At 46.3% G+C, this 134,004-nt stretch overlaps 2 protein-coding genes and 1 non-coding gene across 8 annotated transcripts; 2 read left to right on the top strand and 1 right to left on the bottom strand.

The window, feature by feature from the left end:
• Window positions 1-16,631: 16,631 nt before the first annotated feature.
• TBC1D31 (TBC1 domain family member 31) lies at window positions 16,632-86,319 on the top strand. 5 transcript variants are annotated; one of them, XM_046023151.1, is made up of 23 exons: window positions 16,632-16,855; window positions 18,678-18,764; window positions 20,678-20,824; window positions 24,645-24,760; window positions 28,633-28,811; window positions 36,637-36,788; window positions 40,419-40,578; window positions 42,984-43,184; window positions 48,933-49,109; window positions 54,408-54,487; window positions 54,566-54,712; window positions 56,498-56,631; window positions 61,588-61,721; window positions 62,037-62,216; window positions 63,913-64,145; window positions 64,567-64,719; window positions 65,844-65,979; window positions 69,782-69,874; window positions 75,038-75,178; window positions 76,919-77,113; window positions 78,668-78,806; window positions 84,175-84,270; window positions 85,966-86,317. In XM_046023151.1, the coding sequence occupies exons 3-23, from the start codon at window positions 20,742-20,744 to the stop codon at window positions 86,097-86,099; spliced, it is 3,063 nt and encodes a 1,020-aa protein (XP_045879107.1). In that variant the 5' UTR covers window positions 16,632-16,855; window positions 18,678-18,764; window positions 20,678-20,741; the 3' UTR covers window positions 86,100-86,317. The 5 variants fall into 5 exon arrangements, with proteins under 5 accessions (XP_045879107.1, XP_045879097.1, XP_045879087.1 ...); XM_046023141.1 differs by lacking the exon at window positions 18,678-18,764 and having other exon boundaries at window positions 84,178-84,270; window positions 85,966-86,319; XM_046023131.1 differs by lacking the exon at window positions 18,678-18,764.
• Window positions 86,320-90,949: 4,630 nt separating this feature from the next.
• TRNAM-CAU lies at window positions 90,950-91,022 on the bottom strand. Its single transcript has one exon. It is a non-coding gene; the product is annotated as a tRNA-Met (tRNA).
• A 21,928-nt stretch (window positions 91,023-112,950) lies between these two features.
• On the top strand, window positions 112,951-130,474 carry FAM83A (family with sequence similarity 83 member A). 2 transcript variants are annotated; one of them, XM_046018223.1, is made up of 4 exons: window positions 112,951-113,514; window positions 120,855-121,022; window positions 122,598-122,722; window positions 129,877-130,474. In XM_046018223.1, exons 1-4 carry the CDS (start codon window positions 113,035-113,037, stop codon window positions 130,409-130,411), a joined length of 1,308 nt encoding a protein of 435 aa, XP_045874179.1. In that variant the 5' UTR covers window positions 112,951-113,034; the 3' UTR covers window positions 130,412-130,474. The 2 variants fall into 2 exon arrangements, with proteins under 2 accessions (XP_045874179.1, XP_045874181.1); XM_046018225.1 differs by lacking the exon at window positions 120,855-121,022.
• Window positions 130,475-134,004: the final 3,530 nt, after the last annotated feature.

Raw genomic sequence — 134,004 nt, 5'->3', positions numbered from 1 at the left:
TAGGCAATTTCATTAGCCCCATCTCCCGGTAAAGCTATGGCAAGAATAATCATTTATCTGTCATGTCTGGCAGAACCGGTCCTATATTTTTAGTCATAAGTCTGGGAAGCTTTAAAGATTTTGGCACCCGGGGCTGGGGGGCAAGGCAGTTACCAAACACCATATAAAGCATTTCACATGGTTATTTTGATGTGCGGGTGTGCGCGTGTATGCATGTGCTTATGTACTAAGTAAAGTCAGCCTTCTACAACCATAAAGGAATGAATCTGGATTCCAGTCCTGCCTCTGTCCTTTGCTGACTGTATGACCTTCACTGATCCTGCGGGACCATGGGCAAGTCCCTAATAATTATAATAGTATTATCTGCTGCTACATCAAAGTTGTTTGTGTTTGTCTGTTTGAATTGAAAGGCTGCTGTTTACCAAGCTCCAGGCTTGAGATTTCCAAGCATTGTCTCCCTTAATGGATACACTAACCCCACACAGGCAGGTACAGAGTTATTAGTGTTATGGAAACTGAGAAACAGACCTCATCTAACTCATCCAAGGTCTCATAACTATGCCTGGTGATTCCAATCCAGGTCTGTCTGACCTGAGTCCATCTTTGAACCGCTCTGCCAGACTTCAGTGACAAATGTCAAAGTTCTTTATAAACTCCAAAACATCTCACACGTACTAGTTTTACTCTAGTAACTAACACAGAGGGCCAGCAAGTGGGAGGCACTCAATGTTTTGTGGACGAGTAAACCAGGCTGGCTGGACCAGAGTTTATGCAGGAAGTATTTGGGAAAAAGTAATCCCTTTCATATTCATAATTATCATTGTAATGACTAAATAATACTCTGCTAGTGCTGTAGCATGATCCTTTGACCGTTGTCCTATTTCTGATGCCCGTTTTGCAATATTAAATACAGCTTGAACATCTTCATGTGTATGTTTTATATACTAATAGCTAGCTTCTTTTTCTTTTTACTAATAATATGTGTTGAGTATTACTAATTTGACACTTTATGGGTATGGGCTTAATAAGTCTTCACAGAAACACCTCAACCTGGGGGGCACCTGGGTGGCTTAGTGGGTTAAGCCTCTGCCTTTGGCTCAGGTCATGATCTCAGGGTCCGGGGATCGAGCCCCGCATCAGGCTCTCTGCTCGGCAGGGATCCTGCCTCCCCCTCTCTTTCTGCCTGCCTCTCTGTCTACTTGTGATCTCTCTTTCCTTGTTAAATAAATAAAATCTTTAAAAAAAAAAAAAAAAGAACACCTCAACCTGGGGTGCCTGGGTGGCACAGTCAGTTAAGCATCTGACTCTTGCCTTCAGCTCAGATTAAGATCTCAGGATCCTGGGATCGAGCCCCACGTCAGGCTCTGCGCTCAGCATGGAGTCAGCTTGAGATTCTCTTTCTCTCCTCTGTCCTCTCTGCCCCTCCTGCTCTCACTGTCTCTCTCTCTAAAATAAATAAATAAAATATTAGAAAGAAAATTTCAACCGCTCGAGGTACTTTTATTCTTATCTGTAATTGAAGAAACAGCCTCAGAAAGGTGAAGTAACTTGCCACATGCTAGCAAGTGCAAACATAAGACTTAAAACCAGGTTTACGCAGAGCCGAGGTGGTACTCTTTAATTCAGCCATCCAACAAAGTGCTCTAGTCTGAATGGTTACAAACAACAGGAATTTTTTCCTCACAATTCTGAAGGCTAGAAGTTCAAGATCAGGGTACCAGCGAGGGCAGGTTCTGAATTTAAGGTCTGTTTTGAAAAGTCAGTCCAGCCCTACTGGCCCTCCCTCCCACTCCAGCCAAAACCCTCCCTCCTCTTCCCTTTTCTTTCCATCTGAAAACATTTCAGATGCCTCGAGGGAATGGCCTTCCAGAATCTTAGGACTATATATAGTTTTACAACATCAATAAATTATGTTCCATACGCACCACCAAGTATTGATTGCTTCCACCAAAAAAGAAGTTCTCAGTTTGTGACTTCTAGCTATGAGTTCCATGGGGATAAGATGTTTGTTTTGTTCGCTTCTGTCTCCCCAGTGCCTACAACTGTGCCTAGTACCTAGTGGGTGCTCAAGAAATACTTGCTGAAGGGATCAATTATTCATTTTAGAAATTGTTCCTGGCCCCCTGCCCCACTTCCCGTCAGTATCCCCCTGCCTAGGTTAGTGCTTCCCCACTTCCTCCATAACCTAGAACACCACACAAATCACCATCATTGCCCTCAGCATATTGTTTTATAATTGCTTGTGTGCATGTAGGGTAATGGTCTCATCCTCTAGAGTATAAGCTCCTTGAAGTGGAAAAACTGGCTTGTATAACTCTTCATGCAAGACTGAATAAATTTGGGGCACCTGAGTGGCTCAGTGGGTTAAGCCTCTGCCTTAAGCTCAAGTCATGATCTCAGGGTCCTGGGATTGAGCCCTGCATTGGGCTCTGTGCTCAGTAGGGAGCCTGTTTCCCTGCCCCCTCTCTGCCTGCTGCTCTGCCTATTTGTGATCTCTCTCTCTGTGTCAAAATAAAATCTTTGGGGCGCCTGGGTGGCTCAGTGAGTTAAAGTCTCTGCCTTCGGCTCAGGTTATGATCCCAGGGTCCTGGGATAAAGCCCCGCATCAGGCTCTCTGCTCAGCAGGGAGCCTGCTTCCTCCTCTCTCTCTCTCTGCCTGACTCTCTGCCTACTTGTAATCTCTGTCTGTCAAATAAATAAAAATCTTTAAAAAATAAAAAATTAATAAATAAAATCTTAAAAAAAAAAAAGACTGAATAAATTTCATGAGTGAACCCAGACCTCTCCAGCTTCAAAATATATCCCCAATCCAACCGCTTTGCAACATCTCCCCTGGGCTACCCTCCATCCCAACCTCCTATCCCTTAGCACCTGGGCTTCCTCCGCAGACTCCCGATGGGTGCCCCAGCCCCCCAGGGTGCCCTCTGCATTCTCACACAGGAGCCTAAATCAGCTCCTGCCACTCCCTTGCTCAAAGCTCCACTGAATTTTATTCTAAGTGTGATGAAAGGCTCTTCCCATGACCTTCAAGGTCCTAGAAGATCTGAACCCTGGTTACTTCTGTGACTCATTCCTCCCACGTCTCCTCTTGTCACAGCGTTTCAGCCTCATTTGAGTTCCCTGCCCTGGAAAAGCCAAGACAGCACACAGGTTTGCTGGACCCGTAGCTGGAAACATGCTTCCTCTAGAGGAGTGGTGCTGAACCCTATCAGACCAAATGGCCTCTTTTAAAACAAATATTAGCTCCCAAAATGAAAACCATCGGTCATGAATTATAGTTCCAACAGAATAACCCTAGTGTTAATTGTCATAAATGATAAAAAGGAAAATAATTTATACTACAATATGCATTCTAATATATTAATGCCCAGGCACAACTATATTAGCGGATGTAATGCAATAGTCTGGTCTTGCAGTTAGACTGAGTAATGTGACCAAAAAGCTAAAAATGCAGACAGATAACCACGTGTTGTAGTTGTAGCTCAAACATCACCACAGCCCGGCACTGGTTACACGATTATGCATAATAGATGATAACTGTTGGGAAAGTTCTGAATAAAGAAAAGACATCAAAGTTCATATGTAATAAAATAACAGTCTGACCAGATTGGACTACGTAAAAATAAAATTTATTTGCATGACAAGAAAGTCACCAAGTCAAAAGGTAAATGACAGAAATAGTTTCAAGATTTATTACAGGTAAAAGACTAATATCCCCAAATATATGAAGAACTTGTTAAAAAAAAATTGAGGGAGGAGTACCTCACTGGCTCAGTCGGTAAGGTGCGAGACACTTGATCTCCGGGTTGTGAGGTCAAGCCCCATGTTGGGTATAGAGATTATGTAAAAAAAAAAATCTTATTAAAAAATGAGAGGAAAAAAGACCAAAACCCAATAGAAAAATGGACAAAATGCACAGATAATTCACCAGAAATAGATTACCCTGAAGCATTTTAAAAGATATTCAACTTTTCTCATGATAAGAGAAATGCAACTTAAAACCATACTGAGATGCTATTTTTCACCTACCAGGTTGGCAGAAAAAAACAGTATAATCCCTCAAAAATAGAAATAAATAGACATTTACCCTTTAACATAACAATGGCAATTTTAGTAACTTACCCTGAATATCAACCTGGAAGAATAAAAAAAAAAAAAAAAACCCAACTGTAAAACAGATGCAAGGTATTTATTGTGTTTTTATAATCGCAATATATTGGAAAGGACCCAAGTGCCAACATCACAGATAGGTTGCAGACTAGTATACATTCGCACATTAGGATAATTTGGAAGAATAAGGAAGATCTCTATGGATACATACAAAGTGATTTTCAGGATACCTTAAGTGAAAAAAACACAAACTGCAAATAGTTTACATATAATATGCCGTTTTTATGTAGAACAGAGGAAATAGTACACACATATGTATTGGAAACAGTAAGTATATACACCATAAATTTACACAATGGTATGTCAAATACATTAAAATTTAAAAAACAAAACCAAATACAAAAGGACAAATACAATCATCTCAGTGAGTACAGTAGCTGCATTCTGGGACAATTTAGAGCATATTAAGTTCCTATAAATATTCTTTATGTTTCCATGTAAAACAGAATCAGGTTCGAGTTCATATATTACAAACAGGATTTTCACTTACAGGAATACATCGGAAATGTTCAAAAGTATGCAGGACCATTTTGTGCACTGTAGGATGTCTGCCTAGCCTCCCTGACCCCTTTCCTAAACTCCTGTTGCGCCCTTAGTCATTGTGATAACCCCAAACAATCATGTTAGAAGCTGAAATATGTTCCCCAAATAGATATATTAAAATCCTAAACCCCGCTACCTGTGAATGTGATTTATCTGAAAATAGTATTTGCAGGTGTAACCACGTTTAAATGAGATCATACTAGATGAGTGTGAGTCTGTCCACTGGATTAGTAATGACTTGCTATACTTACAGAAAGAGAAGATGTAGGGGGAGATGGCCGTGGGAAGACAAGGGCAGAGATTGGAGTGGCACGTGTGTAAGCCCAGGATTGCCAATCAGGACCGGGACCTAGGAGAGAAGCAGGGACCATACTCTCCCTCAGAGCCTCCAGAAGGAACCATCCCTGCCAATGCTTTGCTTCCAGACTTCTAGCCCCTGGAACTGTCAGAGAATAAATTTCACTGTTTTAAGCCAGCGCATTTGCAATACTTTGTACAGCAGCCCTGGGAAGCCGATATACATGTCTTACACAGAGCAGAGATTACGCTGTCGAAAACCTGTCTCTGTGTCTCCTTCCTGCACGGCGCCCAGTCCTCTGCTCAGACAACCCAGTCAGCAGTGCCTTCCTTGCACACCTCAACTCAGGGTCATCCTGCCCCTCCTGCCCGGCCCTTTACCCTGCTTAATGTGTCTTCACTTTGGGGTACATGGGGGTCTCTGTCGGCTGAGAGTCCTGGGATTGAGCCTGGGATCAAGTCCCGACACCCGCGTTGGGCTCCCTACTCAGCAGGGAGTCCGTTTCTCCCTCTGCCCCTCCCCCCTCACGTTGGCTCTGTCTCTCTCTCTCTCACAAATAAATAAAATCTTTTAAAAAATTATTCATTTTTCATTGCCTGACATGATTTAATTTATTTTCTCCGTCGTTGTCTGTCTTCTCAACCAGAATGTAAGTCCCGGCTAAGGGCCATTTTTGTCTCGTCCACGGCCATTCCCCATGCCCAGAACAGCCCTTGCCCACACAGGAGCACCACTGATATTTATCGAACTAGTGAATGAGGATCTCCTTTGCAGGGAGAGGGCAAGTGTCGCCTTAGTACCATGAGGAGTGGAACAGAATAGCTTACCTGGAGAAAGCAAAGAGAGATGTTAAGAACCCCTGAGAGCCAGAAGGCTTGGAGGAAAAGTAACTCAAGGTGTTTCGTGGAAGTTGGCTGTGCAAGCTCCTTTAGTCATGGGACGTTGTTGCTGATGCCGCAGATGTAATCTGAAAACATGGATATGCTTGACTGGCAAGGCTGAACTGTCTGAAGCCAGTCCAAGTAGACTGGACATGCGTTTAGAGAGCTCCGAAAGCATTTTCTCTCTTGTACATGCTGTCAAAGGCAGTAGGAAAAAATGTGTTGGCAAGAGAGAATGCAGACTATGCAGTCAGATTTGTGTGTGTGTGTCGAGTTCCACGCAGGGTCTCACAGCCCCAGCACTGTTGACACCTCGGGTCAAACATTTCTTTGTTGGTGAGGGGCTTTCCTGTAAATGGTAGGATGGTCAGCAGCATCTTTGGCACCATGAGACAGTAGCACCCGTCTTCTCGGTTATGACAATCAAAAAATGTCTGCAGACATGGCCCAATGTCCTCTGGGGTCTGGGGACAATCAAAAATGTCTGCAGACATGGTCCAATGTCCTCTGGGGTCTGGGGACAATCAAAAATGTCTGCAGACATGGTCCAATGTCCTCTGGGGTCTGGGGGCTTAACTTTTGGTTAAGAATCACTGAGTTGCATACAATGCTTGTCCAGTCTTCCTCCTTCATCTGCAACACCCCTTACCTCCCCAAGATGCACGTGCACACACACACACACACACACACACACACAGTAGGACAACCCTCCCATATCCCTTTAAAGGAGGATGTATTGCCATATGTACTCCCACTGAAAGTGCCTCTGGGATTTCCTGATGTCATCCGTGGTCAACCATCACATTAGGAATCTCCAACAAAACACATCTCTTGGGATCATGCAGGTGTGTAGTTCCCTTCTACATTGAGTCTAGACCTGCCCATGTGACTTGTTTTAGCCAATGGGACATTAGCAGGCCTGAGGGAGCCAGCAGAGGCTTGGTAAACACTTCTTCATGCAGGCCTATCCGATTAGAGCACTCCTGTCTTAGAACCCAGTGCCACGTCAAGAAACTCCAGCTAGGCTGCCAAATGAGGAGAGGCCCCATGGGCAGAGACATTGGTAGATGAGAAGCCATTTGGGATATTTAAGCCCCAGATGAGCTCCATTAGTGACCAAGGCTATAATCCTTGGAGCAGCAGGACTGTTGAGCTGAGCAGGGTCAACTCATAGAACTGTGGAATTTATGAAATCAGTTTTGTTTTAAGCCAATAAATTCTGAGGCAATTTGTTACACAGCCACAGACAACTGAAATGTTGGATATTTGAAAAAAAATCGTTTCTTTTTTTTTTTTTTGAAAAAAAATCATTTCTTAAGTATTGTACCACGTTTTACAATATCAAGGGTCTTGAGTATCTGTATCCATTGTATCTGTAGAGGGAACATACTATGTAACAGTGTTCTATTGCTGACCTCTTTCCGATGACATCCCATTGCTAGCTTGAAATTGGCCTTGAATTGTAGGAATATTTACATGCTACAAACCAGAGCTTTTTTTTGTCCAGAGGGTCAGTTGTTCCACTTACCAGCACTCACTGGTACTTTCCTTAGAAAGGCTTAAATAGCAATAATACAATATTCAGGAGTTTGTGGTGTGTTGAGAGGGAATAAATGAGATCATCACACAGATGATGAATTCCCGTCATAGCTTAGCAGAATATGCTTTGAGAATACAGAGGAAGGCAGCACCAGAGACATCCTGGGTGTGCAAATTTTTACCGGATTATTGTTTCGTGTATATCTGTAGTGCTAAGTGATGGTCATAGAGCCCTCCAAGTGATTGCTGTGTGCTACAACGCCAGTGAGAAAAGCATAATGTGGTTGCCCATTTCTTGTCTGTGGATAATAACCAGCAAAGTCCGTAACATTCTGGGTGGTCTCATAAGGGAAGATATAAAAAATAATAACAGCCATGATAACATCTAGCGTTCATTGAGGACGTCGCTTGCCAATGCTGTTCTAAGCTGTTCACAATTCTATGGGCTTGCTCCTATCGTAATCCCGATTTTACAGATGACGAAATCAAAGCACAGAGAAGTTAAATGCTATGCCCAAGGTTAGCATACTGGAGCCAATGGACTTAGGCAACATACTTAGGCGGAGAATAGGTCGGACTATGCAAAATTAAGACTCTCTGTTCACGGTACACATGAGTTAGAGATTTTAATTTTATGCAAAATTCAAATTACTCAGTCCCATGGGACATAGCCCCATCATTCTCTGACTCCAGATAGGATAGGCCACTATGGGCAGAGCAACACCCTTTTTGTTCTAGGGGTGAAAGAGGCAATCCCATCGTGCATATTCTATCTTACCTTTCCCTTTCCTCGTGCGGAAAGTTGCTTGCGGTATTTTTTAAAGTCATCAATATAACGACAACAAAAATACTTGGGTAAAAGGGAGAAGGGAGGGACGAGTAAGTGCAGAACAGAGGATTTTTAGGGCAATGAAAATACTCTGTATGATATTCTAATGTCCACATCCATAGAATGTACAACACCAGGAGAGAAACATACATCCCAGGGGCTCTGGGAAATAATGTTGTGTCCATGTAGGTTCATCAGCTGGAACAGAGGTGTCCCTCTCTGGTAGGGGCAGGAGATATATGGGAAAATCTGTTTACCTTTCTCTTAATTTCTCTGTGAACTTAAAACTGTTCTAAAAAATTTCTTTTAGAAAAATTACTTGGGGAGGCACCTGGGTGGCTCAGTTGGTTAAGCATCTGCCTTTGGCTCTGGTCGTAATCCCAGGGTCCTGGGATGGAGCCCCTGAGCCGGGCTCCCTGCTCAGCGGGGCGTCTGCTTCTCCCCCTCCCGCTGCCCCTCTGCCCACCCCCAGCCCCGCTCATGCTCTCTCTCTCTCTCTCTCAAATACATAAATAAAATCTTTAAATAATTACTTGGGAAAGATGGTTTTTACTGTTGAGTAAGGCCACCAAAAAATCAGAAGAGACTGCAGAGCCTGGTCTGTTAGGGGCAGATTTCTTGCGGGTCACCCTCACTGGGCTGTCACACACGGCCCAGAGTGTGCCCTGGAGGAAGAAGGCCACACTGTCCTCGAACCCTTCAATGCACAATAAACGCTTTGTCCAGTTCGCCTACCCTCCCTTACACAATTCGAGTTATTTTACTCACAGTTTACTGGCATCCTGTCACATGTGATTGATAGCCTGTCCTCTGAGCCCGCAAATGTCATTAGGAGCCTGTGAATCAAGATTAGTTATTCAACTCTGGGGGACGTACTCCCCACACTCTGACCCTGCGATCCTCTGCGCAGGGAAACCTTGGGGACAGGCTACCACCGGCAGATTTAAGCTTCCAATAGAACCTTCCCACGCTGCCTTTGACTAGTGCCTACCCTACCGCACTCAGACATGAATGTCTCTGGCATATAGTCTGCATATAATTTTTTAAAACCCAACTGCCAGGGCGCTTGGGTGGCTCAGTGGGTTAAGCTGCTGCCTTCAGCTCAGGTTATGATCTCGGGGTCCTGGGATCGAGTCCCACATCGGGCTCCCTGCTCAGCAGGGAGACTGCTTCCCTCTCTCTCTCTCTGCCTGCCTCTCTATCTACTTGTCTATTTATTTGTCTCTGTCAAATAAATAAATAAATAAATAAATATTAAAAAAAAAACACTAACCTGGTGATTGAAGTTTCTTTAAAAAAATAAATAAATAAAACCCAACTGCCAACAATAGAGGGATGATAAAATTACGCCCCATCCGTAAGAAGAGATAGGATGCGGTTGGGACTAAGACAGAGGGTGGCTACGGGCTGTCTTTCTTAGTGCAGTTGTGGACATGGTCCGGGTCAAGACACACCCTCCTCCTCTCCCGCCCACGTGAAACGGCTGTAAAGACTGGAAAGTTAGGGTGCCTGGGTGGCTCAGTGGTTTAAGCCGCTGCCTTCGGCTCAGGTCATGATCTCAGGGTCCTGGGATCGAGTCCCACGTCAAGCTCTCTGCTCTGAAGGGAGCCTGCTTCCCTCTCACTCTCTCTGCCTGCCTCTCTGCCTACTTGTGATCTCTCTCTGATAAATAAATAAAATCTTTAAAAAAAAAAAAAAAAGACTGGAAAGTTGCAGCCACGGCCCATTCTGTCATGGAATAGGGAGCTTCGCTCTCTGGTCTCCTCCTTCCTTCAGCCTGCCCGAGGCCTTTTAGAAACCGCAGTCTATGCCAGCGGTGGGAATGATCATTGCATGTGGGGAGGATCTTGTCGCCTGTCAAAATCAACATGACATTTCCCCCTCCGCTTTGGTACTGTGCCATTCCAGCTGTGGTCGCCACATCCTTTTGATGACTCAGGAAACACTGCCCTCGGTTGCTTTCATGTATGTTTTATGAGAACACCTAGACATGAATATTTATTGAAGTAACTTGGAGCATGTCTCTTTGATTTTCTTTTTCTCTTCTGAGTCGGGTTGAAAGGGTGGGGGAGGGGCGCTGTGTCATAGTTCACCTGTAATGGGCCTTGCCTTATCCCCCCTCCCCTTCTCTACCACGCTGAATAGCTGAGTCATCTAGGAAATGGAAAACATGGCCTGGGTTTGCATCAGTTAGCAGCGTAACACCCGTTTCTGTTTCACTGATGAAACACGACTCTTTCCTTTGCAATGTCAGCTTTCCTACAGGATACGTCAGGGCACCCCTGTCATCGCAACTCTTGCCTGTTGGGATTCCTTTTATGGTGACTGTCTCAAGTGCAACAACAGCTCCCACCCTCCTCCTGCCTCAAGCCTCAAACTCTTTTAAGTCATCTTTCTCCTGCGGTCAGAGGGATGTGTCTAGAAACCACAAGTTTCCCTAGAACCTTTTTTAGGATAAGATCCAAACTCCTTAGAATGGCAGTCTGGGTCTTTTATATTCTAACTTTGACATATGTCTCACTCTTTACCATTCATCCACATAATAATAGTACTTGCTGTTGTTATTATTTTTGAGGGTTTTCTAGGTGCTGAACCCTTTACCTGAGTAATATCTCCTTGTGCAGCCTGTGCTTTAATTACGCTAAGCATTTCTAGTTTCTAGAAGGGTCCGCGTTATTTCACAAGTGCCCTTGTCTTTCTTCAGATGCTGTTTCCCTCCCTAACGTCTTTGCCTCTAAACCCCTATTCATCTTTCCAGACTCAGCTCATGTATCACCATCTTGAAGCCTTCTCTGATTCTTTTTTCTTCCAATTACATCTATTTTAGAAACAGAAAGCAATGTTTTAGCTCAAATAACCAGATAGGAAGGACAGGAGTCCAGGAAAGCTTCTGGGACATTTAGAGCAAGAGACATAAATGCTGCAGGAATAGAATGTTCTTTTACTATCTCTCCTTTTTTTTCTCCTCCCAAAGCTACCAGTCTTTGCTACCAGAGACTTGGGGGCACTCAGTCTCAACTTCAAAAATCCCAAAACAGGGGTGCCTGGGTGGCTCAGTGGGTTAAGCCTCTGCCTTTGGCTCAGGTCATGATCTCAGGATCCTGGGATGGAGTCCCACATCGGACTCTCTGCTCTGCGGAGAGCCTGCTTTCCCCCCTCTCTCTGCCTGCCTCCCTGCCTACTTATGATTTCTCTGTGTGTGTCAAATAAATAAATAAAATCTTTTTTTTTAATCCCCCCAAAATCTCTGATTGGCTCAGCAGAGTCAGACCCCACCCCTGAGCCAATCATTTGACCAGTGAGGTGTGGGCTGGAAGCATTTCCCAGAAGTGTGTGTAACAGTGCAGGGGCGGGGAAGTGTTGAGGAGATAGGGGGTCGGGGTAGGGACAGTGGTAGACAGGCAAGATTATCCCTGTCTACTGTCTAACCATACCCTCCCCCAGCCCCACTTGACTCAGTGCTTTATTTTTTTTTTTAAGTGCTCTGAACATCTTTGTTTACCAACACTCCTTTTAATGTGTAAATAAACCCTTTTTCCAAGGAGATAAAACAGAATCTTGTTACAAAAGTTCCCAGAGATTTTTAACCCATGTTCGCAATAAATTATTTTCTGGTCCAGGAGATAGGTCTTCTGGAAGAATTCAGAACCACACCAATCTGGTGCAGGAACAGCAGAGTGAGATAATGGAGCCAGAGAGGTCTACATTTGTTTTATTTTATGTTGTTATTTATTTATTTATTTAATTTTTAGTAATCTCTACACCCAGTCTGAGGCTCGAACTCACAACCCTGAGATCGAGAATGACAATCTGTTCCGACTGAGCCAGCCAGGCGCCCCAACATTTGACTCTGGCCTCAATAGTTGCATGACCTTAGACAAGTAAACAAGTATGCCAAACCTTGTTTCCTCATTTGTAAAATGGGCACAACATTACTATTAGACAGGATGGACTCCCTCATGCTGCAGTAACGGGGTGGGGGGCGTCCCGAATGTGTGAGCAATAATGTTCATGGTTGAATGGCACAGAGTTTTGGTGTCTGCATTTTCAGAATAATATTGCGGCTGCTGGTAACTGACTCAGTAAGACTGCACTTCCTGGCCCCTTGTGTTTGGATGGAGCCGTGGTTCTGGTGGTGAATTGGGAATAAAAATTATAGTGACATTTCTGGGCTCTAGAGCGTTTAATTGCTGGTATGAGACCCTTTAGAACTCTCTTCCCCCTGGACAGCAACCCAAAACTTTTGAAATGTTGGCTACTCTGTCAACCCCGTTTCCCTAGAGACTAATAGGAATGACACACGATGTTGAGTTGTTTTAAGCCACCGAGTTTTGGAGTCGTTAGTGATTGTGGCATAACTTCGTCTAACCGAACGGAACGAGGGGAGAAAGGGTATTTGAAGAAATTCGTTAAAGGCCATCAGTTGCTTTCTACTTGGTGCTCTTTGAGAGATTGCAGTAAATATTTGAATTTTATTTTCAGTTGTCTTTGGTTATCATACTGGTTTGATTGGCTTGCTCGCTCCTTGACTGGCATAGGTTTGGGGGTGTTGGAGAACTGGGTGCCAGGGGATAGCTGCCCTTTACCTTCTAAATATCTTGGGATTTTTTTTTTCCCAAAAAGAAAGGGTTTTCAGATGTTAAGCAATCCAAATGTCCACTAAATGCCCTCTAGCAAAGTCGGCAAAGTGAAAGTGCTTCTTCTCTCTTCAGATGATAGATTATCATCGCAAAAAAGGAGTCATTCTGCCGTGGTAGAAGGGGGATAAGCAAGAAGGCAAGGAGAAAGGACTTTGCCAAACAACTCCCTAAAATCCCTTGGATACACTTAACTTTCTGTCCACTCTGAGGATGTATTTGAAATATATATAAAGAAGAAACCAGGAGGAAATCTTTGTGACCTTGGATTAGGTAAAGATTTCTTAGATATGACACCAAATACACAATTCACAAAAGAAAACAGTGTTGGGTTGATCTTCATCAACATTAATAGACCTACTCATTGAAAGATATTGCTAAAGGAATGAAAAAACAAGACACAAACGGGAAGGAAATATATGCAAAGTGCATATATGATTAAGGGCTTAGATCCAGAATATGTAAAGAACTCTCAAAACTCAATAAGAAAAAAACAGCCCAATTAAACACGGGATAAAATATATGAACAGATACTTCACCCAAGATACATGCAGAAAACAAACAATCACATGAAAAGATGCTGAACATGTCATTTGTCATTCAGGAAAGGGCAGTTAAAATCACTGTGGAGTACCACAACACTCCTAGTATGGCTGCAACCACAATGACTCATCATAGATAGGGAGCATCTGGAACTATCCTACACAGTTGGTGGGTTGCAAAATGACACAACTACTCTGAAAACATCTGACACGTCCTTAAAAAGTTAAGTCTCTACCTACCTCATATGGCCCGGCCATTCCCCTTCTAAGAATTTACCCAACAGAACTGAAAACAAATGTTTGCGCAAAGACTCGTGCTGGAATGGTCATAACATCTGTCTTTGTAATCACCCCAAACTGGAAACAATCCAAATGTTCGTCAAAGGTGAATGGATACATTAATTGTGGTGTTTCAATACCATGGAATGCCAATCAACGACAAGAATCTGTGAACTGCTGGGGCGCCTGCCTGGCCCAGTGGGTTAAGCCTCTGCCTTCCACTCAGGTCATGATCCCAGGGTCCTGGGATCCAGCCCTGCATCAGGTTCTTAGCTCAGCAGGGAGCCTGCTTCCCCCGCCCTCTCTCTGCCTACTTGTGGTCTCTGTCAAATAAATAAATAAAGAGGGGCGCCTGGGTGGCTCAGTGGGTTAAGCCTCTGCCTTCAGCTTGGGTCATGGTCTCAGGGTTCTGGGATGGAGCCCCGTATCGGGCTCTCTGCTCGGCAGGGAGCCTGCTTCTGCCTGTCTCTCTGCCTACTTGTGATCTCCCTCTGTCAAATAAATAAATAAATTCTTTAAAAAAAAAAGAAAGAAAGAAAAATTTTTTTTAAAGAACATGTGAACTGTTGATATACCCAACAACATAGTTATTCTCAAAATAATTACGCTGAATGAAAGTAGCCAGCCCCCCCCCCCCGCAAAAAAGAGTACATAGTTTAGGACCTATTTAATATAAATTTCTAGAAAATATTCACTACAAGACAGAAAGCGGATTAACGGTTGCCTGCAGGCAAGATGTGGTGGGGATAGAAAGAGACTGAATTGCAAACAGGCAGGAGGAAACTTTTAGGGGTGATGGATATGTTCATTATCTTGATTATGATGATAGCTTTGCAAGGGCATATTTATGTCAAGTCATAAAATTTTACAATTTAAATACATGCCGTTTATTGAATATCAATTATACCTCAGTTAGGCTGAAAAAATGTATTTATAGGATTCATCAGTTATTGACTGAGTAGTGATTCATGAAAGAACTAGCAAATGGTCTACCAACTTGGGTTATAAACATTGGGAAATTATAATAAATAGAAGGCTGACAGCCTTTAGAGGCATGTCTCGTCATTCACCAGCCTGACCTTCAGATATGGCCCAGATTCAATCCAAAGATAAGCGCAAAGTGGGCGTCCAGAAGATCTGTAACATGGAAAACTCTTCAGCACGTACCTCAAGTTGGATAGGATAGTCACATGGGCTGTGACAGCCCACACAAGCTGAACTGCAGGCAGGTTAAACCAAAGTAGTTAAGGAAATCATTCAGCATGTTTGTCTCTGCTACCGATAAAAATGTTGGTTACCTACATGGGATAGAAATGTGAGAAATAACCTGTGTTTCAAGTTAAGGGCCCATAAGCTTAATACCCTAAGTTTCCCCACAAAAAATGCAAACATTCACGTGCACAATTTATTATAATCTCAAATCATATAAATAAAAATGAGGAATGTGATTTTCTTCTGCAATAGGTTATTAAAAGTTGTGTGGTCTCTCAGAGCCACCCCTTGTTAACAATACGAAATATAAAATCTGCATTGGTCAATTTTTGTGAGAGTTTTGCTTTTTTGGTAGAGTTTGAGCATTTCAAATATCATGGCCTTATAATTTTGTAAAAACTTATTTTTCTGGTGTAGAAAACACCGAGACCGGGAATGAAAAGACTAAAAATCTAATCATGGCTCTCTTACTAACTCAATTCCTTGTCTGCAAAATGGGGGCAGAAGAAGTACCTACCTGCAGTAGGTTGAACACTGGCCCCCAAATATATATATCCACAACCTAATCCCCAGAACATGTGAATGTTGCCTTATTTAGAAAACAAGCCTTTGCAGGTGTAATTAAGAACTTCGGAATGAGGAGATCATCTTGGATTACCCAGGTGAACCTTAAGTCCAACAACAGGTGTTCTCATAAAAGAAAAGCAAGAGAGATTGGAAATAATGCAGAGATGGAGGCAGAGAGTGGAGGGCTGGAAGGGAATGATGTGGTCACAAGTCAAGGAAGTCACCAGCTGGAAAAGGCAAGGAATGGAATCTTCCCTAGAGCCTCTGGAGGGAGCCGCTGGGCCAACACCTTGATTTCTGATTCTGGCCTCCAGAATATGAGAATGACTTTTTTTTTTTTTTTAACCAAGTTTGTGGTCATTCATTTCTGCAACCTCAAGAATCCAATGTACTGCCTCACAGAGCACAGAAAATGAGAATAATAGTACTACCAACATTGTAGGTTTGCTATGAGGAGTAAATGGATTAATATTCATAAAGCACTTAGAAGAACGCTTGATACTGGCAGGCACGAGAGAAGGGCTAAGTGAATATTTACAAAAAGGAACTCTGATGTCCCCGCCACTGGTTGTTGATGACATTGCTTTTCTGGTCCATGACTGGTGAACTAGACACCATGTAACCGGCGCCTCTTGTTACATTACAACTGAAAAAGGAATTGCTATGGTGAAAAGGACAAGAATGGACTCTGTAGAGGTTCTTTTAAGCCCGGACCCTCCATAAAAAGGAACATTTCAATTCTCAAAGCATTTGCATCTTTCTCTATTAGTGGTCTCTACGACCCCTTAATCCCTAAACGCAACGTAGAAAGGAACGCAGCGGCCACAGGAGAAAACCACTTTTATGGCCTGGGTGGGGAACCTAAAACCCCGCGAGGCCCCAAGAGTGCAGAATTCTCAAGCGGATTGCCAAAGACCCGTGCCACCTGCAGAAAACTACCATTCCCAGAAGGCTTTGGGCCCCGGGCTTGGGGGTGGACCCCTAAAAGGGGCGTAGTCTAAGAGAGGGTTGTTGGCCTGTTCCATTGTCCAGGGTTGCAGGGGTTGCCTGGGCGGAGTTGGGAGGAAAACCGCCTTCCTATTGGCTGTGAATAGAAAGATCGGCGTCCCGCGCGCGGATGTCGGGTCGCGGGGATCCCGGACGCTGGGGCGGGAGCTCAAATCTCCCGGGTCGGGAGCTTAAATTTCCCGGGCGGGGAGCGCGGGGCTTGCCGGGAAGGCGCCCGGTCGGTTGCGCGCCCGGTGGCTGTGGCGGCGACGGCGGCCGCGGGTGGCCTTCGCCATGCAGAGCACAGACCTGGGCAACAAGGAGAGCGGCAAGCTATGGCACCGCAAGCCCTCCCCGGCCGCTCGGGACGGGTAAAGGCGGCGGGCTGCGGAGGGGCCTGGAGGCCGGCGAGGGGCGGCTCTGCGTCCTTGCAGAGGCGTTGGAGGCGCTGTTGGGGAGGATCTCGGGGAGGAGTGCAAGGGGCCGGAGGTCAGGGGTGGGAGGGTCGGGCTCTGCCCCTGATCCCTGGCCGGGATCCCTGGCCCGGATGACCTCTTGAAAGGCAGGTAGCCTTAGTCCTGCCTCGCTCCGGCCGCCGAGGTCGTCGGGGAACCCTTCCTGGTCATGGGGCTGGGGTCGGCGAGGTGCTCGAGAGGATGGGTACCAGGGTTCTGCCTGCCTGAATTATCGTAGCAGCCCCGTAGCATTCCCGGCGCACAGTAGATGTTCAGTAACTATTTTTAACGATTGCACCTGGAAAAGAGCTCAGGAAGAACGATGCAGGGAAAGGGGAAAGGTGCAGGTCGACCCCTTCCAAATGCTGCAACTTACCCATCTTAAGTCATCGTTTATATTCAGACAAGCATACATTCATTAGCTGTTAGTTGAGCTTATACTCTGTGCCGAGCTTCTAAGCTCTGGGGGACAGCAGTGGAACAAAACAAACTTTTGGTTTTGTCTAGTTTACACGTTAGTGTGTATGGCAGTGACCACGGAGCTACATTGTACAGTGCAAGGTGGTTAGCGCTGCTGCTGCTGGTGGTGTTTGTTTTTTAAGTAGATTTTTTTTTTTTTAGGACAGTTTTAGGTTCACAGCCAAATTGATAGGGACAGATTTCCTATATACCCCTGCCCTTACATATGCTTAGCCTCCCCATTATCAGTATTACCCATCACAGAGGTGTTTTAATTGCAGCTGATGAGTCTGCATTGGGACAGCATTATCACCCGAAGTCTACAGTCATGCTAGGGTCCATTTTGGGTTGTATGTTCTATGGGTTTGGGCAAATGTACAATGACATGTATATAGCACTGTACTATCATACAAAGTATTTTCACAGCCCTAGAAGTTCTCTGTGCTCTGTCTGTTTTTCCCTCCCTCCCCAGCCTCTTCTTTTCATTCTGGACCCGGAAGCTGACCTGTTAGAGTCTTAGCCACTCAAGACTTTAATGGAAACCTTTGCCCCAAGTGGTACCATCTTGGTTCCAGTTGCTGCACACAGACTGATGCCATTGCTTTTAATTTCCTAAGATTCTGTGGCCTTTGCTGCACCACTTGAATTCATGTTTTTATTCCTGGTAATTTTTCTGTTGGTCCTTTGGTGGCTTCTCAACAAATCAGCAGACTTCACGTGCCAACTCTGCTTGCTTGAACCACCGTGTGGGGCATTGTACTAAGAGCTTGTTTGAGTTCTGGTTGCTGTCAGCTCCCTAGCAATGCTGCTGTCCCATCAACTGTATCAAATAAAAATTTTTGGTTAGGGATTCTTCCGTAGGGATTTTCATTTCCAAACTTGGAAGTTTATGTAAATATTACCCTAACTTCTGACGCTCTCTAAATGTTCTACAAGTTATTGCCAACACACAGTAATTCTGTTTCTTGCTGTTATGACAAATCGAAGAAAGGAAAGAAACAATTTTATGCAAACGTTATTTGCTTCCACTAAACCATAGCTTTCTTTTTGTTCATCAAAACCCACTGTTACGGTCTCAAGAGAGGCAAGGGGCAGAGACTGAGTTGAAGTCAATGTCCAGTTACTATTCTGTGACCTTAGGCAAGTTAATCACCAAGACTGTAGGTGAAGATAATCGTTCCTACCAGACATGGTCCTTTTAGGGCATTTTAAAGACTTTAAAACAGTGTCTCATGCATCTTGGTGTTCAGTAAATACTTGATTTTTAATTATGTTTAAGGACTGAGGAACTGTCAGGCAACCTGTGAGCAATTGAAAGGCAGTTCTGGAATAAATGTTGGTGAAGACAGTTCTAAAATAAATGTTGGTATGTGTGCGTTATGTGAAATCAGAGGGGTGGGATGTTGCTATTAATTGTGATTATTATCTAGATGGTAGAGTTATAATCAGTTTCATTTATTAGTGTTTTTCTGTTCTTTCCTTATTTTGAACAATGATCATATAATTTTGTAACCCACACACATAGTAAATGTTATAGAAAACCCAAGGGAAGAGTAGTTCACTCTGTCTGATTTTAATTGCCTGGGAACATTGATATTATTACTCATTTCACTATATTTATTCTCACCCTCTCCCCTTTGGGGATGTCAGAGGAAAACCAGAGCTTGGCAGTAGTTGAAGTAGTAAAAACAGATTTTATTCCTCTGTTGCAGTAGAGGAAAGGAGACTTCAGTATAGAACTGGGCTCAGCTCTGGCTGCAGGCTGGGTGAGTGGGGATGTACTGCCAAGCAGCATGGGGAGAGGCAGTAGATGGAAAATCACTAAGAGGAAACATCTAGGTTAAGGGAGTTCTGGATAAACCAGACTAAAAGAGATTCTTGAAGAAGACAAGCCAGGGTGACTGGATGTCATCTGGGAGACGGTGGAGAATGAGAAACTGATCAGTTACCACGGATGATCAGGGGTTCTAATTAAACAGACTGAACAGGGTTTGTGCTAAAATTAGATTTTACAAGGAAGCACACAGATGGAGAAGTGCCCCTGAGAAGGTTCAGGAGCCAGACTAAAGCTTTGGTCAAGCAAAGAATCTTTGTCCAGGACTTGATAAACATGAAGTATCATAAGAATTTTGCTGTTTCACCCAGTGAAAAGTTTATGTTTAAACTGAAGAAAATGTTTAATACATTTAATTCAATTTAGTATTTTTTAATGACTAAGATTTGAGTTCAGAAACTCACAAAAGGTCAATTAAGATAAAAATGTTCATGATTAGAAAACTATTGTTGCAACAAAGAAGGGGATTATTCTGGTCTTTGTGACCTGAATAGGCACATGTAAACTATTTGAAGAAGTTATTCATCCTGTGCTCCAAGTTTTGTAACAGGTTTCTTTTCAACAGATACGTGGTACATGATCTTTAAAAAAAAAAAAAAAAAAATAGTGCCTTTAGACCAATATAGCCAAAAATAAAACCCATGTACACTTAGTTCACTTTGGAACACTTTATATTACAGAATTTCATTAAGGTTTCTTAAAATTAAGATATTGAATTGAAATTTTTCTTACATGCCGTGGCTTGTGGTTTACATAAAACTACTTTTCACTTATTACATCATTGTTTTTAGTGTTTGTTGCTTCATGTAGCAATTTGATTCAATCAAAAATACATTCTCATATCTTATTATTGTCTATCACTTAATCACAGTTTACGAATCTTTTCATATGTGTGCTTGTGGTTTTTTTTTTAAGATTTTAAATTTTATTTATTTGACAGAGAGAAAGAGATCACAAGTAGGCAGAGAGGCAGGCAGAGGGGGATGGGGAAGCAGGCTCCCTGCTGAGCAGAGAGCCAGATGCCGGGCTCAATCCCAGAACCCTGATATCAGGACCTGAGCCGAGGGCAGAGGCTTAACCACTTAGCCACCCAGGCACCCCTGTGCTTGTGTTTTTTAATATCTGTCTTCACCACGAAACTGAAAGCTCCCTGAGAACAGGGCCTGTGTCCATCCGTTACTTTCAGGTCCTAGCTTCTTCAGCATCTGACACATAGTGGGTTTTCGAGTATTTGACGAATCTGTGTGCACAGTAGCCACTTGGATAATAACTTTCTCCATGGCTTCCAGAAATCACTAGGATGGCTTCTAGGAGAGTAGCAGGAGAAGGAGGAATGGGTAGGCAGGAAACTTCAAAATTAGTGAAGTTACTGTAAAAGCCGTGTTTTTCGTGAGTAATGCTTGATGTAGAATTAAGTATGTTGTTTGTTTGTTTGCTTCTGACAGGATTATCGTGAACATCATTCACAGCTCTTCTGACTACCTTCCCAAAGTCTTGCGATTTTTGAATATGGCTTTTGATAGCTCAGGTGATTGCTTAATTGCTGGGGACCATCAAGGAAATATCTATGTTTTTGACGTGTATGGAAACAGGTGAGCAGACTCCTTTGATACAGATCATATTTAACAAGTCATTTACTGCCAATTTTAGTACCTCCTATTAATTATTCATTCAGCAGGATTCATCAAGTTCTTACTATATTTCAGGTACCTTGTAAAACCCTGTCATAAACGCTGACGGAAGAAAGTGGGAAAGCATAGAAAATATGGTTAGATTTTTTTTTCTTAGAGAATTCAAGTTTCCAGTTTGCACAATATCTCTAGTAGCTTGTTATTTAAATTTAAAAATTTACTATTGCTCACTTAGCAACATCTGGTACTTTATCGGGCCATTTAGAAAGAGCATAATTTCCTTTGTACATTATTGTCACAGTTTACGCATCTTGACAGTTTTAGAGAATTGATCCACACTCGTCTGCCTCCTCTTCCTTTGCTCAGCAGTTTGGTACAGAAGCAGTGAGGTGGGATTGACGGAGGGAGTCCTGCCTGTGGTGGGTGGGTGGGTGGGAGAACGAAGTCCGCCAGGCCGGAGTCAGAAGGTGTCTGTGTGGGGGATGGGGCAATCATGGGAAAGACCGGAGGCTTCGATCAAGTGAGTAAATATGTTGAAGATAATGGGGGCCAGGGATCTAACAACGGGAAAGGGGAGTTGCAGATCTGGAAAGGCAGAGAACAAAAACAAACCTGGGGGTATTGGATTGGAATGGGATATATCTGTGCGCACGGCCTGATTTGAATATATTGACATAGAGGTAAATAGAAGCGTGTGAGTGAGTGAGTGCATTATAGGTACATATGTTTCCTAGCTTTGTCCACTTACAGGACCTGGGAACAACAGCCCCCCAGTAGCAATGAATACATTCATTGCCCTATTCTGTTCTAAACACCACACTCTGCTAACAGTAATCAGGGATCCTTGCAGAAACGGCCAGTTTCAAGATGGAGACAGGTGAGCCTGGAACAGTTTGTAGCCAGAAAGGAGGAATTACTTTAAAAAAGAGTGTCCAAAGGACATAAAGGTCAGCTTAAAAGCTCTCCTTCTTATCATATTGGAGACACCTTGAGTATCAAAATAAATAATGATAGTAAGGGGTCATAACCCATTGCGTAAAATAGAAATCTAGAACTTCATTCTGTCATCAAACGGTTCAATGAGAAGGGATACTCGCACAGTCACAAAGCAGCTCCCCCCAAAATACTGATTAATTATAGAGGGGGAAAGATTAATTTTGCAGTGAAGAAGTTGAGAAAATACTACTTATCAAACGATGACACAGGTAGCGGGACAGATCAAAATTCGTGTGCCCCCGACAGCGGTGGAAACAGCAGACTGTCCCTTCTGTGGTATTCCGGCCAGGGACATGGCCCCTGGATCCAGGCAGTGGAATCATCAGACGGACAGAGCTAAATTAAGGGATTGTGTAACAAGATGGCTCGTCATCCTCCCAAGGGTCAAGGTCATGAATGTTGTAGAAAAACCAGAAGAATTATTCCAATCCGAGAGCCATGACAAGTAAAGGCATGCATCTGGGCTGATCCCGAAGGACATTCTTGGGGACAAGTGGCACAACTGAACGGGGTCTGAGGATTAGGTGGCGTTAATATATCAGTGGGATTTCCTGATCTTGATAGTTGTAATTATATGGGAGAATTTTCTTGTTTGTAGGAATCCTGATCTCGCTAACTTACCCTCAAATAGATCAGGAAGAGAAGGGGTCATATGTAATTACTTTCTCTGTGATTTATTAGATATCTGTTAATCATTGTTTCTGCTCTTTACCAAAAAAATAACCGTCACAATTCTCCCACCCTTTATTCTTGCCTAACACACGCAGCCAGTTCTCAATCTTAAATTCACTGAACTGTCGCGTCTCTGTTCCCACTGCTGAAGAAAGCAAAAATTGGTGTTGAGGGACTCCCGTTACTGAATAAGGGACGTCCACATCAATGATGCTTCCCCTTCATTTGCTCATCAGTACTTACTACTTCTCCCACTCTCCTCCAGCTTCCTTGTGTTTGCCTGCTTCCTTGTCTCCTGGGGTACGACCCCACTCTTGCTGGACTCCCTGGCCTTCTGACCCACGAGGAAGTAGACACTTTCCAGCTTCCCTTCCTCTTCCCCAGCGCAGCCTCAGATATATGGCCGTCCCTGTGGTCGGTTTATTCATAAAATAAGTGACCCTCATTTCTTCCCGTGCTAATCTCGATCTGTAACTACCCCTGGGACGTGGCACCAAGAGTTTTCCTCCCTTATTTTGTCCACTGCCCCTTTTCTCTCTGTCTATGCGTGATCACAGCCGAGCGGAGGAGTACGTGTCAGAGCGGAGACTTGAAATCAAGCCCGTCTGATTCTAACGCCCACTATGCTGGGGTCCCTCGGAAATCTTACTTGCCCGATTCACTCATCTCTCTTCAATTCTCATCTTACTAAATACTCATCTCTACCTCCTCCCTGGAATGTTTTTCTTTTGCTTCAAGGTACAGCTCTTTCCTGAGTTTCCTACTTCTCTGGTCATTTTCACCCGCTTGTTTTGCGGACTCTTCCGCCAGTTTCTACCCTTTTATTGTGCTGCTCGGGCATCTGTCCTTGGCCAGCTCCCTTCCGTGTCCTCATTCATAATCTCATCAGCACCAAGCCTCAGGCTTCAGCTGCAGTGCAAAGACTGTTAACCCAGATCTACCTCTACGTCAGGCTGTCCGGTGCAGTCGCGGTTAGCTGCTTCGAGCTCCGGAGCCCGTGAAAGCTGGCCAGTCCAAACTGAGATGTGCTGTTAGTGTAAAATACACACTGGGTTGGGAAGACTTAGTATGAAAAAGAGAATGTAAAATATCTCATTCCTAATTTTTTATTGATTCAATGTGGAAATGATAGTAAGTACATATTAAGTAAAATATGCTATTAAGATTAATTTTACCTTTTTTCTTTTTACTTTTTCACGGTGGCTCCTAGGAGGTTTTAAATCACACCACTGGTCCGCACTCTGTTTCTTGGACAGCACAGCTCTAAATGTTTTTAAAGGCCTTGAATCACCGTATTTATTTTTTTTTTAAGATTTTTTAAAAATTTATTTATTTGACAGAGATCACAAGTAGGCAGACAGGCAGGCAGAGAGAGCAGGGGAAGCAGGCTCCCTGCTGAGCAGAGAGCCCGATGTGGGGCTGGATCCCAAGACTCTGGGATCATGACCTGAGTGGAAGGCAGAGGCTTTAACCCACTGAGCCACCCAGGCGCCCCGAACACACCGTATTTAAAACCAGACTTATTTCCTACCCCCCAGACTTGTCCCTCTTTTGCCCAATCTTGAAAACTTGATTTTTTTTGTAAATTAAACTCTAGCTGTATGCCAAGTACTCTGCTAAGCACTTAGCATATGTTATTTCATTCAATCAGTGTCTTAGTTCACTTGATCTCTTAATCATGACTCTTCTTACCTTCCTTTTGCACGTGAGGAAATTCCTGATTCCTCCCTCTCTACCTCATTTCAGTGTGTCACCAGCCCTTCTCCCATTTGACTCCTTGTCCTGTTTGTCCTTTCCGCGTCAGCCCCGGAGTGCTGATTGACATGCTCTGTAGTGGCTTGCTTCATGATCTTTCTGTCCATTTGCAATTGCCGCTAGAATCCCCTTCCTGGAAGCCATGGCTGGTCGTAATTCTGCTAAGCTTAAAACCTGTTAAGTAAATTCCGGATTCCTGTACGTGCCAGACAGCACTCTTTGTAATCCATTTTTGGCCTACCAACGTGAGGGTTCATTTTTCTGGGTTTCATTTTTTTCATCTCTAAGGACTCCTCCGACGTAAAAATTGATGATTGTTGGAAGACTTTCTGATACTAATGCGGTAATCTCTTAATAGGTTTAATCTTGTTCAGCGAACAGCACAAGCTTGCACGGCTCTGGCCTTTAATCTCCGTAGGAAGTCTGAATTCCTTGTGGCATTAGCTGATTATTCTATTAAATGTTTCGACACAGGTAAGAAGTCCTCCTCTTTATCTTTTGAATAAGAGTCAAATTTAGGGGAAGTACCGCGAGGAGTTTGCCAGTCTGTACAGTCGGGGGGAGAAGTCCCTAAGAGGTCGCCCGCCGCAGACATCAGCTGCAAGTTGATGTCCCAGGACATCAAGGGGGTCCCAGGACCATCCTGACATCACATGAGCTGTTTACAAACCCAGGGTTTCTCACAACTACCCTCAGGTTTGATAACTCACTGGAATGACTCCCAGAGCTCAGGAAAGCCACTCTGCTCGCAATTGTAGTTTGAATGCGGTGACTGGCTACAAATTAGAACCAGCCTGAGGAAGGGTGCTTGGGGGCAGAACGTGGGAGGCTCCCAGAAGACAAGCTGCCCTTATCCTCAGGGACATGTTCCCCTCCCAGTAACAGTGAGAGGCTGTCCACGCAGAGTACTGCCAAACCGAAAATTCACCCAAGCTCTGAGCTCTGCGGCCTTTTGCGGAGTCTCCAGGACAGAGGTACGGCTGATTGGATTACTGCCCACTGGTCTGAACTCAAGTTTCCAGCCCTCCTCCGGAGGGTGGGCAGATATCACGTGACCCAAAGCCCAGCCTACCAGTCACTCCCACGGTTGGTCTTTGCCATGCGGCAGCCCCCACTCTGAGGTTCTCTCTGTAGATAAGCCAGCTGCTATTGCCTGAGGGACCTGCCATGAGTAAAAAAGACACCCCATCACTGGGGAAATTTTAGGGGTTTATAGATTACCTCCCAAGAGCCTGGACAAAAGCCATACCTTTCTTTGAAGCCCCAGTTCCTTAGTCCTTGGGTACAAGAATAATAACCTTCTTAATATATCCTATGTATTATATACCACTTCATATAGTTTTAGAGAACTTAGAGTTCTGTAAACCGAACCTCTTAAGAAAATAGCTATCTCAGGTGTATTGTTTTTTCATGTGATTAAAGTGATTGATAGAATACGTAGAGATAATAATAACCAGGGCACCTAGTGGCACAGTTGGTTAAGCGTTCGATTCTTGGTTTCAGCTCAGGTCATGATCTCAGGGTGCTCTCTCTCACTCTCTCTCTAATACATAAATTTTTTAAAGATTATTTATTTATTTATCTGACAGAGACAGAACAAGAGAGGGAACACAAGCAGAGAGAATGGGAGAGGGAGAAGCAGGCTTCCCGTCGAGCAGGGAGCCGGATGCGGGGCTTGATCCCAGGGCCCTGGGATCATGACCTGAGCTGAAGGCAGATGCCTAATGACTGAGCCACCCAGGTGCCCCACTAAAAAAAAAAAAAACTTTAAGAGGAAAGATAATAACCATAGTAACGTGGTCTAACACTTACATAGTGTTCACTGTCTGCCAGGTACTGTTCTGTGACTTGATACATATTGATTTTAATTGTCATAAGACCCATGGACAGGGATAGTGTTATCTCCATTTTGCAGATGAGGAGACTGAGGCACAGAAGTAACTTGACCAAGGTCCCACGGCTTGTAAGCAGGGGAGCCAGGATTCCTAAGCCAGAAGCCTAGCTCTGGGGCCCTTCTCTTCATCACTGTTCTGCTCTCACTGTGCGCGCAAGAAGGCAAACTAGTCATCCTTCAGTAATGCCTGTGCACGGTCCATGTTTTTGTGGTAGGGGCCTGTCTTTCCAGTCTGGTTTTTCTGCGTATACCTTTTTCACATTCTTTTTTTAAAAGATTTTATTTATTTATTTATTTGAAAGAGAAAGTGCATGGGCACAGATGGGGTGGGGGAGGAATAGAAGGGCAGAGAGGGGATCTCAAGCAAACTCCCTGCTGAGTGGGGAGCCCCGGGATGCGGGGCTCCATCTCACGACCCTGAGATCATGCCCTGAGCCCAAACCAGAGTTGGCGGCTTAACCAACTGAGCCGCCCAGATGCCCCACCTCTTTTACGTTCTAACAAACATGTGACCATCCTTTCTAGATTGTTTGGTGGAATCATTTTCTTAACCTCGTGAAGAATCCGTGCAGCATTTTAAAATCAGCATGTACTATTCCGCTCTGTAGTTGTTGGCAGTACCGGACGATTAAACCTGTTCTCTCTCAATGGACTTTAAACTGCCTCCAGGTTTCGGTTACAGAAGCTGCTGTCGCAGAAATTCTAAAACGCTGAATGTTGATACTCATCTGTGATCGCTTCCCTCGGATTCCATCCATTCTCCTTCTCTCTTCTCCGGTCCACCTTCTTGCAGTCTGTTCTGGGTGTTGAACCCCTTCCCCACCAGTGAAGCCCCCGCTTCTGATGTTGTCTCCACCTCCCCGACCACCTCCCTCTTCACCGCTAAAGCCCCCGCCTCCAGCAGCGGATTCTCACTCTCCCTCCCCACACGCCCTACTCCTCGAAGGGGGTTAGTAACCTCTGATTGTTGAAACCTTCTTACTTTCTTTTCTGCTTCTCAGTAGCATTTAGCATTTTGCTTCAGGGCAGGGCCTCTGTTTCCTACTCTTCTCTCTCCGTTCTCCTCCTACCTTCCCGACTGCTGCTTCCAAGGCTCCCTCCTGGGTTATTTGAGTGGTCCCTAGACTTTGGGATTTTTCACACAATTAAAAGGAAAAAGTAGAGGAAAAACTCACATGGGTTGTCAACTTTTAATTTTGCTAAATGACATTGGAAAAAACAATAGACCTGCATTTCGTGAAATGAGATTTTTTAAAACATAAAGGAACTTAGAAAGATATAATGACTCGATTAAAAGGTAGTACTTTAAATTTAAGCTTCATTTCATTATCCTTATTTTTCTCATTTCACTGAAAACCAATGAAAAATTGATCATTAACTAATGCCAGATTTTAGACTGGTGTTTGGAAACTACTGCTCGCTCCCCAGGGGTTTCTCTCTGTTCCCTCTGGTTTCATTTTTGACCTACTTTGTATCTTAATGTTTCCCAGATTTACATCTTGCTTTTGGACTATTCTCCTCAGTTTCTTCTTTCTGAAGGAAAAACTTTTTTTTTTTTAATATTTTATTTATTTATTTGACAGAGAGAGATCACAAGTAGGCAGAGAAGCAGGCAGAGAGAGAGGAGGAAGCAGGCTCACTGCTGAGCAGAGAGCCCGATGCAGGACTCGATCCCAGGACCCTGAGATCATGACCTGAGCGGAAAGCAGAGGCTTAACCCACTGAGCCACCCAGGCGCCCCTCTCATCTTTTATTTCAGCACATATATCTGATCACAGAGTCCTTTGCATTTCTCCCTCAGAGCCCTCGAATCCGTTCCTTTCTCCATTGTCATGTTTTTAGTTCTAGACCTTCCTTGTCTCCTTCCTGGATTATCACAGCAGCAAAGAAATCAGTTGTCTCCTCTCTGCCTTCTTTCCAGTATATCCACCACCTACCTTCGAGTGCTCGGTCTAAAATACACACCAGATATGCAGCTCTTCTACACAAAACGACGCCTCCCAAGAGAAAGCCCATACTCCCTACTGTGCCAATGAAAGCTGTTTTTTTTTTTTAAATAAAGATTTTACTTATTTATTTGACAGAGAGAGAGACCACAAGTAGGCAGATAGGTGGAAAGAGGGGGAAGCAGGCTCCCTGCTGAGCAGAGAGCCCAATGCTGGGCTCGATCCCAGGACCCTGAGATCATGACTTGAGCTGAAGGCAGAGGCTTTAACCCACTGAGCCACCCAGGCGCCCCTGAAAGCTGTTCTTAAGCCCTTTCTCATTTGGCCTCGTCACCTCGCGTGTCGGTGACGGGCGTGTCACTCATGTGCTCCGTTGTGCGTTTTTGCTACTGGCTTTTTCTTTTGTAGATGTGAGTGTAGGTGTCTCATAAATACCGGCCATCAGCGAATCCGGGCTGGGATGAGCTACAGTGTTCTACCTGCGTAACTTCTGCTTTCGCCCACAGTTAGCAAGGAGCTGGTTAGCTGGATGAGAGGACATGAGTCATCCGTGTTCTCGATCTCCGTGCACGCCTCCGGGAGATACGCCATCACCACTTCTTCCGACACGGCCCAGCTGTGGGACTTGGATACCTTTCAGAGGAAAAGAAAGCTGAATATTCGACAGTCTGTGGGGATCCAAAAGGTCAGTGGAGGTGGGGCGCATCTTGGTCCGTTGTGCTTCTCGGACTAGTTTCTTGGTCAGTAGGATTTATAGGTGACATAAGAGTCATGAGTGATTCACTTTGTCGCACGTAGCTGTGTTCTCATAATGCAGCGACACGCAAAGCGGAGTGGCCCATCGGACTGAAGATGTTGTCTGTGGCTACAGTTTATAACTTACTGAGCTTTTGTCTTAAAAAAATTTCAGGGGCGCCTGGGTGGCTCAGTGGGTTAAAGCCTCTGCCTTCAGCTCAGGTCGTGATCCCAGGGTTCTGGGATCGAGCCCCGCATGGGGGGGCTCTCTGCTCAGCAGGGAGCCTGCTTCCCTTCCTCTCTCTCTGTCTGCCTCTCTGCCTACCTGTGATCTCTGTCTGTCAAATAAATAAATAAAATCTTTAAAAAAAAAAAAAAAAAAAAAAATTTCAAACATAGGGGCACCTGGGTTGCTCAGTGGGGTAAGCTTCTGCCTTTGGCTTGGGTCATGATCTCAGGGTCCTGGGATCGAGCCCCGCATCAGGCTCCCTGCTGAGCAGAGAGCCTGTTTCCTCCTCTCTCTCTGCCTGCCTCTCTGCCTACTTGTGATCTCTCTCTCTGTCAAAAAAAAAAAAAAATTTCAAACAGAGTAGATTTGTAAGAATTCCACAGTGAGCCATGTATTCTGTTCGATTCTGCCATTAACATGTTCCTTTGTTATCTTTTACTGTACTTATGTCCCTAGACTGTATTATGGATCTATCCATCTTTCTGTCCCTCTGTTTCTTCTTCTTCTTTTTTTTTTTTTTTAAAGATTTTATTTATTTATTTATTGAAATGTCAGAGAGAGAGAGCACAAGCAGGCAGAGTGACAGGCAGAGGCAGAGAGAGAAGCAGGCTCCCTGCTAAACAAGGAGCCCGATGTGGGACTTGAACCCAGGACCCTGGAATCACAACCTGAGCCGAAGGCAGCAGCCCAACCAACTCAGCCACCCAGGCGTCCCTTTATTTTCATTTTAAAGTGAATTGCAGGGCGCCTGGGTGGCTCAGTGGTTTAAGCCGCTGCCTTCGGCTCAGGTCATGGTCTCGGGATCCTGGGATCGAGTCCCGCATCGGGCTCTCTGCTTGGCAGGGAGCCTGCTTCCTTCTCACTCTCTCTGCCTACCTCTCTGCCTACTTGTGATCTCTCTCTGTCAAATAAATAAATAAAATCTTAAAAAAAAAAAAAAAAAGTGAATTGCAGACGTCAGTATACTTGCCCAAAAATACTTCAGCCTGAATTTAATTGACTTGGATTCAGTATTGTTGATGTGAAATTTATATATGAACTGCACAAATCTTGAGTATTCATTTATTGAGTTTTTTCAAATACATACATACACTTTAGTGACCTGTGCAGACCTATTACTTTCATCATTCCAGAAAGTTCTCTCTTATCCCTACCCAGGGAAGCACTGTCCTGATGTCTTTCCACCGTAGATAAGTTTTGTCCTAAAATTTCAAAGAGAGCTAGTCAATAATGGCAATTGTAAAGCTTTTCTCCTTCTGCGTTATGGTTTTGAGATTCATGCATGGTGTCGGACTTTGCCGTAGTTCATTCCTTTTTATTGTTGATCTCTATTTCTTTCTATGCATATATCACTTTTTAAAAAAATAGCCACTTCTTTTGCCTTTAAGGCTTAATTTTGCTTTCTCCATTTGACTAGCCTAATAGTGTTTTCAGGATCGTCTGAGTCTCCTGTGTGATTCATTCTTTTGCTTCTGGTTATATTGTCCATGCGGTATTGCTTTTAATTTCTTGGTCGTTAATGTGAACAGCTAACAGTGCATGTCAACCAGAAATGTATTTTGTAGTCTCCATGGAACTCTCAGAGTTCCTTAGATTGTCTTTAATAATTAAAAAGAGATAAAAGTTGTAGCCACCTTATTCTTTAGGGGTTTAGGCGAAATATCTTAGTAGGTCTTTTCTTCTTTAATTGCTTCAGCACTAAATTGAATTCTAAATTCAAAAGAAGAACACATTGGGAATTGAACCCACAATGGAAACAGAGTTATGAAACAGTAACACAAAAACCATCTGTTCTTTTTACCATGAAATTAAAATTACTAGATGCTGGATCGTTGCCAATTCTAACCTTGCTTGGTCATTTAGACATCTTAGTTTAAAAGATGGGACTCCAAATGTTAGCGATATGAGAATAAAATATAGAAAACATATGTAGAGTATGTAATATAGGTATATTGTTCTAGAATAATAGACCATCCTAGTCTGTACGTTACCTGCGAACTTTTTCTCAAAGGACCCACTAATAAATATTCTTGGTTTTGCAGACCGAGAGCAAAGTTGAGGATATTATGTATGACTTACATAACCACCTACAATGAAATAATTTTTTTTTTCAATGAAATAATTTTAAAATGTAAAAACCATTCTTAGCTTCTGGGCTATACAAGAGCTGAAGGGGCCAGACTGTTGCCACTCCTGGCTTATTCTGTTGAAAATAGAAAGTAATTATAAACTAATCTGAAAGTAAAACGTTATTCTTACCAAGTTTTTACTAAATCTATGTTTTTATTGCAGTTTCTGATTCTATATTTCAAACAGAACTTTTGTGACTTTGTGTGTGTGTGTGTGTGTGTGTGAGAGAGAGAGAGAGACAAGGCGACAAATGATGCTGTGCACAGTCTCCTTTTATGACGGCTCCTTTTAATCTGAAATCGTCTTCTACTGGGGCCCCTGGGCGGCTCAGTTGGTTAAGCATCCAACTCCTGATTTTGGCTCAGGTCATGATCTCCAGGTGGTGAGATCGAGCCCCGTGTTGGGCTCTACCCTCAGTGGGGAGTCTGCCAAAGATTCTCTGGTCTCCCTGTTCCTCTGCCTTCCCCACATGTGCCCCCCCCCGCCTGAAATAAATCTTTAAAAATAAAATAAAATAGCCTTTTTACCATTTATGCCATGACATTATTTATTCATTTATTTATTTTGAGAGCAACCAGGCCACTTGTCCTGGAAAATGCCCCAAATTCTGAATTAGGATTACTGTTCATCATTATGTCATTTAACTTATTCTTTCATTTGCATTTCTTGTCAGACAGAAGTTATGTCTAAAGTCTTGAGTAGATTCCTGTTCAGCACTTATGAGCTATTTACCTTATGTGTAGGATGCAGATGGGAGCAGCATGTACTGTAGGATTGGCTCCAGGACGGGATGTGATAGCTTATACAGAGCACTGAGCACCTAGCACCTAGCACCTGCTCTGGTATAGCAGAGGCTTATAACCAAGTCAGCTGCAGCTGTGGTGGCTTTTGCTGTTGTCTGTTATTCTCGTCTATTATCTGGTTCTACCGCGGGATTATCTCAGTGCGGTTAGTTATCTTCAGAAAACTAAGGGAACTGTTGTATCTCTTGTGAACTGCATGAAATAGATGAACAGTGTCTCATTAGCCATGCAGAAACCCGGAAGTGTTCAAGTAACTCACTTCGTGGCAAAATCCAATCTTGCCTGAACTCATTTGGCTGCAAAACCTGAACTGAACCGCCAAGAGGCTGAAATGTTCATATGTTTGAGTGATGGAGAGTTGCTCCGGGTCCCCCAGGAGTTCTACATACTGTTCAGAACATACCTCATATTACCTTTCTCAGACTGGGAATAAATCTAACACCAAGGGTTTCAGAAAAATAACTTTGGACCTTTGATTTCAAAATGTTTTTCTTTTCTTTTTTCTTTTTTAAAGATTTTTAAAATTTATTTTGGGGGGGAGCGCACACGCATGCGCCAGCAGGGGGAGGGAGAGAGGGAGAGAGAGATTTTCAAGCAGAGGGTCCGCTGAGCACAGAGCCCAGCGCGGGGCTCCACCTACCATCTTGAGATCATGACCTGAGCCAAAATCAAGATTTGGACACTTCCCCGACAGATCCACCCAGGCGCCCCTGATTTCAAAATGTTTTTAAAGAACCTATCACTCCAACATCTTTCCACTGGTTTTTGTCCCCTGTTATGGGAATAATCAATACCAGTAACAATAGGTACCAGTTGTTGAGTTTTACCATATAACTAACAACGGTTGGTTATTTTTAAACTTAAATAATCCTAAAAGGAGATGCTATTCGCATTTTACAAATGGGGAATCTGCAGTTCAGAAGCATTAAGTAATGTGCCCAGTGTCAGAGCTGACCGAAGACGTGTGGTTTGAATCTAAGCCTGTCTTATTCCAGAGTCAATCCATTGTACCGTACTGCCTCTCAGGTAAGCCGATTACACCTCTTCCTATTAGTAAATTTTGATTATTTTGTTGATGTTGGAGGTAGAATATTGAAATTAAATATTTACTTTGGGATTTTTTAATAAATCCTAGGGTTTCTGATTACTGTGGTTCAGTATGTATTTGGAAAAGGTTGCGATGGATATGAGGAAATGTTTAACAAAGAACGTGTTACTAGATTTAGTCTCTGTATACAGTGGGTGCTCACTAAATTTCCGCTAAATTGTGTATTTGATCTAGCTTGCTCTTTATTATCGTACTGAACTCTCAACTTTGAAAAAAGTTCACCTAATTCTCACAAGTGAGTTGGAAACCCTAGGACTTTCATATTTTATAAGGAAAACCTTTTACCCAACCCTCCAAAAAGTATATTTTGTTAGTGCTTTTCAAGTTTTTTCCAAGCTTTTTATGACTGTCAAGAGGTGATACTATCTGAATAATGACATGATTCATTAGGAACAATTTTATAATCATTAAAATCTGGCAATTAAAATCACAAATCTAGTAATGAATAATCATGTAGGCAATAATCTATCACAGCTCTTCCCCTAAAATAGCAGTTGGTGTTCATTAACTTTTAAGCTTTTGCTTCTCCCAGTAGGAATAAACTTTATTACTTTTTTAAAAAAATATTGCTAGTTATAATAAAAATCTTAAGTCACTTTTTTTGATGTCGGCTTTCAAACAGCATTTCAGTGCAATAATTATAGATCACAATGTATTTGCTTCATATTCTTTCAATAAAGTCTATCATAAATCTTCCTGAACGTGTTGGCAAACCATCTACCAGAGATTGTCTTTGACAGAGTGAGCCAAGGACAAAAGCGGGGGTTTGAATCAGGCAAGGACAGCAGTTGAATTAGCATTTTTTATTTTGTCTTATTAGCATTAACACTGAGTAGACTGTTTTAATTAACCGTTAAGTCTCATAGTGCATTATGTGTGTGTGTATGTATGGGTTGTGGTTTTTTAGCGCTATTATTATTTTAAAAGATACTGTTACATGCATATGAGAAAAATAGTTCATGATAAAAGCCTTCAACTGTTACTATAAAATTTGTAGGTTTCTGGGTAGCTCAGTTGGTTGAGCATCTGATTCTCGATTTTGGCTCAAGGTCCTGAGATGGAGTTCTATGTCAGGCCTCTGCTGGACGTGGAGCCTGCTGAAGATTTTCTTTCTCCCTCTCTCTACGCCTCACTCCACCTCTAAGGAAAAAAACGAAACTATTAAAAAAAAAGTATGGGTTTCAATCCTCTGAAATTTTTATAGTAATATAGTAATAACTTTAATTATTAGAATCATTTCTTAACTGCATATATATAATAGACTGGGTGACGACACAAATTAGATATAAGGTTGCAGAAGTATTTCATTTAGGTGCCTTATGGATTCATTATGTTTTTAACGCTGGAGGAAGCCACGGTCGATTTGGTGTTGAGCCTGCTTTCCCCCAGACAGTCGTTTTGGGTCTGCTCCCTCTCATTACTATGATGACGGCCTCCAGACTGTAAATACTCAGGAGATACTCCAGTGTTCAAAAGGTTGCGCACTTCATTACCAAAGAATGTAGCATTTCAGAGAAGACAGGCCTTCTTCTCACACTAGGAAATGGTGAAGGTGGGCGACCAGTCAGGGGTCAGAATGCGAGGCTACAGATTGTTCAAGGTGTTCTGCCTCCTGGATGAGTCCCTGTTCCGCTCTAATACAAGACCAAATCGTATATTCTTAAAAGAATAATAAAGCTTATAAGGGCGCCTGGGTGGCTCAGTGGGTTAAGCCGCTGCCTTCGGCTCAGGTCATGGTCTCAGGGTCCTGCGATCGAGCCCCACATCAGGCTCTCTGCTCCGCAGGGAGCCTGCTTCCCCCTCTCTCTCTGCCTGCTGCTCTACTTGTGATCTCTCTCTCTCTCTCTCTCTCCCCGTGTCAGATAAATAAATAAATAAATAAATAAATAAATAAATAGAAAGAATAATAAAGCTTATAAAGACAGACTAGCAGAAACAAGGACGAAATATATTCAAATATAAAGTATTATAGTAAGCTATAATTCCAGTAAGAAGGCTATTCCAACTGGGAGTCAAAGAATAAAGAGCTAGAGATGTAACTAAGGATCGACCACATGAGATGTCCCAAGCTGTGCGAGGAGACTGTTTTGAGATGATGGGCAGCAATGTGTGGTTCTTCGGGCATAGGTTTCTTCCCACTTTCTTTCCTTTTTTCTTTTCCCTCCCTCCCTTTGAATGCTTTACACAAATGACACACAAAATCATAGTAGAGGCCGTCGACATTCTTAAGAGAAAATGATGAGTTTTAACCAAAATTTTGTATTATCACAGGTCAGGGGCGCCTGGGTGGCTCAGTGGGTTAAAGCCTCTGCCTTCGGCTCGGGTCATGATCCCAGGGTCCTGGGATCAAGCCCTGCATTGGGCTCTCTGCTCAGCGGGGAGCCTGCTTCCCCCTCTCTCTCTGCCTGCCTCTCTGCCTACTCGTGATCTCTGTCTGTCAGATAAATAAATAAAATCTTTAAAAAAGAAAGTCAGCATTATTCAGAGCATAGAAATAGAAACACAGAAATCAGAGTAAAATGGTATTTCCAACTTTGCTACAAGCTTAGTCGCAATTGTCCTTGAAGTAAGTTGAGTCTCTAATAAAACATCATGGTTTTGTTTTCAACTTTTTACTTTAAAAAAAAAATTTTTTTTAAGATTTTATTTATTTATTTGACAGACAGAGATCACAAGCAGACAGAGAGGCAGGCAGAGAGAGGAGGAAGCAGGCTCCCCGCTGAGCAGAGAGCCCAATGCAGGGCTTGATCCCAGGACCCTGGGATCATGACCTGAGCCGAAGGCAGAGACTTAACCCACTGAGCCACCCAGGCGCCCCTCAACTTTTTACTTTAATAAATAATGCTCGACAAACATTTGTATACATTTATCTCAAAGCACCTTGTTGATTTTTTTCTTCCAAAGGATTAGCTCTTAGAAGCAGACCGATTGGTTCAGAAGAGATAGATATTTTCAAGGCTGTTGAGATATGTCATATGGTGTCTGTAACCAGTTTTTATTACCAGCATCCCGGTCGGACAGTGCCGGTTGGACAGTGCCCGTTTCCTCTGCTCTCAGCAGCATTTAATATGTAATCTTTATGAGTAGTTCCTATTTCATATCATGTTTATAATAGTACGTAGTTCATAAACAGAGTTCACGGGTTAGTATATGTCTAGCTTATGAATGTGTTTGTTATTTTTAAAGTCAATTAGATACACATAGAGTATTATTTTCACTTGAATCTTTTATAAGGTTAAATATTTTTAAATTGTTACTTTGTATTTTATGAACTGCCTGTCATTTTAGTCCCCGATTTTTTTATTTAAAGGGTTTTACCTTTTCCTTTCAGTTTTATAGTAGTCTTCGAGATTTCAGTGTTATCCCGTCCTGTGTCATAAATGTGTATTTTTTTCGAGTTTAAGAAAAAGTAATTTATCAAACTAAAAATTGACAACTTGTATAATTTTAAATGTAAAGAGGGCTGTGGGCTACATGAACAAGAACTGTTTTTCTTCCTCTTTAGGTGTTCTTTTTGCCATTAAGTAATACCATCCTCAGCTGTTTTAAAGATAATTCCATCTTCGCCTGGGAATGTGATACTCTTTCTTGCAGATACCAGTTGCCAGCTCCACCTGAAAGCTCTAGTATACTATACAAAGTATTTGCCGTGACCAGGTAATGGGCATTTCACTTTTTTGTTTAACTTTATTTTTTTTGACATAGTCCCTCTACCCATCATGGGGTTCAAACTCATGACCCTGAGATCAAGAGTCATACATCCCTCTGACTGAGCCAGCCAGGCACACCAAATGTAAATTTTTTAAAAATTTTATTTTATTTAAATTCAGTTGATTTACATGTAGTGTATCACTAGTTTCAGAGCAAGTTCAGTGATTCATCAGTTGCGTATGACACCCTGTGCTCATTCTGTCCTGTGCCCTCCTTGATGCCCATCACCCACTTACCCCATCTCTCCCCACCTCCTCTCCAGCAGCCCTCCCTTTGTTTCCTAGAGTTAAGAGTGTCTTACGGTTTGTCTCCCTCTCCGATCCAAGTGTACATTTATAAAACACAGAATTTTTTTTTATTTTTTTATTTATTTAATTGACAGAGAGAGAGATCACAAGGAGGCAGAGAGGCAGGCAGAGAGAGAGGAGGAAGCAGGCTCCCTGCGAAGCAGAGAGCCCGATGCGGGGCTCGATCCCAGGACCCTGAGATCATGACCTGAGCCGAAGGCAGCGGCTTAATCCACTGAGCCACCCAGGCGCCCTAAAACACAGAATTTTAAAGAAATCTAGCTTCCAGTAAAATTTTACAAATTTTCATTCTGTTTTCATTATCTTATCATCATGTGAGAAAATTTTCCTTCAAACTTACATATGTTCTGTAGAACTTTTTCTCTTTAACTTATTGTGGCAAATTTCAAATGTACATAAAAACACAGGAAACCCTAATGTAGCATTCTCATTACCTGTAATAACTTATAGCCGTTTTTTCTTTTATCTATAACTCAACTCATTACTGCCTCCTACTGCCTACTGCGTTAAAGCAAAGCCCAAGCTGTATCATTTCATCCATAAATATTTCCGTGTGTATCTCTAAAGAAAGGGTCCTTTTTGGAACATAACCATAGTACTATTGTCACCTTTTTTTCCCCCAAGTTTTTATTTAAATTCCAGTTAGTTAACCCATTTATCACACTTTTTAAAAATGAATAATTTCTTAATATTGTCATATATCCAGACTTTGTTCAAATCAGGAACCGAACAAGTTTCACACAGTGTCTTGGATGAAAAATCCCTTTTCTAAGGTTTTCCTTGCTATTTGCTTGTTAAGGAACTGGTCTTTTGTCCTATAGCATTCTCTGTATTTTAGGTTTTGCTTTTTGTATCCCTGTGTTAGTGTTTAATGTGATCCTGTCTTGTCTGTATTTCCTATATACTGGTCACACCTATATTTCCTGTAAATTGGAGGCTTGGTCTGATTCAGGCTTGATTTGGGGTCAGGAAGACATGATAATGATAATAATTCGCATACTTTCATCAGAAGAACACTTCTCTTGTGATGTTAGTGGCCATCAATGATCATGACCCAGAACCAGTATTGTCTTAGAGGTTAGCAAAGTGGTGCCAGGCTAATTCTGTCATTCCTTCTTCCCTTATTTACCAGAACCCTTCTATAGAGAGGAACTTCCTCTCGTCCACTCTTTGGTTATTTTATAGCTGCAAAGGAAAGGCAGGATAAATGCTTGCTTTCCCCATCTTTAAAAGAAAAAAAAAATTTTTTTTTTTTTAGTGGAGCCCAGTATGGGGCTCAATCTCATGACCCTGAGATCAAGAGTCAGACTAAGTTTGACTGTCTGATTTTTTTTTTTAAATATTTTATTTATTTGACAGAGAGAAATCACAACTAGGCAGAGAGGCAGGCAGAGAGAGAGGAGGAAGCAGGCTCCCCGCTGAGTGGAGAGCCCAATGTGGGGCTCGATCCCAGGACCCTGGGATCATGACCCGAGCCGAAGGCAGAGGCTTTAACCCACTGAGCCACCCAGGTGCCCCGACTCTCTGATTTTTTAATGAAAAATAATAAATTGGTTTATTGGCATCTTTCAGAGGTGGCCAATGAGGGCTTTGTCTTTAATCTTTGTGAATGAACGGATTTCATCATGGTCAAAGTGATTTAATCTATTAACATTATTCTTAGTGAAGCGCCGGTTCTCTTCCCTTTGACCACTGGAATTCTTTCAAGTTGGCTCTGAAAACCCTTTTGCTACAACCTCAGTTGTCTGTTTTGAAAGCTTTCATTCTTTCTCACCCGACGAGATGTTCCAGGCTTAATCTTATACATTTTCTGTCCCAAACCTGGAATCGGCCATTTTTCTAAAGCGCCTGGGTTTGTTTTAGTGGGTGATGATATTTCAAAACCTAATCTGGATGTTAGGAGTACTCCTTGTGTGACTGGTCTGGTCATTGTCCTTGGCCTTTTCAGTGGAAAGAGCTAGAAAATCCATGTTATTTCCTTATTTTCCTCTCACCGTCTTCGAAGTCATGAATAAATTCCATCAATTCTACCAAATGCTATTTGAATGGGTCTGATCTTGTGCATTGTTACAGCTGTTACCCTCCTCCAACTACCCTGGTCTGTTTCGGACTCCTATAATAGTCGCCTTCTTTGGCCTCCTTGTTTTAAATTTCTTTTTCTTTTGCCTTTTTTTTTTTTTTGAGTTTATTTATTTTGAGAGAGAGATAGTGAGAGAGAGCACAAGCAGGGAGGAGAGGGGGAACCAGGCTTCCCGCTGAGCAGGGAGCCCAACGTGGGGCTCGATCCCAGGACGCTGGGATCATGACCTGAGCCGAAGGCAGAGGCTTTAACCCACTGAGCCACCCAGGCGCCCCTCCTTTCCTTTTAACACGATTCTGGCCATACCTGAGCGTGACTTCTCTGTCTTCCCTAGGTGGCTAACCTTATTCCTTTCCCAACAGCCACACGTCGACCAGTCTGGAATACCTACCAGCATGGGATTCTTCCTCTAGATCATCCCATAACTGGCTCACTCCCGTTTTTTAGGGAGTAGACCTTCCTCCTTTCCCAACCCTGTAACTCCCATCTCATTTTATAGTGCTTTATAGAACTTATCGTCAGCTGAGATCAAGTGTGTCTGTTTGCTTCCTTCCCTTCCTCTACACTGAAAAATCCCACAAGAGCAGGGATCCCGCCTGCCTTGTTCCCATTGTGTCCCTGGTGCCTGACAATACCTGGCTTGCGATAGACGCTTTGCAAGTCCTTGATGAATGAATGAGCAGCAGCATCGCGAGTTAGTACAGCTTATTATTTTTGTGCCTTGAAAAAGCAGCTTGGTTTGAGCAGGAAGAGAAAAAGTTGGGGCTTTTTGGGTTTTCATGTAGCAGTGCGGTACCAACTCAGTATCGTCCTGTGTGAAATAGAGGAAGTTGGGGAGTGGTAATGACTTCGAGATTATGCTGTAAAAGATAAATGTTACTCAGAAATCCTCAGTGAAGTCAGCAAACAAGCTTTTATTAAGCTGGTATCTTAGAACAATAGTAAAAAATACAGAGGCCGTAAACCTGAGCTTTCCTATATGGTAGCCACCGTTTGCATGGGACTGTTTAGTAAAAATTAATTTATTTCCTCAGAAGCATTAGGCATATTTCAAGTTCTCAGTCACATGTGGCCATAGCGAGCATGTTGGGCAGCGCGGAAAGAGAACATTTCGATCCCGCTGGGTCATGTCAGACGCGCTGCTGGCAACAGTCCACGTGGTCGTACTTCTCACCTTTCCTTCTTCAGAGATGGTCGCATCCTGGCCGCCGGAGGGAAGTCAAATCACCTTCACCTGTGGTGCTTGGAAGCTAAACAGCTGTTCAGAATTATCCAGATGCCTACGAAAGTCCGAGCCATCCGCCACCTCGAATTTCTCCCCGATAGTTTTGATGCCGGTTCTAATCAGGTTAGTAATATAAAGGTAGGACATTACACAATTTCAGAACTATCTTTGCTCTTGTACCTTGACTGTTATTAGGACTTGAAATTGCTGAGATTATGTAGAGTCTAAAATTGAAAAACAATTACAATATTAACTTCTCTGTATTACTGACAATTTACCCTTTTTCTAAAATCCGTGTACTCTAACTTTGTGTCAGGCTTTATGGTTTACAGGGTGCTTTAGCATGTTACTTTTTATTTGCACCATTACGTGGACTGACATTAAAACTTAGACACATGAAGTAATTTGTCAACATTCCTATTAATTGTAAGGATTAAAGGGGGGAGTAGAATTAAAATTTTTCTTTTTGTTGTATGTTTGATCTACCATAACTTGTACCTCAGTTTTGTGAAACATGTTTTCTTTGTAACTTGCCTTAGTTTATAGAGTATCCCCACCACACACAACATTTTGTAAAAATTTTCTTTGCTTATGTATTTGATTTCATTTTATTGCTTTTTAAAAGTAGACTCCATGCCCCACTTGGGGCTTAAACTCATGACCCTGAGATCAGAGTCACATTCTCTACCCATTGAATCAACCAGGCGCCCTCACGCCATTTGTCTTTTTAATAGTTGAGTAGTCACACTTTAGCTTCCTTATCATAATTTGACCGTTTTGAGTCTTGTACTTTAACAAGTTATTTATAACTCATGACCCTGACATCAAGAGTCACGTGGTCTGCCAACTGAGCTGGCCAGGTACTCCTATAAGGTTTTTGAATAGACAAGCATTCACAACATAAAAACATTAAAAAAAATAAAATAAAAAGAGAGTGAAAACATAAAAGATAAAAAAATAAAATATAAAAAACATTAATAAATAAGACAATGATGTGAACTCTCTTACTCTTCTCTCCCTTTTGCCCAGTTACTCACTCTCCAAGTCCGGTGTTTCTCCCACTTTTTTATGCAGCTTTGCGCCTTGCATTTCTTCACTTTTTTTTTTTTTTTTTTTTTTGCTTTTCTTCACTTAATTGACCTTGAAGATTGTTCTGTATCAGTACAGAATTTCATTTTTTTTTAACATCTCTATAGTATTTCATAGTTTTTTTTAACCAGTGTTTTGTTTTTGGGCACCTAGCCTGTTTTTAGTTCTTTATTACAAATAATGGTGCACTGAGGGGTGTCCTGGTGGCTCAGTCAGTTAAGTGTCTGCCTTGGGCTCGGATCATGATCTCAGTGTCCCGGGATCGAGCCCCAGATTGAGCCCTGCATTGGGTTCCGTACTCAGCAGGGAATCTGCCTCTCTATCTCCCTCTGCCCCTTTCCATGCTCTCTGTCTTGTTCTCTTTGTCTCAAATATACACAATCTTTAAAAAAAACAAAAACAAATAATGGTGCACTGAATAACTTTTTGCACGTACCATTTCACACACACCATTTCACCCAGAGCTGAAACAGTAGGATTAAGGTGATGTGCGTCTGTAATTTTGAGGATCTTGCCAAATTGCCCTCTAGAAAGGTTGTATCAACTGCGAATGGGGGGTGCTTTCTGCCAGCCTGCCAGCCACTTCCAGACTGTCCCCTGTCATGTAGCAGGTGACGTCAGCATCTCGGTGCAGCCCGTGGTGGCATTGCTTACCGGCCCGCGCTGGGGGGAGAAGCCGGGCGTGGACAAGCCAGTAGAGGGCTCTACTGTGTATTGACTTACACTTTTTTAGTACTTATTTTTAATTTTTCAAATTATGTGAGTTAAAACTAAGTTTTCCCCCCTTTAAAAACCAGTTTCCCATTCCCTTTCCTTGCAGCCCATAGGCTTGCTTTCTCTATTCCCTGTTACACCTTCCAGAGTCAGGTTTCTGAGGATGCAGACAGACCCGTGCTCGTTCTGATCCAGCTGTGGGGCTGATGAAGGAAAACAAACCCTCCTCCGTCCTTGCCTCTGACAGCCAGAGCGGCAAAGTGAAGGACTGTCTAATCATCTGTATTCCTCTGAAGGGATTGTTATGGGTGCTCCCTGCCACCGTCTCCTGGGATGGGCACCTTGCTGCTTCTGGTCAGAGCCAGGCTTATCTGGACCTAAACAGGGCAAATCTACATGAGCCTTAATTAGGGATTTTGAGATATGTGACGGCTCTTTACCAGTATAATCTGTGACTCTCCTCTCCCTCAAAAACAACAACAACAACAGCAACAAAACCCATATATAACTGTATACACATATGTACATGTAAGTGTGTATAGTTTCATGTTCAGGGAGTTGACTTTTTAAAATTGTATAATTGACATAAAACATTAGGTTCATAATGATTCGATATTTGTGTATACATTGTATAATAATCACATAGTAACTCTAGTTAACATCTGAAACATTTGACTTTTTAAATGTGTTTTTGGCACTCATATATTGTTTCTCTTTACCCTTAGGTTCTTGGAGTGCTAAGTCAAGATGGTATAATGAGATTCATCAATATACAGACTTGTAAACTTCTCTTCGAAATTGGGAGTCTTGATGAAGGAATTAGCTCGTCGGTAATTAGTCCACATGGACGGTACATTGCATCCATCATGGAAAACGGAAGTCTGAACATATACTCAGTTCAAGCTCTAACCCAGGAAATAAATAAGGTATGTGATCAAGTAAAGAACATCACAATTTTTTTTTTAAGATTTAAATGTTGTATCATCAAAAATAAAATCTCGACCTGCCTGGGTGGCTCAGTCGGTTAAGCGTCTACCTTCGGCTCAGGTCATGATCCTGGGGTCTTGGGATAGAGCCCTGCATTGGGCTCCCTGCTCAGTGGGGAGCCTGCTTCTCCCTCAGTGCTTTCCCTTCTTCTCTTTCTCTTAAATAAATAAAATCTTAAAAACAAACAAACAAAATCTTTATGCCATGATTTTCTAAATTCCTTGGACCTTATCCATACATCTGGCATTGGTTTTTTTTTTTTAAAGATTTTTTTTTTTTTTTTTAATTTGACAGAGAGAGATCGCAAGTAGGCAGAGAGGCAGGCAGAGAGAGTGAGAGGGAAGCAGGCTCCCTGCCGAGCAGAGAGCCCGATGCGGGACTCGATCCCAGGACCCTGAGATCATGACCTGAGCTGAAGGCAGTGGCTTAAACCACTGAGCCACCCAGGCGCCCCTGGCATTGTTTTTTTTTCCCCCTCTTCCTCCCAAAGCTGCATGTCCCTTACAACCCCAAGATTAAGAGTCACATGTTCTCCGGACTGAGCCCGCCAGGCCCCTCCGCACTTCGCTCAGCTTTGCTCCTTAACTTGCTGCCATCCTCACAGGCATCTGTGTGGGGCCCTGTCCCGTTCAGCGTGCCTCTCATGGTCTCCTTCCCAGAAGACATCTTCAATCCCGGTCTCTTCATTTCTGTCCCAGTCTTTCTTCCCATCTTACAGGCTAGAAATCTTGAAGCACGAGGACTGTTTCTGTGTATCTTTAGATCTAGTCAATATTAAGTCGTAATTCTTAAATTTGAAATAATACCTAAATAATGTGGCCTGTTGTCCCTCTCCACGTTAACCATCCCTGTATTTATGCTGAGTAACAACTCTTGAGTTCACAGTAATTTAATCCAAAATACCAAAACTTGGAGCCCTCAGGGCCTGCCTTTTCCCATCAGTCTGTCTTTTAGATAGCACGGTTCTAAAAGAATACTGTCGTCATCATTTCTAAGCAGCTTCCTTCCTTTCGCCTGATGCTTGAAGTCCAGGCTCAAAGGCCTGACTGTTAGAGTCTTCTCTAATCTTGCCTACTCTTCCTGTCTAACTTACTTCCCCAGACTTGTAATTTCCCTCATGTCCCCCCATAGACTCCATTCTCATTTCTACATCTGTGGCAGTGTTCATTTCACCTAAAATATACTTCCCACTTCTCCTTTATGGTTATCTCGAATTTCCCCGGCTTGTGCCTAGTCTCATTGTCTGTGTGCAGCCTTGCGAGGTCCGGAGTCAGGTCGCTGGCCCTGAGAGTGACTTTGCTGAGCACCTGGTCTGACCATTTCCTTTTACGGACCAAGAAGCTGGAGCCTCAGCCTCATCACACAGCTAGTCATCAGCCGGGCCCCGTGTTCGGTTCTTCAAATGACATAGTCTTTTTGCTATGTGTGCGCCCCTTCTCGTCCTCTTTATCTTTTTTTTTTTTATTTGACAAGTAGTAATGTCGAGGCAGAAAAAAAAAATCAAAAGATAACAGATAAGCACAGAGATGAGAATCACTCAGTCCCTCCTTTCTCGGGTGAGTTTTGGGGTGTATATTTTCCTAGGCTTTTTCCCCCTATGTTTGTAAACGTAGAGAGTCCATGCTCATTCTTTGTGGATTCTGTAACTGTGAATTCGCCTCCTGGTAAAAGTACATTTGTGCCCCGGAGCAGTACTCAGCACACACTGGCAGGCGTTCACACCAGCTGAGCCTCGGGACCGAGGGCTGAAATCCCCTGCCCTGGTCATGCCTGGCAGCGCTCGCCGCCTTATTTCCACTCTTATTCTGCAAATAAGTGTCCTTTCCCCGGTCTATTTACTGTCACATTTTTCCCATGTCTGTGCTTTTTGTTGTTGGTTTTGCTCTTTAAATGCTCCCCACCCCGCCCCCACTGCTGACATGCTAAGCGCAGGATGGTTACAGCGCTAAGCCTAGTCCCCGCACACTAATAGTGCTGTGAGCGTGAGTTCGGCGCTCCTGAGTCGACCATGTGTATGCAACGCCTGTCTTTGAACACAGACAGACGCTGGACAAAGTTCTGTGTTGATCGGTTGACAAAAATGCTGTGATCACCGGCTCCCAGGGCCGAACTGTATTTCCCCCAGGAGCGGTGATTCAGTATCACTAAACTCCGTACTTGCCGCTCCTTTGTAGAACAGAACGGCTGTGCATACGGAGCCTCTACTCTGTGTGCGCATGCGCATTGCCTACATTTTCGAACTATATGGAATCAGCCTCTACTGTTCTCGTAAACATTAAAAATTTTAATGACATATTTGCTCTTAAGGAGGGTTTTCAGCTTAGCTGAATTTTGCAGGAGCCAGGTACAGGTTATTAATAGACGCGGGCAGAGAGACCTGGGAAACACCTGAGAGTAAGTCAGTGACTTCCTCTCTGCTGTTTGTTAAGCAAATTAATATCATACTGACCAGAAAAGCTAGCATGTAACAAAAGTAGGATAATCCTTTTTTCTTTTGCTTTTGTACACATTCCCAGCACCATCAGTGCTTTTCTGACTTTTGCAGGCTTACACAGGAGGCTCAGGTCTGTAGTTTCTACAAAACTGACCCATGTCCCATTCCTTCAAGGTCTGTTTTTTGGCCTTGGGAGAATTACTGGTATTGTGCTAATAAGCAAGCTAATTCCTACTTATGTATTGAAGTTTTACAACTACTAAGGTATGGCTATGCAGGTCATATCTTAGGCCCTAACTTTTGGGAGATTGTATTTCGTGGAAGCACATGGAATTCAAGAAAAAAAGATGTGTCACTAGAATAGAAGAGAAATTTTCTTTTTATTTACTTGACAGAGAGAGAGAGCACAAGTAGGCAGAGGAAGAGAGAGAAGCAGACTCTCCGCCAAGCAGGGCTCGGTCCCAGGACTCCGGGATCACGACCTGAGCCGAAGGCAGATGCTCAACCAACCGAGCCACGCAGACCCCCTAGAATAAAAATTTTAGTAGAGATTTGGAAGAATGGGTTGAGTTTAGAAGATAATTCAAGGATATTAAAAGTGGGCAATATTCAGAAGTCAGACCAGTTTTAATTGCATTTCATAGATAAAGAATTGAAAAATTAAATCATAGACTAGGTGGCAATCATACTTTTTTTTTTTTTTTTGGGACCAGAGCTATTGTTTTATTTTCCATTATCCTTAGGTTCTTTCTTGATGGGAATAAATGACAAAGGCTCTGAGAAAAACACAATTTAAAAAACCTTATTGAGGGGCGTCTGAGTGGTTCAGTGGGTTAAGCCTCTGCCTTTGGCTCAGGTCATTATCTCAGGGTCCTGGGATTGAGCCCTGCATCGGGCTCCCTGTTCAATGGGGAGCCTACTTCCCCCCACCTCTGCCTGCCTCTCTACCTACTTGTGATTCCAATCTCTGTCAAATAAATAAATAAAACCTTTAAAAAAAAAAAAACCTTATAGAAACAGTTAACAACTGTGGGCACCTGGGTGGCTCAGTTGGTTAAGTGTCTGTCCTCACCTCGGGTCATCGTGATCCCAGGGTCCTGAGATTGAGTCCCACATCAGGCTCTCTGCTCGGCAGGGAGTCTGCTTCTCCCTCTCTGCCTTCTGCTCTGCCTACCTGTTCTTGCTCACATTGTCTCTCTCTGTCAAATAAACTTTAAAAAGAATAAAAAACGGTTACAACTTTCAATGCTTTTTATAGTAATTTCAAAGCAAAAATTTAGTATCTATACCATGTATATTATCACGTTTCCTGCTGTTTGCATTTTACAGTGTTATGTATTCATCATACTGCAGTTGGCAATAAGGGAAGACTTTTTTTTTAAGATTTTATTTATTTGAGGGGCACCTGGGTGGCTCAGTGGGTTGAGCCTCTGCCTTCAGCTCAGGTCATGATCTCAGGGTCATGGGATCAAGCCCTGCATTGGGCTCTCTGCTCAGCAGGGAGCCTGCTTCCCCCTCTCTCTCTCTGCCTGCCTCTCTGCCTATTTGTGATCTCTGTCAAATAAATAAATAAAATATTTTTTAAAAAGATTTTATTTATTTGAGAGAAAGCACGAAAGAGCTAGTGAGCATGAGCTGCGGGGGGCAGAGGGGGAGGGAGAAGCAGGCTCCCCACCGAGCATGGAGCCTGACACAGAGCTCTATTCCCGGACCCTGAGATCATGACCTGAGCTGAAGTCAGCTGTGTAACCCAACTGAGCCACCCAGGCGCCCCAGGGAAGACTTTTTTGGACTCAGACAGTAGGCTGCACATTTCAAAAGCAGAAGTCCTAAACCCCTGAAGATAGCATGAGAAAAATCTTTGAAACCTCAAAGCAGTCTTTTAGTCATCTATGTTATGAAAAAGGGTCAAGATGCTTGCTTTGTTCTGCTTTTTTCTTCTGGGAGTAGGAGAGGAGGAGGTCAAAAAGTTAGGTATCCTTTTCAAAGAGCTTTCCCGAGGAGTGGTTATTCATTTTCATTAGACATTATCTTGGAAGATCACTGTCTGGCTTTCATGACAATGTGAATGCAAGGTACTGTGTCTAACATGTGTTTTTTTGAAATCTAATGTGTCCATTTGGACATACGGTGTCTTCCCTGGGCTCTTCTCTGTTTTCATGTGAAAGGAATAGGCACTTTGGCTTCCAGAAAAATCTTTTAAAAATCACACGTCCACCTTGTCTTTGATTTGGGTCTGGGCTAATTACTAAGAAAACTTTTAGCAATAATGGCCTCAAACATTTAAATGGTCTGTGAAAGTCATTGTACTTTCATAATATTTAGAACTCAGGAAGCCTGGGTTACATTATCTGCTCATTTCCTTTGAACACGGATCTTTTGATTTCAAGGTGATATTATTCATAGAGAAAATGTGCTGGTGAATCATTTTCTCTTAAGTAAATTGTTAGGGTTAATTTTCTTGCTATTTTCCCATAAAAATGAGAGGTGCTGTCCAAATTGCTCGTTAAGCTGTTGATGCCGGAGGGGACTAACAGCCTTCTCTGTGGAGTCAGGGACAGAGAGGCAGGCGTCCCACGCCTCTAGAGGAATGTCGTTTGACAGCTCCCTCAAAGAAGTTCACTTGAGCCCCAAGTATACTAGGGTGCTTCTCTCTCCGTTCTAGGAGGGCCCTATGTCCTGCTGTGCCTTCTCTGCCGATTATCACCAAACCACTAACTTTATGTAATTAATTTATACTTATTATGCAAGTATAAAAAAAATGGATTAGGGGTGCCTGGGTAGCATCTGCCTTCTGCTCAGATCGTGATGCCCTGGGGTCCTGGGATCGAGTCCCACATCGGGCTCTCTGCTCACTGGGGAGTCTGCTTCTCCCTCTGCCTCTGCCTCCTCCCCACCCCGCACGTGCTCACTTGTTCTCTCTCTCTCATGCTCAATTTCAAATAAAACATCTTTTTAAAAAAATGGATTGATATACTATGATTTCAGGCCAGCTTTCAAGGGATAATTAAGTTCTGTATTGTTGTTAATCATGTATCTTTATTGTGTTCTTCAAAGGAATTTGGCAGAAATTTGTTTTGATTTAATGACCAGGGAACGTTCTGGGATTTTTTATGGACGCTTTTTGCTTGAAGAATAATGATGCATGTTGAGGCACATGATGAAACTGATCACAACAACTTTTGTAAATCCTGCGTGGACAGGTCTGTTTTCCAAGGATAACCACTAGATTTTATTTTTCCCCCCTTTTTAGCCACCTCCTCCCTTAGTGAAAGTGATTGAAGATGTGCCCAAGCGTAAACCGAATTCTGGGGACCTTAAGATGAAAGTAACAACGGGAAGAGTCCAGCGGCCGGCCAAATCAAGGGAAAACAGGATGCAAACCAGAATCCTAAAGCAAGACCTGGCTGGTAGTTTTGAGAATAAAGAGGTAAGAATATATTATAATTACACTTTTGTTTGTCATGGACTCTGCTGTGGACAAGAGTGATGGTACCTTAGGCCATCATCACTTGGCCCTCTCTTAGAAGTTAAAGGAAAGATATGAAGAGAAGAAAGTTGTAACTGAAATGACACCTTCTAAATTTCTAAGTTTTAAATGTATAATGAGTACATGTTTGTGGTTTCTAAAGAAGTCAGACAGCACAGAAGCACACTGGCCAGTACGCCCGCCGCTAGCCACGTGTGGCTAATGAGAACCTGAGATGTGCTTAGTCTGACCCGAGATGTGCTGTGTAGGGAAATACTCATCTGATACTGAAAACGTCCTAGAAGCAGAGAAATATAAAATATCTTGGGGCGCCCGGCCGGTTCAGTCAGAAAAGCATGCGACTCTTGATCGCGGGTTCGTGATTTCAAGCTCCACCTTGGCTATAGAGATGACTCAAATAAGTAAATACATTTTTAAAAAAGGAATATGAAATATATCTTACTTGTAATTTTATGTTGATTACAGGTTGAAATGATAATATTTTGGTTACCATGGGTTCAGTGAAACATTATTAAACTTAATTTTACTGGTTTCTTTTTTACTTTCTTTTTTTTTTTTTTTTTTGAAGATTTTATTTATTTTTTTGACAGACAGAGATCACACGTAGGCACAGAGGTAGAGAGAGAGAAAGGAAGAAGCAGGCCCCCGCTGAGCAGAGAGCCCGATGCGGGGCTCAGTCCCAGGACTCTGGGATCATGACCTGAGCCAAAGGCAGAGGCTTTAACCACTGAGCCTCCCAGGTGCCCCTCTTTTTTACTTTCTTAATGTAGTTCCTAGAAAACTTAAAATTACATTCATGGCTTGCATTGGCTGTTAGACAGTGCTAGTATAGAAGGTTATGAAGGGAAAAATAAAAATACACCTTTCTTCCTTATGTCCTGCCCGCTTTTCTTCACACGTCCCTGAGGTAACCACTGCTAATAGCTGTCGCTGTCCTTCGGAAGTCTTCCCTGTGTGTGTAAACATATGTCTGTCTGCGTGTCTTAACCTTTCTATTTCTTCTTTTTTACATGAATGGAATCATACTATGGCACCATTCTGTGCCTTTGATCCCTTAACGTGTTGACTGTCTATTCGCATTTACGCCTCTGGTGCTACAACATTTAAAAAACATTCGCATTGTGTCGCCCTTGTGGCTCTACCTTGGTCTTAAGTTACTCTGCGTAACTGGCGTTTGGATGGTGTCGTGAGTCTCCTGTTAATACAGTCCGTGATGCGGTGCATAGTCTTATACAGTGATCTTCAAACATTTGGGCAAATGTATCTGGAGGAGAATTTTTAAGTCAGAGTATGGACAAAAATTTTGATGGTAGAAGCCAAATGGTTCTAAGAAAGAATATTCCACTTTGCCTTTTTGCCTTAGGATGATCTGTTACCGTGTGTGTGTGTGTGTGTGTGTGAGAGAGAGAGAGAGAGAGAAAGAGAGAGAGATTTATTCAAGAAAAACTTAAAAACAACCAAAATGTCCAATGGCATGTAAATTATGATAGAGCTAGACACTAGAAATCTAAGAATATTTAAGAGGAAAGGGAAATAATTATAGTATGTTAAATACAGAAAGCAAGTTACAAGAACTATATACTTGGATATTAGTTTGATTTAAAAAGAACAGGAGTACCTGTGTATTATTTTCGAAGAAAAATCAAGATGCTAATAGAATTACCTTTGAAGGAAGGGCTTTCAGTCAGTTTTATTTTCTTCTTTCATATTTTTTTTTATTTTCCTAATTTTCTACAAAGAGCATATTTTATTTTATTTTGGAGTTGAAAGTAAATATAAATATCAGTAAAGAAGTTGCTAACATTTTCAAGGACTTTTAAAACTTTTTATTGGCATTAAATCAGTCACACACAGGAAAGTACAACTAAACATACAGCTCAGTGAATTTTTAGAGAGTGGACACACCTGTGTGATTGGCATCCAGACCAAAAATAGGCCATTACCAGCACCCCAGAAGGGCCTCTCCTGGTCCCTTCCAGACACTTTCCCCCCACCCCACCCCAAGGATGACTACTCTCCTGACTTACAACACATACCTTAGTTCTGCCTTTTTTTGTCCTTATGTAATATAATAGGATCATTCCGTTTGTACTCTTTTGCATGTGGCTTTTTTCTTGCAACATTAGGTTTGATTTATGTTTGAGAAATCCATGCGGTTGTAAATCATTCACTCGTGGCTGTATAAAATTCCATCAAGTGAATAAACCAGATGTGATCCATTCTGCAGTCAGTAGGCATTTGGATGGTTTTCTTTTTTTTTTTTTTTTGCTGCTAGAAGTAGAGCTGCTGTGCACATTGTGGCTTCTCTGTTGGTGAACATAGGACACGTTTATGCTGGATATAAACCTAGGAATGGAATTACCGGCTTGCTGGCAATGCTTCTGTTCGGCTGTAGTAAGCTGTCAGTTTCCCCAAGAAGGGGATTGAAACAATTTATATTCCCACCAAGAGGTATTAGAGAGCTCTGGTTGCTCCAGATTCTCACCAACACTTGACGTTTGTCACATTAATTTTAATGACCTCTTTTTCCCTCGGAGCATTGTAAAACTGTGAAACCCACATAAAAAGAAAGAGAAAAAAAGTGTTATCTACCAGGGAAATTCATTAGAAACCCAGGGGCCAGAGTTCGCAGTGGAGGCTGGTTATGTAGGCATCCTCTGTTCAGTACATTGCAAAAATCCCAGACTCTACAAGGAAAACAGGTGTTCAGCCTAAACCACAGTGTACGAACAATTTACACACAGTTAGCCACTCTTAGAGGTTCTGGGGATAGTGGGAGCTTTCCCCAAACCCAGGTTTGTAGACCCCAGACAACCTTGCAAGTATGCCTTTCTAAGGCATAGCATTCTCAGACCTGCCGTGTTAACGCTTTTCTGGACATACCTGTGTCCACATTAAGAAACAGAGTATTATCAGTAGCCTTGTAGCTCCTGTGCTCATCCCCAGCCACATTTCTTTCCCTATCCCACAGATGTAACTCTCGTCCTCATTTTTGTGTAAATTATGTCCTCGATTTTCTTTATAGTTTTATTCCCTCTATAGGTAATCTTAAACTCAATATTGGTTAGCTTTTTAAAAAATTCAATTTAATTAATATATAGTGTATTATTAGTTTCAGGGATAGAATTTAGTGTTTCATCAGTTGCATATCACACCCAGTGCTCATCACAACAGATGCCCTCCTGAATGTCCATCACCCAGTTACCTTGTCCCTCCACCAAGCTCCCCTCCAAAAATATGGGTTACTTTTAAAAAGCTAAGTAGCAGGCACAAATCTTGCTGTGTGAAGATGGGACAATATTGTTCCTGTTTGTTGAATGTTCTAATGAGAAAGTAAGCTGAATGATAGCTCTGGGACATGGTCTGACCTCAACTTTGCTGAGAATTTACAGGAGCCTTTTCTGGGAAAACTGGAGGATGATCCCAGTTGACTTCTGGGAAATAAAAGAGACACCACCGTCAAGGTAGCTGGTGGTGCTCTTGAATGAGTCAAATATGGAGATCCTACAGAAAGGGGTCAGGGAGTGGACTGTTCCTACGCAGTCCACGGCCAGCTGTAAGGAGGAGGTCTAAGTAGAACCCTTGGACAGGCTTGAACTGCGTCTTTTCCCCTAATCATGGCTTCGGGACCTGGAAGGGGAAGTAGGAACTCCGTCCTTAAGTGGTCAAGATAAGAACAGATAAAACTCAAGCCAGACTCACCTGGGTGTGTTATCTCCATTTACAAAGCGGTTGGGTGGCAGTAGGTGTCTTGCTGATAACAAGAGTGAAGGTGTCTCTTTCCTTGATTCTGTTGCTCCAGCCTGGTCTTCCGGCTCTGGCACAAGGCTGTCAAGCGGGAATCTCCCTTCACCGTCATCTTGGTTGTCCTTTCGCTCCCGCTTACATTGGATTGCCCTTTCTTTTTTTTTTAATGGTAAAAAGGGCATTGCACTAATTCAGAAAATCTGGCGTTGAGTCTTAGCCAAGACATACTGAGTAGGTTGGTGTCGCTGAGCTCTGACCCACCCATTTTCTTGAAATAAAAACAACATTCCATCTGTTTCATTGAGTTGTTAGCATCAGATGAGGTCATCTCCAAAATAGGCTTTATCATCCCCAAATCTTTACAGTAATTTTTCCATTAAAATTGGAATTGACTTGGGGCACCTGGGTGAGTCACTTGGTTCAGCGACTGCCTTCCACACAGGTCATGATCCCAGGGTCCCGGGATCGAGCCCCACATCCGGCTCCTTGCTCAGTGGGGAGCCTGCTCCCTCCTCTCCCTCTACCTGCTGCTCTGCCTACTTGTGCTCTCTCTCTGTCAAATAAATAAAATTTTTAAAAAAATAAGTAAGTGAAATTTTTAAAAAAGATGGGAATTGACTTAAAATTGACTCAAAAGTAAAAAGGGGGAAAGAAGTGAAAGGGTGGGGGGAGAGAGAAGGAAGAAAGTACTGGCATGCATTGCCCTTGCTGCAGGGGTTAGCAGCTGGCAGCCCGTCGGCCACATCTGGCTCCTGGGGAAATGTTTACATTTTAAATATCTACATAATATCCTTGATTTTGCCTCTTGGCCCACAAAGCCTAAAACATTCACTCTCTGATCCTTTACAGGAAAAGTCTGTCAAACCCAGATCTACAGTAATGTTTCATGAACTTTATCTGCTATGTATATGCACACTGGAAAGAGAGAGAGAATAGAGAGTCCTATAATGTAAAAATATTTTTTAAAGATTTTATTCATTTATTTTACAGAGATCACAAGCAGGCAGAGAGGCAGGCAGAGAGAAAGGAAAGGAAGCAGGCTCCTGCCGAGCAGAGAGCCCAATGCGGGGCTCGATCCCAGGACCTTGGGATCATGACCTGAGCGGAAGGCAGAGGCTTTAACCCACTGAGCCACCCAGGCGTCCCTAAAAAGATTTTTTTAACTGTGTGTTGTGTTATAAAGTTGGAAAGCCAACAGGGTGCCTGGGTGGCTCAGTTGAGTGTCTGACTCTTTGTTTCAGCTCAGGTCATGATCTGAGGGTGGTGAGATCGAGCTCCGTGTCAGGCTCCGTGCTCAGCGTGGCGTCTCCTTGAGATTCTTCTCCCCTCTGTCTCTGCTCCTCCCCCTGCTTGCTCTCTCTCTCTCAAATAAATAAATAATGAATAAAATCTTTAAGTAAATAAATAAGGAAAACTAGAAAGCCACTGTTGGCTAGATTTCACCTTTTTCAGTTTTGCGATTACATCACTTTTTTTTTTTTTTTTTTAAAGAATGAGTTGTCAGATGGATTAAACAAAAAGCGTTTACAGATCTTATTAAAAGGCTATGGTGAATATCCCATGAAATACAGGTACCATTTACTTTCTTTCATGTTAAATCAGGGTTACCCCCCAGATTGTTCTTGGTTAAAATGATGTTTTCATTGCAGAATGTTCATTTGGCGTTCTCTGCTCCAGCTGCCTGAAAACCACACTGCGTTCAGCAGCCTGGAAGACAAGGGCGTGCATGTGGCATTTCTCAACCTTCACGAGAAGTACCCCATCAGAAGCAGGAAACTGCTCAGAGTGTTACAGAGGTGTGTTCGGTATAGTGCGGCAACGTGTGTACCTTCCTCGAGATGTGTGTTAATTACAAATGGGAAGAGAGTCATTTTGTAGCAGAGAAGCTCGGCCACTGCCGCCATAACCAAGGAGTCAAATTGGAAATCCCCAGTGATGATGGGCATCAGCACTTCCTAGTGTTCTTGCCAGAAACTTAGAACCTCCCTCTAAATCGTGAGAAGACATTGAGGGACAGTCTGTAAAATAACTGTGTAGCATTCCTCAAAAATGTCAGTGTCCGAAAGACTGGGAGCTTCCACATGGGAAGAACCTATGGGGACGTAGCAAAGAAATGCAGTGTGGTGCCCCAGGTTGGCAGAACAGTAAAATAACACCTAGCAAAATGGGAAAAATGATAAAATCTGATTGAAGTCTAGTACCGTTAATAGCACAGAACCAGTTAATTTCTTAGTGTTGATAACTGTACTGTATTTATGCAAGATGTTAACATGAGAGTAATTTGACTGAAGCGTATACAGGAACTCTCTACTGATTTTGCAACTTTTTGTAAACCTAAAACTATCTTAAAAAGTTTTAAAAAAGCAAACCTTGAAAGTATCAGAAGTAAATACAGAATTATAGTCCTAGAGTAAGGCAGGAGTCTTTAAGCTTGACATATCCAGAAGAGATTGATACGAACACAAATCTCTACATGTAAGAACATTCCCCAAAGATACATGTAAAACCGAGAAAGTATATACAAAACATAGGACAAATAAAAGGCTGGTTTCTATATGAACTATTCATGTAAATGGCGTGGAAAGGGCCAACCAATAAAAAATGGAAAAAGGATTGAATGTGTAGTTCATAGCTGGGGATATGGTTCTTAAGCATGAAAAGATGCTGTACCTCCCTTATAATAAATGCCAATTGAAATACAGTGAAAAAAATATATATTTACATATACATTTAAAACCACATTGAGGGGCGCCTGGGTGGCTCAGTGGGTGAAAGCCTCTACCTTTGGCTCAGGTCATGATCCCAGGGTTCTGGGATCGAGCCCCGAATTGGGCTCTCTGTTCAGCGGGGAGCCTGCTTTCTTGTCTCTCTCTGCCTGCCTCTCTGCCTACTTGTGATCTCTGTCTGTCAAATCAATAAATAAATAATCCTAAAAAAAAATAAAACTAAAACCACTTCGAAATGCCATTTCTCACCTAGACCAAAGATTTAAAAAGAAGGATAATAAAGCACATTGGCCAGAATGAGAAAATGGGCATCCCTTTACTCTGCTACTGAGAATGTGAATAGACACTTTCTTTGCAGAGAATAATTAGGCACTGGCTATTGAAATTAATGCATATGTTTTTTGACTCAGCAATTTCACCTCTAGGAGTTTATCCAAATCTATATTCCTGCATGAAGAATGATGTAAATAAAACATTAAGCATGGCATTATTTATAAAGGGTTAGAAACAACTTACATGCCCAGTAAGGCCAAGTTAAAGAAATTAAGGTGTATCTGTACAGCACTGTCTTGTGCATCAGAGCTCTGCAGCTACTGATAATGGACTTTTTCCAAGATGCTATTAAGTGAAAAACACAAGGTGCAACACGTTTATACCAACCTTTGTGATTTTTTAAAAAAAGGATCTATACTTTTAACAGTGGTCTTGGAGAAGTAAGCTGGATAATAAAGGTAGGAGGGAGAATTTTCATCAAATTACTTTCCGTAGCAAGTTTTTTATCAGGCGAATGTATTGTTTAGTCAAATTTTGATAATAAACCGTTCTCTGGTCTTTATTTCCTTACCTGATTTACAGAACCCTATCTGCATTAGCTCACTGGTCGGCCATCTTCAGCGACACGCCGTATCTTCCGCTCTTGGCATTTCCATTTGTAAAATTATTCCAGAACAACCAGCTCATTTGTTTTGAAGTTGTTGCTACTCTCATAAGTAAGTAAATAAGTATTAAATAATGAAACCAACAGTGGATTTCCTGTGTAATTTTCTGATGTCTTTGCAGCTTTGCAACATTTAACAATGCTGGTGTTAAATAATCAGGATGAAATGGACAGTTTGGACATTTATACAAAAACCTTTTCATTTACAAGAAAATTTGGATAGTTGCATTTTAGAAGATACTGTTACAGCTTAGATTTTGTTAGTAGGAAGGAAGCAGGGGCACCTGGGTGGCCCTGGGTCGGTTAAGAATCTCGCTCAGATCATGATCTCAGGGTCCTGGGATCCTGCCTTGGTCCGGCTCCCACCTCCATTTGCGCGTGCATGCATGCTCTTTTCTCGCAAATAAATAAAATCTTCAGGGGAAAAAAAAAAGTAAGGAAACAGATGCTTCACTTACGGAAAATCAGTTTATTATTAATAGGACTGCAGTAAGTATGGCAGGATTTAGCACACAGTGCCTCTTGTAGCGGGTGCTAACTGCCATCCTCGTTCTCAGCAGCCAGTACGAACATTTCTTGAGAACTTTCTGTGTACCGATACCATTCTCCATGTTTGCTTTTATTAATTTATCTAAATCTTAACAGTACTACGAGGTAGGCATTGTTACTTCCTTTTTTATAACTGAGAAAACTGAGGCACACAGACCTTAAGTTCCCAAGGGTAGGTTGGTGGCAGAACAAGGATTTGAACCCAGACAGACTCTAGCCTGTGCTCCGAACCATTGCCATCTACTCTGAAAAGTGAGTCCTTTTTTCATATTGGTATAATTGGGTCAGTTAAACAGTCAATAAACTGAATCCAGTTATAGATTTGTTTGACAAAAATAACCAATTTTATATGTATTTTAAATTGCTTTAAAAGGTTTTCTTGTACAAAGGAGATAAGCACTTAACTGTAATTACAGTAAAATTTTGAGAAGTAGAAATAAAAAGATTCAAGCATACATACTGTGAATACTATATTTCTCTTTTTTTTGGTTCATTTAATTGAATTGCATTGCTTTGATAAATTTTTACTGATTGGAGAAAATATAGGAGAACATACAAAAGAAAAGAAAATTCACCAATGTTCCTCCTCCTCATTGATAATCTTTGAGAATTTATTGATGAATTTCTTATAAAAGCATTTCCCCAAATCATTAAATATTCTTGAAAAACATAATTTATTCCCTGTGTAATATAATATTTCTTCATTTAGGTATATCATCATTTAGTCCCCCGACTGCTAGACTATTAGTTTTTTTCTGTACTTTTTAAGCAGTTTTAAAATTTTTGTAATTATACTACCTTTATATATATATAATATGTTTATATATATTATATATAGCAAAATGTATATATATACATTATATATATAATATATATAATATGTTTATATATAATATGTTAGATACATTTCTCTTTTTATAAACTTTTATAAATTTTATAAATATCTTACTGACTGTAATCTTTTCCCCCCTCATGACTCTAATATTCTATAATGTAGAGGTTCTAGTTTAATCCGTTGTTGGACATTTAGGTTATTTCTAACTTTTACCTAAAGAAATAATGTTATAACTGTCTTCACATATAAATATGTATAATATTGTCTCTTGGTCAGTTTTTGACTTGGTATTATTAGGTCATAAAATATGAATATTCTAATTGATTCATCAAAAAGGTTATACAAGTTTACTCTGGCAACAACACTCAGAGTTTGAAAAGGAAAAGAAGCAACTCAACAACAAAAGGACAAATAATCCCATTTTTATGTGGGCAAAGGCTTTGATTAAACTTTTCTCCATAGACGATACACAAATGGCTAATGGTACATGAAAAGATGCTCCAGATCATTAGTCATTAGGGAAACACAAATCAAAACCACGCTGAGGTACCACTTTATACCTTCTGGGATGGCTGTAATTTAAAAACGGGAAAAAAAGTGTTGCTAAGAATGTGGAAAAATTCTAACCTTCATATATTGCTGGAAACATAAAATGGTGGTCACTGTGGAAAATTGACAATTTCTCAAAAAGTTAAACATAAAATTACTATATAATCCAGCAATTGCATTCTTAGGGATATACCCAAAAGAACTGAAAACAGAGACTCAAACAGATACTCGTATGTGAATGTCAGTGGCGTTATCCCCAACAGCCAGAAGGTGGAAAGAGCCCAAGTATCATTGCTGTTAACAGACGAATGGATAAACTGTGTATATAGTGTGTATAGTATACAATGGAACATGGTTCAAATGTGTAAGGGAATGGACCCTGAAAGCTAGGCACAAAAGAACAAATTTGTGTGAAGTATCTCAAATAGGCAAATTTACGGACACAGAAAATAGATTAGAGGTTACCGGGGCTCGGAGGAGGTAGGAATGGGAGGTTGGTACTAAGTGGGTACAGGGTTTCTCTTTGGGAAAAGATTTTGCGCACAGTGATGGTTGCACACGTTGCGCGTGCAGTTACGGCACTGATTTGCATGCTCAAAAATGGAAAATGGCAAATGACATCTTACCATAAGAAAGGCTGTTCATAACTAGGTAAGTGTGCAAAACTATATTTTATTTCCAGTAGAATCTTGTTATATCGCTGGCATACGGTTCTGTGCCGAGGAATTGATTTTCTCTTCTAGGCCTGATTTAAATCTAGGCGATCCATCCTGGCCAGCGTGAGTGGCTGGGAATTTTCATCGAGGGTCTCAAACCGGTTTTATTCAAGGAGCACTTACGGAGCTCCGACCAAATGTTAGCCCTGCTCGCAATAAACCACTGTTCAGCTTTTTAGGTTCACGGTCTAGTTGGGACCTAGGAGAAAGTCTGAAGGAATATAGTCCGTTTGATGTATAATTTGGAATATGTTTATAAAAGTCATCTTGAAGCGCTCTTTACAGTCTCTTGTATGACCAAGTGGGGGTTCTTCTGGTTTAATCAAGGAAGCCCCCTCCCCTGCGCCGGTTACTTGTCTTTATCCTGTTCTCCTTCAGTCCTGTGTCTGGGCCTTCTACACACACTCCTGCGGTAACTCCACGCAGAATAGAAGAGAAGGCAAACGCTTACGTATAAAGCGGGGTTTCCCTCGTGCCTAATTGAGAACAGTGTTCTCTTAATGAAGATTAGTTGTAAAAATCTGGGCTTCGTGTGTGTGTGTGTGTGTGTGTGCGTGTGTGTGTGTGGTGTTTTAAAATTCCTAGGGCTAACAGTATCTGAGACACGGTAGACCCATAGCACGTGTTGCTGAACTGGATTTTTCTTTTAAAGTTAACTTAAGAGCAGCAGTTAAAGAAGCTGAAATAATTTCTTTTAAAGCTTAGTTTTTGCAAGAGTTTACTTATGCCTTAATTATTAACTCACATTTACTTACTAATAAAGAATTGACTTCTAGAACTTGTAGGCCCTTTTATAACCAGATGTAATCCAAATTCTGCCGATCTAAGTCTTCTTTTGCTAATATGAGAAAGGAGATCATATTGTCAAAGGACAGAACCATAATTCAGTGTTTAGAATAAAAATCCGGGGGCGCCTGGGTGGCTCAGTGGGTTAAGCCTCTACCTTCAGCTCGGGTCATGATCCCAGGGTCCTGGGATGGAGCCCCTCATGGGGCTCTCTGCTCGGCGGGGAGCCTGCTTCCTCCTCTCTCTCTGCCTGCCTCTGCCTACTTGTGATCTCTGTCTGTCAAATAAAATCTTTAAAAAAATAAAATAAAAATCCGAATTAAATTATTAAGGAGGGCTATGGTGATTAGACATAGTTCATTGAATGAAACTAACTGATCTCACCAGGGTTTTTGAGGAATGGTTTGGGGGTGGTAGTGGTTGCTCAGTGAGTTAATGTGAGCTTTAGAAACATCATGAGCAGAAAGGATTCCGCTTTCCACTGGCTGACTTTCAGGGAATCCCTCAGTCACTGGTTGGGTTTTCAAAGTTAGGTTTTCTAAATAAGTTGTTCATCGATGGCTTAGATTTAAAACCAATTCTGGTGGTTACTTGTTATGGCCATAGAGCAGTCACTCTTGTCCTAGTAATGGGGACGTGTTTATTCTAACATTTAATGGATAGGGGGATATGATACATGCCCGTTTGTTTTTATGTGTTTGTGTTGATGTGTAAGATATAATTTTGGGGGTGTCTGGGTAGCTCATTCGGTTAAGCATCCCACTCTTGGTTTCAGCCCAGGCCATGATCTCAGTCATGATATAGAGCTCTACGTCGGGCTCCACATTGGGCATGGAGTCTGCTTAAGATTCTCTCTCTCCCTCTCTCACCCCCCCACTCCCCGCACACACACTCTCTGTCTCAAAAAAAAAAAAAAGTAATTTTGAACATTGCTTGTAAACTTTTCTAGTTTTTTTTTTTAAGATTTTATTTATTTATTTGACAGAGAGAGAGAGATCACAAGTAGGCAGAGAGGCAGGCAGAGAGAGAGAGGAGGAAGCAGGCTCCCCGTGGAGCAGAGAGCCCGATGCGGGGCTCGATCCCAGGACCCTGAGATCATGACCTGAGCCGAAGGCAGCGGCTTAATCCACTGAGCCACCCAGGCACCCCCTAAACTTTTCTAGTTTTGATTAGGTATGAATTTGAGTAAATTTCAAGAGGTTTTCACTTAACATTCATCACAATTAATGAAGACTTAAGAAGGAACTTTTTGTAGGAAGGTCATTTTGTTAACCAGGAGAAGAAGGAAGCAGAGTGCCCTGTTGGGAAGATCAGGAAAACTCCGGAAAGTTCTGTTTGTTTTAATGGACACTCTCATTGATTGCGCTCGGTTGAGGAAATTGGCCAATTCTATGAGCCTGAAATACGACATTAATGGGATGGAAGTTTAAAATCAAAAGTTCTAGAACTCAAAGAGTTGTTATGATTTTATTAATGGACATATTGAGGACGTAGAGTGGATATGTGTAAGAATTGCCAAGTCCTTTGATAATAGAGATGGTAAAGATAAATTTCCATTTTTTTTTCTTCATAGTCAATTGGTGTCAACACTGGTTTGAATATTTCCCGAATCCTCCCATCAATATTCTCAGTATGATAGAGAATGTTCTGGCATTCCACGACAGAGAACTGCTGCAGCACTACATAGCTCATGACATAACTTCCCAGGTAAGAAGTTTGTTGTTTTTAGGATAACATGACTTACTTTGGAAGCTAACATTGGCTCGGGTATAAATAAGACAATTTTCTTGAAAGAGTATAATAAAAGAACATACGACCTGTTGTATTTTTAATAGCATTCCATTTGTTTCTTCATTAAACTGCTTTCCCAAAAGTCTATAAAGAAGGGTCCATATTAAGGTAGTTCTTTTCATAATCGTTTTGAATATAATGATTTTCACAGCTGCATCAAATGTAAGAGTATTAGCAAGGACTTACGACTTTTCCGTAGAAAACTAATAAGTTTTTCCTTATTTATTTTAGCTGTATGCATGGCCTCTTCTTGAAACCGTTTTTTCAGAAGTACTAACCAGAGAAGAGTGGCTAAAATTATTTGATAATGTCTTTTCCAACCATCCTTCGTTCCTCCTGATGACTGTCGTGGCCTACAACATATGTTCTAGAGCGCCTTTGCTCAACTGCAGTCTTAAAGATGATTTTGAGGTAAATATCTTTGTTCTTAAGTAGCAGGTCTCGAGTTTTCATTTATTTCCACTGAAGAATCAGTGCCTTTATTGAGTACCTGTTGCATGCCCGGTACTGGTGCCAGGTGGGAGAAACGCAGTGGCGTGCAAGGTGTACCACATCCCCCCTCTGACCTGGTCGGTCAGTAATCCAGCAGGAGATCCCGCACACCATTTGTCTTAAAGTCGTAGCTTCAGGAGAGAAACGCGGGAATACTGGATCCAGTTCAGTGCTTGTTGCCTGTTTTAGGATGTTTACCTGCTGAGTCATCGTTAATTCTGCTGAGTCATCTGTTAATTAATATCAGTGACCCATCCAGTCTGTGACAGTCTGGCTACCTATTACCCACAAGAAATGGTTACTCTGAGAATTCTGAGATGTGGCAGGAAGGTTACTTGAAAGAAAGCGCTAAAGGAGGTTTTTAAAAGGACAGGGTCAGTTGGTTAAGTGTCTGACTCAGTTGGCTTAGGTCATGATCTCAGGGTCCTGGGATGGAGCCCCACTCAAGTCGGGCTCTGCACTAAGTGAGGGGGGAGTGTCCTGCTTGTCATTCGCCACTCACCCTGCTCGTGCATGTGCAGGTGCCCATGCTAGGTGCCCCTAGTTTTTCTTTTTTTAAAGATTTACTTATTTGAGGGGCGCCTGGGTGGCTCAGTGGGTTGAGCCGCTGCCTTCGGCTCGGGTCATGATCTCAGGGTCCTGGGATCAAGTCCCGCATCGGGCTCCCTGCTCAGCGGCGAGCCTGCTTCCCTCTCTCTCTCTCTGCCTGCCTCTCTGCCTACTTGTGATCTCTCTCTGTCAAATAAATAAATAAAATCTTTAAAAAAAAAAAAAAGATTTACTTATTTGAGAGAGAGAGAGTGGGTGGGGAGGGGCAGAGGGAGAGGGACAGAAGGAATCTCAAGCAGACTCCCCACTTAGCATGGAGCCCATTGAGGGGCTCAGTCTCACCACCCCGGGATCATGACCTGAGCCAAAATCAAGAGACTTGGACTGAGCCACCCAGGCACCCCTGTCAAACTTTATTTCTCCTTAATCTTCTCAAGATGCTCACGTATATATATTTTAGAATTTGGACCTTCCAGCAGAACAAGGTAATGTGGAAACATTTCAGATATTTTTAACGAATCAAGCTAATTTATTTGCAAATTTATTTATTTGGGATTTTGCAAGGAAAAAATCTGAGCAGAAGAGTGTGCTCCATTGTTGGTTGAAGTGTTCTTCTGATACAAAGGAGGCCAGTTTGAGTTCAAGTTTAAAAAGTATTATTTCAGAAGTTTGGTCTTGAATTTCTTTAGACTTTTAAAACATGAAATTGACTCTTCATCTTAAAACTTGGCTTAAGTGGGGCGCCTGGGTGGCTCAGTGGGTTAAAGCCTCTGCCTTTGGCTCAGGTCATGATCCCAGGGTCCTGGGTTCAAGCCCCGCATCAGGCTCTCTGCTCATCGAGGAGCCTGCTCCCCCCCCCCACTTGTGATCTCTGTCAAATAAATAAATAAAATCTTAAAAACAAAAACAAAAAACTTGGCTTAAGAAAAGCTCCAGTGCATCTGCCAAGAAAGAAGAGAGAGAAAGACAAGATTAATTCACACTTTTTAAGCTAACCTTGTTTTAATTCTATCTTGTAATTTCTTTGTTAGCTAACTCACAATTTAAGCACAGTGTTTTCTTACAGTATTTTTTTCATCATCGGAATAACCTGGACATAAGTGTTGTCATTAGAGAAGTCTACCGTCTCATGGATACCACTCCTACTGAGGTTCATCCCAACAGCATGCTTCACGTCTTTGCGGCATTGACGAAAGGACAGTATCCAGTTTTTAACCAATATCCCAAGTTTATCGTGGACTATCAGACACAGGAGCGAGAAAGAATAAGGAAGGATGAGTTGGACTACCTGAGGGAGAGGTAATCACGGATAGTTGCTCTGTGTGTGATAGGAGCAAAATCTGCTAGAAATATAGACGGAATTTTTTAATGAAAAACACACGTAAATTACTAAGTATTTGTGTAAAATCAGAGTTTGAAGCCTGGGAATATCTTTAAGGATGTGTAATTCCTGCTTGTAGAAGTAAAACAATGACATTAATCAGGTGTACATTTTGTGTTTTGGTTGTTCTTGGACTTAAATTACTCTGTTTTCTTTGCTTGAATTTCTTTGCACTTTTTTGGGGAGACTTACGTAGGGCATCCTTTTCAGTGCTTTCTACCATTTTGATGAGATAAATATGAAAGTGAGAGGCAAGTAGCAGTTTACCTGCTCATAATCACGTATGTGTACCGGGGCCTTGTCTGTGTCTGGATATAATAGTAAGTTTCCCTATTCCAGGCAGATGGTTGAAGATATGCAAGCTGAGGTAGACCAGCAGAGAGTTGAAGACGAAGCTTGGTACCAAAAACAGGAACTGCTTCGTAAAGCCGAAGAAGCGAGGAGAGAACTGCTCTTACAGGAGGAGGAGAAGATGGTACAGCAAAGACAGAGGTGTGTGTTATCACTTTGAGAGAATCCGGACATATGCGTTAGTTGAGTAATTTTTACCTTCTTTCTTTTCTATATACATAGCATCACCCAGCTGTGGCATTTCCATTAAGCAAAAATTTAAGCTAATAAAAAAATCTGCATCTACCACATTTCAAAGAATTGGCATACAGTGCAAGGTAATTCTGAAATTATGCTGAATGTACCTTTGCACTGATTATCCAGAAGACAAGTCTCATGTACCTTGGAGGACACTATTGGAAGCATTATTGTACAGTGGGCAGAAATGCTTTGTAGTACAGTGCTGGATAAATCCCCTTTAGGGGAGCAGAATTTTTAGAATTGTGTTGTAAACTTACCTGTATGGCTTGAAAATTGAAGCATAAAATGATTATCTCGTTTTACATTTCATATTTTGGAGAACAGGGGAAGAAGTATTTGGTGTTTATTCAAAAATATGTTAATAAAGCAAAATATTTAAATTAATTAAGGTTTCGAGATGAGCATGGAGACTAAGCCTAATTGTCGGAAACTCACTTCTGTGAGTGTTTACTGAGTTTTACTCTTTTTTTTTTTAAGATTTTATTTATTTATTTAACAGAGAGAGAGATTGCAAGTAGGCAGAGAGAGAGAGAGAGAGGAGGAAGCAGGCTCCCCGCTGAGCAGAGAGCCCGATGTGGGGCTCGATCCCAGGACCCTGGGATCATGACCTGAGCCGAAGGCAGAGGCTTTAACCCACTGAGCCACCCAAGCGCCCCCTCCTGAGTTTTACTCTTGGTTGGGATTTTATGAAACTGATTTCTGTTATGGGTAAAACACAAGTACTGAATGGAGCATTAACTAGCCTTGTGTTAAATAAAGACAAAGGGTATTGATTGTACTGAGATGATCTGAGTAGACCTGTTAGGAACTTTTAAAAGACGAAAAGAAGAGCCAGTTGCGTGTGGACCCTTGTCCTTTCCACGAGGGCAGCCACGGGCATCTTTGCCCTGTGCGGGTGATGCCACAACCTCACCGGGGGGTTAGGGAAGGTGTGCCCTCGTCAGTGGTGGGTCCCGTTATGAAACATGGCGATTTTTCCACTTATATCTCTGTGGGGCAATGTGTCGATGTATTTTGTATTTTAGACTTGCTTCTGTGAAAAGAGAGCTGAAAGTCAGGGAGATGCACTTACAAGATGCTACAAGAAGGCGCTTTCTGAAGATGCAGCAAGATCAGCGTGAAATGGAACTAAGACGACTGGACGACGAAATCGAGAGAAAGGTTTACAATCCGTGTCTTAGTGCTCACACAGGGTCTCCATTCGCTCCATTTACTCTCTTACCTTCAACTTCCGTGTCCTCACTGGAATCGCTGGGAACACTAACTAGCCTCAGCCTTTCCTCTTCCCTTTCGAGTTTCATTGATAGCTAAACATTTTAGAAATGCCAAGAAAATGAGTCAGTTTGACCGGTGTCCTTGGTGACTGTTTCTCTAAAAACAGAAGTATGAGTGAACCATTAACTGTGAAGTAGGGGAAATGTTCTTTTCCTATAAAAATTTGCACCTGGCCAGTATCAGAAAATTTCCATTATAAAATACATGGAGTCAAAAATGGACCTTCCCTACTCTTCTCTCATTTCATCCCCAAAATAAACTGAAAAAAATGGTCATAGCGCTTTTTTCCTTTTTACGGCTGCATAGTATTCCATTGCGTGACTGTGTTGTGGTTTATTTAGTGACTCTGCTGTTGGACATCAAGGTTGTCGGCAGTACTTTGCTATACGAGACGGTGCCAGGTTATACAGTCTGAGCGCGGATCTTTGAGGACTTGCACACATCGTGTTGTTGGGTACACTCCAAGATCTGCCAAATTGTTCTCCAGAAATGAACCCACCTGAATTCTTTGAAGTGTATATAGAAGAGTGCTAATACCCTGGTCGGTTCAGGAGTACATCAGTCTTAATATTTGCCAGTCTCATAGGTGAAAGTTGTACATTTTAATTTGTCTTTTTTTTCCTTGCTGGTGAGGTTAGGTATCTCTCCGGTTACTTACCTTCCATTTGTACAAGAACTCTAAATTGTATATCCGTATCATTTGTCAGTTTTCTGTCACGTTTTTTCCTTCCAACTTACGTGGGCTGTTTGTGCCATTTGGGGCAGCGATATCCAGTGGAAATATGATGTGAGCCACGTAGGCAATTTTGTTTTCTAACAGCCACGTGTTAAAAATAAGGATATTAGTTTTAATAGCATTTTGTTTAACTCAATATATTTCCCAATTTTTAAAATACGTAATTAGTATAGGGCCGCCTGGGTGGCTCAGTGGGTTAAAGCCTCTGCCTTCGGGCTCAGGTCATGATCCCAGGGTGCTGGGATCGAGCCCCGCATCGGGCTCTCTGCTAGGCAGGGAGCCTGCTTCCTTTCCTCTCTCTCTGCCTGCCTCTCTGCCTACTTGTGATCTCTGTCTGTCAAATAAATAAAATCTTTAAAAAAATAAAATACATAATTAGTATAAAGACATCATGAATGAGATGTTTTACGCTTTGCTTATACTAAATCTTGGAAATCTAGCCATCTAGCCGTCAGTTTATGCTTACAGTACACCTCAGTTTTTACTCATCACTTTTTTTTTACAGTTTACTTATTTTATAGAGAGAGTGTCAGTGGAGATAGGGGCAGAGGGAGAGAATCGCAAGCGGAACCGCTGCTGAGCTCGGAGACCCACATGGGCCTCAATCCCATGACCCTTGAGATCATGACCTGAGCCAAAAATCACGAGTCAGCCACCTAAACAACTGAGCCACCCAGGGGCCCCTGGTTTTGACTCTTTAAATGGTTGAAAGAACTCCAACAATAATAATTTCATGACATGAATATTATGTGACATTTTTAAAAGCATGAACTTCATATTTCAGCATCCATAAATACAGCTTCATTGGAACGGTCACACCCGTTTGTTGATTAACAGAGTCATTTGCCAACTGATTTTTTATTCAGTGTTAAATTCCCGTGTATGTCTTATCTCCTACTTAGCACTGTCTTCTCCTAAGCCAGCAGCCCCCTGAACGACAGCTTCATCATCTAACTGCTGGGCCTCGTGCCCACTATTAATCTGCCTTTTCTGCGTTCTCTGCTGTATTCTCAGATGTGTATCATCTCAAATAGACTTGGAGAATCAATCGTATCTTTCTTGCTTTCTGAATCCCTGCCTCACCCCATCCTAACGGCGTGTTTATTAGAATTGCATGGAATTTATAGACTAATTTAGGGAGTTTTAAACCTGGTTTTGGTAAAACACTAAGTATTTTTTCAGTCTTTGAAAGTATTTTGAATTCATCTGTATTAGAAACCTGTCATCTCTGCTATAGCCCGAGATAATACTTTTTGTTTTGTTTAAAGCCGGTTAATTTTAAATTGGCTTTTGAAAGCTGTGATTCCTTTTCATGATCCCACTGAGTAAATGAGGCTGATAATTCATTATTCTAGAAAAGCATATGTTCTTCTCCCAGAGTAATACAGGCTTAGAATTCTGACCTCTTTATTCTGAACTCTTTGAGAGAGAAGCATTTTTTTTTTTTTTTTTGGTCAAAGAATCCTGTAAAGTCCTTTCAGTTCGCGTGACCTGGCCTCTGCTTACCCTTCCAGCCTCCCGTCCTTCATCTCCCTATTCTGATAGTCAGCTCCGGCCCACTCAGCTGCCAGAGCTTTTCTCCTCACAGCGCCGGCACCAGCAGGAAGGCTGACACGCACGAGTGAGCGCACATCCATTCGCGGTCAGCGGAGCTGAGCTGGGTTTGCCCTGGCACTAAGCTGTGTACGTGTCTAAAAATCCATAAGCAAAAAAGCTTCTCTCATTGAAAGTCCCGAACAGCATGATGAACAGTACCAAACCTCTCCTGTGCCCACTGGCATTTCTACTACCCTCGTTTCATGGACTTGAGCATCCCCACTTGGAGCTAGCTGCTCTCCCAGTAACCTCCTTAAGTTGCACTGGTTGCCAGTCACTGGTTTATTTACTTCTCAGATGTTTGTCCTTCTTGTACATGCCACTGTGTTTTCATCTTTACTCTTTGTTTCTCCAGAGATAGGTATTCGATCCTGTGATCTTGGATCTTTACAATGTCTGATACTTAACGGATGCAAATAGTATGCAGTCGTTAAATGTGGGCTCAATAAATGAATGGGGCGAGATGGGGTTATAGTTTGTTTTGTTCTATTTCTGAAACACATGTCACTCTTACAAAATGGGGACTCTAGGCAGCCAAGTATTTATTTAAGACCACTCCTAAGATTCTCTGTCTACTTAAAGAGGGCCTTAGTCGAACCCTCTAGTGTATAAGAGTGAGAAGCTTCCAAGTAATCAAAATTTGGAGAGCGGTGAACTTTAAATTAGCTGAGTCCAAGCAGAGCACATTGAACTTGGAGTTACTAGTTGCCAAACTGAATTTATTAAAGTATAGTCATTTAGGGGCACCTGGGTGACTCGATTGGCTGGGCGACAGATTCTTGATTTTGGCTGGGTCATGATCTCGGGATCCTGAGATCGAGCCCCATGTCATGCTCTGTGCTCAGTGGGGAATCTGCTTGAGATTCTCTCTCTCCCTCTGCCCTTCCCCCTTGCTCGCTCGCTCTCCCTCTAAGAAAATAAATAAATCTTTAAAAAGAATTTTCTTTAAATATAGTCATTTAATCAAAAAGAACATTAAATAATATATTTAATAAGATTAAACATTCTATATTTTTAACCACCACAAATTTAAATTGCTCAAGTTTTTCTAACTCATAATATTGGCTGATACAGTGTGGTAAGAACTGCCATCTGTTCTCGCAGCCTGGGTAGATGAGCGTATGGTAATTGTACTTTCCTTTTTAGAAAATTAAGCTTTAACTTTAACTCAGACTTTATTCCCAGATTCTACAGTGAATGTTAATATGCCATCAATTACTCTGGTATCAAAAACCCAATACTTTTTATTTTAAATACTCCAAGTGGGTTGTTTAGATTACAAGATTATTAAATCTGTTGAAGAGAAATTATCTTGTATATTGTTTCTAGTGTTCACACTTTGTTGTTTGGCCGTAGGTACACATGAGAGATCGAGAAATTGCTACTACAGCGAAAGACCTGGAAATGAGACATCTGGAACTCGAATCACAAAAAAGACTTTATGAGAAGGTATAAAATCACCTGTTTGCGCCATGAGAGAAGCAGGGCTTATACAAACTCTTTTTAGATTGTATTTATTCATGACTTTTAATGTTCATCTCTTCTGGTTTTTGTGGGTTTTTTTAAAGATTTTATTTATTTGACAGATCACAAGTAGGTAGAGAAGCAGGCAGAGAGAGAGGGGAAGCAGATGCCCCGCTGAGAGAGAGTCTGATGCAGGGCTCGATCCCAGGACCCTGAGATCACGACCTAAGCTGAAGGCAGAGGCTTAACCCGCTGAGCCACCCCACCTCCCCTAGTTTTTCTTTTAAGCAGAATATAGTGTCATCCAGGATTGTAAAGTAGCCAAAATGTCTGAACGTACAGTTTGTTGTAATTCTTTAATTCATGTTTCTCTTAGCGACTTAGTCAAATGTCTGAGGTACCAGATGTAAGCCCCAGATTTTGCTTCACGATTTTCTACCAAGTTACTAAGTTTTCCTGTATCCATGTGAATTACAAAATTAGCCCAGTACTTGATAAGGATCTTCGTAAGTAAGGTAAATCAGATAAGAGCTGTAAAGGACTTTAAATTTGAATCTGCTGGAAATAAATTATCAAGGACCTACTTAGAATATATAATTTAGCTTCCACGATGCTGGAAAAAAGGAATTTTGTTAATATAAATATTTATTATGTGGGGAAAAAGCATTTTGTTCTTCATTTATTTAACATTGAAACCATATGTTTTCACTTCCTTCAGCCCTCTTTTAAAGTGAGACTTCGAAATTAGTGATAACTGCAAATATGTAATAGGTAACATATGATTGTTACTTACATTAAATAAGATTTAAAACCTATGGCAGGGGCGCCTGGGTGGCTCAGTGGTTAAAATCTCTGTCTTTGGCTCAGGTCATGATCTCAGGGTCCTGGGATCGAGCCCCGCATCGGGCTCTCTGCTCAGCGGGGAGCCTGCTTCCTCCTCTCTCTGCCTGCTCCTCTGCCTACTTGTGATCTCTGTCTGTCAAATAAATAAAAATAAAATCTTTAAAATAAATAAATAAAATAAAACCTATGGCACCCATTCATATCTGCAACACTTTTTAAGTTCCACACTGAACTACTTCTAGAACTGAGCAGGGATTTACACCGCGGCTCAGTCTCCTGTGATTTTGAATTAGATTCAATTCATTTGGACCAAACCTAAGATTACTTTTTACTGTCTTTTCTTTGGCGGAGGTAGGTGGGGCACCAACGGGTCATGGTGTCAGAATCAACAGAAAATTTGCAAGAAAAATACTAAGAATTTTCAAATAGGTTTCTCTCAGATTCTCAGGTATTAGCATGTTGCTAAATTGGCATTAGCCTCTCTGTCTCTGTGTGTGCCTGGACACATGTAGATACATTTTTTTTTCTCTGAACTTTTTAAGAGAAAGTTGCAAACCTGATGCCCGTTTCCCCCTAAATGCTTCAGCGTATATTTCCTAAAACCAAGGAATCCTTATCACATGACCACAGAACAATGATCAGAATCATGAAATGAGCATATTATTGTTATCCATTGTATAAGCCTTATTCAGATGTTATCAGTTGTGATAAAACTGTCCTTTAGAGCAAAAGAAAATCTCAGATAATCCATTTTCTCAGTTGTCCTGTCTCTTTAGTCTCCTTTATGTGGGCACCACTCCCGAGTCTGTCTCTGTATTATATAACATTGATATTTTTGGAGAATCCAGCCAGGTTTTGTAGTGTCCCTCAGTTAGCATTTGTCTGTTGTTTCCTCACGGTGAGCTTCAGCTTACGTGCTTTGGGCAGGAATGCACCAGAAGCAATGCCGAGTTTCCTTCCGTGGCTCGTTATCATTTTTGCCCTCTTCTGAGGAAAGTATTTATTAAGCAAACAGGTTAGAGAAGACCAAGCCTGCTCAACAAAACTAACTTATAAAATCCTGAACACTATCGGGCCTGTTAAATTCAGATGTGCAGCTCCTTCCTCTTCCCTCAGTTTTCGTGATTAATACTTTATCTGCCAAACTTAGCCCTTAACATCAGTTTGATTCACTGCATCTATTTGTGAACAAATCATATCCCAGAAAACAGACAATATTGTGGTGACCTCTATTGGAAATATATGCCCAATATTCCATATATATCTAATTCGAATAAAATTTTTTTTAACAAAAGAATAAAATGAAGCACAAAGAAGCTCATACTGACCTCTGATCCAGATTCCATCCCCTTCGTCTCCTGGAACCCTGGTTCCTCAAGTCCAGTTTTGGCCTCTGTCTCCGTCTCTCTCTCAGGCACATGTACCTTCTCCTTGGCCTAGGACCACCCTTGCCGAGACTGTGACGATTAAAGGAGTTAATGTCTATATGTCAGTGACAGGAGGCCCCAAGACTACCCTCTGGTTCAGTGATTTGCTAGAAGGACTCACAGAACTCAGGGAAAGCTGTTACACTCGTGGTTGTGGTTTATTACATCGAAGGGATACAGAATAAACTCAGGGAAGGTAGGGGGTACCCGGCTGTCTCAGTCAGTGGAGCTCGTGACTCTTGATCTCGGGGTCATGAGTTTGAGCCCCGTGAGGGGTGTAGAGATTACTTAAACAGCAACAACAGAACACCTCGGCAAAGGTAAAAGGCACATAGGGCAGAGTCCAGGAGAGACCAGCACAAGCTTCCCCTTGTCCTCTCCCAGTGGAGTCAAACAGCGCCTGATTTTGCCAGGAGAGGTGTACGACAGCGCATGGAGAGTTTTGCCACCAGGCACGCTCAATCGAGTCTCAGCATCCAGGGTTTTACGGGGCGTCAGTCCCGCAGTCATGCAGGGTGCACGGTAGTTACTTGCTCTTAGAGGTCAGGCTGATACGGTGTGTCCTGCGGCTCCTACCAGAAGTCACGTGATTAGCACGAACTACCTGGCAGAGCCCAAGGGCCCAGGCCTACAGAGACACTTATCAGGCAGGGGATTCGAGCTGGTCAAGGGCTAATCTTTTCGTTGGAATGTGCACCTCTTTATGGAGTAGCTACAATTCTGTATTCTGCTTTTCTTTTTTACTTAATCAAATCCTTTTTTGTAAATGATTACATATCTTGGTAGTTGTCATTTATAATCGATATTGATGAACTGTAACTTATTTAAACGTTTTTTTCTATTGTCGGATGCTCAAGCGGTTTACAATTTATGGCAATAAGCTTCTTCATACATATATCTTCTCTGCATATAATTGGAAAACATTTTTATTTTTCATTATGAAGGTAATTATGTTACCAGTAGATAATTAGAAAAGTAGAAATAAATCCCTACATTGAGAAGTAACTACTAATATCATTAATAAAGATAAGTGAGATTATTTAGTACACACAATTGATATTTTGCTTTTTTAACTTAGATTTTCATGAATACTGTTTGCTCTCCTTCTCTTCAACCACTGTACTCATTAGCACTCCCATCCCCAGTCCCCTGACCCTGGGAACCACTTATATACTGTCTTGATGGATTTGCCTATTCTGATATTTCGTTTAAATGAAATCATACAATGTATAGTCTTTTTGTGCCTGGCGTCTTTCACATAGCATCATGTGTTCAAGGTTTATCCCCGTAGTGGTATGAGTGAGTACTTCCTTCCTTTTTGTGGCTGAGTAATATTCCGGCGTAAGGATAAGACCACATTTTGTTTATCCAAATATCAATTGGTAGATATTTGGGGTGTTTCCACTTTTTGGCTCTGATGAGTTGTACTGCTGGGAACATTCATGTACAACTTTTTGTTTGAACATATATTTTCAGTTTTCTTAGATTTGTACCTAGGAGCGTAGCGTTCTAATTTAACCACATCCTTGTGAACAATCGTTATCATCTGTCCTTTTGATTATCGCCGTTGCGACTGAGCGTGAAGTGGTATCTTGTGGTTTTGATTTGCTTTTTTTCTAATGGTTAATGGTGCTAGACCACTTGGTGATGCTTTCATATGTTTATTGGCCATTCTTTTTCTTCTTTGGAGAACACGTGGTTGATGTCTACTCAGAGTACGTAGAGCCATACTTTTGGTTTTTAATATCTCGTGTAATTTTTTGTTGAAAACAAGATATTTAAATAGTGAAGTGTGGCAGTTCTGAAAATCAGATTCTCCCCCCTTCCTCAGGGTTTTCTTGTCTCTTAGTGGCTTGTCTGAATTAATTCTGTAAAGATTAATTTATGGAACGAAATTAAAGTTGTGACCAGACAGAGATTTCCATACTTGCCTTGAACCAGTAAGCTTCTAGTCTTGGCCAGTGGGCCCTGTGTGCATTACATTGGGGCGTGCCTTCAGCACTTAGCGCCGTAGTTTACAGCTCTGTCTTACACTTCGCCTCCTGACCACGCAGTACCTCAGTTCACCAGACGGGACAGCTCAGGACCTTCTCGGATCTGAGCATTCACATAGCCCTTGCTAAGTGCACAGCCTTACACACGCACATAGAATCTATCAGAATCTATCAGGGATCTATCAGAGCTTTTCAAAGTCCCCTGAAGACATCCAGTTCTCCAACTTTTCCTATAAAGCCTTTTGATTAACTTGTGGTTTGCACTGTGGTCCACTGCCTCAGGCAGCCAAGATACTCAGCAGTTTGCTCTGATGTTTTTCAGCAAATGCCCCCAGGGAAAAGGCTATTCGAAGGAGTGAGTTCTGAGGATAAATAAAGACAGCCTTGGGAATGGGTTCTTCCAGAACCACCACATAGGTCAAATGGTGACAGTCATCTGGCAATGGGAGTTTTCTCCTTTTCCGGCTCCATTTTCCCCCTCCCATTGGCTGCCAGGCTCCTGGTTTTCAAGCCTGATGAAGAGTTTAGGGGTGGGGTGGAACTCGGGATAGTGCAAGTTAAAAATGCCCGAAGGGTTACTCTTCTTAGCAAGATTCAGCCGTTTTTATGAGTAAATGCTCCCCACATTGCTACAAGCCTTTGGTGAATTTCCAGAGTTCGGAAAAAGTTGGTCATGCCATGTTCTCAATGCTTTTTTGGATGAGAGAATTTTCGGGAGTTCTTTCTTGTGTTTTCAGTGACGTCACTGCTGTTTATTTTTTACTTTGAAAATCAGATGACAGTTTTTTATTTCTGTGCTAGTATTCTAGGGGGAAAAAGTGCCATTTTGTGTTCTAGCATTATATAGATTTGTGATTTTTTTTTACAATTGATTTTTTTAACAGAATCTTACTAGCAATCAGGAAGCTGTTGCAAAAGAAATGAGAGAAGGTGCAGATGCCTTTAGACGAAAAGTGGATCTTGAAGAACACATGTTTCATAAACTGATAGAAACTGATCAAACTCAGAACCAAAAAACTCAGAAGGTAAAAATATGGGAAATTTAGTATATAGAGAGAGGGGGACATTTCCACCTGTCATCCTTTTATGAAGCATTTCTTTTCCCCTGCCCTGCCCCTCTGCTTCTGTCATCCTTTTAAAAGAAGAAATTCAAGATTAAACTTGGAAGCTGCATTAATCGATTTCTTTGCTTCGGTGATCACGGTTCCTAGAATCTCACAGTAGTTTTAGAGGTTACTCACATCACATGCGTTTTGTTTTGTTTTTTTTTTTAATTTATTTGACAGAAATCACAACTAGGCCGAGAGGCAGGCAGAGAGAGAGGAGGAAGCAGGCTCCCTGCAGAGCAGAGAGCCTGATGTGGGGCTCGATCCCAGGACCCTGAGATCATGACCTGAGCCGAAGGCAGAGGCTTAACCCACTGAGCCACCCAGGAGCCCCAGCACATGCGTCTTTTATACTCTCTGAGAATTTAAAGACTTAGGCGAAAATACAAGGGAAATAGTAACTTTAGAGATACTGACCTACTGTGTTATGTCTCAGAAATTGTCCCCGAGCAGATTAGTTGCAAAACATCAGGTCTTCGCCGGGTATATAAACCAGCTTTTCCAAAGTATATTCTGTAGAATATTAATAACTACTACTCAGTAAAATGCGGAGTGGCAAGTAAGTGTTGGAAGTGCTATTTAAAGTTGGGTTTTTTCCCTGCCACATTTTAGGATATGGTACATTGTGACTCTTTAAGAAAATTTCGCAAACTTACTTTCTAGAGTATCTGCAGAGCACCCTTTCAGAAACGCTGGCTTAAGTGAATTGAAACAGAACAGGGGAACTTCAGGAAAGAACTTGCTCTGTTACTAGTTAGCAAAATGCTAAATGGGTCTGCGGCCAGGCCTGGCCCTGGTCCAAAAGCCAGCAGCAGTGTAAGATCTCCCTCCCTCTGTTCAACAACAGCCTCTGAGGGGTGCCCCGGAATAGCCTACCATTTATTTTTCCGTGAAGGCTTTTGTCCAGTCTGTAAGAACGAGCTCTTCTGACTCCTTTTCAAAAGGTTGAAAGATGGAGATTGTTTAATCTCACTCATTGCTTAGCCTCGAAATTCTCAACCTTGACTATGTATGCCTTAGAACCACCTTTGTGAAAGTTCCAATATCCTTGGGGCGCCTGGGTGGCTCGGTGGGTTAAGCATCTGCCTTTGGCTGAGGTTACGATTCCAGGGTTCTGGGATCGAGCCCCGCATCGGGCTCCCTGCTCAGTGGGGAGCCTGCTTCTCCCCTCCCTCTGCCTACTTCTCCCCCTACTTGTTCTCCCTCTCTCTGTGTCAAATAAATAAATCTCCAAAAAAAAAGAAAAAAGTTCCAATATCCTGCCACCCCAGGGATTGATAAATTCATTTGTGTTGGGTCCTGGACACCAGTTTGTTTTAAACACTGTGAGGTGAATCTAATGTGTAACCAAGGTTACAAACAGCTACCCTAGGGGCGCTTGGGTGGCTCAGTCAGATAAACGTCAACTCTTGGTTTCTGCTCAGGTCCTGATCTCTTGGTCATTAGATCAAGCTCTGACCTAGGCTCCGTGCTCCGCTCCGAGTCTGCTTAAGATTCTCTCTCCCTCTGCCTCTCTTGCTGCGAGCTTTTTCTCTCTCTCTCCAATAAATAAATCTTAAAAAAAAATAAACCACCCTAGACACGTGGATGCATTGAACAGATATACTGTATTTTATATATAGTCTGACCTTGTTTCTGAAATTTGCAAATATTTCTTAGTTAATTGAAGAAAACTTGGCAGAAGCTGAACAAGCGTGTCTGAACGCCGACTGGCGAGTTGAGGCTTTACGTAAACAAAGATGTGACGATCTGCAGCGCCACGAGTGTTACCGGGAAGTGGCCAGACTCCTCCGGGAAAACAGAAGGACCGAAACAGAAGTATTAGATGCGATGATGGGGGAGGAAGCTAGAAAGGTAAGAATAGTGTCACACATATTTTTGTTACTCCTCATTTAAATTTTGAAAGTTTAGGGGCACCTGTGTGGCCCAGTGGGTTAAAGCCTCTGCCTTTGGCTCAGGTCGTGATCTCAGGGTTCTGGGATCGAGCCCCGCATTGGGCTCTCTGCTCGGCGGGGAGCCTGCTTCCTCCCCTCTCTCTCTCTCTCTCTCTGCCTGCCTCTCTGCCTACTTGTGATCTCTCTCAGTCAAATAAATAAAATCTTTAAAAAGAATTTTTTTTGAAAGTTTACATAATCAAATGACAAAAATTAGAATTCTTTTCCTAAATAAGAATGAAAGGATTTGAGGAGGCAGCTAAGAGTTTACGTCATGTCACACAGATGTCCCCTCTGACTGATCCCATGAGCGTCTCTGGTGCCCACAGGCTGCAGATCTTATCACGGACACACAGATTTCCCTGAGGACACGGAAGAACTAGGGTGAAATCAGGAACCAGAGATCTGGGCCTAGTTCCTTCCTCTTCCCACTGCTCTGTCGTGATGTCTCTTCCGAAAGCTTTTTATAACGTATTTCCTTCAAGTCACTCTTCTGTTCATTTCCCTGCTCCCCCACCTGAAGGACATGTGGCCCTGTCTGATCACACTTTGAGTCAAGGACAGGGAGCAGTGGGGGCGATGTCCGCTGAGGCTCCCCCGGAAAGTCATGGTGGAGGCCCTCGTCTTCCAGGATTCCTGACATTGGCCCCAAGACTATGCCATGTCAGGGCTGCTGGATGTGGGGTAAAATGGTATATTGGCGAGTGGGCTCAGAATCACCATGAGGGCTTTTCCTGGTACACAGAGATGCTTCTTTATATCTGCTGTCCCGGGTTCTAAAGCTTGACTGCAGTGTGGCCCTGAAATCACTCCGACTCTCTCTCCTCCTCAATAACAGGAAAGGACTGGATTTCTGTGGTCCTTCCTGGCCCTAACAGTTCTTTAAAGTGTGGTATCTCATGCATTAGCATTTTTATAACATAAAAATTACATGTGTAATGCAAGAGTTGTAGCATAGAACACTGACGAACTTTAGGAGTCATAGGCTATCTTAGCTGCATTATTTTTGTTACCCTTGGGCTAATTTCAAGATAATCACTTTCTCACTTTAGGAAAAAGAAAGTTGGGGTTCATAGAAATTCCTTGACGTCCCTGCAGTTGGCATGTGTGCTGGAGCTGGGCAGATTTTATTAAGGGATAGGTTCAAGTTAAATAAGACAGTCGTCATGTATTTTAAAAACAAGCTTAATCCCGCAAGATCTGACATTTGAAAGGACTTGTTATTTCAAAGACAGTGGGCTCCTGTCTGTGTGCCGTGTGGTCCGCTGACGTCCTGGTGGCACGTGAGAAATGCCTCTGCCCTCGAGGTCCACGGCAGGCACCCAGATTACCCTAGAACCAGACAGATCCTGCGTGCCGTGGGAATCCCAAAGGAAGTGGGGTAGAGGAGACAGACCGGGCTTATTCCACTGTCGGAACCGCCGTGACCCCAACTTTTAGGTGATTTTTCTTTTCTTTCATTTATTGCATTTAGTGGGAGAAAGCTAAAGAAAAAGACTTTCATTTGAAATCAGAAAAGGAAGCTTCGGCTCTCGCAGATGCATCCAGAAAGTGCTTTCTAGAGAAAGAGACAAATGATGCTTTAGAACATGCTGGACACACGTACAGGAAAGGTGAGTGTCCATTGAGTGCCTTTCTCTCCGCGCGGTCACGGATCCGTCACTCGGTGTGCTCTGCTGTCACGAGTAAGTCCCCGAGGTGTACGTCATTCACATCAGTGCTCAGCTAAAAGGTGACCACTAGTTGCCCTTTCTTTGGTTGCTGGGACTTGTTTTTTTTTTTTTTTTAAGATTTTATTTATTTATTTGTCAGAGAGAGAAAGATCACAAGTAGGCAGAGAGGCAGGCAGAGGCAGAGGGAGAAGCAGGCTCCCCGCCGAGCAAGGAGCCCGATATGGGACTCGATCCCAGGACGGTAGGATCATGACCTGAGCCGAAGGCAGCCGCTCAACCAACTGAGCCACCCAGGCGTGGGACTTGTTTTTTGTTTGTTTGTTTGTTTTCAAAAAACTCCGATCAAAAAAACTCTCAACCACGCTGTGTAGTTCTCTTTTATTCCCTGGTTCCATGGTCCTGGTTAACCTCCTTAATCTATGAGAATATGATTTACTCCCAAAGCGCTTCTAGTTTCTTTTGGCAAAAATGTGTGCTTCGCCAACAGCTGGTCCTCAAAACAGCAGTATAGCCAAGTAGCGCGGGCAGAGTCACTGTAACCATCAGGTTTGGCGCCAGACCCGCAGTGGCATCAACTGTGAAAACCGAAATTACTTAGAATTCTAAAATCAAGTGCAGTTACAATGAACTTTTATTTTACTACATTTTGCATCATTCCAGTCTTTTTTTTTTTAACTGTATATGGATTAACCTTTTTTTTAGTAACAGTCTTACTGATAAATAATTCACATGCCATATGATTTTATGGTATTGTATTGCCATGTGTAAAAATACATGTATATTCACAGGGTTGTGCAGCCATCACTGTAATCAATTCTAGAATGGTTCTAGCGCCCAGAATAAACCCTGTATGCATTTGTAGTCACTCCCCATTTCCCCTCCCCCCACCAGCCCCTGGCCACCTCAGATCAACGTCCTGTCGCTATAGATTTGTCTGTCTAGGAAACGTCGTATAAATGGAATCACACCCTCTGGCCTTTTGTGTCTGACTTCTTTCACTTGGCGAGTCGTTGTGAGGCTCGTCTGGGCATCAGCGTGTCATCCATCTGATGGCCAGTGGTTCACTGCACTGGACATCCCACGCTGAAATTTATCCATTCGTCGTCAGCTGACGAGCGCTGAGGTTGTGTCTACTTCTGGGCTTCTGTGAATAATGTCGCCGTGTGCCTTGCTTCTGTAATTCACACATTTGAAAAGTAGAAATGTAGGTTAGATGCCTCGGCATTGAATTATGCGTACTTCTGAAGCTCGTCATTAGCTCTCGGGCTCAAGATTCGGGTCCTGGACAGCCCCCACCCCCGGGGAAGGAGGGAGAGGAATTTCTCTCTTTGCACAAAGCAAATATTTCCCAGTGGCTCACAAGAGGCCGTAAGCAGGGGAGCTGCTGCTTGCCCGAGACCCTCTCACACTCACCCCTCCTCTAGACAGAAACGATGCTTGAGGCTGTTCGAGAAGCTGTGGCTTTAGAAATAGGAAAAAGGAGGAAACCGCAGCAGAAGTTTCCCCTTCTGTCTTCAGTCATCTTCCTGCGGGACCTTCCCACCGTGCTGCCTGTTCTTTAACTTTCCTAAATTTCACCAGTGAGAGATAATTTGGCTAATAATCATCCATTTTTCAAAAGGCAAACGGCTAAGGATTTGTCACTTAATCAGGGTATATAAGTGAAATCAGTCATTCGCTCTTAATACTGGGAGATAATCAGCTATAATCAGGAAAATGGCATTTTGATTTTTGATTGGAGGCGCTCGCCGTTTGTTTGTGCCTCAGGGCCTAGAATGGAGGCATCAGGAAGGAGGAAACTGGTAGGAGTCTGCCAGGGACAGGTCATTTATTTAAAATTTTTTAAATGGCAGGGGGGCACCTGGGTGGCTCAGTCGGTTAAGCGTCTGACTCTTGATTTCGGCCCAGGTTGTGATCTCGGGGTGCTGGGATCCAGCCCCGTGGTGGGCTCTGTGCTCAGTGGGGAGTCTGCTGGAGATTCTCCATCTCCCTCTGCCCTCCCCGCACTCATGGTCTCCCCAAATGAATCTTTTTAAAAAAAATTAAAATTTCGCTTAGTGTCAAATTTTTATTACCAGTGAGGAGAAAATTCTTATTATTTTCTAGAGAACAGGATCTTCTGGACAGTGTGAATGGCCCTCGCTACCCCTAAAATCCGTGGTCCCTAAACTTAAACTGTAGCTGAATACCCATGTCCTATAAAATGATACTAACGCAGTTTTAATTGGCAAAGGATTTGAATATACAGTTCTCCAAAGAAGATACAAACGGCCACAGTACACACACGAAAAGGTGTTTAACCTCATCAGTCACTAGAGCCATACAAACCAAAACCACATGAGGAAAAAAAAATGTAAAAATACAAAAACAGAATGAGATACTAGCGTGGTTATAATTGAACACAGCGAGTATTGACGAGGGTCCGAGAGAAATGGGGACGGTGCTGCAGGTTGTGCGAAGTGGCAGCCACTTTGGGAAATAGTCCGGCAGGTTCTCAGAAGGTCAAACACGAAGTGGTCGTGTGACCCGGCAGTTGCGTAGCTGGGAGATGGGAAACATGTCTGTACAAAAACCCATACCGAAAAGTCGCAGCATCGCTACCGTAATAGCCGGGAAGTGTAAACAGCCTGGAGAGCCATCAGACGAGGAATGGATCGACACAGATCCACACGGTGAAAACTTAGTTGGCAATCAAAAGGAATTAAGTACTTATTTATGCTGGAAAATGGAGGAACTTTGAAATCTCTGTACTAAATCAAAGGAGCCAGACATCAAAGGACACATGTCCTGTGATGTTACTCGTATGGAATGTGTAGAACGGGCAGATCCGTAGACACAAAAAGTAGGTTAGCAGTCTCACAGGGTTGGGAGGGTGACTACTGATGGCGAGTTTGGGGTGACGGAAATGTTCTAGAGTTAGTGGTGATGGTTGTGCAACTCTGAACACACTAAGAACACTGAACAGTACACTTTCAGGAGAGAATTTTATGGCACGTGGGTTCTATCCCAATGAAACTGTTACTTTAAAAGAAGACATGAGTACATGGCTGTTACCAGGTGGGGACCAGGTTTTTAATTACTGGGTCTTTAAAAAAAAAAAAAGGTGGGGGGGTGGACAGGCTCGGAGCAACGGGGAGCACACTTCAGAGGGAGGATTTCGCGGTGTGGTGTGGGATCCCAGACTAGGTGGCAGGAGCCCTGAGTCCTGGTGCCAGCCTTATGGTAAGTGAACACAGGTGTTTAAGTAAACTTGGCCAGAGTCAGGGATTTATTCAGAAATGGTGACTGGTCTTCAATTTCCTCATTTGTAAAATGACAACATTCTAGACCAGGTAGTCTTTAATTTTGTTCCAGTGCACCATTTTCTAGCCATTGATAGTTTGTAGGCCTCTCTGAGACTCCTCCCGGAAATACGCACATGCACATAGACACACAGAATTTTCCTTTATGATTGTTGTGGGTTCCCCAACCACAGCCTCCCTGAACTCTGCTCATACAGGACAGAACTTGTTAGATGTAATTAATCAATGGCAGAAAGTTGCCTGCCGTGGGGATTGATAGACCAGCTGGAGAGAGCTCATGTACAGGATACTTAGAGATGTCACTGAGAAGGCAGAGCATAGGGACCTTCAGTGCCAGGCTCAGGAAGTGGGCCACATCCTGTCTGCCAACCTGGCTACCCAGCAGAATGACCTGGAAACTCTACTGTTGGGCTCCCCTCCTGGGTAAAGAACTCAGTGCCTGGGATTAGAAGGAAAGAATTATAGTTTGTACCTTTTGTTCCTTTTTAAAATCGTACTCTTAATACAAATTCAGCAAATAAAAACTGATTTAAACTAATAAGAATCACCTTTGGGGCTTTAAAATACATTACATTAATAAGAATAAGTTGCAGTACAAAAAGTACAGGAAAGAAACTTTGAGTTTTTGCTTTATTCTTAATGTGTTCAAATGTGTTACTATTAGCATTTATTATTTTTTTGTAAATTGCAGATTTTTTTTTAAAAATCCTTTTAAGGACCTCACCAACAGTGAATTAATTTGGCAGATCTAGGATAGAAACTAGGAAGCTGGATTTTTCTTTTAAAATTTTTCTGCTCAGCCAGTATTTGAAACATGGCTTTTGGCAGAGGGAACCATTCCGTGCTGGAACATTAGTGATGTTCACACCATGGCCCTTCGGGAAGAGGACGTAAACAGCCAGGGGCAGGATGGCTTTCGGGGGACAGATGAGAGACAGGGGACAGTGAGGTCTCAGATGTGGAAAGATCTGGAGAACCAGTATCAGCTGTGTGTTTAGTGAATGCCGGTTATCCAGCTTCTGCCGGAATGTTCGGGGCTGGCGAGCTCACTACCTGATTCCATTTCCGCCAGTATTTTATTTACACGCTCTGTTTCGTAACGTAAAATGGAATATGCCTTTTTTTTTTTTTTCCAACTCCCTCGTTAGAAACAGTTCTTTGGAGCAAACGCAGATTACATGTACACCCTCTGCCCCGTGACAGCCCTTCAGATGTTTGACGATGACTCTCACATCCCATTTCCTCACACCGGTTCGAATTAGTCATTCGGTAATCAGCCGCAAACAGTCTTAATGACTCGTTGAGCTAAAACTGTGAGTTAAAACCATTAGCTGCAGCCCTTGAGACCAGGTAAAAGGCATCTTAGTAAGTCAGTGTAACTCAGACAGTCTGGGCCTGACTCCTGGAGGCTTGGACCCTGTGATGGGAGTAGAAAGGGACAGTCATGACTCTAGTTGGGCTAAAAAATTTTAATAAAAGGGTCTGGGTGTCTTCATTGAAAAGCCACAGGAGTTGGGGAATGGTGAAAACATAGCCGAGGGGCCAGTAAAACTTCTGAGATGAGAGTGATCAAGGAACAGGGGGAGGCCCCCTGCTGTGCTCGCTGTTCTGGAAGTTTTCAGGGGCAGCCTGCCTCTCACTGGTTCTCCCCTGCTCTGTTGGCGCCATGAGGCCCCACCTGGCGGTAGCTACCAGGGGTGAGCCCTGGGGAGTTCTCATAATCTTGTCCAAGAAACATTTGGGATCTCTATCCTAACATCTCTGGTTTTGAGTGGTTTGTTTGTTGGCTCTTTGTTTTAGCTAAAGGTGTTTTGAAAATATGTCACCGAAACTTCAGCTCTTAACTGCCCTTCCCCTGCCCTTAGAATGGGGACAGCGCTCTTCTCAGAATAGAAGTTGGGGACTTTTCGTCCTTGGCAGTTGTCATTTCCTGGGGACCATTTGGAATTCAGAAAGGCTCTCCACTCACTCCCAAACCCCTTCTGTATCTCCTCCCGTTGCAACAGCAGCGTCCAGGGACCAAAATGGACAGGTTGCCTCCAGCTGTCTGCCTCGAACCTCACAGCTAAATGACATTTTGGAAATGGATTCTTCAACATGCAGTGAGTTGATAAGCAAGCACTATTTCTTCTCTCATTTACAATTTCGCCTTCATTTAAGCAAGACTGTGGCTTGAATCGTGTTTGCGCCGTTCTGATGCCATTTCCCCAGGGCGTGGGTGATGGAAATCCTGAAACGGAGACAGCAGGGTTCTCGGCTCTTCCAGCTGGGGAAAAAAACTGGCTCAGACCGAAACCAAGTAGAGAAGATTTGCCAGCTGGATGGCACTGATGCGATTTCCTCTCTCTAATACTAGTCGTAGGTGCCTACGCAAGTCTGCCACTAGCTGAAGTAATGATACTCACAACTAGGTTTTGCACCCTTGTGGAAAGAAAATCAGCATTAGTTTTCAAAGCTGTTGTGTATTTGAATTTTCTGAATGTTCTTCTGGACTGGGCTCTTTCCAGGAGCCACTGAAGACAGGGGTTTGCTGGCGGTGATGGACTGCTGGGGCCACTCGCGGGGGACCCGCCCAAGACAAACAGCTTCATGCTGATTGGCTGACATTTGATCCCTCCCCTTGCTTCCCTGCAAGTTTTTATGTTTGCAAGGGACCAGGTGGAAACCGGATACTGAAATACAGTCCCAGCTTTAGCCCATAAAGGAGCTGACGGATTTCCCAATAAAGTATTTGATTCTTTTTAAAGTGGGGGAGGGGACAAGGAACATTTTCAACAAAACTATCATATAGAAGAAACAGAATTTAACGAGATCTTTTGAGTTCCTTTAGAAGAACAGAGTCTTATACAGTGTCCTCTGAAGACATAGCTTTATAAGAAATATACCTAGTAACAAGTCGTGAGATTGCAGTGTTGTAAATTTTTGCTGACTCATGCTCTATATGTCTCTATAGATTCTGTGTCAGAATAGGAATGAAACCAAAAGTCATGCATAAGTTGAATGAAAGTACACGGGACTTTGAGCTGTTCTTTATTCTGACTTGTCAGAACTTAAATTTTTAGTTAGATAATTCTAAATTAGAAAGTCAAGATATTTGATAAGCTTAGGTATTGAGCAGCAAAACGAAACACAAAAGTGGGATTCCTGTGGAGGAAAATGCAGTTTTCAGAAATTGGAGCTGTTTGAATATGTAACTAAGTTTGAGAGAATTGTATTTTTAAGGTCCTTTTTTTTTTTCCAGATTCCAGTGTTTACTAGCCCCTCAAACTCAGTATGAAATGGCTGTTGCACTTGGACACATTGTAATATTTTAATTGGACTCTCCTTCTGTTGGCCACTATGAAAACCATTTGATTTATTATTTTTATTTAGTCATTGGGAAAGTCGTCTTGGTGTACTTTTCTAAATATTAATTTTGGCGACTTGGAGTGCTTTTTCTCACTATCTTTAAGTATTCTGGTGAGGAACCTGGGTGTTGCAAAGAACTCTCTCATCCTCTCTTGGACAAGATTTGTTCCTGATTTAAACAATTATCTATATCCCCCAAATTTAAAAACAAGTGCTACATAACCCAAAGCAAGTAAGTTCTCTGATAGCCTTCATTCAATTCGACAAATAAATATTTGGCTTGTAACTGGAACAATGTAGGAAACAAGATGTTGGGCTTTTTTGTTCAAGATGTTTGACTTTTCAAATACTCGTTTCATTATTGGGTTTTGGCAACATATTTACCTTCAAAATAAATGCTGTATCTAACATTGGAAAATTAAACTATTAATTTTACTCTTTTTTTGAAGTTTCTTTAAGTCAAAGAAGAATGCAGTGGGACACCACGGAGCGGGATCTTATGGAGAGAGTAAGAAACCTTCGCCAGAGACTCACCGCCCAGGCCCGCAACAGATGTCAGACACCTCACGTTTTGGCCATGTAGAGGGCTTGAGAGAGTCGGAGAGATACCTGTTTTGCAATCAGTGACACTGATTTTTATTTATTTTATATCCCTGCAGAGGGCAACTTTTTGTATGAAAAAAATGTGTATAAAAATTATGTGTACTATTTCATTCTGATGCTTTTGGCTTGTAAATGGCTTATTGTACTTTTCATAATAAAATTTTTTAAGCTCTTAGGGGTGCCTGGGTGGCTCATTTGGTTAAGCGTCTGCCTTCGGCTCAGGTTGTGATCGTGGAGTCCCAGGATCAAGTCCCTTATATGGACTCCCTGCTCAGTGGGGAGTCTGCTTCTCCCTCTGACAGACTGTCCCCCTTCTCATGCTCTCTCTCTCTCTCTTAAATAAATAAAATCTTTAAGAAAAATTTGTTTGAAGCTATTAAAGCTTGTGTTAGACTCTTTCAGTTTGCAAGGACCCGCATAAACTTCTGACTTGAGTTGATGAGGATTTATTTTAAAGGTAAGTGGAGAAACAAAGACAGGAAATCATCTCATCAACTGTGCAGCCAGAAGTGAGAGAGAAGTCAGCAGGACATCTAGAGCCCCACTGTGTGCCGGAGCCCCTCTGTCCCCCAGCAGCCGGGTCTCCTCTTCCCCAGTGAGCTCACCCTGTTCAGAACATTGCCGTCTCTGTCTCTGCTTCCCCACACAGTCCCGGCTCCACAGCAGGGCTACTCACAACTTCATCATTTGGGGTAATTATTTCCAGAACTTTCCCTGATTCCATTTCTAAAAGGAGAGTAGAAATAGCTCAGGAATCTGATGTAGGGATTAAGTTAAAATGTAAAATTCTACTACTGTACTTGACGTAGAGCATGCAATAATATATAGAAGTGACTCTTGTGTCTGTGGTCATAAAGCATAATCTTTTGTTTTCTAAAGCACAATCCTAGAGTAAACCAAATACTCGCAGTAAGCAAAATGCTCTCTTGTCCAGCAGGCAAAGTCCTAATGCAAGGCGTTGGTTTCCCAAGAGCACTTTCCTCAGCCTACTTTCCTGTCCATTTTCAGGCAGCTGCAAACAGGCCTTCATGGGCCACGCTGGTGCGTGTTTGGCAACAGCAAGTCACAGGATATAAAACGTATAGGGTAGAATGGAAAGCTGGGTGAACTCGAAATTGCTTGCTCACCTGAAAGGACTGGAATTCTAAAATATCCTGATCCTGCCAGCCAGCATCAGCTACATAAAGCCAGATTTTCACCTCTACCTCAGGTCCCCTTTTTACCAGGATGCACACCTACTCAGCCTGGTTTTGCAAATACACCTCTTTCATGGTGTTACAGTATTTTTTTTTTTTAAGATTTTTTTTTATTTATTTGAAATAGATCACAAGTAAGCAGGCAGGCAGGCAGAGAGAGAGGAGGAAGCAGGCTCCCTGCTGAGCAGAAAGCCCCATGTGGGGCTTGATCCTAGGACCCTGAGATCATGACCTGAGCCGAAGGCAGAGGCTTTAACCCACTGAGCCACCCAGGTGCCCCGCAGTATTTCATTTTTTTAAGAGTTTCCATTTGGGGCACCTGGGTGGCTCAGTGGGTTAAAGCCTCTGCCTTCGGCTCAGGTCATGATCTCAGGGTCCTAGGATCAAGCCCTGCATCGAGCCCTGCATCCAGCTCTCAGCTCAGCAGGGAGCCTGCTTCCTGCCCCCTCACCCCCCCCCCCCCCCCGTCCCTCCCCTTGCCTGCCTCTCTGCCTACTTGTGATCTCTGTCAAATAAATAAATAAAATCTTTTAAAAAATTAAGTAAAATAAAAGTTTCCATTACCCAGGGACAGTTACACATACTCTCAACCAGATGAAGCTCTTCCTATGAATTCTTTGTCTTCTCTGACTCTAGTTCTCCCAGGAACAAATTTGATCACGTCGCTGCCGTCGCAGATTTCAGACATTGGGCCGAATCTCCAGTCACGTGTTTGGTTGGCATTTTCAGGTGCTATCAAATGTAATACCTGAACTACATTTCTGATGCTCTCTGCCTGCTTCTTGACTATCTTCAACTTAACCCCAATGTCTTTATAATCTAAATTCTCTGGGACTTCAAGAAAGGTTGAGCTTAGCTAAAATTTCTTCCCACTCCAGATAGCTTCTAGAAGTTTCTCTCAAGTACTCCCTTGAGCTTGTTAAAACAGAGCGGTTCCTAAAGGCCTTTTCATATCTATTACACCCATAAGGTTTCTCTCTGGTATGAAGTGATCCATGTTGGATACATTTGGGGCTTCAGCTGGATTCTCCACATTGGCTACACTTCAGAGTTTCTGTCCAGTATGAATTCGGTGGTGTTGAATAAATTATTAACTTGGTTTAAGGCCTTTGCGGATTTATGACATTCATGTGGTTTTTCTCCAGGATGAATTCTCTGATTTTGAGCAAGAGTTGAGCAAAAGGCCTTTCCACAGTGCTTCGGTACTGACCAGTACAGCAGCAGTGCTGACCACAAGCGCCGCCGATGGCTCCATTTGCCAGTAGGGGTGCGCTCGGCACAGCCGCTGGGGTTCCGCTCTAGACCCAGTCAGGACACAAACCGCACGGCCGTTTGAACAGGAAAAGCTTCAGGTACTAGATAAGTCATTAAACTGTGATAGGAGAGGAAGTTCAAGATGTCAAGAGCGTTCTACAGGGTCCCTGGGAGGGAGGGAGAGGAAAGGACCGACTAGAAAAGGAGGCCCCGCCCTCCGCAAGGCTCAGGTTCAGCCCTGGTGGGAGAAGTTCTAGGGATTGCCCAGGCCAGAGTCAGTCAGCCCGTGTCCCAGGCTCAAGCAATCCAAGGCTGCGGGGTGGGAGGGCATGGGGAGGCAGCGCAGCCCGCCCCCGAGTGTGGTCAGGGTGGCTCTGCACCGTCCCGGTCACAGGGCCATGGGAAACCGCCCTGCGGGCTCCAAGGGGGCAAAACAAGGCTGGAAGGCAGGTGCCCAGAGCGCGTGGGGCGCTGCCGCTGGCATCTGACCTGGAACGTTCCCTGTGATGGGAGCATTATGACAACGCCGTGAAGTCACTACGACACTGTGCATTCTGGGCACCCAGCTGGGGCAGTAGCACTGGCTGTCCCCAGACACTCCCGCGGACCCACGGGGAAGCAGGAGCCAGAGCAGCAAAACAGCACCTTGGGAAGGAGGAAGAGAAGACCCATTCCTCCTGGGCTGTCCTCCGGCGCCCCCTACTGCCAGTTTGGCATCCTGCGCCCCGGGAAGGGCTCCAGGAGGCCCGTGGGTCACTGCTGCTCTCAGTTTACCCTGCTGACACAGAAATGTGGACGCGGTGTGGGTGTCTTTATAATCGGGTTCAGACGCCAAAGGTTGCCTGGCATGATGTAGCTGAAGGTATCGAGAAGCTTAGGAAGGTAGGAACGCCGGCGTGGATGGATCACGTAGGAACTTGTCGCTCATGGGCTCTGGAAGATGCTCCCTTCCAGAAGGCACCAAGTGAAGAGAGGATCTGCCGACTTGAAAAGCTCGGCGGTGCAGGCTCCCTGATTTCAGGGGAGCTGAGGGGGTTCCGTACAGGTCCGCTACCGAGGACACACCATTCGGAGTCGTGGGCAGAGGAGAAGCAGTAGTAGCGGGGGTCGGCGGCTGTTGGTCATGGATTATGCTGCCCCAAGAACGAAGCAGTTGGCCTCTCCCAAAATGCGGCTCGATGCAGGTAACAGGAAAGCGTCCCGATCTGGGGGCTGAAAACCTGCCTTGAGTCCCCACAGTGGAGAGCCATGCCTGTCGCCCTTTCCAGACCTAAACTTATTTCCAGATCCAAAGCCTCCTGACCCAAGGCAAGGCCAGGTCCCCCTGCTCCCCCCAACCCCCCGCCCCAGGAAGGATCCTGCAACAGCGAGTGCCACGTGTTATGCTATAAATAACCCCCGAGTCTTCCCCAAGGGACCTGTTGCCGTTCACCTGAGGGACCGGACCCAGCCCTTCCAGGGGCTCCGAGACATTGGCTCTAAATTGACACCAATTCCCGTGTCCCCCGAAGTCCGGGCGAACGGTGGCAGGTGGTGGGGTTGGGGCCGAGCTGGAGCCCCAGCGGAGGCAGGGGCCGTGAAGCCGGCTGTGGCTGTTTTCCGAGTACCTGAGCCATCCTCGGACCCAGCCGGGCTGACAGACGGCAGGATCTCCGCGCTGGCACCACGACCCGCTGAGTAAGGGACCTTACGGCAACAAGAAGGCAGGGAGAGCCTCCGGAAGGTGCTCTCTGGAAGTACTCTCGCGCCCGTCGGGGGATCTGCGGAGATTAGTGCCGCCACCAGAAGGCTGCAGGACGAAGGGGCGATCACAGCCAGCACATCCCCATCGGGTTTGCCGCACAGGAACCGTCGGGGACCACCGCAGTGGCCAGAGCACCTGCTTCGGCCGCAGTGGCAGCAGGGCCCCGGTCCCGCCCCGCCCCTGCTAGGAGCGCTCCCCACCCCCTCCCCTGCCCCCTCGGGTCCCGCCGCCTCCCAGCGCCGCAGACCCACGCTGCCCGGTGGTTCTCAGTGCCCTCCGCCGCCGGGCCGCCCGCGACCGCCCGGCCTCCGGGGCCAGGGCGGAGCGACCCGGGACGGCGGGGTGGCAGGGGTACTGCGCGCTGGGGAAGCTGCGGTTCTTTGTCAGCGGCTTACGGGGTCGCGGCCAGTGTCCCGTGTGTGTCCCCCTGTCGTCGTGCCTCGGCCTTCCTTCCAGTCCTCAGTCCCGGGCCCGGGACAGAGAAGGGAGACTTGACCGCGTGCGAGGACCGGTTTTTCGGGCAGGCGGGGCGAGCCCAGCGTTGCACGGGAGACCCCTCTGCGGAGCGTGTGCCCGCAGGCAAATAAAATCCGTCGTTCTGGCTGGAGTGGAGACGTAGAGCCAACAAAAGTATTGTGCCCCGTGTGAGGATCGAACTCACGACCTTCAGATTATGAGACTGACGCGCTACCTACTGCGCTAACGAGGCACCTACTCCGCTCCTTCCGCCGGAGGATAATGAAGCTAGTGCTGGGGTCCGGTGCGCATGCTCAGACGGGAAACTGTGGCTTCGTTTCTGTCTGCTCTAGGCTCCCGGACGCGAGCGCCAAGCAGGCGCAGACTACCTCCCGCCCGCTCTCCAGTCTTCCTCTGCTTGCTGGACTGTCAGTCAGCAAACACTGGGGTTTGCTTGACCCCACTGGGCTGGGTAGAGAGGACACGGAGAAGTGGGATTCTTTCTGCTGCTGTACTGTCTTATTTTTTAAATAGTGCGTTCAAAGCGTTTGCTTACTCGGGATCTCGTGGAACACTCACTGGGCACCTACTGTATTCCCGGCCCTGTGCGGGGTGTTCACATGCCCAGCCTCCAAGAGTTGGAGTGGAGGCGCAGGTGCATAATGATTTGAAAACACACACATCTAAAAAAAGAGAGAAGAAAAAGAAAGGAAGGAAGAAAGAGACAGAAAAAGAAAGAAAGGAAGGAAGGAAGGAAAGAAGGAAGAAAGAAAGAAAGAAAGAAAGAAAGAAAGAAAGAAAGAGAAAGAAAGAAAGAAAGAAAGAAAGAGAGAGAAAGAAAGAAAGAGAAAGAGAAAGAAAGATAGATCCAGGCAAGCACGCACACACGCCTTTCCGGCCCCACCCCCGACCCGGATCCAGCCCGGCCCGGCCCCTCCGGGCGCCCCAGGTTTGCCCGCGGCCCGGAGCTCGCCGGCCGAGGCCACTGTCCGAAGCGACAGCAGCTCGGGAAACAGCCTCAGCACCTTGGAAGCCCCCTCCCTTCCTTCCCCCAACCCCAGTCCTTTACATGAGCTCATTAAATACTACCTTCTTGTTAAGGGAAACTATGTCACACAGGGAAAACGGGTGGGTTGGTTTGTTTCTGGACACAGGTTAAACACATTACTATTAAACTAGAAAATACTCCCCCACGTACCATCTAAAGTCAGCCACATCACGGCTCACTTAACATCTGTGTATTTCTCTGTGTGTCAAAAACGTAATTTAAGAGTGAACTCCAGCCAGCGACAGGCTTGCAGAAGGGCTTTGGGGGAGTGTCCTGACGGTTGCCAAGCTCCGGGTGCTTTTAAGCAGCGAGCAGTTTGCTGGCCCGCTGGGCCCCGAGGACAGCGAGGTAGAGATTGGGAGGAGACTGCGGGAGCCCTGAGATGTTCACGTCGATCCTGGCAGGGGCACACTGACGCGCACTGCACAAGCCTTCCAACGTTTTCTATTTTCCTGAAATTCGTCGTTATAAAATGTTGCGGGAGGAGTTGTTTTAATCACCCAGAACTGGGGAGCTACGGTGGGATGTAGCGATGAGTGTATGGAGGAGGGAAAATGCCATTATCATCTTCAGAGCGGGCACCAGAACTCCTGGGAGTTGGGGGCGGGGGGGGGGGGGGGAGTCAGAGGTAGGGTCGGTGACAGATCTCTATATTGGAGAAAGACCCTGGAGTGGGAGGTCAGCGCGACCCACAGGGGGAAAGACAGGGCGAGCTCCTGGGCCGGTGAGGCTGGGGTGACCCGACGGGGGAGTGGACGGGGCACGACTCCTAAGGGCACCTTCAAGCCTCCTTAGGAGGAGTCGCGGGGTGGAGCAGGCGATCCTGGGGGAGTTTCCCCCCCCCTCGCCGTCCCCAGTGGAAGCCCCACGATCACTCCTCCCACCACGGTCCGGGGGAGGCGGGGGTAGGGGGAAGTACCTCACAGGGGCTGTGCTCCAGGTGCGGTCACCGGGGCCCCAGGACAGCCCGCGGGTGCAGGACGGCGAAGGATGGGGCAGAGGGGACAGAGAAGGAAGCCCCCAACACACACACACACACACACACACACACACACACACACACACACAGGAACCTTTATGGGGTCCCTGACTACCACAGCTACAAATCACTCTTTCCTGGGTCCCGCAGGCCAAGGGACAAACTCGCCCCTCCAGGGTTACGCCCTCAAGTCGTGTTAGAACTGCAAAAATATTGGAAAGCGCCCAAGTCCATGAACAGGGAACTGGCCAGAGGAATGAGGGTCCGTCCAGAATGAAAACAAGAATGCGGGAGGCTCCATGACTGATATGAAACGAGTGAAGAAAGCAAGGGCAGAACCGGGTGTGGGGTGCCCTGCCGTTACAGCATGAAGCGGGGCAAGAGTATTCACAGTTGCTAGTGTTTGCACGTTAAATCTCTGAACGGACACACAGACAACCAAGATCAATGATTACATGCTGGGGGAGGTCGAAATTGTATGGTTGAAGGCAAGGATGGGACGAAGACTTTCCAAAAAGTGAACTATTATGTTAACAGTTTTAGATTTACAGAGAAATCGTAGGTAGTAGAGCTCCCATAAAGAACACCCCCAGTTTCCTCTGTTACTAGCACCCGACATTAGTGGGGTATGTTGGCTACAATTAATGAACCAGTGCTGATATAGTATTGCCTGGAGTCCCTCCTGATTCAGATTTCCCTAATTTTCCCCAAAGGTCCTTTTTCTGTTGCAGGATCCCATGTTTAATGGTCGTGCCTCCTTAGGCTGCTCCTGGCTGGGTTGGTTTCTCAGACTTGCCTTGTTTTTGATGACCTTGACAGCTTTGAGGAGGATGGTCAGATATTTTATAGATTGACTCTCAGTTTGGGGATTTGTCGGATGCTCTTCCAGGATGAAGACTTTTCACAGCATACCTTTGAGTAGTCGAAAATAAGATATTTGAACAATGTTCATCTATTTCCTATTTAAAATTTTGAATCAATTAACCTAAAAGACCCAAAACTCCAGGAACAAGGAAAGGGGGAGAAGGAAGGAAGCAGAGGGGAGGAAACGAGGAGAAGAAGGGACCAGAGGAAAGGAAGGCGGAGGAGAGTGAGGAAGGGAGGGTGAAGATGAAGGAGAGGGAGGAGGGGAAGGTGAAGAGAAGGGGAAGGAGGGAGAAGAGAAAGCAAGGCGCAGCCCTGCGCGGGGGCCCCCCTGCGCGGTCTACCGGGATGGCCGCCAGGGGGCGCTTTGCCCAGCGGTCCCCGCCGTCACCCAGGCTGGTGGGTTTGTCCTGACGCTGGAAGGCGGGCCCATCCGTTTGGTTCTAGAAACTCTAGAACAGCCCGGGAACAAGGGCGGGGGCGAGGGGAGCGGACGCGGGGAGGGAGGGACACCGCGCCACGACCGCGCGCTGGGCCCCCACCCGGGGGTGGGACGGGGGACCGCATCATCATCATCCAAACCTACTTAGGGAACAGACCACAGGGGGGCCGTCCGGGGTCGGGGGGAGGAGCGGGCCCATGTTCCACTAAACAAAATATCTCCATGTTTTAAACACGTGTGCCACAAGTTTTCAAAGACTTTTCTGAGCGAGTCCGAGCTGGGATGCCCGCACCTGCTTCCTCCCTGCCTCCATGAGGCCCGCGCCAGCAGAACCTGGGCGGCTGCCGAACCCCCACCCCCTACCCGGCCGCTCTTGGATGCCGCACAGGAAACCCTTGGCTGCCCGTGTCCGGACTTGGAGTAAGCGGTGGTCAGTGTCACCTGCCCACCAGGGTCGCAGACGCAGACCCGGGCCTGGCTGGTGGTGAGGGATGATGGCCAGGACCTGCAGGGCTTCAAGTGCTGTCAGCGCCCGGGAGCCCCAGACAAGCCCTTTCCACCTCTCGGCCTTTTGGACGGGCTGTTTTCGAGGCTGGCTTGCCTTTTCCACCGTCAAGCACCTTGTCTGGGACAGGGGTCTCTTCCTTGCCTTTCTTCAGCCAGCTAAACCGTCACCCCTGTAAGGGCCTATTCAGCCAGAGCAGCTCCATCCGGTTAAACAGTGATTTTGTTGTTTATGCGGTAAAACTTAAATTGACCCTGCACCACCCCCCCCAACCAAGGGAACTTAAAAACAAGTCCCAGAAAACAGTCCCAGGTAACAAATCCCAAATACAAGGGTGGGTCAGGCCAGGTGGAGACATCCAATCAGTGGGGGCGCATACTGTCTCCCTAGCTACCAAGGAGTATGGGTCCTGCCCTTTGGGCCCCAATTCTGACCAAGGTGATAGGCGGATTCAAATAACTGCTACAGGGTAGATTGTAATTCAATTGGTCACTTATGTGTGACCTAGCATGACTGTGCAGCTTTCTCTGTGTGTTAAATCTCATTGGCCACCTGTGCGTGGCCAGGCCCAACCACATGGCCTTTGCCCTTAAAAGCTAGTCTGTAAGGCAGAGAGAGGTCGCCTCTTTGCAAGAGATGGCCCAGGCCGGTTGGTTTGATTCTCGATGCTTGGCGCAAAATAAATCTTTGCTTGACCTTGGCTTTGTATCAGTCTCGCTCCTTTGGTTATGGACCCAACGAAAACCCCCTCTGCGAGAATCGGATCCCCATTTCCTCCCTCATCTGCTTCCTTCCCCACTTATCCCCCCTCCTTGGGTGGATACAGGTGCTGTTCCCTCCCAGCTGAACGCTTCCTCTGTGGGGGCTCATTTACTCCGGGAACAACCAGGAGGGCTCTGTACCGCCCCTGTCCATCACTTACCGGTGGGCAAACTCAAACTGAGGGCGAGGAGGGGACTTGCTCAAGTTGGAACCCCCGGTTGCAGGGGAGGCAGGACCCCACGTTAGTGAAACGACGTGGGCCTCTCTCCAGCCCCCCCACACCCAGCAACAACTGGCCAACGTGTTTCTCACCTGCACCCCCTAAAATAATTCTGAAACATCTAGGCATGTCCTTGAATAATGTTGATTCCTAAACTTTCTCATTGTAAGTTCAGTTTCAAAAGATGCATTTTCCAGGAAATGCAGATTTTCTAAAAATAAAACTATGATTTTTTAAACATGCATCCGATGAAATAAAAACATCCTATGGATTCCATACAAACCACTATTTTTTTTAAAGATTTTTTAAAAATTTATTTGAGAAAGACGGTGTTGGGGTGGGGGAGAGCAGGGAGAAGGGTACAAGCAGACTTTGCTGAGCTTAGAGCCCCAGGAGGGTCTCGAACTCAAGGCCCCGAGATCATGACCCTAGATGAAATCAAGAGTCAGATGCTCATCTCACTAAACCACCCAATCCTACCCCCACCTGCCCAAACCCATCATCTATTGTAAATACGTCAGAACAAGCTCCCTTTTAACGCTTGGTAAGTTAACATTTATTTCCCCTTCTGAACTCCTATTTCCATTCTACTGCCTCCTTGGCAGAGTCTTGTCCTTGTAGAATACATGTTCCATGTTTGAATGATTATTGATCACCCTAACATGACTCTCAGCGACAAAAATCTGTCCATAAATGGGAAGCTTCTTGTTTCCCATGACCATAAGGCTCTAAGGGCCAAACTTTCCTTCTAAATTGACATGTTGTTATTTTTATTAGTACTCAGTGAGTCAAAACTCATAAATATATAGCTGTGAAGCATAATTTTTATTTATTTTTTTAAGAATGTATGTGAAGCGTAATTTTTAAATTAAAAAAAATATAAAATTTTATCCAAAACAAATATCCAAGACATGGATGCAATTTTTTTTTTCTTCAGAGAGAGAGGACATCCATGTTCAGGGGAGGGGCAGAGAGAGAAATAAATTTATTTATTTATTTATTTATTTATTTAAATTTTTGAGAGAAAGCTGGAGCAAGCACAAGTAGGGGGGAGGGGCAGAAGGAGAAGCAGACTCAAGGCTGAGCAGGGAGCGCGTAGAGACTCAATCCCAAGACCATGGGATCACGATTTGAGCCAAAGGTGGACGCTTAACCAACTGAGCCCCACAGGCACCCCGGATGCAATGTTCTAATCTTATATTATTCATATAGGGTATATTACTTTTTGCTAGAATAAGATGGGGTTCAACACTAGTTTTATTCCTATTTTTTGTATTTACAGACATGAAAGTTGAGAAACCGTTCACATAAAGAAGAAAAAAGGGCAGAGAGAGTTTTGCTTCAGCACCAGAACTCAATTCCTTCAGCACGTTTCAAGTTCTAGCCTAAAAAGCACTTCAAAATTAACTTTCATCCATCTAGCAGTGCGGTTGGTCCTCTTTCTGTTTTGAACTGGAAGCCACAATAATTAGTCATTAGAATCTTCAGCGTTCTCAGCTTCTAAGTGATGTTGCATGGAACATTCCCTTTACTGGTGGTTCTAGAGGTTTCCATACCCGCCTAGTAGTAGGATCCTAAAAGTGGAGGAAGAAGAGTTGGAAATGGCAGATGGGGAAGGAACAGTGGCCTGCCCCCCTTCCAACTGGTCAGCCTTAGGGCCTCTTCGCACGCCCCTGGAGGTACTGACAGGAGGTAGAGGCTGTTGTAAGCCCATTTTCCAGAGTGGAACATTTGCATGCTTGAGTGTGTTGCAAATTACTGCTCTCCCACAGCCTGGATGGACCCAGGCAGGGAGGCCACCCCGGGAAGCAGACAGACGATCCAGACCCAGGGCAGTGAGAGCAGGTCCCAGGAGATGGCTCTGGAGACCGATATTAAGGAGCCAACAGAGACAAGTTCTCCAGGAACAGCCAGGACTTGGATCTGGTTAACAGCCAAGGACAAAGAGAGAAAGCAAGAGTCCCTCCACATCAGGATGAATAATGTCCAGAAACATCCTGGTGCCACCACCAGGCAGGAAAACAAGAAAGAGGGGCCTGTTTAGGGGGAAACCAATACATGCTGATTTTGCATCCTTTGTGTTATGGAAATAATACATGCTCGGTATAGAAAACATACTCACGTAAACACCCTCTCCATCAAAAATTGCCAGACTCGTGCTGCTTTCACAAATCATTTAACACCCAATGGCTTGCACAAGTATGAATTTTTCTTTCTTTGTTTGTTTTTTTTTTTAAGATTTTATTTATTTATTGAGAGAGAGAGAGAGATCACAAGTAGGCAGAGAGAGAAGAAGGGAAGCAGGCTCCCTGCCGAGCAGAGAGCCCAATGCGGGGCTTGATCCCAGAAACCTGGGATCATGACTTGAGCCAAAAGCAGAGACCTTAACCCACTGAGCCACCCAGGAGCCCCCAAGTATGTATTTATCCTTTTTAAAAATAATTGTACTGAAATGCCGTTCACACACGATACCAATTCATGACCCAGTGTGTTAAATCCAATGGTTTTGCTCTTTTACATTATTTTTTAAATTGTGGTGACAGATATTACACAAAATACACCATATCAACCATTCGCAGTATGTAATTCAGGGGCACTAGGTTCATTTACGACGTCAGGCAAGCATCTTAACTATCAGTTTCCAGAACCTTTGCCTCGTGCCAAGCAGAAACTGTACCCATTAAGCAATAGCCCCTCTCCCCCTCCCCCCTCCCTGTAGCCTCTAATCTACTATCTATGGATTTGCCTATTCCAGACGTTCACATACATGGAATCGTACATTTGTCCCTTTGGGTCTGGCTTACGGTGCTCAGCATAATGTTCTCAAGGTAAGCATGTATTTTTCTTGCTCACGGGTCGGTGGGCTGCCAGTTCCAGGCTGAGGTTGAATTCACCTCTGCTCATGGTTGTCTCCACGCTCTCCTGGGACCAGCCATTTCTGGCCTATATTCTTCTCACTGAGGGTCATGGCAGCCCGAGAGGCGAAGCTATGCCAAACAAGCACATTTAAAGCCTCTGCTCTGGGTACATCCATCAAAATTCCACTGGGCCAACCAAGGCCCCTGGCCAAGTTCAACGTAGGGATAGGGAAAGAGACTCAGCCCGCAGTGGGAGAGTTGCAAAGCTAGGGCAAGGGACGGGGTGAGGCGGGGAGAGCAGTGATCCAGTCTGGACACAAGTAAAGAAAATTCCCCTCGTCCCACCCTGGGGCCCAATCTGGTCCCTCTCCGGAGGGCGACCACCCGTATCAGTGTCCTATTGTCCTGTGACTAAGAGCAAGCCTGGAACTACTTTTCCTGCCAACCCAGAGAGATCTTCCTGATCTATGTAACCATAGCGGAGTGTCCCTGAGAAGGGGAGATCAGGCTGGACACACGCAAGGGGGAGACCATGTGAGGGCACAGGGAGAAGGTGTCCATCAACAAGCCAGGGAGAGGGGCCTCCGAGAAACGCCCTGCCCACACCTTGGCCTCAGACTTCCAGCCTCCAGGACTATGACAGACACAGTTTCTGTCGTCCCAGCCACCCCGTCTGTGGTACTTTGCGGTGGCAGCCCTGGCTGCTCTAGTCTTCTGATTCTGGAACATCTCATCCTCACCCGTCAGTAACAAATGCTGTAGTGAACATTCTCGTGCGTGTGTTTGACAGGCGACGTCCGAGGAGCTTGTAGACAGCCACTTCGTTCAGTCCTGGGTTCTGGTGGATTTGCTGTGTCTCTCCCAAGGGAGCACATCTAGAATTTTCCGGAATTTTCCATTTACCTGAGGGTGAAGACCAGAAACTCCAGGGTCTGTCTGCACCAGGGCGCTCCCGGCTGTTAGGCGCTGGGGCTTCTCTTCTCACGCTGACCTCTCCCTGCACTTCCATCCCACCCACGGGCCGGTGACTCCATCTGTTTGGCAGGGTCACAAGCACATGGTGAGCCGCCTCTGACCTGACCACAGCCCACAGCCCACAGCCTCTCTTTCCTCAAACAGCTCTCCTGTCACTGCTCCAGCCAGAGGGAGGTCAGGGTGAGCGGCTTCCAGGGCCCATGCTCATTGTGAGCCTCATCTCCTTTCCAGCCCTCTCTGCTTTGGAAATTAAATAAAATAGGGGCGCCTGGGTGGCTTAGTCGTTAAGCGACTGTTTTCCGCTCAAGTCATGATCCCAGGGTCCTGGGATCGAATCCCCACATCGGGCTCTCTGCTCAGCAGGAAGCCTCCTTCTCCGTCTCCCACTCCCCCTGCTTGTGTTCCCTCTCACTATGTCTCTCTCTGCCAAATAAATAAATAAAAATCTTTTTAAAAATAAAATAAAATTTAAAATTTCATCTATATCTATATCTATATCTATCTATATATATAGCGCCATATAGGAGGCTGAGTGAGAGGAAAGGCTGAGGGAAGGAAGGACGCTGGGGAGAACGCCGCCATTTATGGTAAGTTCGCCTGTGGCACTCTGGGAAGCAGCAGAGACTTCCAGGCCTGGCCCCTTCCCAGCCAGAACTCAGGAGCTGGCTGCAGGCCCTCGTGTCTCATTTCATTATTCTGACTGTGACAAGCCAGGAGCGAGGGCACAGCCAGCTGGGCAGCTGGAGGGGAGGCTGAAAGAGGCCGGAATGTGCAGCAGGAGGAGGGTTTTCCTCAGACTTTCCCCTGTGGAAGTCCTCCTGCGCCCCCAGTGGCCTGAGCTTTGGAGTTCCTCTGTCCCCTCCCCTCACCACCCTCCACACAACCTCTATGGACCTGGGGGCCCATTCCCTACCCTCTCCCCCAGCTGATTCCTATCATCCTGCTGCTGGCGGCCACCTGCACTTGGCTGTGACCTGAGAGAGGCCTCCTGACCCCTGGGCTAGGTCAGGCCTCTCTGATCTGCCTTCTCTTGGCTCCCTTGACCTTAATGCTCGTCCTAATTTGATGTCGTGACTTCTCCTTTGCTGTCTTTCCCGCAGACCGTCAGTACCTCGACGACAGGGTCTGCCGTAGGCTAAGCAGAGCGCGGGGTGGGCCCTCCAGGGTCTGCTGGGGGGGGGGACGCATCTCACATCCTACAGCAATTACTTGTCTTTCCTGGAGGACAGGGACTCCGGCTGGGTCATTTCTACATCCCCAACTTTTAGTCTCATGAGAGACCTGTTTATTAGTCCCAAATGGGGGCAGGATCAGATTTAATAGCCAAGTGGCCTTTCCGTGGCCTGGCCAGGAGCGGACTCCAAGATCCACTGGCCGCTCCTCACATATGAGGTGAGGCAGATGGCAAGGTCCCCTAGCCGGAGGACAGGAAAGGGTGACAGAGCTCACTTCTCAGGGCCCTCCTGCTCCACCCGCCCCGGCCCACTGTGAGACAGGTGGGGAAGGGTGTGGTCTCAGCAGCCACGGGGCTCCCAGGAGGTGGGTCACACCTAGATCAGGACAGTGGTTTTGCCTACGGATCCAACAGACACAACGGCAGGGACAGGGGTCCCAGGGTGCTTCCTGGCACCCCAACCTGTGTTGAGACACAGAGGCATGAGACTCCCTTCGTCACAGGGCTAATGGGCGTCATGGTTCCTACCTCCAATGGCCAGGCATCCAGGCAGGGGCTGGGCTCCCTAAATACTAATGCTTTCAAATCGTATCACTAAAATCTACTCTCGCACCTGGATTTCAAACATAGCTTTTGAGCCTGAAATTGCACAACTACCTCGTGGCAAAATTGTGTCATCTGGCTCGTCGTAATTTAAGGCTTAGAGGCTGCAACTAATTTAGGTGACAGTCTGATAGCCAAAGAGAGAAAGTCTGATTACAAAGTGGACTTGGAAGTCCAGGCCTCCTCCTGCTCTTCATACAGAGAGAAAGATATGGTAGGGCGCCTGGGTGGCTCAGTGGGTTAAGCCTCTGCCTTCCGCTCAGGTCATGATCTCAGGTCATGATCTCGGGGTCCTGGGATCGAGTCCTGCATCGGGCTCTTGGCTCAGCTGGGAGCCTGCTTCCCCTTCTCTCTCTGCCTGCCTCTCTGCCTACTTGTGATCTCTTTCTGTCAAATAAATAAAATCTTTAAGAAAAAAAAAAAGACATGGTAGACATGTGGTCAGTGTTTGAGGAATCAATGATCTACATCTGCGCATGTGGTTCTTTCTTTTTTTTTTTTAAAGATTTTATTTATTTATTTGTCAGAGAGAGAGACAGAGAGAAAGATCACAAGTAGGCAGAGGCAGAGGGAGAAGCAGGCTCCCTGCCGAGCAAGGAGCCCGATATGGGACTCGATCCCAGGACGCTAGGATCATGACCTGAGCCGAAGGCAGCTGCCCAACCAACTGAGCCACCCAGGCGTCCCTGTGGTTCTTTCTATTCAGAGAAATGGTCCCCACTTAACGCACAGACACGCACACACTCATCACAGAGCGGCTCTTTGCTCATTGAAGGGAAGCAGGAACTGGCCACTGTGAGCTCATTCATTTGTACAACCTTAAGTCACAAGAGGCGGGGGGTGGGGGGGGGAATGGTTCAAGCCGGAATCTTCTAGGACACTGTTTTTCTCCGTCAAAGAGGCAGTCAGCAAGTGTTGGCAGGGAGGGCATACATGCAGGACGGATACCCCCGACTTGACCCACAGAAGTGGCTGGTGCTAGTTCGTTCACTCTGGGGCAAGCTAAGGGTTGCTGGAAATGACCGAATATTTCACTCGGCAAATACTTACCAGCGGCTGGTAAGAGGCCCTGGGATCAAAGTGGTCCATGAGCTTCCTCCCTCATTAAGCGATATGAAGTAGGGGCCCCTGGGTGGCTCAGTCGGTTAAGCATCCAACCCTTGATTTCAGCTCAGGATCATGATCTCAGGGTCGTGAGGTGGAGCTCCGAACTGAGCCAGCATCCAGCCCCGGGTCCTCGGGCTCCACATTCAGCGGGGAGTCTGCGGGTCCCTCTCCCTCTGCTCCTCCCCCGCCAAAGGCATAAATAAATACATAAGCAAATAAATAAAATCTAAAAAGAGAGAGAGAGCTATTAAGTAGGTAAACGAATACACAAACAAGGCGATTGCATTTTGCCGTGAGGGCTGTGAAGGAGGGTGGGAAGAGAGAAGCTGAGGCCTGGGGAGGGAGGTCTTCATGGCAGACAATAGGACCCACTCTAGCTGGCTGAGCAGAAGGCGATTTGTTGCAGAGGATTCATTCATGGCTGAGTTTCCAGGAGGGCTAGAGAACCATGCAGAGAGGCAAGGACAAGCCCAAGATGAGGCTCTGCCTGGTTCCAGTGGAAACCCTGCATCCTCCGCTCTCCACCCCTGACACTTGGAGCCTTACTCCTTCGTGCTGCGGGGTGTGCGCGGGGCGGGGGGCACGCTCTAGAGGGAGGTTGCCATGGGTCCCAAGAGATCCCATCAACACTGATGCCCCAACGCACAACAAATGTTAAAAATTATGATGCCACGGGGTGGCTGTGGAAGGTAGGGCGTTGGTTTGTTTTCTTATTTTTTCATTTTAATGCATTTTATTTATTTTCACCTATCTGTGTTTTTCACAAGTGTTTAAAAGGAACATGTAATATTCACGAAACAAAAGGCAGAGCCGATGGAATTATTTTCCAAAGCAAGGAGACAGGGTGGGGTCCTGCGGAGGAAGAGTTTCCCTGTGGGGCTTGGAGGGAGGGTCCCTCTGACGACCTACATCTGCCCGATGGCACCTTGGGCAGGTTCTGACCACTCGCTGACCTGTACCAGGAGCCCTGTGAAATTCCTGAGAATCATTTCTAAGTTGTGACGCTGCTGGGTTGACCTACTTACACATTCCTTCCTTTACTAGCCGATAGCTTCAACCTTCCTACCCCAGCCACTCCCCGCTGTCTGTGGTGGGTGGGGGGACCTCAGGGTTCTGGCTCCGTCCTGCCCCCACACGGGGGTGGGGGGAGCTTATTCCAGTGCAGTGGGTTTCTCTGAAAACCGGCTAGAATTTCCTCAGCACCCATGGGGGCCCTGGCCAGGCCAGGGGCTGTGCTGTAATGTAAGAACAGAAGCTGTGTTCCTCATTCTAGAAAAAGGAACAATGCTGGCAGAGAGACAAAGCTTAAGTGAATTACCTAAGGAACAATACCCCAAACAATGGCATGAGCTCGGATCTCTGGGATGAAATTTTTTTTTAGTATTATTAAAGTATTTTAATTTGAGGGGCGCCTTGGTGGCTCAGTGGGTTAAAGCCCCTGCCTTCGGCTCAGGTCATGATCGCAGGGTCCTGGGATCAAGCCCCGCAAAGGACTCTCTGCTCAGCGGGGAGCCTGCTTCCTCCTCTCTCTCTCTGCCTGCCTCTCTGCCTACTTGTGATCTCTGTCTGTCAAATAAATAAATAAAATCTTAAAAAAGTAAATAAATAAAAGTATTTTAATTTGGTATCACAAATGACAAGCACAGGAAAGAACTCCTTTCTCCAGGTAGCCTGTGTAGTTGGTCACAGAGGCCCGGGGCTCACAAGGGGCCTATATGCTCCGTTGAAGGCTCTGCTATCACTGTCTTGAAATTCGGAATGATTTTGATCATTGAACTTGGGGTTTGTAAGTGAGGTCTAACGGCTGTGTGAGCACATGAGACGCACGCACGGAGCCCGTCTGCAGCTCCCAGGTGACCTTCCAGCACAGACATTCACAGTGTCCGCGACCTCAGAGCTCCGGTGGGCTCATGGTGCGTGGGGAGTCGGTGTCACTCCCCACAAAGACAGGTCAGTCCCTGACATCTGGGACCCAGGAGCGCGAGGGCAGACCTTTCTGTTGAAACCGGAATTTGCTTCAAATGCAGGAAAGAGCAACCGTGTTCTAAGAAACAACCAAGGAATTCTACCCGTGCTCACTGAAGGGGAGAGAGAGAAAATACTTCGTCACCGGTGAGCTAGAGGTAGAGTGTTGGTAGAACACGTGCGTACTAGAAAGTGAAATAGAAACAGGTGAGCTCGTTTTGTGCAGCGTTTCTACTTTCTGGGAAAAACAAAACACATATGCATGTACGAATGAAATAGGAATTGTGTAATTCCAGGGTTCCTACAGACAGGTTCAAGGCGCTCCCATTTGCATTTGAAATAGCATTGCGCCATATAAAGATGAATGGTAAGATTCATGCTAATAATTTTGAATTTTAATGTTTCTTTACCCAAAACATGGAATAGCAAGTGGAAAAAAAAAACCCAACTAGCATGGGAACTTGAAAGAAAGACTACAGTAGAAAGGAACAAGCTTTCTATTTTAATACCATTAACGGCACTTTTTTCCTTTTGTTTTGATCATGGGGCCCGTGTTTTCATTTTGCATGGGGCTCTGAAAATTTTCCAGCCGGACCTGCTGTCCGCAGCAATGGGTAATACTGTTTTCTGACGTCTATGCCCTAGCAAAGATGCGAAGCTCCTGGAAGTCTCATGTGTTGCTGGTGGGATGAAAAATGGCACAGGATTTTAGGAGACAGTTGGCAGTTTCTTTTAAAAATTTTTTTTAAGATTTTTATTTATTTATTTGACAGACAGAGATCACAAGTAAGCAGAGAGGCAGGCAGAGAAAGAGGGAGAAGCAGGTTCCCTGCTGAGCAGAGAGCCTGATGTGGGACTCGATCCCAGCACCCTGAGATCATGCCTGAGCCAAAGGCAGAGGCTTTAACCCACTGAGCCACCCAGGTGCCCCCAGTTGGCAGTTTCTTATGAAGTTATCAACACACCTGCCTTAAGACCCAGCAGACTCCTCCCTAGGGATTTATTCAAGTGAAGTGAAAACTTGTGTTCGTACAAGCTTATATGTGAATATTTATAGTGGCTTTGTTCATAAACACTCAAAACTGGAAACAACCCCATGTCCTTCAACTGGGAAACAGATAAACTGATACATTTGTGTTATTATAAGACACTACTCAGCCATGAAAAGTAGCTAACCACTGACACACATGACAATATGGATCAATCCCAAGTGCATTCTGCTAAGCAAAAGGAAGCCAGACTCAAAAGTTTCACGCTGTATGATTCCATTTATAGAGCATTCTAGAATAGGTGAAACTTTCGGGAGAGATCATGCATTCATGGTTGCCGGGCGATGGGAGTGGGAAGCAGGAGAGTGTAGGGGATAGAAATGTTCTAGATCTTAGCTGTGGTGTGGTTACATGACTATGTGCATTTCTCCAAACTCAGAGAGCTGGACTCTAACAAGGGTAAATGTTAGTCACTCAGCTCTACCTTAACTTGAAAAAAAGCATCTGCAAATTTACTAGCCCCAAACTGGGAGCTCCCACAGTTTTTAGGCATGTTTATGGTTTTTTATGCACACCAGAAATCCTGAGCTGGGAACTTGAAAGGAGGAAGCTGGAGAAGACCGAGGGACCATGCAGCTGAAGGCCCCTGGGAGGGAAGCTGGGGTTTTGCTGGGTGCCCAGGATGGAATCGCTGAGCCCAGCCCGGGAGAGGCTGCTCCGGTGAAAAGCAACTGTGGAAGGACCTGTGGGCGGGATTTAGCACGCCAGGCTGGACATCCTGTCCCATATTCGCTCCCACCCCGGCCCTTGCCCGCCAACAGAAGGAGCAGCTGCCTCCCGTGCCTCGCCTGCCTTGGCTGAGCTGATTACATGCAGAATGGATTGATTGGTGTTGACAGGGAGCTATTTACCCGTCTAATTAATTATGCCAACTAATTTCAACGTAATTGCACTTCTTGGGTCACTGGGTAATGAGACTTTACAGTTCTCATGCTGCTGCAGGCCCGGATGGAGAGGTGGTAGGGAGAGGCGGCAGCTGCTCCCTAAGGTCAAACAGGCACCCTGTTCCTCCAGGCTCCCGGGCCCCAGGCCCAGGCTCTCAGCCCCCCCGCTGCTCCACAGGCAAGCTCGGGAATCCTATTCGGGTACATTCTGTGTGAGTGGGCCTTTGCCCCAGGAGCACATCGCCAATCCATTCACCCAGTATACATTTATTAAATGCCTACTGTGTGCCAGCTCCAAGTGGCATAGACACTGAGGGTGTCCAGAAGCTAAGCCAGGGCTTGCTTGTTCCCCATGTCCCCTGCCCTGAGTTGCGCACAGCCTGAAGGAGGAGAATCTTGCCTAAACCGGGCAATTACGGAATCCGGCTGTGGACAATCTGGCTGTGGACGGAGCAAGGGCTTCGCAGACAAAACCTCCCTCCCCCAGGCTCTGCTGTTGGGCCATGCAGGAATTTACTACACCTGTGAAGGGACTATCCACTCCCTCCCTCCAAGTCCCCCGTCCTCATCCCCAACTCCCCCTGCTTGTCTCTAGAATGCTTCATCGTCTGGATGTGTCTGATTGTTTCCTTCTTACGGGATCACCTAAAAAAACTTTTTTTTTTTAAAGAACAGGATGCTTTCATTTTTATGAATTATATTTTTTAAGATTTTATTTTTATTTTATTTTATTTAGCGAGAGAGGGGAACACAAGCAGGGGGAGAGGGACAAGCAGGCTTCCTGCTAGGCTAAGCAGGAAGCCCCATGTGGGGCTCGATCCCAGGACCCCGGGGTCATGACCTGAGCCGAATGCAGATGCTTAATGACTGAGCCACCCAGGTGCCCCCTAAAAAAAAGTTTTTTTAAAAACCAGTCAAAATTCAGGTTATGCATCTTTGGCAAGAATATCATGGAAGCGATGCTGGCTGTTCTCACTGCGTCCCATCAGGTGGCTCAAGGTTTTGATTTGTGCCATCACTGCCGGGCGTCCCTTGACGCCTTGATTCGGGTGGTGGCTGATGGCACCCCTGTTCCAAAGTTTCTTATTCCCTCTTCGTAATTACTAAGTATTTTATGGAGAATTTCTTTGACACTGTTTCAATTCCTGTTCTTCCTCGAATTATCAGTATCTATATTTTTGTCAGTATGGATTCAGGGTTTCCTACTTTACTTTGGGTATTATAATCCTTTTTTTTTTTTTTTTTTTTACATTATTCTGTTTCTCCAGTTGTGCTGGGTTTTCCAGTGGGAGCTGGCTTCCATGTCTTTCTGACACGTCTGCGTTATCCTTTCGGCACTTTCTGTCACAAGATCTCTCAGGATCATTTTTTTTTTTTTTTTGAACATTTATTTGACAGAGACAGATCACAAGTAGATAGAGAGGCAGGCAGAGAGAGAGAGAGAGGGAAACAGGCTCCCTGCTGAGCAGAAAGCCCTATGCGGGACTCGATCCCAGGACCCTGAGATCATGACCTGAGCCGAAGGCAGCAGCTTAACCCACTGAGCCACCCAGGCGCCCTCTCAGGATCATTTTTGTGTTTTCCCTGCCCCAGACATGAAAGCAGCCATTTCTCCAAGAGCCCTGGGCCCTCCGTGCAGACATCATCATAGGAGTGTCGCTGTCAGTGGACAAACCAGGGAGCCAGGGAATACTTGCATATATTTATATGTTCTGTTTACATTTTATATCATTCATTTTCTGTGAGTATACATGTATCATTTATATATTATATATTAGAGTTCATGTAACTTAAACACCTCTAAATTTATCTATCAATATTGGAAACTGAGAATTCAAACCAGCATCTCCAGTTTATATACAACCTTCAAGAGTTCTTTCTGGTCTCCCCGTTTTCTGTATTTTAACTCCCTGTTCTGATGACGAGAGACTTGGTTTCCATCACCCTTAAAATATTTCTTTCTTTTTTTCCTTTTTTTAAAAAAATATTTTATTTATTATTTGACACAGAGAGAGAGCAAGAAATCACAAGTAGGCAGAGCAGCAGGCTGGGGGGGGGGAGCAGGCTCCCTGCTGAGCAGAGAGCCCCAAACCGGGGCTCGATCCCAGGACCCTGAGATCATGACCTGAGACAAAGGCAGAGGCTTAACTCACTGAGCCACCCAGGTGCCCCAAAATATTTATTTCTTCGATTAGTGTCCCTATACATAACCGTTCTAGTATTTCCCTGACCACCTCTTCCGGCTCAGGTGCTGACACCCCATTCCAGGCCACCCCCTCCCATGTGGACCCTCCTCACTGTGACCCTTTCTCACGCAGCTTGGGCTCTGACACCTGCTCCAGGCCACCATGCCCTCCTCATCACTGTCACCCTCCTGGCTCTAGCCCACCCAAGTGGCTTCAGGACTAAACTGTTCAGGCAAGGGGGTGCCTGGGTGGCTCAGTTGCTTAAGCATCCAACTCTTGATTTTTGGCTCAGATCATGATCTCATCAGGGTCATGGGATCGAGCCCCCTCTCAGGCGCCACACTTAGCATGGAGTTTGCTTAAGATTCTTTCTCTCCCTCTGCCCCTCTCCCTGCTCTCTGTCTCTTTCAGATAAATAAATAAATCTTCAATAAGTAAATAAACAAGCTGTTCATCGAGAAACAAGGTGGAGGAGAAGGGAGAGAGAAGCCTGGACATTTTTGAGTGACATGAGAAACAGACTTCTGAGTATTGTTATGTTCCCAAAGAAGGCAAGATAGAAAATTGCATGTAGAGTACTATATCAGCTGTGTAAAAAGCTCAGAAAAAAATATTGGAGCTGTGTCAGGCTGTAAAGGGGAGCAAAAATGGAACAAGCTTTGAGCACCTATGACACAGGGCTTCCCCGTTAAATGTCACGCACTCTGAGGTTTACCCCATGAGGGAGGCAGAAGGTGCCGGTGGCTACGGGGTGGGACTCTGGGACCAGACCACCCACGTGTAAGCTCCTGGCTCGGCCACTTCCCAGCCGGGAGACCTCAGGCAAGTTAGTCCGGCAACCTCTGTGCGTCGCGTTCCTTTACCCATGAGACAGAAATGGTAATAGCACCTACTCTTGGGGTTGCTATGAGGACTGAGTGAGTTCGTACAGGTGAAGTGCTTAGAATGGCGCACGGGACATGTTCGCTGAATGTCCGCTGTTAGTATATGGACAGAACAGTGAAGTTCAGTGACGACGTCTGAGTTACCTACCCAAGGTCACAGAGTGTCACTGGAACCCAGTTGTGCCTGTTTTGAAGATATGACGCTTTCTCTCTTGCAGTGGGAAGATGAGGCGCACGTCTGGTACGAGACTGACTGAGGCAGGTTCTATGAGCACCTGGTAGGTTCAGAGGAGGAAGAAGTCAGCAGCTTGGGAATTAGCAGGGAAGGGAAGAATCCAGAAAGGTCCCGGACGCTGAGAAAGCTTGGACCAAGTTGTGATGGTGGAGGCAAGGACTTCCAGCTGAGGGGGCACACTGAACCAGGGCGGGATGCCGGACCTCCCCCATGGGCAAGGGTCCCGTCATCCCCTCCGAGGTGTCCAGGCTGCACCTGCCCGGGCCCTCGCACTATTGACATTTGGGGCCAGTTAGCTTTTTGTTGTGGAGGCCAGCCAGTGCATTGTAGGACGCAGCAGGATCCCTGGCTTACACACCCCCGATGCCAGCAGCCTCACCCCCATAGCTGTGATAGCCGAAAATGCCGGACATTGCCAGATGCCCCCTGGGTGAAGAACCCAAACTGCCAAGCCCCACCACCCTTCATTTCATTCATTGGCTAATATTCTTCCTCTCCTTGTGGGTGTCATCAGTTGCTGGGGAGACTACACTTCAGGCGGAAGGCAGGAAGGAGGTTAAGTCCTCTGCAACCCACCATGCCTGCAACTCAGGGGTCTTTGGTAAGGATTTCTCATCATAGGAAGGTGTGGCTCAACAGCTGGCCAGACTTCCTGGTCCAGGCGCACAATCCCAGGCGGGGGAACGGTGATGGTCCACAGGGGCGGGGCTGTGAGGGAGGGGAGGAAAGGACAACCCCAATGACCTGCACAGACGACCACATGCGTGATGTCCCCTCTCTGCACCTCTGTTCTCTCATCAGCAAATGGAGTGCTTGCGGTACATCCAAGATTCCTCCAGGGGAGGGCTTCTCTCAGCCGTGTAAAGGGCAGGGAGTGTTGGTTCCCAGTTCCTGGGGAAAGAGTTCTGGGATCCACTAGTCATGTCTGCCGGGGGACACAGAAATAAGGGAATAAGGTGTGCCAACGTACATAGACTGTATCTCTGTCTATTCTGAAGGGTTTAAGTAGAATCTCTGGGTCTTGTGAGGGCATGGAGATAAGGAAAGCAGAAACAGGATCTTCCAGCAGCTCTACAGGTGAAAGTTCCATTTAGATTTTTTTTTTCTTGGATGAGAATTACTCTGCAAGTGCACAGGTAAAAATAGTCCCCACAGGCCTGGGAGACCAGCCACTCTTTCAGGGGTCCCTCAATCATTTATTCATCGGACAAAGAGAATTGGGCCTGGGTGAGAGGAGAACCCCATCCCCTCACCCCCCTTCTTTCATTCTCCCCTGCATACATTCTGGAACTGGTAAGAGGATGTGGATTTTTCTGAGGGTAGAAGGAGAAAGGGGAGGAGAAGGGAAAGGGTGAAATTTGGCACAGTGGAAAATATTTGGGCTTTGGGGTGACAGTGCCCAGGCTATGCCACTCAGCAGCTGTGTGATCTTGGACAAGTTACTCAATCTCTCTGAGCCTTGCTTTCCTCATCTGTGAAATGAGGCCCACTAATCAATGTCTCCCTCAGCGCAGATGGCCAGCCTGCAGAGAGCACTCGAGCATAGCCAAGTGTAGGAGAGGTCAGGCGGGCCTGTCGACACAGGTCTCCAGCACACAGCGTCTCCAACGTAAACCTTGGAAACAGTACTGAAGAAGGCAGGCCATGGAGAGCTGCGGCCAGATTTCCAGCCGGGGTGTGACCCAGAACAAACCCCAGGCATCATTACTCCCCTCCCCAGGCTAGTTTCAGCCGACCCGGCACTGGATATAGGTGACAGAGAACGGGAGGAGGGACTGAGGAGGGCCAGAGAGGAGGCAGGCTCAGATGAGAAAGTGGGGAAGAGGTTAAGCCTATCTGCATCAGCGAGAGTTGGCGGAAGGAACAGGCGGAAGGGCGTGGAGCCAGAGAGCACTGGGCAGAGGGTTTGGGAGCCTGTCGTCCCGAGGGGTCCAGGGATTAGATATCATCTAATGAAGGGAGGGTCGCTGAGGGAGTGAACTGGATTTCTTCAACGACCTTCAAAAGAAGAGAAGAAATCTCTTTTTCTCTTCTTTGGACTGTACCTTTACAAATACTGCCTCCAACTGGCCCGAGCTTCTTGGGCCCCTGCTTAAAGATGCTGACAGCCATTTTCTCCCAAAAATAGATGAGCCCCCGACAGACCTCTGGCTCCTCCTCTATGCCAGCCGTGTGAGGACCCCACAGTCCCCGTGTTCTGGCAGAGTTCTCTCAGCAGGCATTCCCGGGGCCCTACTTCCATCCCCTTAGCCCTCCCTCTCCGGTGAGTCTCTGACCGCGCCCCTGAGAGTCCGACCACATGCTTCCTCTGGCTTCAGCGTCGTGCCTGGTGAGCACGGGGCAGGCCCCCCTCCTGAGGGTCGGTGTGGGCCCAGGGCCAGCCCTCTGCCGATGACAGGTGGAGGCTGGCAGATAAATTCTCACCCTTTGGGTCGCAAAATTCTAAGATGTACTCTCTACCGTCTCCCAGGGGGCCCTGCGGGAACGACCCCACATGGTCCCTCACTGTTCATAGATCCCAGATGTGCACTACAGTAGCCTGCCCATCAGCGTGCCCCCTTGGGGGCTCCCCACCCGTCCTGTCTCACTCCTCCCTTCCCCATTGGCCCTTCTTGGAATCATCTTTCGACCAGCTACCACTTATTATACTCGAATCCTGTCTCAGTCTGTTTCTGGCTGAACCCAAAGACAGGCGTGGCATTCCACCGACATGGACGTGACCATGACCTGACCTGGAAAGAAACTGTGCCTTCTCCCTTAGTGTTCCTATACTTCAAACACACCTGCTGCCACCTGCCGCCTCCAGCTGGGAGACGACAGGTCCCAATGCCCCGGGCCCAGACACAGTGACAGGGTCCTCTCTGGGCCGTACTCCAAGCAGGTCATGCAGCCCCCAGACCAGACCTTCTCTGGCAAACCAAGTAGGGGAGAGAGGGAGCAGAGCAAAGCTTTTTTGGAGGACCGGAGGCTGGGACCTCGTTGTCACTGGAAGAAAGGAGCATGTCTGGCGGGCAACTCTGCCTGGCCTGCGTTCAACTTCCCTCCCCATGCTGGCACTGTCTCAGGAAACCTCTTTCCCCCGCAGGGGAGTTCTTGTCTTGAACCAACGGAGTTGGAACTGAAACACAGGAGGGGCCGAGGCCTGGGGGTGCTGGGAGAGCCTCCCCGCTCTGCACGGCAGGCTGGCAGGCCGGGGCTCTGGAGAGTTGTGCAATGAGCGCAGAGGACCGCTCCCAGGGCTGAGTGTGCACGGGCGTGACAGAGCCGGCCCTCAGCCCGCGGGCAGGGCGGTGGCGCTGAGATAAGCCAGGGCCTGGCTGTGAGGATGATCCTGATCCCGGGACGTGTTGCTCAGCCTGCGGTAAATCACTTCCTCCAGCGGGCGTGACAGGTGGCAGGTGGATGCCCGGTGCTTCCCGGGAGCACTAAGGGCTCTGCTCTGCTGGGGCATGGCCCGCCTGCCCTGAAATCAGGGGGAGCTCAAGCCACAGCCTCCTGTCCTCCACGAGCGGGGTACGGGGCAACATGAGCTGGTCGAGGCATGTGGGCAAGATCCGGAAACGCCTGGAAGAGGTCAAGAGCCAGTGGGTCCGGCCGACCAGGGCCGATTTCAGTGACAATGAGAGTGCCCGGCTGGCCACGGACGCCCTCTTGGATGGGGGACCCGAGGCCTACTGGCAGGCACTCGGCCAGGAAGGTGAGGTCGACTTCTTGTCCTCGGTGGAGGCGCAGTACATCCAGGCCCGGGCCAAGGAGCCCTCTTGTGCCCCGGAGCCCCCAGGAGGGGCAGAGGCCAGCCCCCGGGGACTGGACTCCTGCTCCCTGCCGTCAGGAACCTATTTCCCCGTGGCCTCCGAGGGCAGCGAGCCGACCCTGTTGCACACCTGGGCCTCAGCCCAGAAGCCCTACCTGAAGGAGAAGTCCAGCGCCACGGTGTACTTCCAGGCGGACAAGCACAACAACATCAGAGACCTCATTCGCCGCTGCATCACCCGGACCAGCCAGGTATGAGGCGCGGGGGGGGCTGTGTCTCCTTGGCCTTGGGGTAGGGGGAGGAGGAAGAGGAGGGGGGTGGGTCCTGCCCAAGTCCAGAAAACTGGGGCTGAGGATGGGGTCACGGATGTTACCGTCTGTCTTTCCCTGGATTACTGACTTTCTGGTCCCACCCATCACGGTCCGGGGCTAGACCACCACCACCCATCACTGGAACTCCTGCCATTGCTTTCTGCCCGCCCCTCCTCTTCCATCTTCCAGTCTCCGTGTGGCCGTAGAGCACTTCTTCTATACTTCAAATCTAAGTGGGTCCCTTCTCTGCTTAGAGCCCTCCATGGCTCCTAGTTGCCCACAGTGGGAAAAGCCAACTCCTTATGGCTCACAGCCTCTCCAGCTCCTCTCTCGGCTCCAGCCGCTCCATCCCTAGGGACCTGCAGACTCTCCGGCCCTCCTTGCTCAGTCTTTGGAGGTTTGCATGCGCCGTTCCCTCTGCCTGGGACCCCTTCACCCTCCCTGCTTTCCACCTGACGAAGGCCTACTCCTTCCACAGGACGCAGCGCCCAAGTCCCTTTCTTGTCCACCCCCCCCCTCCCGCCGGCTAGGGCCAGGCCCCTCACCTCTGTGCTTCCAAATGAAGGGGCCACCACTGAGACACACGCTTGTCCCTTGTCCTCTCAGACTCAGGTTAGACCTGTCTGTCCACAAATGACCCAGCAGCCCCTGAATCCAGCTGGTGGTCAGACGGAAGACGGGATAGGCACAGAGGTTTCTCCCCAGAATATTTACATTTTAATACTCGACTTTAGAAGAAGAAAATAGGGCCACGTGGGTGGCTCAGTGGGTTAAGGGTCTGACTTCGAATCAGGTCATGATCCCAGGGTCCTGGGATCGAGTCCCAGGTGGGGTTCCTTGCTCTGCAGGGAGACTGCTTCTCCCTCTCCCGCTGCCATTCCACACTGCTCATGCACGCTCTCTCTTAAATGAATAAAATCTTTAAAAAAAAAAAAAAAAGGAAGAAGAAAGAAGAAAAATATCTCACGACCAGAGCTTGGCCGGTAGAATTGCAGGCACGGTGACGGGCATTGGTCATCAGTTCTCTCACTGCCCCGGGGATCGGATGGGATCGGTGGCTTCCTGCCCCAGCTGAAGGGCTGGCGGATTGCTCCCCCCGCCCCCCTGTCCGAACAGGGCGTTGGCCGCCCACTCCTCCCTCCTCAAGCTGCAGAGGGACAAGAGTAGACTCGGAAAAGGACCAGCTGATATTTAAGCTCATTTTTTGCTCTGCTCCCAGTCCTGCCGCTGAAAGCTGAAGGCTCCAGGAAAAGCCCGGCTTCGGGTGGCGGGGCTGTGTGTGGAAGAGGGGGAAGGAGTGCAGTTCTGGAAAATTAGGTAAAGTGACAGTGGGTGGAGCTCTGGCTTTTCAGGTCTCAGGGATTTCATGTTTCCGTGACAGGTCAGCAGGAGGAATTGACAGACGGGCCGAGGCAGGCAGCCCTGAGCGCCCACACTGCCTGGGGCGGACCCCCTCGCCTGGGGCAGGAGCCTTGACCTCCCCAGGCCTCGGACTCCACGCTGGAGTGGGGCTGGCTCTGGTCTGTCTGAGGGAAGGTCAGTGCCCACCCGAGGGGTAGGGACCAGTGGTGTCGGGGAAGTTCTCAACCACAGCTGCAGTTCTGGGGGTGAGTGAGGCTCCCTGGAAGGAAGCCAGTCAGGGCAGGTGAAGCAGTCCCCACCCCCGACCCTGCCGCTGAGTCCCTCCCCTGTCCCCTCTTCCCTACCCAGTGAGGCTTCTCTCTCTCTGTGGGCCCAAGCCCTGCCCTCCGGCCTGTATCCTTTGTTTCACCGGTACAGCACGTTATGAATTTAAGACCACACTTCAAGGGGCGCCTGGGTGGCTCAGTGGTTAAAGCCTCTGCCTTCAGCTCAGGTCATGATCCCAGGGTCCTGGGATCGAGTCCCTCATCAGTCTCCGAACCTGCTTCCCCCTCTCTCTCTGCCTACCTCTCTGCCTACTTGTGATCTTTGTCTGTCAAATAAATAAAATCTTTAAAAAAACCCAAACAGATGACACTTCAAAACCTGAGGATTTCACCTAAAAGTAAGCATTTCCAGTTCCTCTCAGCAGGTGGGAAGAGCCAGCTATGCTGGTGCTGAGTAATGACCCACCAAGACCCGCTTTTTGGTGGGTAAGTCCCTTTGCCGCAGTCCCCACCACACCCTCTTGTCCCAGGCCCTGATGCCAGGGAGGTGGGAACCTAGTCACAGGCTGTCCTGTCCACTCAGAGCAGGAGAGTCGATAGGTTTGCATGTTCCCCCTGTGGCTTCAGCCTCCTGAGAGGAAAACACACAGAGCCTGCCCAAGCTGGGTGGTTTCCAGACCAGTTTCCACTTCTAAACTAGCAGGAATTCCTTTCCCTCCATGCTCGCATTCCTTTATTCCACAAAGCCTAATCATAGCCAGGCCCCGCACGCAGGTGGCAGAATGGACCCAGAGGCCGACCTCCCTCTGGAGAGCTCCCTGCCTCTGTCGGCCCAAGTAGGGAAGGAGAAGACAACAGGGAGTGGGAGGCAGCCCTGAGTGTGAGCAAGCTTCTGTGCCTGGGAGGGGAGGACAGGGTGACTAAGGCAGGCTTCCTGGAAGAGGCGGCCTCGAGCTGAGTCTCACAGGCTGAGTAAGAGGTGGTCAGGCAGAGAGGAAGGGAAAGGGATTCCAGGCAAAGGTCAGGAGGTTCAGAGGTTCAGAGGGATGGGTGGGACGACATACAGGCATGGAAATGACTGGCATGAAACAAGAAGGTTTTGCTCATAGCTCCCTAGAAGCAGGGGGCAGAGCAGGCCTTGCCGGACCACACAGGAAGCACGGGGGGGGGGGGGGGGGGGCGGGGGGCGCCCGCGGGGAATGCAGGCGCACAGTCTGCTATTGTGCTTGTTCAGGCAAGGGAGGGCAGGCAGGGCGAGCAGCTTAGGAGTGGCCGGTTGGAATCATGTCAGCAGGCTCTGGGCTCGTGGTCCAGGACAGGGTCCTGGGGTCATTTAGGGCAGGGGGACCGTTGGCTTGGTGTGCGTCTTGTGCTTCTAGCAAGGTATCAGCTGGCCTTGGATGGCAGACATCCTAAAAGATGGAAACAGCACGATGAATGCATCCTCTGAGTGTGGTCAGGATCCCTGAGGGTTCCCAGATGGGTTCAGCGGGCCTGGGAGGTCATGCCCTTTCTAACCGGTCCTCTGTGAGAGGCTGGACCGCCTTCCCTCGCCGCCACCCACGCAGCCCAGCACAGCGGATCGCTGCAGAAGCAGGTCCCCGAAGCCAGCTGGCTCCTGGCAGGCCAGATAGCGCGGAGATTTGCAAAACCCTTGCCATTGCTGTTGTTTGGGGAAAACAAAGGAGCCTCAGCACAGACAAGAGAAAGAGGCAAGAAGAGAAGTAGAGGCAGAGAATGGGAGATGGGGTGAGATTGTCCCCAACAGGCTGGGCCCCAGTTAGACCCAAACCCCCTCTCCCCTCCTCCACTCTGCCATTCCCGAAGCCGCAGGGTTTCCAGCCCCGGGGGAGCTCACATCTGTCCGGTAGGGGGTGAGGGACTCTCAGCCAGGATTTGAGGCCCCCACAGGATGACTCTTGAGCCTGGGGATTGCCCCAAGGGACCAGCATATCCCCTTAGCAGGGCTCCTGGGTCTCTGTGCTGCTCAAATTGCCAAGCCCACCTGCCAGGCTGGGCTTCCTTCTTTAGCAAGGGGCGGGGGAAGTACTTCCTTCTTCTCGGCCAACCCTACCCCAATGTGCTGGTCCAGCGGACTGGCCCACTTTCTTTTTTTTTTATGCGCCTAGAGGTGTCGCACTACTTTTAATCCTCTTCTACAACCCAGACTAAAACATGTTTGCATGGCGTTTTTATATCATGATTCATACTTGCTCACAAGGCCCGTAAAAATCATAGTCAAACGAGAATAAAAACCTTTACTTTTTGCACCTGGTTTCATTTATATTATCTGGGCTCAGGGTAGATGCAGCTTGAATGATAGCTAATGCTCTATTTTGAGCAGTGTTTTACCGTAAAGAGACTGAGCCCCAGAGAGGGTAAGTGAGTTGTCCGAAGGCACTCAGCTCATTTCCAGTAGCATATGGTCTGGAGCCGCAGCGCCCTAACACCCCGGGAAAGCACTGTCGTCTGGACAGTATGTGATCCCTCCGTCTCAGTGTTCCAGAGCTGCTGAGACAAGTTAGCAGCCCGCTGGTGGTTTAAAACAAGAGATATTTATTCTCTCCTTGCTCTGAAAGGCAGACCTAACATGGAGATGTCAGCTGGGCCCTCCTTGCTCTGAAGTCTCTCGGGGAGGGTCCTGTCTTCTGCTCCCAGCTTCTGGTGGCTGCGGGCATTCCTTGGCTTGTGGCCACCTCACTCCAGCCTCCGCCTCTGACTTCATGTGCCCCCCCTCCTTTATGTCTCCTCGGAGTGTCTTTTACAAGGACACTTGCCATTGGATTTAGGGCCCACTGGATAATCCAGGATGATCTCATTTTGAGAGTTCTTTTTTTTTTTTTTATATTTTATTGATTCTTTTGAGAGAGAGTGAGCACAAGCAGGGGGAGAAGGAGAGGGAGAAACTGACTCCCCACTGACCAGGGAGCCCTAGGTGGGGCTCGATCCCGGGGTCCTGAGATTATCACGTGAGCTGAAGGCAGATACTTAACCATCTGAGCCACCCAGATGGCCCTCATCTTGAGAGTCTTAATTGCACCTGAGGAAACTTTTTCCAAGGGAGATCACGTGCACAGATTTTTGGTGGTCAGGATGTGGGCATATCATTAGGGAAGTCGTCATTCATTCACGACACCCTGTAAGGGACTGAAGCGATTATGGGCCTTGAGTCAATCCGCTGGGAGCCAACAGGAGGCCAACAGGATAAACCTAGACATCACGGGCCTGTTTCCACGCATCCCTTCAATCACGACGTGGGGTTATTGGTAAACATGGCTGCTTCTCTGTTCAGTCTGTCACCAGCCCTGTCTCTGGGAAGCAAGGACTTGCTGGAACACAACCGGGGAGGACTTACTGACCTCCTGGGGAGAAAGAGGTGTCCCTCTCACCTATACCGCCCTCAAGGAGGAAGCATTTCTCTTCCAGCAGAGAGGGCCTGGGTTGCTGCTGTGTGGAGACAATCGTGTGCTAACAGGTTCTAAAGGAACCTGTGCCATGGTTCTAAAGGAGCGTGGCCTCCCTATTAGAACATCTTTTCTGACTTCCTACCCCTGTCCAGACAGTCCCAACATCTGGGCAGGAAGTCAGCTCCATGTGGGTACCAGGTACTCCTTTGTCTGTTTCAATGACCCTCTTCTTGCCTGGCTACTTCCCAGGTGTTGATGGTCGATATACCTATATATCTGTATATACATATATATGTCCATAGAATACATATATCTCTCTCTATATAAATACATATACACACACAGCATACACACACACACACACACACACACAGAGCAATTATTAGAAAAATGGTGGAACATAATTACAGGTAATGTTGAAAACTGCCATAGTGCCCAGTCCAAACCTGACCACTAGTTTGGGCCTTGGGCTTGCTAATGTGTGTGTCTACACACCGCTTTCCTTCACTGGCAATCATACTGGACAGACTATCATCTTGCGCTCTGCTATCCTTTTTCACTGAATTCATTCATTGCTAATACACCTGTGTCGAGCATGGATCATACAACAGTTTTGCTTCAACATTTCACCATGTCTCACAGTTTTCATGTGACCATTATAATTATCATTGCTAATGGCTGCCATATCCACTTGTCAATATGCCGTGATTTGGGTATTAGGACAGACTTTTGATTGGGTGACAGCTGTCTAATTCTGCTCTAGTCCCACTGTGTGGGGGTCCCCCACCACCGAGCAATTCTCAGCCAGCTGGATGTCCCAACCCATGCCAGTCCGAAGCTCAGACTGGAGACTCCAATGACCCCCTTCTTGCGGCTGGTCAGTCTGCTACAGTGGCTCACGACAGAGAAACATTTCACTTTCTAGATTACCAGTTTATTACAAGGGGTAGAACTCAGGCACAGCCAGATGGAAGAGATGTACAAAGCGAGGTATGGGGAAGGGCATGGAACTTCCATGCCTTCTCTGAGCACTCTGCTCTCCCCAAATCACCAACCCAGAAGCCCTCTGAAGCAGTCGTCTTGGGTTTTTAGGTGGGCTTCGTTACACAGGCACGACTGATTACATCACTGGCATTTGCAGTGGATTCAGCCCCTCTTGTCTTTCCTTGGAGTAAGGAGGTGGGAAGGACCGAAAATTCCAACCCTCTAATCACTTAGTAGGTTCCCCTGGCAACCAGCCCCCATCGGAAAGTCGCCTCATTAGCATAACAAAGGACCTTCCTCTAGGTTGCTCTCACCACTTAGGAAATTCCAAAGGCTTTAGACCTTGGTGCGGGAAATAGGGACAAAGATCAAATACACGTTTCTTTTTACAAATCACAATACGGTGGAAAACGACCCCAAACAAGAAGAGGAGCAAGCATTGACATCTACAGTGGGAAAGCCAAGGGTGGGACTGGCTTCAAAACATGACTGAAACCAGATGTTCGAACGAAGCTCAAGGGAGGCTGGCCATGTGCTTGGTCCTGGGGCTGACTTCATTCTCAAGCCCAATGGGGCACCCGGCAGCGGCCCCGCCCAAACACGTTGCTCGTGCAGGAGAGGTGACTGCTTGCGGCGAGTTGGGGCGCTGCTGGCAGGCGGAGGTTTGGGTCCTTGGCAGGGGGACCTGCACACGTCTCCCCTTCCGGTGTTGGATTTCTGGGGCTCTCTCCTCCCCATGGTTCTGTAAGGCTAGAGGAGGACTCCGTTGTCCATCCCGCTGAGGCAGCTCTGCCTCGTCTCCTGTCTCTCTCTAGGGTCTCCCCAGGGATTTTGCTCAAGGCAGTATGCCGTGGCTTAAAAACACTGGAAAACCAGTGGCCATGGAGCGCCTTCGAGCGCCACGTGGCTGAGCAGCCGGGACTTGACATCCAGGCCTCACCTCCGAACCTGCCTGACCACGTCCCCTTGCCCTTCTCCTCCCCTCCTTGTGTCCGGTCTCTGCCTTTGCCTCCTTCCTCCCGTGCATGCTGCGCTCCAGCCGGGTTGGGTTGGACAGATGGGGTCAGCGCCGAGGCCTCCGCTCCAGCTCTTCTCCCTGCAGGGCTGCCCTGGCGGAGCCCCCCGCCTCGTGCTGTCTCCTCCAAAGCAGTGGCAAGGGCAGCTGCTGTCTTCGGCCCACCGGGGCCTAGGAAGCTCGGCGGAAACCGGTTAGCTCCTGGCCCCTGACTCTTTTTGTTTCCACCCCTCTGCCCTGGCCCAGGTCCTGGCCATCCTGATGGATGTGTTCACGGACGTGGAGATCTTCTGTGACATCCTAGAGGCGGCCAACAAGCGTGGGGTGTTCGTCTGTGTGCTCCTGGACCAGGGAGGTGTGACGCTCTTCCAAGAGATGTGTGACAAAGTCCAGATCTCCGACAGCCACCTCAAGGTAGGGCCCCCCGCGAGCCTCCAGAAGGTATTTTGTATTAGGATGGCGTAGCTTCCGCCGTGCTTCCGCCATCTCAGTGGCTCCCCCACCCCATCTCAATGGCTCAACGTAGGAAAGGTGTATTTCTTGCTCAAAGGCCAGCGTAGGACAGACAGCCCTCCCTCCTCTGCGGCTACCCCATAAGGAAACCGTGGCCTCCAAGATGGCAGGGGCGGGGAGCCAGAGAGCAGGGGGAGGCCGCGGGACCCGACCCGGAAGAGATTGCCATCACCCCTGCCCGCGGCGCCTTGGCCTCACGAAGAGCCACGGGGCTGGGAACTGAGAGGGGCCCGTGGGGGTCTCGTGAGCCGCCGTCGGTGCCGCCTGTGGCTTGTTCTCTCGGCCGAAGCAGCTCCGTGGCCGCGCTTCCCAGGCCCGGCAGCAATCGGCGCGGAGGACTCCACAACCCCGACAGGAAGCTGATCCTCTTGGACTGAGCCCAGCTCCCCACTGACTTCCCTCTTCTGGCAAGGAGAAAAGAAACCCAGAGATAGGTTTTCGTCGTGTCAGATTTCGGGCAGCTGACTCGAGGCCCAGAGGAGGACGTCCCAGTGCCTACCAGCACGTGGGTGGGTGGGTCCCTGGGTGACTGGCTCTGGCTCAGCCCGGTCAGCCTCTGGGAGACTCCGCCATCCTCCCTTTCTCCTGCCCTTGCCCCTCCTCACTGCCTGGGATGAAGCCGAGTTCAGGCGCCTCCCCGAGCCGCAGGCCTCCGGGCTTGCTTGACCTGGATGGCACCTCCTCAACAGGCCACCAGCACAGGCCTTGCCGCCGTGGCCCACTCCAGCCACGCCTGCCAGTCCTCTGCCTGCCAAGGGACGGCGGGATGTGGCCCTCCTCTCAGCGTGTCACAGAGCTTATGGAGAGGCTGGAAGCATTGGGCATCCCCTTCCCAGAGCCTGCCCAGAGACCAAGGACATTCACAGGACCCCAGCAGGATCCACCTGTCTCAGAGATCCCCGAGATTTACCCGCCTTTTCATTTTTCCAGCCTCACAAGGGTTCTGGCTGAGGCCTGGGGCAGCAGGTGTTCTGGGGCGGGGGAAGGGACAAACGGGGCCATGATTTGGGTTGTGGACACAGCTTTCCTTAGGAGAATCGAGGGCCCACTGAGGTCTCCACAAAGGTCCCCCCTCTGACTGCACTTCCCTCTGACCAGCTTGGGGTCAGGGACTCATGTGTCACTAAAGCCACTAACAAGGCAAGACTAGGCTTGCTGGGCCTCTGTGGTCCCTGGGAGCCTAGACGGAGGGCTCCCTGGGCATTAGGCCCTCCTCTTTCTTCGGTTTGCCACTTTGTTTAAATTCTACCATCTCCCTTTTCCTCCCTTCCCCCACCCCCCATGACTCAGACAATGTCAGGACAATGAAAAGAATTTAGAAAATTCAGCCAAGAGAAAAATAAAAATAGCCAATGAGCCTATGAATTAGAGATTATCCCTGCCTGTGTCTTGCGCGTCCTTCCAGATGTTTCCTCGGCAAACCTGTATCTATACGTACGGAAACAGTGGGTGACACCCCAACTCCCCTTCCAACAGAACATCTCCATCCGGAGCGTGGAAGGAGAGGTGTACTGTGCCAAATCAGGCCGGAAGTTCGCCGGCCAAATCCAGGAGAAGTTCATCATCTCGGACTGGAGATACGTCCTGTCGGGGTCGTACAGGTGAGCACTGGGCTTCGCCTGCCGAAGGCTTCGAGGAGGCCACGGCTGAGCCTGAGCCCCAGCCGCTCAGGCACTTATCCCCTCCCGGCGGCTCCCAGGGTGCTGCTCGGGCCAAGCTGGGACTTCATCACATATTTGAGGCTGGAGGCAGGACCAGCCTGGGCAGAAGGCGGACATCTGGACCCTTCATGACGGGTGGTGGTGGGGGCGCTTCGGGGTAGAGAGGCACTTCCCCGTTTCCCTGCAGATTGCAGCAGGACACGGAATCATCTTCTTCCCTCCTCAGCTGTCTCAGGCGTGCTGGTAAAGCTGTGCGGTTCGTTTTGGGCTCTGTGTGTATGTGAGCCTGTGTCCTATTTTATTTTCAGAAGTGTGTCCAAACTCCTTGGGACCTAAGGCTGGTGCCGGGGACCGGCCACGGCAGAAGCCTCAACTAGAAGTCAGACAACAGAGGTTCAATTCCCAGCTCTGTAGCTTCCTGGCTGGGTGACCTCGGGCAAGTCACTGCACCTCTCTGTTCCTTTCCTTCATTCGACATTCTGTAGAGACCTACTGGGTACATGCCAGGCATGCTTCAAGGCTGGGGTGCCCCTGTGGAGCTCCCATTCAAACCAAGGAGGTAAACAACAGCCAGTTGTGACCCGCTCGGTTGGTAGAGCATGTGACTCCTTATTTATTTATTTATTTATTTATTTATTTGACAGACGGAGATCACAAGTAGGCAGAGAGGCAGGCAGAGAGAGAGGAGGAAGCAGGCTCCCTGCAGAGCAGAGAGCCCGATGCGGGGCTCGATCCCAGGACCCTGGAACCATGACCCGAGCGGAAGGCAGAGGCTTTAAACCACTGAGCCACCCAGGCGCCCCGAGCATGTGACTCTTGATCTTGGGGTTGTGAGTTCAAGCCTCCAGTTGGGTATAGAGATTGCTTTAAAAAAAAAAAAAAAAAAAAAGAACCAGTACAGAGAGAGTGTTGGGGGAGGGAAGCGAGCCTGGGAAGGGGTGGCCGAGCTGGGTAAAGCTCCCCTTGGCTCCCCACTGGTGCTCTCTCCACCTTTCCCTGCGCTGCCATTTCCCTGGCTGCGCAGTAGCCTGCGTGGAGCCGAGTGAGGTCCCGTCCGGCTGCAGGGGGAGGAAGCCAGCTCGTAACTCCTGTCAGGAGGAGCTCTGACACGGGCAGCCCTGTCTGACACGGGACACCTCTGGCATCCAAGGGTCACTGAGCCTCCTGTGTATTTCCACCCACAGCTTCTCTCCTTGTTTTGCTTCACTGGGCACCTGTGCCCAAGGGCGCCCACGGGCCTCCAATCCTTGGGCCCGGCACCTCGCGCGCACTTGCTATGTGAGAGGCTGCGGTGGGGGGCTGGGCTTCTCTCCCCAAGTGGCCAGAGCCACCTTCTCGGCTTTGGTTCTTTCCTTGGAGAGTGACAAAGGCCTCTGGGCATCAAGCCATGAGGCTCTGGGTAGGACCTGAGCCTCAAACCGCACGTCAGGACTTCGAGGCCTCTGACCTTGACCTCGGACCTTAACTAAGCTGCCACTAGACTTCGCTCATCACCAGGGTGGGAAGGGTCAGATCTCTGTCGGGGCAGCTGCCCCAGATCCAAGGCCCAAGCCTGGAGTCAGGGGCCCACCATAGCTGAGGAATTCTCTCTCATTCTTTCTTTGATTATTACGGGGAAATTCACATCATCTAAAATGAGCCACTTTAAATGTGTAATTCAGTGACATTGAGTACATTCGCTGTGTGTGCAACCGTGACCACTGTCTAGTTCCAAAATAATCTTTCTCACCTCCAGCAAAACCCCACACCTACTATATGGGAAGGAAAAACCTCTTTTTTTCCTATGACTCTTCTAGGTTCTCTGTCTGGGGCCTGTAAATTGGAGAAAAGGTAGATTAACTCGAGAAAAGCATGTGGATTTTTTTTTTTTAAGCTTTACATGGTGTGGCACCTCATTAGAGAAATGATCCTAAACAATGGTCAAGCCTGAGCATTTTTCTGTGAGGTGTGATGGAGAGTAGAAAGTCATGGGAAGTTGTGGCAAATCTGGCAGAGCAAAGGCGTATGAGCTAAAGGTGGTGACTGGGGACGCGTGGCAAGGCCTGTTCATTCGGATCCCTCCTCTGGCTTCAGAGACAGAGAAAGAAATTCTGAAGGAGAAAATGCAGAGGAGGGAGAGTGTCTCCTCTTATTTTCAATCGGGGGAATTATGCCTCTTTGTTTTCATCTGGATTTGCCCTTGTGGAGTTCATCCTGCCGAGGTGTGGAGGGGGAAAGCTTGCCCTTGATAGGGGCAGAAGGAAGCAGAACCAGCCTTGCTGAGCTTTGCGTCAGGCCCGAGGCCAGGTGTGATCAGACCTTTAGGAAGGATTTAATCACGACGACCCTTTGAGTAGGCATTGTTCTTCTGATTGACAGATGGGGGAACTGAGGCACAGAGAGGGTAGCTGATTGACCCAGGGTCACCAGCTTCCTTGGTGAGGATCTCCAGCTGTCCAGTGCCTTCTGGGCTTGTCATCCTGATACAGGAGGTGCCAGGAAGTGAGTGGCAGTGGGCTTGAAGACACACAGGGCCATTCCTGAGAACTGAAGAATCCAGCTCCCGGAGAGGGGGCAGGACAGCTGTAACCGGGTTTGTACTCACAGTCAGAGGTGACCTGCTCGCCATTCTGTGCAAGATGCTTCTCCCCGGGTCGCTCAGGGCTGTCTCTGGTTAAAACAAAACACGAGTCTCCATCCCATTCTTTCAATGCAGCTGTCCCTGGCTTCAGACATTTTGGCCCCGGGTGTAGACAGTTCTCCCAAACTGAAGAGCTCCGTCCACATCCTCAGCTGAGGGGTGGGGGTGGGGGGGTGTACATGTCAACCTTTAAGCTCTTGTAGAAAGTCTTACCCCAGCATAGCACACAGAGCTCTTCCCTGTTACCAAAAAACATGGATAAAGAGCTACCGAGCAGCGTGGTGTGTACGCTGAGATCAGCATGAGCTAAGAAGGTGCCCCGGGATCAACCAGAGCTCCCACTTCTGCTGGAAGGGTCCAGGACGTTGGTGCCTTTGGGGCTGGGCCTTGGGGGGCCCAGCATGAGAACCTAACTGGCCCTGATTCCGGTCCTGCCCTGACCCGCACTTCCACCTTTAAGCTTTCTCTACCAGGAACAGAAAGATTATTAAACATAAACCAAATCCGATTACTTGCATCCTTACAATCCTTCCATGTTTGTCACTGTGACTAAGGAAAAAAAATCATGCTTACCATGGCCTCTGTCTGAGCTGGATTGTCCTTCCTCTCCACTGTGCTGTAGGCACACTGTGTTCCTCCAGGTCTTTCATGCTCTTTCAGGCCTCAGGGCCTTTGCACTTGCTGTGTATTCCCTCTGTTGGAGATCTCATTCCTGCTGTCTTAATCCACTAACTCCTTACCTTATAGTTTCCAGATCATCTCCTAGAGAGCCTCTCTGTGGACTCCTTTAGCCAAGATTGTAAACATGATGTCAGAACCTGGATTGGGTCTGTTTTCTTCTCTGTTGCGTTCCTGGCATGAAGTACAGTTCATCCAGTGCCTGAATATTCTATATGACCATAATATTTGCTGAATGAATGAGTGAACAAATTAATGAAAGTCCACATAAAGTCCTGGCCATCCAGTGTAGCTAGGGGAACAAAGTATTTCAAACCCTGTGCCTCACTAGCAGGACATGAAATCCATTTGGTGGATGATGCCTGGAATTTTTTTTTTTTGGTAATGAAATAGGGTAGAATAAATATACTGAGGGCACGCTGAGATAAGGAATGTTCTGGAAACTGTTGTGTGGTGATGTTTGCGTTTGTACATGTGAGTAGGTGATGATGTAAAATGTATTTCTCCGAGATTAGCCACTGTAAGTCTGAAGAACAGGCAGGGAGGACTGGCTCCGCCAGAGCTCGGGTTGTGTCACGGAGCTGGAGTAATCCTGACGAGGTGGCATTGAAGGAGGGGCCAGCAGACCGACAGATGGGACACAGCAGAAAACCCAGATGTCTCTGGGGCGTATCAGAGTAGTGGGGAAAGGGGAAACTGGAAAAAAATAAATTCCCCACACAGAAAATTTGATTCCATTTCACACATACACCAAAAAAAGAAAGAAACAAAAAAAGCCACCTTCCAATAGATCAAAAGGCCTGAAATGTCAAAAACAAACTTTAAAACTCTTAGTAGAAAAGAATAGATGAATATCTTTTAGACCTTAGGAGAAGGACTGGGTGTCTTATCACAGACACCCCTCTTTTTTTTTTTTTTTTTAAGATTTTATTTATTTGAGTGAGAGGGCACAAAGTGGGTGAGGGGCAGGGGGAGAAGCAGTCTCTCCACTGAGCAAGGAGTCCGATGCAGGACTTGATCCCAGGATGCTGAGATCATGATCTGAGCCAAAAGCAGATGCTTTTTTTTTTTTTTTTAAGGTTTTATTTATTTATTGGTCAGAGAGAGAGTGAGAGAGCACAGGCAGAGTGAATGGCAGCCAGAGGGCAAGGGAGAAGCAGGCTCCCCGCTGAGCAGGAAGCCTGATGTGGGATTCGATCCCAGGACCCCAAGATCGTGACCTGAGCTGAAGGCAGTTGCTTAACCGACTGAGCCACCCAAGTGCCCCCACACGCCCCTCTCTTGTGTTAAACAGAACACAAAAAAGCCTTGACTATAAAGGATTGCTAAGCCCGACTATATTACGATGAAGAACTTTTGTTCTTGAAAGAACCCTGAGAGAAAGTGAAAGTCGGGTTACAGAGTGGGAGCAGGTTTTCATGATGCCCTCACAAGGTTAGTGTCAAGGACCACAAAGAACTCCCGAGAATCATAAGAGCAAAGAAGCATGAGGCAGAGCAGATGGGAGGCGGGAGCAGGCATCTCAGCCGGGAGCCAACACGCGGGAAAACACGAACAGGGGTTCTGCATCATGACCGGAAGAATGCAAATGAAGGCTAGAATGAGTTGCCATTTTATAGCAGCAAAAAAAATAATACTGACAATACCAAATGCTGGATGTACACATCTTTTTACATTGCTGATGGGATTGCAAGTCGATATAATGACTTTCAAAAGAGTTTGGGATTTTCTCCTAAAGGTGACTACTCACCTGGTCTATAATCCAGCAGTTCCCCTCCTAGAGGTATTTCTAAGAGACTGAGTCCACGGGACAGTAAAAGACATGTGTAAGAATGCTCCTTATACCACTGGTCGCAACGGAAATACTGTGGAAGCAACACGAATGGTTGTCAGTGGGAGACGGGAGGCGTAAATCATGATCTAGCCACCCGTGAAATATTATACAGCAGTAAAAAATGAATGAGGTACAGCAACCAGAGACAACTTGGGCAAATCTTAGTAATATAATATTAAGTGGGGGAAAAAACCCCAAAATATTACATACATGTTAAAAACAACTAAAATATTTTCTTTCCAGAACACATAAAACTTTTTTTTTTTAAAAAAGAGAAAGGAAAGTATGGGAACTGGAATACAGGATTCAGGGTGATGATTCACTCTTTCGTGAGGGGCGGACCTGAAAAATACGTTGCTGGGAGAGACCGTATGGCTAGATGGTAACTTTTTATTTTAGGTGGTAGGTTTGTTGGTACTTATTACATTATTTAAAATAACTAATAAATAGCTACAAAAATTAAAACAGGCCAGGAATAGACCAGTCATGAGAGCGGCCCTTGAGCCAAATATTGTGACAAAGTCAGTTCCGGGTATGAAGGACCAAACAGCCATAGAAAGGACGTGTATTTCCTACCAAGGGGGGTGATGAAGTCTCAAAGCTATGGCATGGAATGATGGCCACACAGGGTATGGAGGAGAAGCCCAGCATGGTGCATGGGTGTGCGGGGGTCTACAGGGACACCAAGGGACTTGAGGGGGGCCCCTGCTGAGGTGTAGGGCACAGGGGGCGTGGGAGCCAGAAAAGTTGCCAGGGCACCCTTGCACCTGTTTTGTTGCGTAAAGCACACAGTTGCTTGGCGTAATCTAGTCTGATTCCAAACAATACAAGGCCACTGACGTCTTAGTGTAGCCAGGAGTCCCCCGCTGTCCCCGTGTCTGTGCCCTTGCTGGCCCGCACCCCGCATCAGCTGCTCACCTCTCTGGGGTGTGTGGGTGGCTCCAGGAGGGGGGGTGAGGCGTAAACAAAGCCTCATTGTTCTTCCCAGGATTGGCCCCACCTTGCGTGGGCCTCACTCCACCTCTCAGAGCAGGGACTCTGCGGGCTGGGCTGGTGGATGGGGGGTGGGGGGCTGAGACGGTTGGTTGGGGGTCATTCCTGTCCCCCCACCTCCGAGTGACCTTGTCTCCCTCTAACCATCCTGCCATGGTTGCTCTCCAGGCCTGGGTGCCCATTATTAGCTTCTGTGCTCTCACCAGGCCTTTTCAAGGGTTTTGGGTGGGAGTGGGGTGTGGGGGGGGCAGTGAATGAGGAGACTTGTCCATCAGAGAGAAAAGGGAATTTGGTTCAATCAAGGAATCATAAGAAGCAATCCATAAATGCCTCCGGCATTTTGTTTTCATTTAAAGCCAGTAAATGGAGGGAGGGCGGAGGCTTCTGCCCACGTCCCCCGGTTTCTAGGCCAAGTGCACGTGAGCTGTGTCATTCCCATTCTGGTGTGCCCGCCTTGTGTTCCCTCTTCCAAGCCCATTCCCACGGAGGAGCGGCCCGTGTTTCGCAGCTGCCTTGCCCAGACCCCTCTTTGGTTAGAAGGGGCAGGGGTTCCCACATTTCACAGGGGGCTTCAGCAGCTAGGGGACTCATGAGCACAGAGCTGGGGACACTGGGACTCAGCTCTCACTTAGCCCTTTTGGGCCTCAGCAGGAGAGGCAGGATCTGAGCACCAGGAGGGAATCCTGAGGCCGGAGATCCAGTCTGGTGCCTTTATTGTTCACCTGCAAACATTTGCTGATTTCTGCACTGTGGGTTTTGCCATCCGTGAAGCGGGTACCAAGGTCATCCTGCAGCAGGCCGGAGGCGGGAGAGCTAATGTTAAGTCCTTCCCCCCAGCCAGGCATGAGCCCACTTCCACTTCCCCCAGAGGAGCCAGCGGGGGAAGGGGGGTGCGGGGGGGGGGGCTGTAGGGGACGGGGACTCGCGAGGCCTCTCCGTCCCACCCACCACTCTCCTCTTCCCCCGCAGCTTCACCTGGCTCTGCGGACACGTCCACCGGAACATCCTCTCCAAGTTTACGGGCCCGGCAGTGGAGCTGTTCGACGAGGAGTTTCGCCACCTCTATGCCTCCTCCAAGCCTGTGATGGGCCCGAAGTCTCCCAGGCTGGTGGCACCCCTGCAGCCCGGAGCAGGCCGCAGCCCCCCGCCCGGCCGCCTCAGTGGCAGTAGCCGCTCGGCCAGCGACCACACGTCCTCCAACCCCTTCAGCAGCCACTCGACGGGCAGCAACCCCCAGAACCAGAGTCTGTCAGCGTCCTCGGGGCCCAGCAGTCCCCTGGCCCCCAACCCCGCTCTGCCCCTCAGGCTTCAGCCCCACCCTGGCCCGTGGGGGGCCCTGAGCCCACAGGCCCCCTTCTCCCTGAGGCCCCACGACAGCACGCCAGCTCCCTACAGCAACCTCAACGCCTACAGGTCCACGCGGCTGCAGCTGGAGCAGCTCGGCTTGGTGCCCAGGACGGCCCACATCTGGAGGCCATTTCTACAAGCCTCCCCTCATTTCTGATGGGTCGCTTCCCCCAGCAGCCCTCCCAGGGGCGGGGCTGGACATGCCGGGACTGTCCGGCCCAAGGACCTCCACCTCAATGACGAGCAGCTTTGAACTTGCTTCCCTTTGAACTGAAAGTGCTTGGACAACATCGTTGCCTGTGTGTGTTCCCAGGCCTGCCACCATTCACTTGCCAACACCCACCAGTCCTGGGGGTTTCCGCTCTAGTTTGGCCCATGGAGCACATTCGAGAAAGTTCCAGGGAAGTGGGGAGTGGGGAGCTAGAGGATAAAAGCATGAAAATACAGTCCTTTTCTTCCAAAGAGCAGCCAGCGCTTTAATAATCATGTTTCCTGAATCTCTGTAATGTAAGAAGAGGCAGATGCAGCCCAAGTTGACATAAGGGTAAACTGAGGCACTAAGAGGTAGATTGTGTGGCCAGGATACTCCTGTTTCCCGGTGCCCGGGAATGGCCTACTCTACAAAAGGTATGGGAACATTCAGGATGTTTCTGGTAAAGGTGGTAAAGGCATAATACTGAGGTGTCCCTGGGCCTGATGAATGAGGGTTAAAACCCCGAGTGTGCCACTCTAAGTAGTGTGGGGTCGGTTGAACTTGTAGCCCCCAGGGATGGGGCAAGCCAAAGTGTCTAGTGGATGGAATTGGGCAAAACCATTCATCAGCTCAGGTCCTGGCTTCGGGGAGCCTCGGGCTGGTCTCGAGGTCCTTGAGTCTGGGCCAGTCCCAGGGGCTTGCCGTGTCAGGATCTGGGAATGGCCCCGCAGCAGTGGCCCAGGGCAGCTGGAAGCAACCAGGAAAGGTTCAGCATTGACCTTGCGGCTCCCTTGCAGTCAGACCCAGGGGCCTCCACTTGGCTTGTTGACCCCTGAAGCAAGGATGCCGCGCCCCCCCACGCCCCATCATTCATTCACGTCAGATTCACAGCACGCCCTCTGTTCCGGAGGTGACCCCAGATCTCAAGGGCACAGCCTAGCTGGGATACAAGGAATACGGCAAGCACGGGGAGGACCAGGCAGCCCAGTTTGGAGAGGTCAGGGGACACTTACCAGAGAAGTGACAGTTAACAAGACCTGACGAACAAGGGCGTTGAAAGTGGAGGGAGGGCTGGGACCCAGGCTGCTCCAGCCTGATGGAAGCAGGCACAGAAGCCCAGCAAGCATCTTCCTGTTTCTTTTTAAAGATTTTTAGAGAGAGTGAGAGAGATAGTGACAGCACGAGCAGGGATGAGAGGGAGAAGGGCTCTCCGCTGAGTAGGGAGTCCAGACACAGGACTCGATCCCAGGACCCCAGGACAATGACCTGAGCTGAAGGCAGACGCTTAACTGAATGAGCCACCCAGGCCCCTACATCTTCCTGTTTCTATGACCTCCCCCTGCCACCAACTTCAGCAAATGTCTTCCTATCGCCCATCTCTGGCTCAGCAGCTTTGTCTTTGCCACGGAGAGCTGGGAGGACAGAGCCCTTCCTCCTGTTGGCTTCGGAACCCAGCAGCTTGCGGCATCCCAAGTCATGCTCTCCAGAGGGTACCTCCCTTCAGCCCATCCTTGTGTTTGTCCAGTGTGTGGCAAAGGCAAAGGTGTGTTTGCTTCTGTTTTCTTTTAAAACAGTATTCCTGTCCTCATTTCATTTTTTTTTCCTCCTTAGTTTCTGAAATTCCAACAACAGCAAAAAAAAACAAAAAAAACAAAAACCAAAACCAAACAAACAAAAAACCTTTGGTTCCTGAAAGTTCTTTAAACCCTGGCCCTGATGTGCTGATGTCCTGCTGACCGCCGTAACAAGGTTAGAACAGCCGGGTGCTGCCGAAGGTTCTAACCTGGATTCCACAGTCTGCTGAGAAAGCTTTGGGAAGGTGACGCTTGTGAGGAACCATGAGCCCCCGAGGCCGTTCTGCCTCTGCCTGCTTCTGGCTCAGTCTGGGTGGAGAAGGGCAGCCCTCCGGCCCCCATCACTGTCCACCAGCCAGCCTCCCCGCCACGGCCTCCCGAGAGCCTCACAAACACTGTTTCTCCTCCCCTGGACACTTTGTCACGCGTGACCCCCACCTGCTGGGGCATTAGTGAGGTTTGCTATGGCTGATGGACTAGGAGAGGAAGTGAGGGTCACTTGCAGGCAGGAACTTTAAGAACCTGGGAGCCGTTGGCCAGGCAGGAGCCCGCCTCAGATGGAGCCCCCCTGCCGGCCCAGGTTCCCAGGAGATTCCGGTGGGCAGGACCTCCCTCTTCTACCCTGCTGTGGACGAATCGTAGGAGCCAGAAATAAACCTCTGTTGCATAAGCCACCGAGATCTGGGGTCACTGATTACTGCATCACGAGCCAGCCTAGCCTCATACAACGTGGGGACACGCTCCCGTGAGGCTGGGCCATTTGCGGGATGGCGTCCCGAGGGCCCCCAGCCGTGGGCTCTCACTCCAAGACACTGGGAGGGTTTTACACACACAGCAAGAGTGACCGAAGATCCAAACAAACCCTTACCCAAGTTCCCAATGCTCCCAAACCCAGTTTGCCCCATCTTGAACTCTGCTCTGGGCTAGAATCACCCCTGCACCTGCCTCGGCCGCCCTGCTGCTGGGGGCCGTCCTAGACGCACGGTGTCTCTGGCACAGTGTGAAATTCTGCAGCAGCCATGGGGCACCGTGTGACCCCCACGGGCCACGCCCAGGAAGCCCGTGAGAGAATGAGAGAAATTGCATGAGACTGTTACCCGGGGGTGGTTCAGGGAGCGCCAAATGCATACCCCAGCCCAGGGGTCAGGGATCACGTTATCCGCCCGTAGGATCACAGCCAGGACCCCCCGGAGGAGTCAGTCCCCCAAGACTCTCCGGGGAGTTACCCCTTGTGTCCATATGGCCTCACCAGATACTGATGGCTCATCTCCCTGTCTGTCCTGTAAGAGCCCCAGGGCCCAGGATGCTTTGCTGGCCTGAGGGACCCTGACCTCGGGCCGGGCTGGTCCCAGTGCCCAGTGAATGGCCACTGACCAGTCAAGGCGCTTTGGTCCTGCAGGGACACGGACACTCAGCGTGGCCGACTCGCCCCCCCAACTGCTGCTCTCACCTTGGCGGAAGCTCCCCGCGCCCAGCCTGCTGGCCCGTCCCAGGAGGGCCTGAGCCTCATCTTCCAGTGCTTCGTTCTCTGGGCCTGGTCCAAGCAGTTGTTGGGCACGGAGAGACTGTCACTCTCTTTCTCAGCTTCCCCCCGGGAGCGTCTGTGCGTGGGCAAAGCTGGCGCGGGAGAGGATAAACGGCACAGACACAACCTCCTCCTCGTCGCTCACTGGGTTTGGACTGAGACGGACGGGCCGCGTCCTGACTGCTCCTTCCTTCTCTCCTCTGCCGGGCCGGGGAGCGGGGCTGTCCCCACGGTGCCGGGCCTCGCCCCCCCGGACGGCCTGGGACGAATGCGAAGCCCGAGCGGCCCTCCCCGAGGAAGACGGCCTTCCTCCTGCCGGACACTGCCTTTGAGGGGGCCTGGGTCTCGCCTGCCATCAGGCTCCCCCTGAAACCCTGGCTGTCCCCGGGCCTTGACCCTGTGGGCCTTTGGACTGGAGCTGCACCCTGGGCTTGTCCCGTCACCCCGCGGACTCGGGG

This window comes from Meles meles, chromosome 1 (genome assembly GCF_922984935.1).
Source record: "Meles meles chromosome 1, mMelMel3.1 paternal haplotype, whole genome shotgun sequence".
Taxonomy (NCBI): Eukaryota; Metazoa; Chordata; class Mammalia; order Carnivora; family Mustelidae; genus Meles; species Meles meles.
Note: the sequence above shows the minus strand (reverse complement) of the source record. Positions and strands in the feature narration are given on the sequence as shown.

Coding starts and splice junctions, on each gene's coding strand:
- FAM83A (XM_046018223.1), top strand. CDS start 113,035: ATGAGCTGGTCGAGGCATGTGGGCAAGATCCGGAAACGCCTGGAAGAG. Junction 121,023..122,597: donor TCTCCGACAGCCACCTCAAG/GTAGGGCCCCCC, acceptor CCCTTCCAACAG/AACATCTCCATCCGGAGCGT. Junction 122,723..129,876: donor GTCCTGTCGGGGTCGTACAG/GTGAGCACTGGG, acceptor CTTCCCCCGCAG/CTTCACCTGGCTCTGCGGAC.
- TBC1D31 (XM_046023131.1), top strand. CDS start 16,779: ATGCAGAGCACAGACCTGGGCAACAAGGAGAGCGGCAAGCTATGGCAC. Junction 54,713..56,497: donor CTGCTCAGAGTGTTACAGAG/GTGTGTTCGGTA, acceptor CCTGATTTACAG/AACCCTATCTGCATTAGCTC. Junction 75,179..76,918: donor AGAACCAAAAAACTCAGAAG/GTAAAAATATGG, acceptor AATATTTCTTAG/TTAATTGAAGAAAACTTGGC.